We start from the raw sequence: 144,179 nt of genomic DNA, 5'->3' as shown, positions 1-144,179 counted from the left end.
GTCATGCGGAATTGATTATAGCATGATGGTAAGGAGCGCAAAATTATATCTATTGCAAGCTCCTCAGGGAAGTTCACATTAAGCTTCAGCAATCGATCCACATACCTTTGCATTTTCTGCATGTGGCTCGTGACGGAATCCCCGTCCTTCATCATGGTTGTTATCATGGAGCAGATGATTTCGTACCTCTCTTGTCGTGCACTTTGATGGTATCTTTCCATCAAGTCTTGGTGCATTTCATAAGGGTAGAAATCCTCATAGGACTTTTGGAGTTCTGCTGTCATTGTGGCCATCATGATGCATGCTACTTTCGTAGCATCCCTTTCATGTGCCTGAAAGTTAGCGATCTCCTGAGGAGTTGCAGTGGTCTCATCAATCTCCTTAAGCTTCTTGTCGAGGACATATTCTTTGTCCTCGTAGCGTGTAATCATCCTGATGTTTATGATCCACTCATTGAAGTTGGATCCATCAAAAGTGACTTTCCCACACAAGCTCATAAGAGTAAAGGAGCCATTAGGATTCGAGCCAGAAGCAGCATTGTTTGAAGACATCTGAAGGAAGAGGACAAGATTATTTTAGATATTAAGAGAGTCCTTAATAAAACACCCAAATGTAATATTAAGGCTAGGATCCAATCACAATATATTATAACTTAGAAGAGGTATACCGTAATCCAAGCTATAACATATTTGAAAGGTACGTGAATGACGATTCACCAATTTCCACCACGAAAACCGAAATATTAGATATTAGGTTTTATGATTGCTTCTTAGAAATTCCTAGATTCTTTGAGATTCAATGAACTTTTCAAAGGCATGTTTCAATCTCGAGTGTGCCCTCCAAGTTTTGTGACTGGGATACCGAGGATCACAAAACGAGGTGTGAAGTAACCATGCAAATCACTTGGTACCCTTAAAGTTTATCACTCAATCGATGTGCCGGTAAACCACACACGCTCCACCGATACTAGAATAAACCTTAAGTCACCCTTTACCTACGTTGTTAAGTCCAAATTAGTGTGCCGGTTAACCACACACGCTCCACCAACGACTTACACAAAGTGTAAAGTGTAATTTCATGGATTAGCACCTTATTCACATTTTCCTAAAGTAACTAAGATTGCGAATTTAGTAAAACATTTAGTTACTTTATAATATTCATCATACTTTGAATGAGAATTTATAAGTCCTTGTCTTACCCATTCGGCTAACGACCCTCCACCAGTCAAGCAAGCGGTGAGTGAGATTAGACACCCATTAAGTCACCATTTTATAGGCAACAACCTTATACCCACCTTATAGACCGGCTTCGTCAATGAGGCATACTAGCGGTAAGACGACTTTGTTCTTATACACACACACACACACATATATATATATATATATATATATATATATACTTATTAAATCATCATAATATAAGTATAAGGGTTGAATTTTAACTTTTAAAATTCTAAGGGTTGGAACTAAAGTTTTAACTTAACTTTACTTGTTCCAAAACTTGAGGTCAAGTTTTGTAACTTTCAAAACTTTTCATTTCTTGTAACTCATGAGTTTAATAGAGTGATAAAATGAAGACTCTTCATTTTTCTAACTCTTGTGTTCTTTTTAATGGTTTTAATTCAAGTGTGACTGTTGGTTTTCAATAATTTGAGGACAAGTTATGGACTCCATTAAAACACATTATGATCAAGAATTAATCTACCACACAGGTTACAAATAATTCCTATGATCATCTAAAACATCAAAAGAACAAGAACATGAATATGAACACATTCATAAATCAAAATTACACTTAAAACTTTGTAATTTTGATAACTAGTTGTTGTAAATGAATTAGAAAGAACATTACACCATCAAAACAAGTTTTCAAGTACCAAAACAGTTTAGGGTAATGATTCTAGTCCATTTCCAGCAACTAAAGTCGAAATTCTGCAATCTGTCGACCCTACTCGCCGAGTGCATGAACTTACTCGCCAAGTAGGTTGAAGATACACGTGAACTCGACGAGTCCCCCCCATGGACTCGACGAGTCCATTCGTAGACAGCAAAATTTTCGACCTTTTTCAACTTTTAAGCACAAATAAAAAGCAAACAAGCCTAGGCTCTGATACCACTGATGGGTTTTGAGCATTCTAACACTTCGTAAGTGTACATGCAACCCTAATAACCTTGGATCTATGTTTGTCTAATTATCATGCAAAGTTGAATTCCAAGGCTATATTCCTATCTAGCATACATGGGGAACAATTTTAACTTGAATGATAGATAGAATAACTTACCTTGTAGTTGCTTGTGTTCCTTGAAACCTTATGAGCCTAGCACCCCAAGTGTGATGCCTCAAATGCTTCACACAACACCAAATGCTCTTGGAAAGACTTTTGAGAGAATGCACACTTCTTGAAATCGGCCAAGCCCTCTTGTTTCCTTAGTGTAGCCAATTTTGGTGGAGAATATGATTCTTATATAGTGTTGACACATCTAGGGTTACACCATGTAAACCCTAATGTGTCATGACTCTTCATTTCCATGACCCATGGGTTTGTAACTCCCATGGAGCGTCCATGGAGCATCCTATGGGTGGAACCCAAATTGATAGTCCATGGAGCCTCTTAGCCCACTATACAAGATATGGATGATTTACATAATCAACCCATATATTTAATTAGTTATCTATTGATCACTTAATTAATTCTAAATTAATTCTTGATAAAACTAATCAAATAATATTATTAATATATTAGAACTTATAATATATTAATAATCTCCAAGTGTTATTTCTCTCATTTAGTCTATCCAATTGCATGGTGCCATGCAACCCAAATGGACCATGCCGGGTCGGGTCAAGTACATACCAGAAATAGTTATGGACTTAGACACCTTATCCAACAATATGGACATAAAAGCTATCTCTCTCTCTCTCTCTCTCTCTCTCTCTCTCTCAGTCGATTGATCGCCTTGAGTAGTACATGCATGCTTCTATTATTCATGTTTCTAGAACCCTTGTAACTATTATAGGAATAGTTAGGAGTATCTATCTCTATCTCTATCTCTATCTCTATCTCTATCTCTACCTCTTTCTCTATCTCCATCTCTATCTCTATCTCTATCTATATCTCTTTCTCTATCTCTATCTCTATCTCTATATCTATCTCTATCTATATCTCTATCTCTATCTCTATCTCTATCTCTATCTCCATCTCTATCCCTACCTCTCTATCTATATATATCTCTTTCTTTAGAATGTGACACACTATTTCCTCTACAATGCTTTATTACGTCAATGCCGTGTAACCAGAGTCTCCGGGAACGAGAGCGAGCATCATGTGTATAGATCTATACGGGACTGACACTCCCACACCCAGACTACTAGCTATAGTCCGTGCCGATAAGGCCCATAGGTGACATAATGCCTCTACCTCTAATGCCACCACCTCTACACGTGACCTGGAGGGTCATCCGATACTCTATCGTCGATCAGCATGGTTACATTTGACTTCACATTCACTTTTTTGCTTTAGATTTTGCAAGCAGTATCGTTCCCTCGATACTGTCTGGATTTTTGTGCTTCCTTTTATTAGACTGAGCCAGGCGTATCAGTTATTTGATACTCTCTTGGAGTCTATGTTTTCAATTGCTTTTAGTCAGCAGTATTACTGCTGAAGTATATGTTATTTTCCCGTAGTATTTTTACTTGTGTTTTACTTAGTTTTCCTTTAAAGTCAATACTGTATTTTGGTAAGAATAGTGTTTTGGGTAAAATATCACTTAAAACATAAACTCGGCAGGTCTTGGTAGAAGGCTTCTTTTAATTAGAAAATATAGGATTTTCTGTAAGGGACACTAATACACCGTAAATTCTAAACTACTATCTTTCATAAAGTTATTTTAAATAAAAATGTGTATTTATGAAAATGACGCTAAATACTTATGAACTCACCAGCATTATAAAAATGCTGATACTCACTTAACTTATATTCTCAGGTCATCGATAGACTGGTACATCCCGGGAGCAATTGTGGAAACAACCTAGTACCGAGCTGCATCTATATTATTTCTTGTATTACTTTGATGTTGCTATAAAATGTAAACTATGTAAAACTATTACTATTAATGCAATGGTTGTTGTACTTTGAATACTATACTACATATGTTGTGATACTTGACATGACGTCATCCACCCCAGAACATTTCCGTCGTTCCTATTTTGGGGTGTGATAAATTGGTATCAGAGCATTATTTATAGTGAACTCAGTATATCAATTCATAAAAGATATACAGCCTATAAATACGTTGGGATAAAACACTCTGACTAAAAATTATACTTTAAAATATAACATTATTTTACCAAAGTATAAGAACTTCCAGAATCTAAACACTCGAATAAACGTATCACAAGAAGAACAAAATAAAAGTCTTTGAATGTTGACCATTACCGACAAACCTAGGCAGTTATGTAATCGTAAGCTGGAATAAATGTAACCTGATCAACTACATTTATTCGAGATGCGATGAACGTGTGCTTGGGAGTGATGGTAGTGCTGCAACAGGTTAGAAACTTACCAACTAGAAATGCTAGAGCAAAACATAAAGTTTAAAAATACTATGGGAGTATTTTGGAATACTAAAAGACTCACATTAATCCCATAATCATATTTAGAAGTTAAGAACCAAACAAGGAATTAAAATACCATAGGGGTATTTTAGGATCCTGTAACACCGGAAATTTCAAAGCAAACTTTTCGTTTAAAATGATCATTTTAATATTAAAACACTTGTTTAAAATCTTATTCATATTTGAATTACAACACATAGTTCCATTTTCACTGGAATAGAAAACCAGGATCCTCCAAAATACAACTCTTTCTTTGGTGTGTACAATCGAGCCGGTGCCATCCCGCGTGACTGAAAGAACCTGAAACAACATAACATAAAACACCGTAAGCACGAAGCTTAGTGAGTTCCCCAATATACACCTTACGCACATACACCTTTCCAGGCCCTGACCTTCCGGTCCACTGCACAATGCCTTCTAGCCCATGAGATAATCGCCTTCCGGCCCGTAACATATTTTCCTTCCGGCCCGTAACATATTTGCCTTCCGGCCCGTAACATATTTGCCTTCCGGCCCGTAACATATTGCCTTCCGGCCCATAAACATACACAACACATAATACATTTATCCTAACACATATAGCACATATATTATATATCATATCCGACCTTTCGGTCACATAACATACTGCCTTCCGGCCCACATAACATACATAGCACGCATAGCAATTACCTTTCCATTTATAGCACTTATAACACATATCATATCCGACCTTCCGGTCACACAGTCAAACCCTTCCGGGTACAGTATAGTGAGAAGACTCACCTCGTGGATACTGGAAATTAGCAACTCCTGAAATCACTTGCACTTGATCTGCCGAGCTTCAAACTCCCTGGATAATGTATTCTCTTATTAATGCTTTTATCTTTCAAGACAACTGACCCTAAGAAATCACACATAGGTCAACTCTGGTCAACAGTCCACGGTCAACTCGACCGGACTCGGCGAGTACTCAGGCGACTCGGCGAGTCTAGTCGTCCTCCAATCCTCTAAGTTTTCCCTTCTACTCGTCGAGTATCCTCCTTGACCCGATGAGTTACTCCTGGAAGGATCGCGGGGCCACCCCAACTCCACTCGCCGAGTCTGATGAACAACTCGACGAGTCCCAGTTATTCTTCAAGCTACTCGCCGAGTCTGCTCATCTGAATCGGCGAGTCCATGCCATGCAGTCGCGCAAACTGCTTCCTAAGGTCATAACTGCTCCGACCATTCATAGGTCTGGCCTTCCTCGACTGGTCCATTACATAAGGTCTTCATTTAGGTGCTCATGCTACACCCCAAAACTTATACTTTACATGTTGACCTAAGGCATAAGGATTTCAATCCAAAACCTTCACCAATTTCCGAAATGCACAGACATGGGATATTCTGGACCTCCAAGGGTCCTAATACAGGGTTACAATTGTTTGGGGAACAAGGGTAACATTCAATCTATCCATAAAAGGGTTCCATAAACCCTAATTCTCTAAATACATCACCATAGCAGAGTATACACGAATCCTTACCTGGATAATGTACTCTCTGTGTCTCAAATCCTCAGAATGTGATTCCCTTGCTGTTCGTTTAGTCAAACTCTTCTCTTTCTTGCACAATAACTTCTTCAAGATCACCAATGGCCTTCAATCCTTGCTCCAGACGCACACAACCAATTAGGGTTCTTCTCAGTATGCTAAAGACGGACAATAACGGCCTATAAGTCCCCTTTATACGTCCCAAACCTAAACGACTAGGGTTTTCGCTAAACAACGCAGACTCGCCGAGTCCCTAACTGACTCGTCGAGTCCAGTCGCGAACCCGCGACCAGGTCTGCAATCCTACTCGGCGAGTCTGGCTCCAACTCACCGAGTCCCCCCTTTAAAACACCCCAAAATATAATTTTAACAATACTTGAGATTTCGGGCTGTTATAATTCTCCCCCACTAGAATCAGACTTCGCCCTCGAAGTCTCACTCTGAAAATAGTCCCGGATGCTGCTCCCGCATCTCACGTTCCGGCTCCCCAGTCACTTCCGATCCCTTCCGAGGTTGCCACTGAACCAATACCAGAGGTACCTCCTGTTGGATAAGGTGTCTAAGTCCATAACTATTTCTGGTATGTACTTGACCCGACCCGACATGGTCCATTTGGGTTGCATGGCACCATGCAATTGGATAGACTAAATGAGAGAAATAACACTTGGAGATTATTAATATATTATAAGTTCTAATATATTAATTATATTATTTGATTAGTTTGATCAAGAATTAATTTAGAATTAATTATGTGATCAAAAGATAACTAATTAAATATATGGGTTGATTATGTAAATCATCCATATCTTGTATAGTGGGCTAAAAGGTTCCATGGACTATCAAGTTGGGTTCCACCCATAGGATGCTCCATGGATGCTCCATGGGAGTTACAAACCCATAGGTCATGGAAATGAAGAGTCACGACACATTAGGGTTTAACCCTAGATGTGTCAACACTATATAAGTAATATGATCTCCTCCCAAATCGGTTACACTAAGTAATAGAGGGCTTGGCCGATTTTTGAAGAGTGTGTATTCTCTCATATGTTTTTCCAAGAGCATTAGGTGTTGTGTGAAGCATTTGAGGCATCACACTTGGGGTGCTAGGCTCACAAGGTTTCAAGGAACACAAGCAACAACAAGGTAAGTTATTCTATCTATACTTTATGTTAAAATGTTCCCCATGTATGCTAGATAGGAATATAACCTTGGAAATCAACTTTGCATGACAAATTAGACAAACATAGATCCAAGGTTATTAGGGTTGCATGTACACTTAGGAAGTGTTAGAATGCTCGAAAACCCATCAGTGGTATCAGAGCCAGGTTTGTTTGTTCTTATTTGTGCTTAAAAGTTGAAAACAGAATCGAAAAATTTGCTGTCTGCGAATGGACTCGTCGAGTCTATTGGGGGGACTCGTCGAGTCCATGTGTATCTTCAACCAACTCGGCGAGTCATGTTCATGCACTCGGCGAGTAGGGTCGAATGAGTGCAGAATTTCGATTCAGTTGCTGGAAAATGAATTAGAAACATTACCCTAAACTGTTTTAGTAAATGTAAACTTGTTTTTGGTGGTGTAATGTCTTGCTAATTCATTTACAACAACTAGTTATCAAAAATTACAAAGTTTTATGTAATTTTTTATTGTGTTCATATTCATGTTCTTGTTCTTATGATGTTTTAGATGATCATAGGAATTATTTGTAACCTATTTGGTAGTTTAATTCTTGATCATAATGTGTTTTAATGGAGTTCATAACTTATCCTTAAGTTATGGAAAACCAAGAGTCACACTTGAGTTAAAACCATTAAGAAAAACACAAGAGTTATAAAAAAATGAAGAGTCTTCATTTTATGACTCTATTAAACTCATAAGTTACAAGAAATGAAAAGTTTTGAAAGTTACAAAACTTGCCCTCAAGTTTTGGAACAAGTAAAGTTAAGTTAAAACTTTAGTTCCAACCCCTAGAATTTTAAAAGTTAAAATTCAACCCTTATACTTATATTATGATGATTTAATAATTATATATATATATATATATATATATGTATAAGAACAAGTCGTCTTACCGCTAGTACGCCTCATTCACGAAGCCGGTCTATAAGGTGGGTATAAGGTTGTTGCCTATAAAATGGTGAGTTAATGGGTGTATATTCTCACCCACCGCTTGCTTGACTGGTGGAGGGTCGTTAGCCGAACGGGTAAGACAAGGACTTATAAATTCTCATTCAAACTATGATGAATATAATAAAGTAACTAAATGTTTATTAAATTCCCAATCTTAGTTACTTTAGGAAAATGTGAATAAGGTGCTAATCCATGAAATTACACTTTACACTTTGTCTAAGTCGTTGGTGGAGCGTGTGTGGTTAACCGGCACACTAACTTGGACTTAACAAGGTAGGTAAAGGGTGAGTTAAGGTTTATTATAGTATCGGTGGAGCGTGTGTGGTTTACCGGCACATCGATTGAGTGATAAACTTTAAGGGTACCAAGTGATTTGCATGGTTACTTCACACCTCGTTTTGTGATCCTCGGCATCCCAGTCACAAAACATGGAGAGCACTCTCGAGATTGAAACATGCCTTTGAAAAGTTCATTGGATCTCAAAGAATCTAGGAATTTCTAAAACCAATAAAAACTAAATATCTAATATTTCGGTTTTCGTGGTGGAAATTGGTGAATCGTCATTCACCTACCTTTCAAATATGGTATAGCTTAGATTACGGCATACCTCTTCTAAGTTATATTATATTGTGATTGGATCCTAGCCTTAATATTACATTTGGGTGTTTTATTAAGGACTCTCTTAAATCTAAACTAAACTTGTTCTTCTCTTTCAGATGTCTTCAAATAATGCTTCTGGCTCGAATCCTAATGGCTCCTTTACTCTTATGAGTTTGTGTGGGAAAGTCACCTTTGATGGATCCAACTTCAATAAATGGATCAGAAACATCAGGATGATTACCCGCTACGAGGACAAAGAATATGTCCTTGACAAGGAGCTTAAGGAAATTGATGAGTCCACTACAACTCCCCAGGAGATCGCTGACTTTCATACTCATGAAAGAGATGCAACCAAGGTGGCTTGCATCATGTTAGCCACCATGACAGCTGAACTCCAAAAGTCTTATGAAGACTTCTACCCTTATGAAATGCACCAAGATTTGATGGAAAGATACCATCAAAGTGCACGACAAGAGAGGTACGAAGTCATCTGCTCCATGATAACGACCATGATGAAGGACGGAGAGTCCGTCACGAGCCACATGCAGAAAATGCAAAGGTATGTGGATCAGTTGCTGAAGCTCAATGTGAACTTCCCTGAGGAGCTTGCAATAGATATCATTTTGCACTCCTTACCATCGTGCTATGATCAATTCCGCATGACATATCACATGAACAAGGAAGAGGTCACCCTCAGCAAACTTCAGGGACTTCTCAAGACCGCAGAAACAGGTCTTAAAGGGAAGTCGGTTGCTATCACTCCTACTCCAGACTCAACTCCGGTCTTGGCAATCGGGCAAAGTCGAGGGAGGAAGAGAAAGAGATCTTCAAAGGGTACCAAGGCTCGGACCCTTGATGGCTCTTCTTCAAGTGGAACCAAGAAAGGTTTCATTACTCCTTCTTCTGACCCAAAAGAGGCTGAATGCTTCTATTGCCACGAAAAAAGCTCATTGGAAGCGGAACTGCCCAAAGTACCAGCAAGATGTGAAGGATGGGAAAGTCAAACCCAACCATGCAGGTATTTACACTATCATTTCTAATAACTCACCCCATTCGAAATCTTGGGTCCTTGATACAGGTTGCGGTATTCATATTTGTTGTGACTTGCAGGGACTAGGAAGAAGTGAGAATGTGGAGCAAGGAAGAATAAACTTAATCATGGGGAATAGGAAAGTTACACCTATCACCAAGATTGGAGTTTATACTTTATCGCTAAGTAGTGGGTTAAATTTAGATTTGAATAAATGTTGTTATTCGCCAGAAATGGCAAGAAATATTATTTCCTTTCATGCATTGTACAAACAAGGTTTCACCTTTTCGTTTGATAATGAAGTTGGTTCGATTAATGCTTTCTTTAATAATGTACTTTATTTTAAAGCATTACCTTGTGATGGTGTGTATGAAGCTGTATCTATTGTAGATAACTTAGGAAATAATGTTTTGTGTATTGATTCTACTAATAATAATAACTTGGATAAAGCATCATTATGGCATTGTCGTCTTGGACATATAAGCAAGAAACGCATAGGACAATTCCAAAAGGATGGAGTCTTGGAGTCGTTTGACCTAAAGTCAAATGATAGTTGCGAATCATGCTTACTTGGAAAAATGACAAAGTCACCCTTCACAGGCTCATGTGAAAGGGGTGAAGGTTTGTTGGACCTTATACACACGGATGTGTGTGGACCATTCAAACATGCCACAAGGGATGCTAATCGTTATTATTTGACTTTTACCGATGATTACAGTAGATATGGATATGTCTACCTAATCAAGCATAAGTCAGAGACTTTCGAGAAGTTTAAGGAATTTAAACAGGAAGTCGAGAATCAATTGGGCAAGAACATTAAGATGCTTCGATCCGATCGAGGTGGTGAGTATCTTAGTTCAGAGTTCCTCGACTATCTAAAGGAATGTGGGATTGTCTCACAATTGACACCTCCCAGGACACCGCAGTTGAATGGTGTGGCTGAGAGGCGTAATCGAACCTTGTTGGACATGGTTCGTTCCATGATGAGTCGAGCTTCGCTACCAATCTCATTCTGGGGGTATGCCTTAGAGACTGCCGCCCATATCCTTAATCTAGTCCCTACAAAGAAAGTTGCCAAAACTCCTCACGAGATGTGGACTGGTAAAGTACCTAAACTAGACCACATCAAGATTTGGGGATGCGAGGCTTTCGTGAGACGCGAGACTCATGATAAGCTCGAACCCCAAAGAGAGAGGTGTATTTTCATCGGCTACCCACAGCAATCCTTTGGTTACCTCTTCTACAGACCTAGTGACAATGTGGTCTTTGTAGCAAGAAGAGGAGTCTTTCGAGAAAGAGAGTTTATAAGCCAAGGAGACAGTGGGAGGCAAGTTGATCTTGAAGAAATTCAAGAATCAAGTGGTGAAGGAACTTCAAACTCTAGCCCTCAACTTGAGGAGGAAACTCCTGTTGAGCCAATTGACGAATCTGTACCTCTGAGGCGTTCCACGAGAGTTAGGAGTGCACCTGAGCATTACTATGGATTCCATATTACTGCAGAAGGTGAGACACTTATTAGTGATGAGACACTAGTAAGTCAAGATGACCCTAACAGCTACGAGGAAGCCGTGGCGGGCCTCGAGTCTGCCAAATGGAAAGAGGCTATGGATAGCGAGATACAATCCATGTATGACAATCAAGTTTGGAACTTGGTTGAGAATGTACCAGGTCGAAAGACTGTAGGGTGCAAATGGGTCTTCAAGAAGAAGACCGACATGGATGGTAAAGTACACACTTATAAGGCTAGACTGGTTGCAAAGGGTTTCTCTCAAATTCCTGGAGTGGACTATGATGAGACCTTTTCTCCGGTAGCCAAGATTAAGTCTATTCGGGTTCTGTTAGCCATAGCCGCATTTCATGACTATGAAATTTGGCAAATGGATGTCAAAACCGCTTTCCTTAATGGAAAGTTGGCTGAAGATGTTTACATGAGTCAGCCAGAGGGTTTTGTCAGTAACGAGTACCCTAATAGAGTGTGTAAGCTTGAGAAATCCATTTATGGAATCTTTGCTTTGATGAAAAGGTCAAGGAATTTGGCTTTTCTAGGAGTGAAGATGAATCTTGTGTATATGTCAAGGATAGTGGGAGTATAGTTAGCTTTTTGGTATTGTATGTGGATGACATACTACTCATAGGAAACGACATTCCAACTTTGCAGGAAGTAAAGTCCTGGCTTGGAAAGTGTTTCGCTATGAAGGACCTTGGTGAAGCTGCCTATATTTTGGGGATAAGGATTTTGAGAGATCGGAGTAAAAGACTAATTGGACTTAGTCAAAGTACCTACTTGGAGAAGATTCTGAAGAGATTCAGAATGCAAGACTCCAAGAAAGGAGAGTTGCCCATCCAGAGTAGCGCCAAGTTGAGTAAGACACAAAGCCCTAGCACTGAGGCTGAGATAGCAGAAATGAGTCGAATACCTTATGCTTCGGCTGTAGGTTCGATCATGTACGCTATGACGTGTACTCGACCTGATATAGCCTTTGCCTTGAGCATGGTTAGCAGGTTTCAGGGGAACCCTGGCAAGGCACACTGGATTGCGGTAAAGAATATTCTCAAGTACCTACGAAGGACTAAGGACTGGGTCCTTACCCTCGGTGGGAGTGATGACTTGAGAGTTGTAGGGTATAGTGATGCTAGCTTCCAGACTGATATGGATAACTTCCGCTCTCAGTCGGGCTGGGTCTTTACCCTAAATGGAGGAGCAATTTCTTGGAAGAGTTCTAAGCAAGAGACAGTGGCAGATTCTACTTGTGAATCAGAGTATATTGCAGCTAGCGAAGCGGCAAAGGAGGCGTTATGGCTGAGGAACTTCATTGGAGATCTTGGAGTTGTACCAGCTATTAAAGAGCCGATGGAAATTTTCTGTGATAGTGAAAGTGCTGTTGCCTTAGCCAAGGAACCAAGGGATCACGGGAGATCCAGACACATCGACAGAAAATACCATTTCATCAGACATCGGATCGAAGAAGGAATCCTCGTGGCAAAGAGGGTATCATCGGATGAGAACCCAGCAGATCCCCTCACGAAGGGACTGACTCGGGTTAAGCATCTCCAGCATGCTCGGAGCATAGGGCTGAAGGATGATATTAGATTTAGTAGTTAGATAATCTCGAAATTTGTAAAGTGTAATTGACATTTGATGATGAATAAAAGTGTTTTATTTATGAGTAAAGTGTTGCTATCTCTTGTCAATCGTTTACTATATTTCTTTTGCATGTTTTGACTTCCAGAATAATTTTGTTTGGTATAACATATTATTCAAACCTCCACAGTCGGTCATATGTCGGAAGTAGGTATGAATCAAGACTGTCATGATTGGTTGTAGAGGTATGGGACAAGGCTACAACAATCATGAGTGCTGATAAGTTCTGAGCATTGGACTCAACCCACGCTCACTGGAATCACTTCATGGAATTCTATCTCGAGTGATCGTGAGACGGTAATATCATATAAGTCTTTAAACCTAGAGATATGATTTGTTACTTACGAGTTGGTTATGCATTGATTGTACGAAAAACGCATTGGTAACTCGATGTTATAAAATTGTACTCTTATGTGTAATTCAATGAGTAGTAGAACAAACATATGAGTCGAAGTTTATCTGTTCCTTCTTGGATTAGAAGCTGATATCTGGGCCCCTCGATGATTTTGTTTTGACCTATGTACCGGGCCCGGTCAGAACTAAATTGATGTGTTCAATAAAGTTATTTGTCAAACAAATCGGAAATCGGGAAACAAATGTTGGACAATAAGTAAGACATTGTTCCATGTATTTGTCCGACTGATATCTAGAACAGAGGATTATATGATCACTTATCTTAAATGGCGTACCATCATCTTCTCAGTTTCGAGAAACCTTGAAAAGAGCTACGATTGCCGATCGGTTCCTGAATTCATATTTGCAGTAATAGTTATTAGAATTATCCAAGTGGGAGACTGTTGGATAAGGTGTCTAAGTCCATAACTATTTCTGGTATGTACTTGACCCGACCCGGCATGGTCCATTTGGGTTTCATGGCACCATGCAATTGGATAGACTAAATGAGAGAAATAACACTTGGAGATTATTAATATATTATAAGTTCTAATATATTAATTATATTATTTGATTAGTTTGATCAAGAATTAATTTAGAATTAATTATGTGATCAAAAGATAACTAATTAAATATATGGGTTGATTATGTAAATCATCCATATCTTGTATAGTGGGCTAAAAGGCTCCATGGACTATCAAGTTGGGTTCCACCCATAGGATGCTCCATGGATGCTCCATGGGAGTTACAAACCCATGGGTCATGGAAATGAAGAGTCATGACACATTAGGGTTTAACCCTAGATGTGTCAACACTATATAAGTAATATGATCTCCTCCCAAATCGGTTACACTAAGTAATAGAGGGCTTGGCCGATTTTTGAAGAGTGTGTATTCTCTCATAAGTTTTTCCAAGAGCATTAGGTGTTGTGTGAAGCATTTGAGGCATCACACTTGGGGTGCTAGGCTCACAAGGTTTCAAGGAACACAAGCAACAACAAGGTAAGTTATTCTATCTATACTTTATGTTAAAATGTTCCCCATGTATGCTAGATAGGAATATAACCTTGGAAATCAACTTTGCATGACAAATTAGACAAACATAGATCCAAGGTTATTAGGGTTGCATGTACACTTAGGAAGTGTTAGAATGCTCAAAAACCCATCACCTCCTTGTTCCTCAGGACCTTGATCTTCCGATCCCTGATGGCCACTGGTCTCTCAGCATAACTCAGGCTTGCATCCACCTAAATGTTCTCTAGTGGAACCACTGCTGACTCATCAACTATACACTTCTTCAACTGCGACACATGAAAAGTGTCATGGATCCATCCCAATTCCGTTGGCAGCTCCAAACGGTAGGCCACCCGTCCTACCCTCGCATTTTCACGAAAAGACCCAACATACCGGGGCCCCAACTTGCCCGTCTTCCTGAATCGAATCACCCCTTTCCAAGGAGAGACCGTCAGAAGTACGAAGTCGCCGACCTGAAATACATGCTCGTAATGGCGTCTGTCTGCATAACTTTTCCTGTTAACTCTAAGCGATCAATAACCTCTGTTTAACCCGCTGAATCTGCTCTGTCGACTAAAGCACGATCTCAGTACTGGCCACCACTCCCTGTAACCGAGAATTACCCACAATGCAACTCTGCTCCAAATCTCCACGATCACTCGACTCATAAGGGTTAGGAAACCATGAATCACCGGATCCCCGATCCAAAGCACACTTTATCCATTTCGGAACGACTGCGAGATCCATTCTCACTCTCAGAGCAACTCTCATGAGTTCTCCTCTTGCAAACACATACACATGCTGCACTAGCCCCAACATACCTTTCTCTTCCCTTACCTAGGGAAATCCGCTTGACAACCTTGCCACTACTCCATGTATTACACACGCTCTGGATCTGCTCGCAAGGACTCTCGGGTCCATGCATTACCTTTCCTCAGCGAATGAGGGTCCGACATCACCTTCCATGCAACAGCTCAAAGGGCGGCATACCAATGCACTAATGATGGCTGTTGATATGGGACAACTCAACCAAGGATAAATATGTACCGCGGCTTCCTCCAAAATCTAATACACATGCCCGAAGCATGTCTTCGAGCGTCTGAATCGTTCACTCTCTCTAAAGTGTCCTTAGATGTCATCAAGATAATCTCCTTTCTCATATTCCTCTTCAAGACTGAGTACCAGATCAGCTTTTGGCTCCACAGCTGAGCCCCCAACGTCACCCGTATCATGATCCAAGCGTCCCACTAACTTCCTCCCCGTGACCACTATCCCAGCCCAGTGACACGCAAGTCACGAAATCCTCTTTTCCTCATGTGAGAAAAATACAATCCAACCGAGGATCGTCTCAACTCAAATCTATGGTTTCTGCTCCGCGTATTCCCTGCGTATCCCCCGCATCTCCTGACAGAGACGGAGACCCCCACCTCGCCCCCGACTCAACATACAAGCTCCAAGGACTCAATACCAGGGCTACTCAAACCCAACTCTTCCGCATCATGCACTGCTCGAAAACATTCCAACATCGAAATTATCTTGCCATCTAGTGAGTACTGCAACTCCACGCAGCATCACAACACCCTCTGAGTAGGGAGTACTACGGCTCGAATATCCATCACAGACTCTGGAGGCAATCAACATAACAAATGCCCATCTTTGCGAAAATCCACTCTCTCAAATAATCTCCCTGGATGCCCATACTCGAAGGGCTCCCACTAGATTCACAGATACTTGATACGCCACACGTCGATTCAATTCAAGATTCACGAGTAACTCCGAAATAAAGATATCATACCCGGATATTCCAGAATACTGCCACAACCACTGGTCTCTTGCCCCAAACATCATGTAAACACAAAATACATTCCTTCTGAACCCATAATTAAATCTATATTTTTCCCACCTTACAACTTCGGTGCATCTAATTTCTCGATTGGAATACGAGATAACGCCGACGTTACGAAATATGTTGATAATCCTCCGAATCCCTTTTTCCCCGACACTTAAAATCCAAACAAGGATGTGATGGGTTTTGAGCATTCTAACACTTCCTAAGTGTACATGCAACCCTAATAACCTTGGATCTATGTTTGTCTAATTGTCATGCAAAGTTGAATTCCAAGGTTATATTCCTATCTAGCATACATGGGGAACAATTTTAACATAAAGTATAGATAGAATAACTTACCTTGTTGTTGTTTGTGTTCCTTGAAACCTTGTGAGCCTAGCACCCCAAGTGTGATGCCTCAAATGCTTCACACAACACCAAATGCTCTTGGAAGAACTTATGAGAGAATACTCACTTCTCAAAATCGGCCAAGCCCTCTTGTTTCTTAGTGTAGCCGATTTTGGGTGGAGAACATGTTACTTATATAGTGTTGACACATCTAGGGTTAAACCCTAATGTGTCATGACTCTTCATTTCCATGACCCATGGGTTTGTAACTCCCATGGAGCATCCATGGAGCATCCTATGGGTGGAACCCAACTTGATAGTCCATGGAGCCTTTTAGCCCACTATACAAGATATGGATGATTTACATAATCAATCCATATATTTAATTAGTTATCTTTTGATCACTTAATTAATTCTAAATTAATTCTTGATCAAACTAATCAAATAATATTATTAATATATTAGAACTTATAATATATTAATAATTTCCAAGTGTTATTTCTCTCATTTAGTCTATCCAATTGCATGGTGCCATGCAACCCAAATGGACCATGCCGGGTCGGGTCAAGTACATACCAGAAATAGTTATGGACTTAGACACCTTATCCAACAGTCTCCCACTTGGATAAGTCTAATAACTAGTACTGCAAGTGTGACTTCAGGAACCGATCGGCAATCGTAGCTCTTTTCAAGGTTTCTCGAAACTGAGAAAATGATGGTACGCCATTTAAGATAAGTGATCATATAATCCTCTGTTCTAGATATCAGTCGGACAAATACATGGAACAATGTCTTACTTATTGTCCAACAGTTTGTTTCCCGATTTCCGATTTGTTTGACAAAGAACTTCATTGAACACATCAATTTAGTTCTGACCGGGCCCGGTACATAGGTCAAAACAAAATCATCGAGGGGCCCAGATATCATCTTCTAATCCAAGAAGGAACAGATAAACTTCGACTCATATGTTTGTTCTACTACTCATTGAATTACACATAAGAGCGCGATTTTATAACATCGAGTTACCAATGCGTTTTTTGTACAATCAATGCATAACCAACTTGTAAGTAACAAATCATATCTCTAGGTTTAAAGACTTATATGATATTACCGTCTCACGATCACTCGAGATAGAATTCCATGAAGTGATTCCAGTGAGCGTGGGTTGAGTCCAATGCTCAGAACTTATGAGCACTCATGATTGTTGTAGCCTTGTCCCAGACCTCTACAACCAAACATGACAGTCTTGATTCATACCTACTTCCGACATATGACCGATTGTGGAGGTTTGAATAATATGTTATACCAAACAAATTATTCTGGAAGTCAAAACATGCAAAAGAAATATAGTAAACGATCGACAAGAGATAGTAACACTTTACTCATAAGTAAAACACTTTTATTCATCATCAAATGTCAATTACACTTTACAAATTTCGAGGTTATCTAACTACTAAATCTAATATCATCCTTCAGCCCTATGCTCCGAGCATGCTGGAGATGCTTAACCCGAGTCAGTCCCTTCGTGAGAGGATCTGTCGGATTCTCATATGATGATACCCTCTTTGCCACGAGGAGTCCTTCTTCGATCCGATGTCTGATGAAATGGTATTTTCTGTCGATGTGTCTGGATCTCCCGTGATCCCTTGGTTCCTTGGCTAAGGCAACAACACTTTCACTATCACAGAAAATTTCCATTGGCTCTTTAATAGCTGGTACAACTCCAAGGTCTCCAATGAAGTTCCTCAGCCATAACGCCTCCTTTGCCGCTTCGCTAGCTGCAATATACTCTGATTCACAAGTAGAATCTGCCACTGTCTCTTGCTTGGAACTCTTCCAAGAAATTGCTCCTCCATTTAGGGTAAAGACCCAGCCCGACTGAGAGCGGAAGTTATCCCTATCAGTCTGGAAGCTAGCATCACTATACCCTACAACTCTCAAGTCATCACTCCCACCGAGGGTAAGGACCCAGTCCTTAGTCCTTCGTAGGTACTTGAGAATATTCTTTACCGCAGTCCAGTGTGCCTTGCCAGGGTTCCCCTGAAACCTACTAACCATGCTCAAGGCAAAGGCTACATCAGGTCGAGTACACGTCATAGCATACATGATCGAACCTACAGCCGAAGCATAAGGTACTCGACTCATTTCTGCTATCTCAGCCTCAGTGCTAGGGCTTTGTGTCTTACTCAATTTGGCATTACTCTGGATGGGTAACTCTCCTTTCTTGGAGTCTTGCATTCTGAATCTCTTCAGAACCTTCTCTAAGTAGGTACTTTGACTAAGTCCAATTAGTCTTTTACTCCGATCTCTCAAGATCCTTATCCCCAAAATATAGGCAGCTTCACCAAGGTCCTTCATAGCGAAACACTTTCCAAGCCAGGACTTTACTTCCTGCAGGGTTGGAATGTTGTTTCCTATGAGTAGTATGTCATCCATATATAATACCAAAAAGCTAACTATACTCCCACTAGCCTTGACATATACACAAGATTCATCTTCACTCCTAGAAAAGCCAAATTCCTTGACCTTTTCATCAAAGCAAAGATTCCATCTGCGAGGTGCTTGCTTTAATCCATAAATGGATTTCTCAAGCTTACACACTCTATTAGGGTACTTGTTGCTGACAAAACCCTCTGGCTGACTCATGTAAACATCTTCAGCCAACTTCCCATTAAGGAAAACGGTTTTGACATCCATTTGCCAAATTTCATAGTCATGAAATGCGGCTATGGCTAACAGAACCCGAATAGACTTAATCTTGGCTACCGGAGAAAAGGTCTCATCATAATCCACTCCAGGAATTTGAGAGAAGCCCTTTGCAACCAGTCTAGCCTTATAAGTGTGTACTTTACCATCCATGTCGGTCTTCTTCTTGAAAACCCATTTGCACCCTACAGTCTTTCGACCTGGTACATTCTCAACCAAGTTCCAAACTTGATTGTCATACATGGATTGTATCTCGCTATCCATAGCCTCTTTCCATTTAGCAAACTTAGGGCCTGCCATGGCTTCCTCGTAGCTGTTAGGGTAATCTTGACTTACTAGTGTCTCATCACTAATAAGTGTCTCACCTTCTGCAGTAATATGGAATCCATAGTAATGCTCAGGTGCACTCCTAACTCTCGTGGAACGCCTCAGAGGTACAGATACGTCAATTGGCTCAACAGGAGTTTCCTCCTCAAGTTGAGGGCTAGAGTTTGAAGTTCCTTCACCACTTGACTCTTGAATTTCTTCAAGATCAACTTGCCTCCCACTGTCTCCTTGGCTTATAAACTCTCTTTCTCGAAAGACTCCTCTTCTTGCTACAAAGACCACATTGTCACTAGGTCCGTAGAAGAGGTAACCAAAGGATTGCTATGGGTAGCCGATGAAAATACACCTCTCGCTTCGGGGTTCGAGCTTATCATGAGTCTCGCGTCTCACGAAAGCCTCGCAACCCCAAATCTTGATGTGGTCTAGTTTAGGTACTTTACCAGTCCACATATCGTGAGGAGTTTTGGCAACTTTCTTTGTAGGGACTAGATTAAGGATATGAGCATCAGTCTCTAAGGCATACCCCCAGAATGAGATTGGTAGCGAAGCTCGACTCATCATGGAACGAACCATGTCCAACAAGGTTCGATTACGCCTCTCAGCCACACCATTCTACTGCGGTGTCCTGGGAGGTGTCAATTGTGAGACAATCCCACATTCCTTTAGATAGTCGAGGAACTCTGAACTAAGATACTCACCACCTCGATCGGATCGAAGCATCTTAATGTTCCTGCCCAATTGATTATCGACTTCCTGTTTAAATTCCTTAAACTTCTCGAAAGTCTCTGACTTATGCTTGATTAAGTAGACATATCCATATCTACTGTAATCATCAGTAAAAGTCAAATAATAACGATTAGCATCTCTTGTGGCATGTTTGAATGGTCCACACACATCCGTGTGTATAAGGTCCAACAAACCTTCACCCCTTTCACACGAGCCTGTGAAGGGTGACTTTGTCATTTTTCCAAGTAAGCATGATTCGCAACTATCATTTGACTTTAGGTCAAACGACTCCAAGACTCCATCTTTTTGGAGTTGGCCTATGCGTTTCTTGCTTATATGTCCAAGACGACAATGCCATAATGATGCTTTATCCAAGTTATTAGTAGAATCAATACACAAACCATTATTTCCTAAGTTATCTACAATAGATACAGCTTCATACACACCATCACAAGGTAATGCTTTAAAATAAAGTACATTATTAAAGAAAGCATTAATCGAACCAACTTCATTATCAAACGAAAAGGTGAAACCTTGTTTGTACAATGCATGAAAGGAAATAATATTTCTTGCCATTTCTGGAGAATAACAACATTTATTCAAATCTAAATTTAACCCACTACTTAGCGATAGAGTATAAACTCCAATCTTGGTGACAGGTGTAACTTTCCTATTCCCCATGATTAAGTTTATTCTTCCTTGCTCCACATTCTCACTTCTTCCTAGTCCTTGCAAGTCACAACAAATATGAATACCGCAACCGGTATCAAGGACCCAAGATTTCGAATGGGGTGAGTTATTTGAAATGATAGTGTAAATACCTGCATGGTTGGGTTTGACTTTCCCATCCTTCACATCCTGCTGGTACTTTGGGCAGTTCCGCTTCCAATGAGCTTTTTCATGGCAATAGAAGCATTCAGCCTCTTTTGGGTCAGAAGAAGGAGTAATGAAACCTTTCTTGGTTCCACTTGAAGAAGAGCCATCAAGGGTCCGAGCCTTGGTACCCTTCGATGATCTCTTTCTCTTCCTCCCTCGACTTTGCCCAATTTCCAAAACCGGAGTTGAGTCTGGAGTAGGAGTGATAGCAACCGACTTCCCCTTAAGACCTGTTTCTGCGGTCTTGAGAAGTCCCTGAAGTTTGCTGAGGGTGACCTCTTCCTTGTTCATGTGATATGTCATGCGGAATTGATCATAGCACGATGGTAAGGAGTGCAAAATGATATCTATTGCAAGCTCCTCAGGGAAGTTCACATTGAGCTTCAGCAAACGATCCACATACCTTTGCATTTTCTGCATGTGGCTCGTGACGGACTCTCCGTCCTTCATCATGGTTGTTATCATGGAGCAGATGACTTCGTACCTCTCTTGTCGTGCACTTTGATGGTATCTTTCCATCAAATCTTGGTGCATTTCATAAGGGTAGAAATCTTCATAAGACTTTTGGAGTTCAGCTGTCATGGTGGCCAACATGATGCAAGCCACCTTGGTTGCATCTCTTTCATGAGTATGAAAGTCAGCGATCTCCTGTGGAGTTGCAGTGGACTCATCAATTTCCTTAAGCTCCTTGTCAAGGACATATTCTTTGTCCTCGTAGCGAGTAATCATCCTGATGTTTCTGATCCATTTATTGAAGTTGGATCCATCAAAGGTGACTTTCCCACACAAACTCATAAGAGTAAAGGAGCCATTAGGATTCGAGCCAGAAGCATTATTTGAAGACATCTGAAAGAGAAGAACAAGTTTAGTTTAGATTTAAGAGAGTCCTTAATAAAACACCCAAATGTAATATTAAGGCTAGGATCCAATCACAATATGATATAACTTAGAAGAGGTATGCCGTAATCTAAGCTATACCATATTTGAAAGGTAGGTGAATGACGATTCACCAATTTCCACCACGAAAACCGAAATATTAGATATTTAGTTTTTATTGGTTTTAGAAATTCCTAGATTCTTTGAGATCCAATGAACTTTTCAAAGACATGTTTCAATCTCGGGAGTGCCCTCCAGGTTTTGTGACTGGGATGCCGAGGATCACAAAACGAGGTGTGAAGTAACCATGCAAATCACTTGGTACCCTTAAAGTTTATCACTCAATCGATGTGCCGGTAAACCACACACGCTCCACCGATACTATAATAAACCTTAAGTCACCCTTTACCTACCTTGTTAAGTCCAAGTTAGTGTGTCGGTTAACCACGCACGCTCCACCAACGACTTAGACAAAGTGTAAAGTGTAATTTCATGGATTAGCACCTTATTCACATTTTTCCTAAAGTAACTAAGATTGGGAATTTAATAAACATTTAGTTACTTTATTATATTCATCATACTTTGAATGAGAATTTATAAGTCCTTGTCTTACCCGTTCGGCTAACGACCCTCCACCAGTCAAGCAAGCGGTGGGTGAGAATATTCACCCATTAAGTCACCATTTTATAGGCAACAACCTTATACCCACCTTATAGACCGGCTTCGTGAATGAGGCGTACTAGCGGTAAGACGACTTTATTCTTATACATATATATATATATATATATATATATATATATATATATATATATATATATATATATATATATATATATATATATAATTATTAAATCATCATAATATAAGTATAAGGGTTGAATTTTAACTTTTAAAATTCTAGGGGTTGGAACTTAAAGTTTTAACTTAACTTTACTTGTTCCAAAACTTGAGGGAAAGTTTTGTAACTTTCAAAACTTTTCATTTCTTGTAACTTATGAGTTTAATAGAGTAATAAAATGAAGACTCTTCATTTTTCTAACTCTTGTGTTTTCTTAATGGTTTTAACTCAAGTGTGACTCTTGGTTTTCCATAACTTAAGGATAAGTTATGGACTCCATTAAAACACATTATGATCAAGAATTAATCTACCACATAGGTTACAAATAATTCATATGATCATCTAAAACATCATAAGAACAAGAACATGAATATGAACACAATCAAAAAATTACATTTAAAACTTTGTAATTTTGATAACTAGTTGTTGTAAATGAATTAGCAAAGACATTACACCACCAAAAAACAAGTTTTTAATTACCAAAACAGTTTAGGGTAATGTTTCTAGTTCATTTCCAGCAACTGAATCGAAATTCTGCACTCAGTCGACCCTACTCGCCGAGTGCATGAACTGACTCGCCGAGTTGGTTGAAGATACTCATGGACTCGACGAGTTCCCCCTATAGACTCGACGAGTCCATTCACAGATAGCAAGATTTCCGATTCTGTTTTCAACTTTTAAGCACAAATAAGAACAAACAAGCCTAGGCTCTGATACCACTGATGGGTTTTGAGCATTCTAACACTTCCTAAGTGTACATGCAACCCTAATAACCTTGGATCTATGTTTGTCTAATTGTCATGCAAAGTTGAATTCCAAGGTTATATTCGTATCTAGCATACATGGGGAACAATTTTAACATAAAGTATAGATAGAATAACTTACCTTGTTGTTGTTTGTGTTCCTTGAAACCTTGTGAGCCTAGCACCCCAAGTGTGATGCCTCAAATGCTTCACACAACACCAAATGCTCTTGGAAGAACTTATGAGAGAATACTCACTTCTCAAAATCGGCCAAGCCCTCTTGTTTCTTAGTGTAGCCGATTTTGGGTGGAGAACATGTTACTTATATAGTGTTGACACATCTAGGGTTAAACCCTAATGTGTCATGACTCTTTATTTCCATGACCCATGGGTTTGTAACTCCCATGGAGCATCCTATGGGTGGAACCCAACTTGATAGTCCATGGAGCCTTTTAGCCCACTATACAAGATATGGATGATTTACATAATCAATCCATATATTTAATTAGTTATCTTTTGATCACTTAATTAATTCTAAATTAATTCTTGATCAAACTAATCAAATAATATAATTAATATATTAGAACTTATAATATATTAATATTCTCCAAGTGTTATTTCTCTAATTTAGTCTATCCAATTGCATGGTGCCATGCAACCCAAATGGACCATGCCGGGTCGGGTCAAGTACATACCAGAAATAGTTATGGACTTAGACACCTTATCCAACAGGATGCGCATACCGACCCAATCATTCTCTATCTACTTGCAACGACACCAAACACCTATCATGGATACATTAGTTCTCCTCCTCGAGTACTTCCCGCATTAACTCACTCTGACCCTTTTTCTCGATCACCGACACCTCTGGTCTCATGATTTCTTACAGCATATCTCTATACTTCACTTATAACCTCTCTTGACAAATCCTTACTTTCTTACATACTGCACCCGGTTCTCCCCCACTTAGAGTTCGAACCATCACCAATTAGCACTCAACCAACCCACGACTATTTTTCACCAGCGAAATCGCACCTGCTCCGAGGAAGTGCTATGCAACGCCCGATAATTCCCCCCTTAAGGAAGTCAATCAACCCTCTATACCCTGAACCTCTGATTAACTCTCCAAGAACTTCTCATCACGACTGCCTCTAATCGTTCCAAATCCCATACCAATCTAACACTAAGGATCTGAACTGCTCGATAACATCTCTGGCTCATAGATTGCACCGCAAAATCATCGTTCCTCTCACCTCAACTCATCAACCAATGTTCCAACCCGGAATTGTCCCAAGGACAGGGACCCACTCCCAACATAGACGAAAACTCTCTGCACTACAAAACTCGACTGAACTCCCCACTGCTACCACTATAACACAACCTACTATTCCCAATTAGGTGTGGTGAGGTCCTCGACTACCTCAGTCCCAACTGACTGTCTGCTCACGATAAGTCACTGCCTCACGGCACACCTGCTACCTGATACTCTGAGGGAAATCATTATCGATAACAACCTGCAGGGTGTATTCCCAATCCAAAACTGAAACATCAGGCCTCTCGTGTCTTGCACACGAACATAATGGCACCACCCACCTAGAAGGTGACCTCTCCTCTATCGACTGATTGCTCGACTCAATCGAAATTTTCCTCTGTCTTTAACTCCTTACCAAAATAATCTGATAGGCACTCGCCTTTCCCCTCGAGGAACACCTCTCCATACTCAATCATGGTCTGCAGACCTAAAACCCATAGCGTCCGATCTCTACCTCATCGATCATGACCGGATAATAAAATAATCACCAGCATCATTCACTACGAACCATGGTACTCATCCCATGACATCCCTTCTTAATCTGCTCCGGTGTATGGTACCCGATCCATAGCATCACTCCTCAATCTACTCCGATGTATGGTACTCGAACCACAACATCTATCCTCAATCTGTTCTGATGTATGGTACCCGGACCATAACATCACTCCGCAATCCGCTCCGATGTATGGTACTCGAACCACAGCATCTATCCTCAATATGTTCCGATGTATGGTACCCGAACCATAACATCACTCCTCATCCTGTTCCTTAGGACCTTCAGAATGCTCCCTGTATCAAGTATGGGTCCTCTGCTTTCAGTAGTACGGGCCCATACTACTTGCCACATCTACCCATACTTTCCACACGGACCATCCCAGAGTTCCTAAGTAGCTGATCGACCTGCTCTTTCACCAATCCCATCGCGCGTGCTCGCTCCCCAGCGAAATCCTCTACTCTACTAGCGCACTCATCTAGCTAGGTTTACTCCCTAGTCCCTTCCGCCGTCCTCCCACTTCTTTGCTATCAGCTGCTGAAGAGCTCCTAATGATGCCAGCCATCTACCTCCTGAATATCATCATACTCACTTAGTAGCTGACTCCCATCATCGAGAATTCCACAAAGCACAAAGCAAGCAGCATTCGAGCATCGAAGAATACATAGGACTCCCTATCCGTGATAGCTCCACCTTCTCGGCTCATCCTCGGAAGTACCACTGAACTTTGTAGCTCTACCCCTCGTGCGTTCTAACTAGATACCCTCACTCATCACATACACACAAAATCATAACGCACATATAACAACAAACCCTAGGCTAAGGCATCACAAATCAGGCCACTCTAGTCCTCAGATATGAAATACCTAGCCTGTCTCTAGCATGCAATAATATCTCATAAAGTGCATCATAGATATTTCATAACACAAAAGTAAGGGTATTTTGGGAAATCACCGTTTGGCTCTGGTTGATTGTACACACTGCTCTTTCTTGCTTTCTCTTTGAACTCTTATTCACTTTTAGAAAACTATTTATTTGAAAACTTTTTCTTACTTCCTCAGTTTGAGTCCAGATTTACCCGAAGGCGTATCCGAATCCCTCAAACCAAGGCTCTGATACCAATTTGTAACACCGTAAATTTCAAAGCAAAATTTTCGTTTAAAATGATCATTTTAATATTAAAACACTTGTTTAAAATCTTATTCATATTTGAATTACAACACATAGTTCCATTTTCACTGGAATAGAAAACCAGGATCCTCCAAAATACAACTCTTTCTTTGGTGTGTACAATCGAGCCGGTGCCATCCCGCATGACTGAAAGAACCTGAAACAACATAACATAAAACACCGTAAGCACAAAGCTTAGTGAGTTCCCCAATATACACCTTACGCACATACGCCTTTCCAGGCCCTGACCTTCCGGTCCACTGCACAATGCCTTCCGGCCCATGAGATAATCGCCTTCCAGCCCGTAAATACGTTGGGATAAAACACTCTGACTAAAAATTATACTTTAAAATATAACATTATTTTACCAAAGTATAAGAACTTCCAGAATCTAAACACTCGAATAAACGTATCACAAGAAGAACAAAATAAAAGTCTTTGAATGTTGACCATTACCGACAAACCTGGGCAGTTATGTAATCGTAAGCTGGAATAAATGTAACCTGATCAACTACATTTATTCGAGATGCGATGAACGTGTGCTTCGGAGTGATGGTAGTGCTGCAACAGGTTAGAAACTTACCAACTAGAAATGCTAGAGCAAAACATAAAGTTTAAAAATACTATGGGAGTATTTTGGAATACTAAAAGACTCACATTAATCCCATAATCATATTTAGAAGTTAAGAACCAAACAAGGAATTAAAATACCATAGGGGTATTTTAGGATCCTGTAACACCGGAAATTTCAAAGCAAACTTTTCGTTTAAAATGATCATTTTAATATTAAAACACTTGTTTAAAATCTTATTCATATTTGAATTACAACACATAGTTCCATTTTCACTGGAATAGAAAACCAAGATCCTCCAAAATACAACTCTTTCTTTGGTGTGTACAATCGAGCCGGTGCCATCCCGCGTGACTGAAAGAACCTGAAACAACATAACATAAAACACCGTAAGCACGAAGCTTAGTGAGTTCCCCAATATACACCTTACGCACATACGCCTTTCCAGGCCCTGACCTTCCGGTCCACTGCACAATGCCTTCTAGCCCATGAGATAATCGCCTTTCGGCTCGTAACATATTTGCCTTCCGGCCCGTAACATATTTGCCTTCCGGCCCGTAACCTATTTGCCTTCCGGCCCGTAACATATTTGCCTTCCGGCCCGTAACATATTGCCTTCCGGCCCATAAACATACACAGCACATAATACATTTATCCTAACACATATAGCACATATATTATATATCATATCCGACCTTTCGGTCACATAACATACTGCCTTCCGGCCCACATAACATACATAGCACGCATAGCAATTACCTTTCCATTTATAGCACTTATAACACATATCATATCCGACCTTCCGGTCACACAGTCAAACCCTTCCGGGTACAGTATAGTGAGAAGACTCACCTCGTGGATACTGGAAATTAGCAACTCCTGAAATCACTTGCACTTGATCCGCCGAGCTTCAAACTCCCTGGATAATGTATTCTCTTATTAATGCTTTTATCTTTCAAGACAACTGACCCTAAGAAATCACACATAGGTCAACTCTGGTCAACAGTCCACGGTCAACTCGACCGGACTCGGCGAGTACTCAGGCGACTCGGCGAGTCTAGTCGTCCTCCAATCCTCTAAGTTTTCCCTTCTACTCGTCGAGTATCCTCCTTGACCCGACGAGTTACTCCTGGAAGGATCGCGGGGCCACCCCGACTCCACTCGCCGAGTCTGATGAACAACTCGACGAGTCCCAGTTATTCTTCAAGCTACTCGTCGAGTCTGCTCATCTGACTCGGCGAGTCCATGCCATGCAGTCGCACAAACTGCTTCCTAAGGTCATAACTGCTCCGACCATTCATAGGTCTGGCCTTCCTCGACTGGTCCACTACATAAGGTCTTCATTTAGGTGCTCATGCTACACCCCAAAACTTATACTTTACATGTTGACCTAAGGCATAAGGATTTCAATCCAAAACCTTCACCAATTTCCGAAATGCACAGACATGGGATATTCTGGACCTCCAAGGGTCCTAATACAGGGTTACAATCGTTTGGGGAACAAGGGTAACATTCAATCTATCCATAAAAGGGTTCCATTAACCCTAATTCTCTAAATACATCACCATAGCAGAGTACACACGAATCCTTACCTGGATAATGTGCTCTCTGTGTCTCAAATCCTTAGAATGTAATTCCCTTGCTGTTCCTTTAGTCAAACTCTTCTCTTCCTTGCACAATAACTTCTTCAAGATCACCAATGGCCTTCAATCCTTGCTCCATATGCACACAACCGATTAGGGTTCTTCTCAGTAGGCTAAAGACGGACAATGACGGCCTATAAGTCCCCTTTATACGTCCCAAACCTAAACGGCTAGGGTTTTCGCTAAACAGCGCAGACTCGCCGAGTCCCTAACTGACTCGTCGAGTCCAGTCGCGAACCCACGACCAGCTCTGCAATCCTACTCGGCGAGTCTGGCTCCAACTCGCCGAGTCCCCCCTTTAAAACACCCCAAAATGTAATTTTAACAATACTTGAGATTTCGGGCTGTTACAGATCCATAGCTAACTTTGTGTGAAAAACTAAAAAGATCCTTATTGATATACCTACGCTTACAGAGGGTATACTCCAAAGGTTATATATAATAAGGAACCCATAGACTATGAATGTGTGGTTTTGCTCTACTTGCTTTTCCTCGTTGGGATGTGGATATAGAGTAGTATCCTATAGACTAAGAATGTGTACCCTATGTAATTGTAGCAGGACTCGATATGGATCACCCAGTGAAATGTTTTAACAATCTCTTAGGATTCTTTAGACATTTCCATTCTCTCACGAACCCTGTAGAAAACCTTATCCGCTTTAGTGGTTGACAGAAGAGTTGATTCGAACCCAGAAGAAGTTCATTGAGAATATTTCCAGTTCGGAAATAAATGAACTGGGGTGAGACTATTGAAACCACCAAGTGCCTATACCTTTTAGGGACATCGGTGGGAAATTTGCCTAAACTTTCGAGATTTCCAGTCATCCATCATGAAGTGGTGATATTCAGAGTCATAATCGGAAGTAAGACGGAGTAGAAATTCAATATGTCTACATGAGAAGAGAACCCTTGGTATCTATCCGAAGAAAACCAATGCTGGTCCCAGTCTAGGATAAGAGGTAGACAGAGGGAGCCAATACATGAATCCCGAAAAGTGTCTTTTCCTCATTATTGTCGCGCTAATACACACATAAAATAATACCCTTGAGCGAGTTAGTGATGGCACTACTCGCGCTATGTGTTAGGTAATTCGCCTTTTTCCATTGCAAGTAATACGATTAGAGTGGATCCCAACACCTCGATTGAGATTGTTTAGCCATAAGTCTTCATGAGCCTTTCTTCCCGTGGTCTTCATTCTGAACTATTCTCAGATCTTTCCAGAGCTGGAGAGTGAATCTCTCCAGTATAGGATAACTTAGTAGGAACGACCCCTATCTTATGGCTTTCCGATACTCATACCCCTACCTTCATATCAAGACTGCATCATAGGGATGTAGGTCAAACCTTCGAGAACATACTCCTACTCCATTGGTAAATGATTGAAATACATCTAGGTCCAAAGATAACCCTTACTAGGAATTCTAGTTCAACTATGAAGGGTTAGTAAAAAGTTTATTAGTATTATTTCCTCACTCATACATTCCCAAGTTATATATATCAAAGACCTAGTAGATAGTAAAATGTGAGGTTGCTGACTTAGTCTCTTTTCCTCCTCGGGATGTGAAACTAAAAAAGAATCGCACATTTTATTATCCACCCAGTGTTGATTATATCATAACGTGTATAAGCTGAGTTCTCATGTATAATAACTCATCTCTTAGCCAGAATCAAATAATCTAGAGCCAACCTTGGTCAATCACGAACCCCTTGTCTTTCGTGTTACAGAATCGTGTCGTCATCCGGAGATAGCCAGCCGAACAACGAAGCCCCTATCCTTTATATCGACATTGCCACTCCCCAAACTGCAGTAATAGTTTCCGTGCCAGCTATCCTTGCAAACCTCAACGCCAGTAATGCAATCACTGACAAAGGAATGGTAAATTTTGATCGTCGTACTGATCCAAGAAGCCAACAAATGGATACAGTCACGGACATGCAAAGTTGTAAATCCAAGAGGAGGAAACGAAAACACCAAGCTCGAAAGGAACGCCAACGACTCCAAGGACTTGCCATGCAATAGCAGCAAGTGGCAACCCCCGACCCTTCAGCACCAGCATGACCCATTTCACGAGTCCCTGGAAACGAGACTAGCCCAACACACAAAAGTGGGGTTAAAGCCGGACTCTTTAAAGAGAAATTTTCAAAGTGGAGGAACGAGGAGGGCACCCGTGTCCACGTAACTCTGACTATGCACCTCACCCCCACCACCAATACTAGTGCGAACCAGACATATCACCAGTGCGGCGAGATGGGACACCTCAAAAAGGACTTTCCAATAATAAGGAACTCCGGTGCAGACGGCAAGATACTAAGGATGACTACTGTAGGAGAAACTACTCCAGACCCTCGTTAAAGTATTCTAAGAGCTCTTTGTATCAGGCTCGTAAATTGTTTAGAACTAGTGCGACCAAAACCTTATCTTTTGCGACGCCCCATTAGTATAGGGACCCTCGTACTACGTGTACTTGCTTTTGTAATACACCTAGTTCACAACACTAATCTTGTAGTAAATCTAATACTGTAACTCTATTAACAGTCGCAACACTGTTATAAAACTAAAAATTAGTATATACGATAATGCCATGTATAATTAAGATGGATAGACCTCGAGTGAGTGATGCCGCCTCATTTCCTGTTCCTCGTTTGGTTGTTGATTTAGGGTGGAGTCGCTCAGTCACCAATCCTCCCCACCCTAATTATACATGACTAGTGTATGCTAGGCGATTATAGAAATGCCTCGTAAGAATCCGTTCATGAAAGGTACACTATTCCGAAACACTTAGGACCCTCTATAATTCCACGTCGACTCCATCGGTCCAAGTATCCACGACAGTGATACGGGACGAAACCCGAGATGCCAAGAACTTGTGTGCCCGTTCAGCACATGGCCCTACAGACCCTCATTCTATGTCATGTTAATGTATGCCAACTTCAACACCCCTATCGATCATGGTTTGACTTAGTACAACCATGTGTAAATTCCTAAGTGTTATGTAAAAAGAACTATCACCGTATCCATTTCGGCGAATAAAGGTTCTTCCGAACCTAATAATAAAACCTAATGTGATCCTTCAGTCATCTCTCTTATCTAAAACCACCCGATATACCCCTAAGTAGGGTACCGCGCACTATTAACCAACCCCTCCTTAAAAAGATAGAACCCAAAGTGAAAGACACTACAGGCATTCCAGAAGATGATAACCACCCGAAACCTACTCCGTAGATCCCCTAGACAGACCCTTAGCACCTCACAATCAGGTTTGTTAATCAAGAGGAAAGAACTCATCTGATTGACTACTATTAACTGGGTATGTGCATAAGAGTGATATATAATTTAGATCAAAAAGATTTAAGATGTGTTCTTCCTCCTTACTACCTGTTCCTCATTTGGTTGTGGGTCTGGGGTGGAGTCGCACAACTGAACATCCTGCTTACCTCAATTATATACAACTTTCATACACCAAGTATTAGTGATTAAGCCAAGTATGAGCTCTACCATGAACCTCATACTAACACCCTTCATCCTATTCCATAGAACGGGAACTAGAGTCAAGTCAACCATTGCTGGTTGAACTACCAAAATGACCACAAATCCGAAATTTGTTGTCCTCCCGGTTAGGCCAATATAGTAGTTAACACCCTCAATTGATAAAGAAGTCTGAGTACTAAGAGTCAAAGACATTGACTACGACCATCCATTCACACTTAACCCCATGAATTAAGCATCTCAGCAAATATCCCGGGAACATGGAAGTTGCGATAAGCAAAATGCTGAGAAGAGTGAATGAAGATATTAGAAGTTCCGAGTGACGGAACCCTATACTCTCTAGACTTGACCTAGATCGAGAAAACACAGAACCCTCGAAAGAGTAGTTGCAAAGGATGCTCGCACTACTCAGACACTTCGTCCACCTTGTTATTGACGAGTAGTGCCTACGACACTCCGCCTCCCCACGTGGAAGAAGTCATCATCGACCTGTAGACGATAGACTGTATACTCCAAAGTGAATACTAGAATGTGTAACAACTCAAATTTTCAAATAAATTTTTCATTTAAAATAAAACATCATTATTCGACAAAAGAGTTTATTCCAAGTTTATTGCAAACGTATAAGTAATAAATCCTCAAGATCTTCATCGATGGCAGTGTGTACGTGTCACGCCGGCGCCTTCCCACGGTCATCGCTAGTACCTGAAAAAAAACATAAACACAACTAGTAAGCATAAATGCTTAGTGAGTTCCCCAGTATACGACTTACCCACATACGCCTTCCGGCCCGGACCTTTCGGTCCACATAACATTGCCTTCCGGCCCGTAACATAATCGCCTTCCGGCCCATAACATATCGCCTTCCGGCCCGTATTACATTGCCTTCCGGCCCATAGTGTTTTGCCTTCCGGCCCATAACAGTATAAACATAGCACATATAGCATATCACACATAACACATAAGTCATACATCATACCATTCTTTCTATCACATAAGTCACGCCTTCCGGCCCGTATAAGCATACATCACATATAAGCATACATCACATACCAAGCATCTACCTCCCTATTCATAGCATAAATATAACACATACAACCTTCCGGGCACACCGTCAAACCCTTACGGGTGAAGTATAGTGAGAAGACTCACCTCGTAGTATGCAAGCTATAAACCCTTCGAGCTACTCGCACTCGATCCGCTAATCTGCAGGTTCCCTATAATACCACATACCTTTATTAATGATCTTATCAAACAAGACAACTGACCCTACTAAGTTACATACAGGTCAACGGTCAACTTGACCGGACTCGTCGAGTGCAAAGGGCAACTCGGCGAGTCTAGACACCCCGAATCCACTCGCCGAGTCTAAAGAACAACTCGACGAGTTCCAGTAGATCTTCAAGCTACTCGCCGAGTCTGAAGAACAACTCGGCGAGTCCTAGTGAATCTTCAAGCTACTTGCCGAGTCTGATCATTAGACTCGGCGAGTCCTCGCCATGCAGTCAATTCGCTGCTTCCTGTATCTTGCATGATTCCGTAGTATATAGATATGGGGCTTCCTGGACTTTCACATATACTATTACAGGGGTTTAAACACTTGTAACAACACTATAATCTATCAATTCCTTAAATGGGTTTCCTAAACCCTAAATTCGCATACAACGTAAAAGCTACAAATATGATCCGAATATTACCTGGAAACGTGTTCCCTGTGTCCCCAACCTTCAGAACTCGACCCCTTGAACCTCCTTTGATTACCACCTTGCCTCTCCTTGTCTACAACCTCTTCAAGCTTCCACTAGCCCTCACCCTTTGCTCCTGATGCCCACAGACTCCTAAGGTATCTTCAATCGGCCAAAAGACGCGACATGACGGCCCTAAAGGCATTATATACGATTCAGAATCAAAACGGCTAGGGTTTCAGCTGAACAGCGTCGACTCGCCGAGTCCCTATTGGACTCGTCGAGTCCAGTCGCGCATCTGCGACCAAGACCATGGTCCTACTCGGCGAGTCATGCACCAACTCGCTGAGTCCCCTCCTAAATGTGCCCCAAAAATAATTTAAAGAAATACCTGAAATTCCGGGCTGTTACAACTCTCCCCCACTAGAACCAGACTTCGCCCTCGAAGTCTCATTCTGCGAATAACTCCGGATGTTGCTCCCGCATTTCTCTTTCCGGCTCCCAAGTCATCTTCGATCCCTTCCGATGTTGCCACTGAACCAACACCAGAGGTATCTCCTTGTTCCGTAGAACCTTGATCTTCCGATCCCTGATAGCTACTGGTCTCTCGGCGTAATTCAGGCTCGCATCCACCTGAATATCTTCTAACGGAACCACTGCCGCTTCATCGGCTATACACTTCCTCAACTGTGATACGTGAAAGGTATTGTGAATCTGACTCAGCTCCGCTGGCAACTCCAACCGATAAGCTACCCGACCTACCCTTGCAATTACCCGGAATGGGCCTATGAACCGGGGCCCCAATTTGCCCCTCTTCCTGAACCGAATCACCCCTTTCCAAGGAGAAACCTTTAGGAGAACGAAGTCTCCGACATGGAATTCGAGCTCGGACCGCGTCTGTCCGCATAACTCTTCTGTCGGCTCTGGGCGGTCAATAACCTCTGCCTCACTCGTTGAATCTGTTCGGTCGTCTGAAGTACGATCTCTGTACTGCCCATCACTCTCTGTCCCACTTCTCCCCAGCAAATGGGAGTCCGACACCTCCTACCATACAACAACTCAAAAGGTGGCATACCAATGCTCGAATGATGGCTGTTGTTGTAGGAAAACTCAGCCAACGGCAGATGCGCATCCCAGCTACCCCCGAAGTCTAACACACACGCTCTAAGCATGTCTTCCAATGTCTGAATCGTCCGCTCGCTCTGACCGTCGGTCTGGGGATGGTATGCGGTACTAAAATGCAGTTTAGTACCCAACTCCTCATGGAATTTCTTCCAGAACCTGGAAGTGAAACGTACATCGCGGTCCGAAACAATCGAGGTCGGCACTCCATGCCGAGATACTATCTCTCTCACGTATAACTCTGCCAACTTCTCTGCTGATGAACTTTCGCTAATGGCAAGGAAGTGTGCACTCTTTGTTAGCCTATCCACTATCACCCAAATCGCATCGACTCCCCTGGCAGTTTTCGGCAATTTAGTGATGAAATCTATCGTGATCTGTTCCCACTTCCACTCAGGAATCTCCAAGGGTTGCAACTTACCGTGCGGTCTCTGATGCTCGGCCTTAACCCTACGGCAGGTCAAACACCTCTCAACGAACCAGGCAACGTCTCTCTTCATGCAAGGCCACCAGTACTCCTTTCTCAAATCCAAATACATTTTCGTAGCACCGGGATGGATCGAGAATTTCGATCTGTGTGCCTCCTCCATCAAAGTAACACGCGTACCGCCCACGCATGGTACCCAGATCCGACCCTGAAATGTCAGAAGTCTCCGTCCATCCATAACGAACTCTGAAATCAATCCGACGACCCGCTCCTGTTTCTGCATCCCAGACTTCACAACCTCGGCCTGTGCCCCACGAATTGCATCTAATACCGGAGTCATCACCGTCAATCTCAAACATACATCCCGCAATGGAGTGCTCTCCGCCCTACGACTCAATGCATCGGCTACTACATTAGCCTTGCCTGGGTGGTATAGGATCTCACAATCATAATCCTTAACCACGTCTAACCATCTCCTCTGACACATGTTTAGGTTGGGTTGATCCATCAAATACTTCAAACTCTTATGGTCCGTGTATATGGTACAACGAACCCCGTACAGGTAGTGACGCCAAATTTTGAGGGCGAACACTACTGCCCCCAACTCTAAGTCATGCGTGGAATATCTCGCTTCGTGAGGCTTCAGCTGCCTCGATGCATAGGCTATCACATGGCCCCTCTGCATCAACACTGCACCCAGTCCTGAAATCGATGCGTCGCAATATACGACAAAGTCCTCCATCCCCTCCGGGAGAGCTAATACTGGTGCTTCGCACAGTCTCTGACGAAGTGTCTCGAAGGAAGTCTGCTGCTCGGGTCCCCATGAAAATGTAACACCCTTTCGGGTCAATTTAGTAAGCGGCACCGCGATCTTGGAGAAGTCCCTAATGAACCTTCGATAGTACCCCGCCAACCCAAGGAAACTCCTGATGTCCGAAGGTGACTTCGGTGCCTCCCAACTCATCACCGCTTCCACCTTGGCCGGATCGACCAATATCCCTGCCTGATTTACAACGTGCCCCAGAAATTGAACCTCCCGTAACCAGAAGTCACATTTGGAGAATTTTGCATATAGCTTCTCCGACCTCAGTACCTCAAGGACCTCCCTCAAATGTCCCTCATGCTGCTCCCTAGACCGCGAATACACCAGAATGTCATCGATGAATACAATCACAGACCGATCCAGCATCGGCCTGCATACCCTGTTCATGAGATCCATGAACACTGCTGGGGCATTGGTGAGCCCAAAAGGCATCACCACGAACTCGTAATGCCCATACCGCGTCCTAAAGGCTGTCTTCTGGACGTCCTCATCCCGCACTCTTACCTGATGGTACCCTGATCTAAAATCAATCTTGGAAAACCAAGATGCCCCTTGCAACTGATCGAATAGATCATCGATCCTCGGTAACGGATAGCGGTTCTTAACTGTCACCTTGTTCAGCTCCCGGTAATCGATACACATCCGGTGTGAACCATCCTTCTTCTTGACGAACAGAATCGGTGCTCCCCACGGCGAGCTACTCGGCCGAATAAATCCCTTCCCCAACAACTCTTGAAGTTGCGAGGACAATTCTTGCATCTCTGGAGGTGCAAGACGATAAGGCACCTTCGCAATAGGCGCAGCCCCTGGAACTAGATCGATACCAAACTCTACTTGCCTCGCAGGAGGTACTCCCGGCAAATCCTCGGGAAAAACATCTGGGAACTCGCGCACCACTGGAACCTCCTTCAATGTCTTCGGTCTCTCGAAACTCTCCCGCGTATCCATCACATACGCCACAAAACCGTTACATCCCCGCCGTAGGCATTGCCTCGCCCTAGCGGCCGAACAAAAAGCTGATCCCGAACGGGTACCCTCACCGTATACCGTAAGAACTCCCCCACTAGGGTCTCGTATAGTCACCAGCTGACGCTCGCAGTCGATAACAGCGCTGAATCGGCTCAACCAGTCCATGCCTACAATGACACAGACACCCCCCATCGCAATAGGAATGAGGTCAATCGGAAACGCGACCCCGAAGATCTCTAGCACACATCCCCGAAGAACCTCCGTAGCACAAATCACCCTCTCAGCCGCAATAGAAACGCTCAAAGGCCGACTTAACGGCTCACGACTAATGCCGATGTGCTGACTAAAAGCTAACGATACAAACGATCTACTCGCACCCGAATCAAATAACACTAGAGCAGGCATAGAGTTCACAAGGAAAGTACCTACACATACATTAACATAAGCATAGCATTTCGACCTTTAAGTAAATACGTGAATGATAACATACCTGCCACAACATCGGGCGCAGCGCGGACCTCCTCCGTAGTCAGCTGAAAGGCTCTGCCGCGAGCCCTCGGGGCCTCGACCTTCGCCGGTCGGGTCTCAGTAGTCCGGGTAGTAGGTGTAGCTCCCTGACGAAGTTGCGGACACTCGGCCTTCCGATGGCCTGTCTGGTTGCAGTGAAAGCAAACCATAAACCCCTTAGGGCAATCCCTGGCAATATGTCCCTCCTTGCCACACTTGTAGCAACCACCAGCTCGACACACCCCCTCGTGACTCTTGCCGCACTTCGCGCAAGTGCGACCCTTCGGGCCTCCCATCCTCGAATCAGCGAACTTAGTCCGCTTGGCTGCCGGCTGAGACTGAGCCGGCCGTCGATCCACCTGCCGAGACTCAGCCTCCTCCCTCGCTTGAGTCTCCAACTCGATCTCGCGCTTCCTGGCGTTCGCCTGAAGCTCAGTGAAAGTACGATAGGTGGAGTTTGACACAAACTCCCGGATCTCCCTCTTCAAAACACCCAAATAGCGGCTCATCCGCGACTGCTCCGTAGATACCAGCTCGGGGCAGAACATTGCCCTCTCATGAAACTTCCGTGTGATCACTGCCACGGAATCAGTACCCTGCTTAAGGGTCAAGAACTCCTGAATCAATCGCTCCCTCTCTACCGGGGGAACGTACTCATCCCTGAACATCTCCATAAACCTCTCCCATGTCACCGCCGAAATCTCTGCCTGAGTGAAGTTCATCGTCACGAACTTCCACCAATCCTTCGCTCCCAGACGGAGCTGGTTCAAGGCGAACCGTACCCTCAAGTGCTCCGGGCATGAGCAAGTATAGAAGCACCCCTCGATGTCGGCGATCCACCTCATAGCTGCAATCGGATCCTGCGTCCCATCAAATTCAGGGGGTTTCGTGTTGCTAAATTCCCTGAATAGTAATGAATCACCCCCTTGCGGCCTAGCAGCAGCCACAGCTGCGGTAGCGGCAGCAACTGCAGCTTCAGTAAGTGCGGCGTACCGCTCCTCAAACTCCTCCATCAGCGTGGTCTTAATACACCCAAACATCTCCGAGATCTCAGCCTGGACCGCCGCAGCTACCTCTTCCTGAATAATCTGACGAATCTCCTCATCACTCGCACCACTCGAACTCGCCCCATTGCGTGTGATGACCATGATGTCTCTGAAATACAACATAAAATCATCAGAGACTCCACCAAGTACAATGGTACTCGATACGTGCCCTACTCAGTCTCCGATTTCCAGGGATTCTTACTTGGGTCTTCTACTGATCCGGTGTCTTCGGTAGTACGGGCCCAATACTACCGACCACACCGTATCAGTATTCGTCCCAAGTCTTCCTCCCCAAATCCCGAATAATGAGTACTCTACCTCTAGTATGCACTATCTACTTGTATGCTGCCAAACATCCCATATAAGCAATCTCCCTAGACAAGGCATCACAAAACAGGCCATTCTAGTCCTATCATGTATACCTAGTCTTCTAGCATGCATAACAATTCATAATTCAGTGCATAATATAACATTGTAAGGTATTCTGGGGATCTTTACCGTTCGGGCGCTGGCTGCTCGTACACACTGCTCCATCCTTGTTTTACCGCATTACCATTTATAAAATGTTGTGTCCTTATTATTTAAAAAGGTTTTTCCTCAAATCCCCGGTCTGAGTTCAGTTGCACCCAAAAGTACACCCGAATCCCTCAAACCAAGGCTCTGATACCAATTGTAACAACTCAAATTTTCAAATAAATTTTTCATTTAAAATAAAACATCATTATTCGACAAAAGAGTTTATTCCAAGTTTATTGCAAACGTATAAGTAATAAATCCTCAAGATCTTCATCGATGGCAGTGTGTACGTGTCACGCCGGCGCCTTCCCACGGTCATCGCTAGTACCTGAAAAAAAACATAAACACAACTAGTAAGCATAAATGCTTAGTGAGTTCCCCAGTATACGACTTACCCACATACGCCTTCCGGCCCGGACCTTTCGGTCCACATAACATTGCCTTCCGGCCCGTAACATAATCGCCTTCCGGCCCATAACATATCGCCTTCCGGCCCGTATTACATTGCCTTCCGGCCCATAGTGTTTTGCCTTCCGGCCCATAACAGTATAAACATAGCACATATAGCATATCACACATAACACATAAGTCATACATCATACCATTCTTTCTATCACATAAGTCACGCCTTCCGGCCCGTATAAGCATACATCACATATAAGCATACATCACATACCAAGCATCTACCTCCCTATTCATAGCATAAATATAACACATACAACCTTCCGGGCACACCGTCAAACCCTTACGGGTGAAGTATAGTGAGAAGACTCACCTCGTAGTATGCAAGCTATAAACCCTTCGAGCTACTCGCACTCGATCCGCTAATCTGCAGGTTCCCTATAATACCACATACCTTTATTAATGATCTTATCAAACAAGACAACTGACCCTACTAAGTTACATACAGGTCAACGGTCAACTTGACCGGACTCGTCGAGTGCAAAGGGCAACTCGGCGAGTCTAGACACCCCGACTCCACTCGCCGAGTCTAAAGAACAACTCGACGAGTTCCAGTAGATCTTCAAGCTACTCGCCGAGTCTGAAGAACAACTCGGCGAGTCCTAGTGAATCTTCAAGCTACTCGCCAAGTCTGATCATTAGACTCGGCGAGTCCTCGCCATGCAGTCAATTCGCTGCTTCCTGTATCTTGCATGATTCCGTAGTATATAGATATGGGGCTTCCTGGACTTTCACATATACTATTACAGGGGTTTAAACACTTGTAACAACACTATAATCTATCAATTCCTTAAATGGGTTTCCTAAACCCTAAATTCGCATACAACGTAAAAGCTACAAATATGATCCGAATATTACCTGGAAACGTGTTCCCTGTGTCCCCAACCTTCAGAACTCGACCCCTTGAACCTCCTTTGATTACCACCTTGCCTCTCCTTGTCTACAACCTCTTCAAGCTTCCACTAGCCCTCACCCTTTGCTCCTGATGCCCACAGACTCCTAAGGTATCTTCAATCGGCCAAAAGACGCGACATGACGGCCCTAAAGGCATTATATACGATTCAGAATCAAAACGGCTAGGGTTTCAGCTGAACAGCGTCGACTCGCTGAGTCCCTATTGGACTCGTCGAGTCCAGTCTCGCATCTGCGACCAAGACCATGGTCCTACTCGGCGAGTCATGCACCAACTCGCCAAGTCCCCTCCTAAATGTGCCCCAAAAATAATTTAAAGAAATACCTGAAATTTCGGGCAGTTACAGAATGTCAAGAACCATAGGATAACCTCCTCATCCAAGAATACTATCTTACACAGAAATACTAAAACCACCTCCCGAGATAGCCCAACACTTTAGAAAATCTCTAAGGATTGAGTTAGCCCAGAGAAAAGATTCCTATTCATGAAACAACAAAGCAAGTAAGATCATGATTCTTTCCTATTAGGAATCATTTTGTGAGAGCGTCAAACTAGACGATGATGTAAAATTTAGAAACTTTCTAAACATCCGTCTAGTAAAACCCTATCTCCCCAACCCTGATAGTTCTATTAGGAACATCTCAAGAACCCGAAGTGCATGATCATTTTGCACTAGGTTGAGATAGACGCCCTACAGCAGACAGATACCCGTAGACATCCAATTCATCTGATGATCCAGAAATCCTCTGAAAGCCAATCAACAGGAAACATGAATCCAAGGATAACCCAAGCTTTCTAAGAACCAACCTGAAGGACTACACTCCCAGTATGAGAGAACGTTTGAAACTTCAGAATGACGATCGCGCCATTGATGATCTTGCAATAGAATTACACTATGTTGTAAGTATTTAAAAGCTCTACCTTTCCGAGAGCTTAGGACCATCCGAGATTCTTTACAAAAATTGATCCAACCCTCGTCAGACCATGACTACTTTCGGAAATTCCATAAGTCTCACCCCAAGTCAATCCACACCTTAGACTTGAAAAGTGTTTGCCCGACGTCACTCTCGGTGTCCCCCACTCATCTTGATAGAAACCATTGGGAACCCTAACTTCGTAGACACACCTAAAGGAATCGCTAACTGAACGAAACAGAATCCACATCCCGTAAGTGAAGGTTTGTTAGAACGCCAAGCAAAGGCCAGAGTTCACTGGGGAGTGCGAGGACCAACCAAATAGGAAGTACCCTCATACCTCTACCTGATTTTTCATGCCTACTTGTTTGCCTAAACCCTAATTTTGGGACGAAATTCCCTTTAAAGGGGGGATGATGTGACAACTTGAAATTTATCCCATCATTATTTAACCTGATCATCCGTTAATAAAACCCGCTTTATTAATCGTCCATTAACCTTTTTGGAATAGGTTAATTAAATAGGTACTTTATTATGACTTCGTAAGTGTTGGAACAAATTAGAAACACCCTCAGTATTCCCTTGAAAAATTTTAGTTTCAACCAAGTCAAATTACGACCATTTAATCGGTGCGACCAATAGCCCCATTTAACGTCAGTATCGGGTAGATTTCCACCGAGCCACAAACTCAAACCGCTATGTAAGGGTGAGTTAACCTCATTTACACCCTTTTCACTCTATCTCTCTACTCTCTCTCTCTCTCTCTCTCTCTCTCTCTCTCTCTCTTTCTACAAGTTGCTTTCGGTCCAAAAACGCCCATTTCGAGCTCTAAAATCGTAGGTAATGTATCGTAACTTGTTGTGTAGCTTATTTAACATGAAAATTCGTGTTTAAGACATCCAATAGGGTCCAAATCATGTGTTTATGGCCCAAGAACACTCTTGGATAGTAAACACCCATAAGTGGGGTTTTGAAGCTCCAAAACCCTTCTAAGTCACTCCTAGGGCTTAGATATGGCTTGTGGACTTACACATACGAGCTTAGAACACCATAACCTTGCATTTTGAGGAGTAAAAATGAGTTTACAGCCCAAGAACACTCTTGGACCGTAAACCCCTCTTCATGTGCCGTGAACACCTTTTAAGGTGTTAAACTTGCCCTTAAACACCTCCTATGGCTTGGTAAAATGTCTAGAATCAACCACAAATGAAGTAGGGGCTTTAAATGCTAAAGAAACTAAGGACCTAGGAGTTTACGACCATAACCCCCCCCCCCCCCCCCCCAAAGGATTGGTCCATGGGCCGTAAACTCCCAAAATGAGGCCAAATGATGCCCTAACTTCCCCATTTGACTTGGAAAAATGCATAGAACTTTATACTCTATCATTTAAGACCTTAACTAATGAAGGAAATGACCAATAGATAGTTTACAGCTATAAACTCTAGGTTTATGGCCGTGAACCCCCTTAAGTGGTCCTTTTGGAGCCTTAACCCTTTCCTCTTCCCTAGATTTGAAGCTATCCTAATTCTACAAGTGATATAAGACCTTTTAACATCCAAAAATACACCACCCATGAGTTTACGGCCGTAAACTTATGGCGACATGGTCTTATGGCCGAAAACTCCATAAATAGTTTACTCTTGAAGAGTAAACTCCCTAACTAGAGCATACACACACTTATTTCAACCCTATAGGCTCCTAGTACTTGACCAACGTTTTTTCCACTCATTAGGATGCTTATACGTGTTTAAATAGTATTATAATCACTAATTGTATGTAAACATATGTCATCATATGTTACTAGGTCATTAAGTGTGTTCAGGTCTTCACTTGACACTGAGCACTCGACCGACACTTCCATCGGATCCACTAGCCAAAGGTGAGTTCATACCCCTGAATTAACATTTTAAATGATTTTAACTGCTTTTATAGGGGGAGGATACAATTTGAACTATACAGGTATTAGATAAATTGCATGTGATTAATAACTGTATAGCAAACTAGACTTTTGCATGTTAACTATTTTAATCAAATTAAGATTTTCAAATCATGTTTTCAAATCCTGTTAAAGTGGGAACATTTCTTTTTAGATCATTAAAGGTTATCCAAAGTTTTCCAAAGTATGTTGCTAAAGAGACATCCAGTGTAATGACTATTTAAAGGTGTTCTTCACTAAAAAAAATTATAAAAACCGTTTTCAAAGCTTGTTTTACAAAATGACATCAATTCGTATATTTCTTAAGTATTATGCTTTACCAAAGTTTTCTTCTATGCTTTTATTTCTTAAATGCATGCCTATATTTTTATAGTTATATAAATAATTTTTAAAGGACTTAGGAAGGCTAGTTCACCCTATTTCCTCTACCTCATTAGGATGTGGTCTGGTGGGTATCAGATATCCATCCGAAGGTCATTTAAACATTAATTATATATCATGTATACATATATGGTCATAAAAGCTCTCTCTCTCTCTCTCAGTCGATTCATCTCCTTTAGTAGTATAGGCATGCTTCCATTATTCATGTTTCTAGAACCCTATTAACTATTATAGGAATAGTTAGGAGTCTCTATCTCTATCTGTATTTGTATCTCTATCTCTATCTCTATCTCTATCTCTATCTCTATCTCTATCTCTGTCTCTATCTCTATCCCTACCTCTCTATCTATATCTATCTCTTTTTTTAGAATGTGACACACTATTCCCTCTATGATGCTTTATTACGTCAACACCGTGTAACCAAAGTCTCGGGGAAGGAGAGCGAACATCATGTGTATAGATCTATACACGACTGACACTCCCACACCCAGACTACTAGCTACAGTCCACGCTGGTAAGGCCCATGGGTGATATAATGCCACTACATCTAATTCCACTACCTCTGCGCGTCACCTGGAGTGTCATCAGATACTCTATCATCGATCAGCATGGTTACATTTGAGTTCACATTCACCCTTTTGTTTTAGATTTTGCAAGCGGTATCGTTCCCTCGATATTCTCTGGATTTTTGTGCTTCCTTTTATTAGACTGAGCCAAGCGTATTAGTTATTCAATAATCTCCTGGAGTCTATGTTTTCAATTGCTTTTAGTCAGCAGTATTACTAATGAAGTTAATGTTATTTTCCCATATTATTTTTACTGGTCTTATACTTATTTTTCCTTTAAAGTCAATACTGTATTTTGGTAAGAATAGTGTTTTGGGGAAAATTTCACTTAAAACATAAACTCGTCAGGTCTTGGTAGAAGACTTCTTTTAATTAGAAAATATAGGATTTTCTGGAAGGGACACTAATACACCGTAAATTCTAAACTACTATCTTTCATAGAGTTATTTTAAATAAAAATGTGTATTTATGCAAATGACACTAAATACTTATGAACCCACCAGCATTATAAAAATGTTGATACTCGCTTTCAAAATAACTTGTATTCTCAGGCCATCGATAGACAGGTACATCCCGGGAGCAACTGCGGAGACATCCTAGTACTGAGCTGCATCTATATTATTCCTTGTATTACATTGATGTTACTATCAAATGTGAACTATGTAAAACTATTACTATTAATACAATGGTTGTTGTACTTTGATTACTATACTGCATATGTTGTGATACTTGACATGACGTCATCCACCCCAGAACGTTTCCGTCGTTCTGGTTTTGGGGTGTGACATCTTGAGTTTTGTAAGTCCCCAAACTGCTTGTGTATCAATCAGATCTGTTTAATGGTGCGGAATCCCAATCAAACGGATGATGCCACATCAACTTAGAAGAGAAGGAGAAGAAGAATAATATGAATCTTGTTTGAATTGATTAGAATGAAGTTCCTTTACACATGATTAATAGACTTACACACATATGCTCTTTTCTCTCTCTCTTGGCCGTACACTCCTAAAATATTCATCAATCCCTCTTCACCCACCTAACATCTCTCTCTCTCTCTCTCTCTCTATATATATATATATATATATATATATATATATATATATATATATATATGGGTTTACAGTCGTAAATACCCATTGGGCCGTAAACACTTTTCAGTCCTAGACATAAAATTACAATTGACTAGAAAAGCAAAGTATAAACAATAATTTTAGACCCAACATGTTTTGTCCCTAAATCTTCATGACCTTGATTATTGAGTAGTGAGATTTCATAAAGTTTTCAACTTTATGAATATCTAGGCCATCTAGGGCCTATGATACCTTAGATCTGGATTTATATTGAATTTTAGTATCTTTCATGGATTTTTTTTAGCAAAAACTTTCTATTTGACCTAGTAAGAGTCTAGGACATGCATTGGACATGCATGTCTGGAATGTGGGGGTTTTTATGCTGTTATTTGATGTTGGAAACGTTTCTACAAATAAGGATCTTGGAGTCTACAAGAGAAATTAGTTAACGGGTTAAGCAAACTTATGTTTTTTCACTATTTAAACCTAGAAGTGAGATCTCAATCTATTGGAGGGTCTAAAGTAATAAAGTTTGAAACTTTATACACTTGGACCTTAAAAAGGACTAGATCTGAGCTTTGGATCCTTAAGATCAAAGAAGAATGACTTAATTTATTAATTTGTTGGGAGCCTAGTGCCCACTTGTGGCCTAGGCTACCTTGGCGTGGTGACTGAGGTAAGTCTTGTCTACCTTGTCATTTAGTATCCATGGTGTAGCCAAGGACGTCCATGGCATGACAACCAACTAAAGTTGTCTTTCACGTTGACCGTTGACCGGTTGACTTTGACCACATTTTACTTTACATCTCTGTTGGGTATTTTGAGTAGTAGATTGAAGGTTGAATCCCTATTATTGTATAGTTGATGAGTAAATGTATTATTCTGAGTAGTGATTGTACTCAACTATTATTTCAGACTGTGAGATGAGTTTCTTCACTATACTTGCAGGTCAAAGGCACCAATGCCAACCCAATAAATTATGTATCCTGGTTTAGGATGATATTATGTTGTAGTGATATGTTAGGATCTGTATGTTTATCTATTTGTTGTTATATGTTTGATTCTTGCATATGTCGACATAGTGAGGTTGGGTTGAGGCAATACTACTATGTGCAGAAGCTAACAAACCCAAGAGCAAGCCATGCATAAGTTGTGGGCCAGAAAGAGCAAGCCAGACTTATGCAATGGGACAGGGAGGAATCCAAACTTGTGTTGTGGGCCTGAAATTGTAGCCAGACTCATGATGTGAGCGACTGGATAATCCAGTTCGATGACTCTGGACCTAGTATACATGCTGTTATATTTTGTGTAGTGGTAACTTAGGGAACTCAGTAAGCTTTGACTTACAATTTATGTGTTATGTTTCAGGTACTTTTGATAACCGGGGCTTAGCAAAGGCATGAGGATACACATCCTTCGGTGATACACTTTGGAGCTTTTATGATACCCTGGTTTAGGGATATTTGTATCTAATACTTGGTTTCTTATGACTCGGGTGTTGATTGAAACAACGATTTTACTTAAATTGAAAAATGAACAATTTTGTCGTGAATTTTGGGATGTTACAAGTTGGCATTAAAGCCATGGTTGGAGAGAATTGGATGAGCAATTATGGGAATCTAGACTTGTAACATCCCATTTTAACAACCAAAACTTTTCATTTTATTGAAGTAAATCTTCCTATTATAAATATGTTATGGAGAAAACCGTTTATCCCAAATACATTTATAAAAGTCAGAGTAATATTAAAGTGCAAAATCTTCATTATCCTTGATGGATGGGTATAACCACACCTTCTCCTTCCCTTGATGACACATGATACATGAAACAATAAACAATAGGGTAAGCACAAAGCTTAGTGAGTTTCCCCTAAAATACCCCATACGATAAACACACATGTATGCATGACGGACGCCCTTTGGGCCTTCAGCATGACTGGACCGCCATGCTGTCCTTTAGTCTATACGAACTTAAATACTAGGGTTTGTTGACCTACCGCCTCAACACAACCGCTCATCCCGAGCCTCCATACATTTGGTTTATAGCCAGCCTGCATCGGGTAACTTGGCCTACAGTATAAAGCAATGTCGCCTAAACTAACCACTACCACATATGCACATATAAACAATCAAGGATTAAGTAGGAACATAATACATGCAAAAATCAATCATACAACACATTACCGCTTACTAGTCCTCTAACAACATACAGTCTCACTACCCTCTAACCTCCATGAAATGCATAACCATAAGTAACTAGAGGTGAGATAGACACCCGTACATATGATACGGCTCTAGAGCCACAACCATACAAGGACCACTCAAGAAATCCTAGATCAAGTGTTCTCATGCTATCCAACATGACCACATACTGTACTTAGGGCACTCCACTAGATGATAACCAGTAAGTACATATACTATACAATTCTATGGATCACCACAACAAAGAAACATACCCATTACTAGGATACAGATCTAACGGATCACCACAACATAACAACACACTCAATAACAAGATAAAGATCTAACTATCACTATAGTATAGCAACATACTCGATACAGGATACAAATCTAACAAATCATTACAACATAGTAGCGTACTAAATATCAATAATCCAACGAACGCATGACTGTATATAGTCAGAGGTAAGATAGATACCTATACAGGTGATCCTACTCAAGAACCACAACCAACAAGGAACATGTAAAAGAGCCTAGATCAAGACTACACAGTCTATCCTACATGACTATATACAGTACCTAAGGCATCCCTTTACTAATATATAACCAAAACTAGTTGGCCGACATTGGTACCTTCGACCCACAGGTACAGTGAGGCGAAATTCATCTGAAATGAATAAGAAACCTGAGAACACTATGATACGCTCCCCGCTATACTACTTGCTCCTACGGATCCACTAACATCATAAATGTATAAAATCTTAATAACCAATCAAATCCTCAGTTTGATCTAAAGTCAAACTTGGTAAAAAAACTCAATGGTCAACGGAGTCAACCAAATTCAAAGTCCAAGGCTAGTTGAGTACGCCTTGCGTACTCAACTTATCCCCCGGGTACATGGGATGGCTTAATATGACCAACGCATGAAAATTGCACCCAACGTACCCGAGTTGGTTTCATCGTTTCCATTAAGCACTTAATTCCCTAATAACTTTCACCCAACCTCATATCTTGCCTCAAAAAATTGTCTTAAGTCATAGATTTTCCACCTTTCTCACTTTCCAAGGCTACGGTAGGTCAAAAAGCTAAAACCCTAACTTATTAATCCATTAAGACAACACAACTTTTGCATGGAAGGGATAGAAGGACCAAGATCCCATTTTTATGGTTCCTAATAGATCTATAATGGATAAAGTTTCAAAAATTATCCATTATAATGGCCCCAACACAGAAGATCTATTCTTTAAGTCTTAATGAGACCAAAAGTGCATCTTTTTCAACTTAATGCATTAAGTCCAGCTCTCCAACATTTAGATCTGAATCAATATCATTTTTAGATGGATAGAGATTCCAACTTAATCCATAAGAAGGTCACAAACTTTGAAGATCAAGAATTTATGCACTTAAAGTGACGAAAATCTCATAAAACCCATAACAAGCTAGATCTAACAATTTCATCATCAAGATCAAACTTTATACCTGAAGAAGAAAGATCAAGGTGAACAATGCAACCAATACTTCTTCAAAGAGTTCCTTCTTCTCTAAGGTGCACCAAGAACACTCCAAAGCACTTAAAAACACCTTATTTGTTTTATCATAAGTCTTAAACTAGGGTTAGGGTTTCAAGAGACGGTGTTGGAGAGTGTAAGGCTGAGAATGGAGTGGGTTTGGGGAAGTTAAAGACCTTAAATAGGGCTCAAAGCAAAAAAAATCGGGTTTGGGAACTGATCGTGTACACTCAGTGTACTCTTGGTATGCCCAACATACTAGGGATGCCTTAGTATGCCCAACGTGCTCCACGTACACCTAGCATACGCGGCTAACCCAAAAATTATCATAACTTCAAACGGTCGTAACTTCTTTGTTCCAACTCCATTTTCAACGCTCTTTATATCCACAGAAAGGTGTTGAAGATCTCTAAAATATTATCTAAATATGTTGTATTAAAAAAATTCTTGAGCAAAAATATATATTTCATGCAAGAACCCGACCTATAACTTTTCTAGTTTTACCCTTCAGCCCAAAACATAATTCAAGGGTTGGATTTCTCAACCATAATTACCTCCTTCCACAACATCTAATATTTACCACCTTTATGCCCAAAGGTTTTACACAATAGACTTCCAGCCTACGACCCTGAATAAGAAATGACAGGAAAAAGGAGTTTACAATTCTCCCACACTTGAATAGATTTCATCCTTGAAATCAGCTCTTGCTTCCACTTCATGATGCAACCCCTCCCATCAACCAAACTAACTGAAAACCTACGTAGTTGATTGGATGGAAACTTCCTCAGCCAAACGTCGTCATGCTAATCCTGAGTATAAGTGCACCATAGTGAACCAGCTGGTCACTTAATAAACTAGGCCATATTCCTACTTGGCTCCGACAAACCTGCTTAGCTATCTACTAACAACACTCAGGCTTAACCTTGATCCACTAACCGACAACGAAACTTGGGCCTATCCCCGATACACTGACCAACAACAAGACTTACGCCTACCCTAATCCACTAACTAACAACAACACTCGAACCAAAAAAATTAAGTAATCCTACTAGGTCTTCAGGCTATGACTTACACCTCCAAGCCCTAATTAAACAAGAACAGATTAGGGAGCCATAATCACATCCCTCTAACTAGTATTCTAACACCCTAGAGTCTAAAGCACAAGCATACCCCACATATGACGCCACAACTAAAACTAATAGGACATGAAGGGAAATTCAATAGCTAATGATGATCTTGATGCGAAACCGAAAGATTATGCAGTTGGGCATAAGTCTTGAACTTGGAGAAATCTGAATGAGAACCAAAACTTGGCACAAGGTCTTCCTAGTATGTAGTTCCACTCTCCCCCAATTGAAATATACTAGAATTTGACAACTTCACAGTCCTTTGGTTGCCTACCACTTAATTCCAACCATAGATATTCAAATCCACAAGAGAATCTGAACCCCTGCAACATTCACAAATTTAAACACACATACAATCAAGGACAAGATAATTAATACATTCATAATAATAATTAAACTAAAACAGAAAGAACAAGGAAATTTCATTCAATTGATCATCCAAGGTTACAACAAAATTTCCAAACATAAACAGGAATTATAGATTAATACCCATACCACAACAATTACTAAATGGAAGAACTTCTAAGTTAAATCTCGGTCTCTAGGACTATGACCTCCTCATGAAAATCATCAGGTAATTGCCAAGAAAGGGGTAAGGGATCCAACATATCACCGAATATAAGATAACGACAACGAGCTCTGATGTTGCCTTCCTGGCAGCAATGGAAACAAAATCACACACCTCGCCTGTGATCTCTACCAAAATGGCCCTCCTTGACACACTTGTGACATACAAAGATCTACACCTTCCTTCCGCTGATCCCGAGCGGACTTGAACTGCTTTGTTGCAGGCTGGGACTAAACTGGAGCCTGACAATACTCCTTTTCCTCAGTCTCTATCTCAATCTCTCTCATCCTCGTGGCATCCTGAAGCTCAGAAATGGTATTGTATCACTGGGTAGACACAAATTTCCGAATATATGTCTTGAGCATACTTAAGTACTGAGTCAACAGAGCCTGGTCAGAGGCAACAAACTCAGGGTAGAAAAGAGCCCTGTCTCTAAACATCTTGGTAATATTAGTCACTGTCAAAGCAGTCTACCTCAAATACAAATACTCCTGAGCCAACCTCTCCCTCTCTACCAAGGGAACATACCTTGCACAAAACATCTTCAAGAACTGCTCCCTGGTAACAACAACTCCCTACTAAGAAGTGTAAGCACTAGTCACCAATATCTACCAATCCTTCGCCCCCAACCTAAGAAGGTTCACGGTGTACTTAACCTTCTATTCATCAGGGCAAAAGCATGTGAAAAAACATCCCTCTACATCAAAAAATCATCTCATCACTACAATTGGGTCCCTAACCCCATCAAACTCTAGGGGCATCATATTATCAAAGTTTCGATACTGGAAACATCACTCCCCTATAATTCATTCTGTAGAAATTGACGTAGTGGCTACAACAACAACATCATCCGAAAGAGTAGCATACCGATCATTAAAAAGCTCAATCATGGTGGTCTTAATAGAACCAAACATCTCCAAAAAAATACCTCCAAACAGCAGCAACCACCTCACAATGGTCTCCTGAATTTAATCATTAGTGAACCCTAGTCTATCCTGGTCACTCGCTCTAAACCCATAACCAGATCCTCTCAAAAACACCATACTGAAAATAAACTAAAATATATTAGAATGCCATGTTACACATTGCTACAATCATGAGACTACACTCGATTCCTTGGGGTTTGTGAATTCCTTGCTATGTGTAAAGGTCATGTGCTTTCAATAGTACGGGCCCATACTACCTTCCACACCTACCCGTATTTGTCTTAAGGATCATCAAAACTTCCCAAAAAAATACCACAACTAGAATGCACATGCATCATATCCTCACTCTCTCGTGAGTGGCTAAACACTCCACATCATGCTGGCTACTCACACATGTACTCACCCATGGAATTTCTATTGGATTAGCGTCTAAGTCGATAACTTTAATTGGTATATACTTGACCCAACCCGTCATTGTCCATTTGAGTTGCATGGCATCATACATTTGGGTAGACCTTTTAATGAGAAGAAGATATTTGTGACATATTAATATATTATAGGTTCTAATATATTAATATGAAATCCTATTATTTAATTAGTATTGATCAAGAATTAATTTGGAATTAATTTAGTGATCAAAAGGAGACTAATTGAATATATGGGGATTGATTGTGTAAATCATTCATTCTTATGTATTTGGGCTTATGATCCATGATTCCTTATAGTGTGTTTAACCCATGTGGTGGCCCATGGATACTCCATGGAGGTTAAAACCCATGGAGCATAAGGAATGTGTAAAGTCATGGGGTACATGGTGTAACCCTAATGTGCACACTAAATAAAGACCGTATTGGTTGGTGAAATGGGCACTAGTGTATAATATAGATGGCAAGCCAATTTCTATGAACTCATATCTTCTCTCATGGTTCTTTCAAATGTTCATGGTGTTGTGTGAACCATTTGAGGTGTCACATTTAGGGCACTAGGCTCTTGAGCTCCATGGAATCAAGCACCAACAAAGAGGTATGTAACTCTACTAGTTTTATATTACTTGTACTTCATAATATGCTAGTTAAGATAATAGGTTAGAAAATTGATATTTTCATGTATAATAGAGAAAACGTAGATCCAAGGTATTTAGGATTGCATGTACACCATACGAGTGTTAGAATGATCAAAACCAACTGTGGTATCAGAGCCTACACTTGTTTTCACTTATACTTGATGTAAACAACTTAAAATCGAAGTTTTTTTTGTTGCTAGGATAGTTGACTCGCTGAGTTCGCTGATGGACTCGACGAGTCCAAAGCAAAATTCAACCAACTTGACGAGTTGGTTCATGAACTCGACGAGTTGGACCCCCTGACAACATATCTTCGAGTTTTGGTGCTGGAATTGGTCTAAAATCATTACCTTTGACTGTTTAGGACTTATAAAACTTATTTTTAATATGGTAATGATTATGTTAAACCAATTTCAATTCTATAATCAAAGTTTCAAGTTTATATATGTTTATGTAGTTCTTGAAAATTGTTGGTTATGAATATTCATGCTTGTGAGTTTTTTTTAGATCATAGGAATTATGTGGAAATTATTTTGTTAGTGTAATTCTTGATCCTAATGAAATTGTATCGACGCCATAAATTGTCCTCAAGTTATGGATTGCTAAAAGTTTTGTGTTACCTTGTTTATGAGTTGATTTAGATTAATAAAAAATGATGTGTTAATTGTTTTCAGTCCCTATTGATCTAAAAGAAGTTCATAAAATGTGTTTTTTTAACTTGTCATCAAATTATATGAAAAGTCATATTTCTGAATCTTAAAACTCATAAATGTGTCATAGGTTACACAAAAATGAAGAGTCTTTTTCATTAAATTGTTTTATGACTCCATAAATTGTCCTCAAGTTATGGATCTTTAAGAGTCACTTCTTTAAAAGTGTTATTAAAGAATAAAGAGTTACATAAAATGAAGAGTCTTCATTTTAATGCACATTAAACTCATAAGTTATGAATATGAAAGGTTTTGAATATTTTCAAAACTTGCCCTCAGGTTTTGGAATTTGTAAGGTAGTACACTCTAATACTTTAATTCCAAATTAAAACCTTAGATTTTTAAGAGTTTAAAATTCAAACCTTATACTTCTATAATATTAAGAGTTTAATTATTGTATATATGTATAAGAATAAGTTAGTCTTACCATTACTAGGCCTCATTCATGAAATCGGTCTATAAGGGGGTGGGGGGGTATAAGGTTACTGCCTATAGAATGGCGGTTTAATGGGTGTCCACCATCACCTACTGCTTCTTTGACTGGTGGAGGGTCGTTAGCCGGATGGGTAGGATAGGACTATAATTCTCCCTTCATTAAAAGTATAATGATAAATACTAAGTAACTAAACACTTATAAATTTCCAATCTTAGTTACTTAGGAAAATGTGAAAAGGTGCTTAGCCATGAAATTACACATTGTACCTTACCAAGTCGTTAGTGGAGCGTGTGTGGTTTACCGACACACTAATAAGGACTAGTAAGAGTGGAAAAGGGTAACTTGACTTTATTATATATCGGTGGAGTGTGTGTGGTTAACCGACACATCGATTAGGTAATATAGTTAAGGGTACCAAGTCAATTTACATGGTTATTCACACCTTGATTGTGATCTTCGGCATCCCAGTCACAAACTTGAGAGGGCATATTCAAGATTCAAACATGCCATTGAAAGTTTAATGTATCTCAAAAGATCTAGGAGTTTCAAATACAATTAAAACTTAATTATATTTCGTTTTTCATGGTGGAAATTTGTAAATCATCATTTACCTACCTTCAACTATTTTATAACTCTGATTACGGCATCCTTCTTCCAGTTATAAGTAGGTTGTTGGGTCCTAGCCTTAATCTTTTATATTAGGTGTTATATTAAGGACTTTAAATCAACTAAACTTGAATTTCTATCATTATAGATGTTTGGTTTAGACAACTATAATTTTCCCAAATCTTTAGGAACAAAATTCCTAATGAAGATGATATCCCAAATGGCAATCAAGGTGAAAGATCAATCCTTTTGTTGTGCATTGGTGGGACTGGAAATCATTCTTCACTTCTTCCTCCTTTTCCTCCAATAAATCTCCCTATCCCACAAGTTTCAAGACTTAATAAGTACTAAGTCACTTAATCCCTATTGGCAAGCAAATTCTATATGTGCATATTGTTGGATTAGTGTCTAAGTCCATAACTATTTTGGTATGTACTTGACCCGATGGTGCATGGTCCTTTTGGGTTGCCTTCACCAAAGCAACTTGATAGGATGAATTATGGAGAGAAAGGATTAAATATGATTTATTAATGTATTATGAGAATAATATATTAAAGGAGAAATCATGTTGTTTAATTAATATTAGTCAATAATTAATTGGTAATTAGTTTTGTGACTAAAAGAGATTAATTAAACTTAAGGGACTTGAATTGTAATTATAAGATAATTGCAATTTGGGCCATGGATTGCGTTGAATCAAGGAGTGGATGAATTCTATGGGGAAGCCCATAATGAAATCATCCAAGGGCTTGATTAAAAGGAGTCTATGGGTTGCTTAGGGCTTAAGCATCCAAATTAGGGTTTCCTTGTTAGATAACCCTAATAGCCCAACTATATAAAGCCCCTTAAGGCTCAAAAATGTGGCTAAGCTTATGGTGTTTGTGAACCATTAGAGGAGTGACACTTGTGACTCTAAGCCTTACAAAGTCAATTCAAGGAGGAATTGGGATTGTTATTGCTACATAACAATCAAGGTATGATAGTAAACCTAATTACATATTAATATGATTACTTGAATGCTAGAATTAGGGTTTATAGTCTTGGATAACTTACATGTAGAATAGAGAAACCTAGATCCAAGCTTTAGGGTTTGTATGAGCACATAGGATGTCTTATGACCAAAACCCATCACATACATCTTAAAGGTTAAGTCACATATTGATAAGCTGGGAGAGTTGGGTGTCGAAGTCTCGAGGTATCTAGCTGTTGACTTTCTTCTTTAGTCACTCCCTGATGATAGATCACGACATGACCCTTAATGATCTTACCTATTTGCTTGATACTGCAAAATCAGCAATGATTTGGAGCACTGGAAAAGAAAATTAGAATTGGAAGATCTACCTCCCAAACTTCCATGGACATTGACAATGGTAACCTTAGCAGTCAAGAAAAGCTTTCTCTTCCCAATGGAATGGGATCGACCATGGTCAAGTTGTTTGAATCAATGGTAAAGAGAAAGGCTAAATCTGAGACAATCAAGTGTACCATTTCCAAAAGGTCCATATTCATCTTTTGACAAAAGAAGGGGCATTGGTTGCAAAGCTGCCCAATTTACCTAAAAGTTCATAAGGAAGGTAAAGTCAAAAAGTTTGACTTTGCTTCGGGTAAACTCCATTATCTAACTCTATTTAAGTCTCTTTTTGAGATTCTTAATACATGATGTAATGTAATTACATTTTGATGTTTTGGAAGAATCAAAGGAAGCTTAAAGTATGATTATGCTGATTCTGATTGTGAAGATGGATTTCGATCGCATGGTCTGATGATTAGAATTTTGAGCTACTGCATAAGATTTATGATATATATTGCTTAGGAATAGACAACAAATTGTTTTTCATATGTATTTTCATTATAATGATATGTTTTTCCTTAAGTTTTAAAATAAAAGAAAAAAATTTGTTTTATTTATTTTAAGTATCCTTACAATGGCATTTGTGAAAAAAATGTTGTTTATATGTTTCCATTGATAAGAAATATTGGTAAATGGATTTGATTCTCTCATTTGTGGTAGTATCATAATTTACCAAATAAGGAAAAATATCATCACCCAAGGTTCAGTTGTATAGAAACTTGGAATCATGCAACTTGTATTGTAAGATGAATGAGTATTTTTCATCTTCGGGAAATTAAGACTAATTCCTTGTTCACATGTACATGTGAGTCAAGTAAAGAACAAAGGGATCGGGTACACTTAGGTATGCGATGATCAGGTCCACCACAAAGACTATTCATCATGATTTACTAAACTTTAGTAAATATGATTATGCTTACAAGTCTAAGAGTAATTCTGAAACAATGGAAAGGTTTCAATGTATTATAGAACGGATAAGAAGAATCAAATAAGGCAGAAAAATAAAAGTTTCTCCAATCTAAAAAGATGGGAGAGTACTTGAGTATCTTGTTTTATGGTTATCTTAGTGATTATGAAACCATATCACAATTGATCCTCTAAGGACACCTTAGTTCATTTGTTTGGCTAAGGAGAGGAATCATGAATTGTTGAAATGGTTAAATCAAAAGATAAATCATACTCCGTTCAAAAATCAAATCTTAGAGTCAGACTCCAAGATTGAGCCTTGAGTGACATAATCTTAAGAAAGGTTTAAAACACTTGTCAAATGTAGAGTAAAATGTTTTCTTACACTTGTACATTTGAAATTAGTAAGTTGTGATATTTTGGATAAAATAATGACCAACTAAGGCCAATTTTGTGAAGTGTTTATCTTGATAAGAATTCACACTAACTCTTGAATATTTGTTTTGTCCAGGAATGGTTCTTGACAAGAGAGTCTTATATGTCAAGAGGATAGTGGGAGTCTAAAATGTCCTGAAATAATTTCAAAGAACTAATCAGGAGCATTATTAATCACTAGCCCACAACCTTCAGTCCGTATGTGTTTGGATTTGCCACTGACCTTGTCTTGTGATTATGGTTACGAAAAATTCACATGGATAGGAAGACTTACACCACATAAAATCTAAGTGTCATAAGGTTTCTCTCCAATTCATGAAAATGATGGTAAGGAAACGCTTTTACTAAGTAGATTTAAGTTGATAGCAATTGTGATGTTTGTATTCTCATGTCGTTAGTGGAGCGTGTGTGGTTAACCAGCACACTAACTAGTGAGAATGGTAAAAGATTTAGATACACATGTATTCTATCAAAGGAAAGGTGTATGATTTTGATAAAGTTTTATCAAAGCATGTCGTATCAGAAATCTGAACTTTGGTAAGAAAGTCAATAAAGTATTGTTTTTTTTCTAGAATTCCAACTGATTTTTGAGTACATGTCAAAGATAGTGGGAGCATAAGTGTTATGCTAGTAATATGATAATCATTACACTAGTGGGAGCATGATGATTATGTTGCAAGTTAGCAATGTTAATTAAAAAACAGAAGTTTCAATTCACTTTGAAAAGTTGTTTTCCTATAATTAAGGAAGAGGATTTTATACTTCATTCCAAATCTAGAAGCTTAGATTGAGATTTTAATCAACTTTAGTCAAGGATATATATATATATATATATATATATATATATATATATGAATGTTATGTTGGAATGGTTCAACATAAGGAAATTCTATATATGTTGCGTTCTCAAAATTTGACTATGATTACAACACACCTCTTTATAGTTCGAATTGTAAGAACATGGCAAATAAAATTTTTTATAGCATGAATCATGTTCCATATGCTTTGGGTATAGGTTTGATTACATGTGCTATAATATTCATCCATTCTAAATTTTCCAAAATTCCTAGGACATTAGGAGGGAAAAAGGAATAGAACTGGGTATGGCTAAAATGATTAAGCAATTGTAGAGGAACATATGAGGTTTACCAAAGATTGGTTGCTCATGAACAATTGGAAGTATATAGTTAGGACCATATTGACATGTTTTGAAAAGAGGCAACTCTTGTTCAGAAGTGACAGTCAAAATGGTAATGTGGAATTGTTTCCATAGGTGGAAGTTATTCTTTGAATCTGTGTAAGATTAGAAAACTTAATTCGAAGAAGGATGTTCAAAGGAATGTACTTTGAATTTGAGATTTCATTTCCATGGGATTATTTTCCATTGGAATACTCTATAATATCCGTTTCCAAGTCTTTGTGACTTTGTGCATAGTCATTACAAGGGGATGATTGCATATAACTTTAGAATCTGACAAATTATAGTAAATGGCAAGAGTTTGGCATTCTTACATTTACAATAAGGATTGGAATTGCGAAATAAGCATCATTGAAGTGATTTCAATCGATCTGTTTCACAAAGAGAGGACCATATGTAAACATATTGTGCATACTTGGAGTATGGCATAACTATTGTTTAGAAAAACATAGTGTGCATGCTTGTAGCATGGCATCACTATTGTTTTAATTCAAGTATTAAGTTGATTAATCGAAACATGAATAATGAGTAATCCATATGGTGCTTAGATAGAAGATGTTTTATTTACACTCAAAGTGTTGAGGCCATACATGATTAGTATTATTTTTGTGTTTCACTTTGCACGTTTCGACTTCAAGAATAAGTAGGTCATTCTTCCCGAATGACTAAGTTATTCAAACCATCCACAGTCGGTCATATGTTGGAAGTAGATATGAATCAAGACTATCATGAATCTGGCTTGTAAGATTTGTCTAATGTGCATTAGACATAAAAATGGTTGCTACAACATTCATGAGTGCTCATAAGTTCTGAGTATTGGATTAAACCCATGGTCATTTGAATCACTTCATGGATTTTATCACTAGTGAATCATTAGACGATAATATCTTATATTCTTCAAACCTAGAATTATGAGTTATTGAATATGAGTTGGTTATGCATTGATTGCACGAAAATGCATTGGTAAATCGATGTTATAAAACATGCCTTTGTATATAATTCAACAAGTAGTTAGTACAAGCATATGAGTCGAAGTTTATCCATTCCTTTTACCATTAATGGGATAAAAGTGATATTTATGGGCCCCTTGATCATTTAGTGATGACACCCGTAAGTGCTTGGCCAAGCCTGGACTGATTTGATTTGTTCAATTAGTTGGTCATCATAAATTAGAAATCGGGAAACAACCAATGGACAGAGAGAATGATTATAATCCATGTGTCAGTCCATATAATATCTAGAATGGAGGAATTTATGGTCACTTATCTAACGGACGTGTCATGGATTTGTTCAGAGTTCGGAAACATCTTTTAAGAGCTACGATTGCTGGTCAGGTTGTGAAGTTATACTTGCAATAGTAGTTATTAGAATTATCCAAGTGGGAAACTATTGGATTAGTGTCTAAGTCCATAAGTATAATTGGTATATACTTAACCCGACCCGGCATGGTCGAGTTACGTTACATGGCATCATACATTTGGGTAGACCTTTTAATGAGAAAAAGATATTTGTGACATATTAATATATTATAAGTTTGAATATATTAATATGAAATCATATTATTTAATTAGTATCAATCAAGAATTAATTTTGAATTAATTTAGTGATCGAAAAGAGACTAATTAAATATATCGGGATTGATTGTGTAAATCATTGATTCTTATATATGTGGGCTTGTGATCCATGATTCCTTATGTTGGGTTTAACCCATGTGGTGGCCCATGGATACTCCATGGAGGTTAAAACCCATGGAGCATAAGGAATGGGTAAAGTCATGGGTTACATGGTGTAACCCTAATGTGCACACTATATAAAGAACCCATTGGTTGGTGAAATGGGCACTCGTGTATAATATAGAGGGCAAGCCAATTTCTATGAACTCATATCTTCTCTCATGGTTTTTCCAAATGTTCATGGTATTGTGTGAATCGTTTGAGGTGTCACATTTGGGGCACTAGGCTCTTGAGCTCCATGGAATCAAGAACCAACAAAGAGTTATGCAATTCTACTAGTTTTATGTTACTTGTACTTCATAATATGCTAGTTAGGATAATACCTTGGAAAATTGATATATGCATGTATAATAGAGAAAACATAGATCCAAGGTATTTATGGTTGCATGTACACCATTGGAGTGTTAGAATGCTGAAAACCCAACAACTTCCATCAACCCTGTAACACTCGTGGATGCTAACCATACATAACACTAGATCCAATAGACAAGTGAATACTTGATTCTACCTTAAGCCCACAACCAAACAAGGAATAGGAAATACGACAAAACCAAACATTCTTAGGCTATAAAACCTTAGTTACGTATTACTGTGATTCATAGACTAAGCAACTACAATAATGATGTCAATTTCGTACAAGAAGTTCTCATAGGCTATTAGGCATTATACATCAGACAATTCTATCATGGAATTCCTGAATATCCCAAACATATCTCTAGCACGTTTTTTTTATCATAAACACCATATCAACAAAATCAAGAACTCAAGACATATAACAAGTACGACTATTTTGGGAACCATTCTGCTGTTTAGGCTCTGGCTAAGTGTACATATTGCATCTTCCTTTAAAACCAAAGTTAGATCAAGGTCCACTTTCCTGAATCCAAGCCTGTCTATCAAACAAGAACATGACAAGAGACTAAACCCATGTTCTTAATCCATCCCTTTTATTATAATTTACTTATCAAAAACCTTTTGGAAAAACTCTCGGATCTTGGTTTGAGACTGGATTCACACAAATGTTCTTCTAATTCACATAAACTAGGGCTATGATACCATCTTGTAATGTCCCATTTTCACAACTAAGGATTTTCATTTTATTTGAGTAAATATTACCAATTATAAACCCTTTTGGAGAAAATCGTTTATTATAGATACATTTTTAAAAAACAGAGTAATACTAAAGCACAAAATCTTCAATGTTGTTAATGAATGCGTACATTCATGCCTTTGCGTTGCCATGATGACCGATGATACCTGGAATAATAAACGACATGGTAAGCACAAAGCTTAGTGATTTTCCCCCAAAATAACCCATACGATAAATATACAAGCATGCACAATGGTCATTCTGTGGACCTTCGTCCTGACTGGACCGCCTTGCAGGACTTTATTCTATCCAAGTTGGAATACTGAGTTTGTTGGCCTACCGCCTCAACCCAACCGCTCCTCCCAAGACTTCGTGCCTTCGGCATACAGCCGGTCCACACCGGGTATCTTATCCTACACCACCAACAAGCACTACCTCAACCCACCACTACCTTATGTCAACATATAAACAATCAAGGATCAAGTAGGCATATAATACATGCTAACATCAATCATAGATCTCACTACCACCTATTAGTCCTCTCATAACATATAGTCATGCTACCAGCTAACCTCCATGAAATGCATAACCATAAGTAATCAAAGGTGAGATAGTCACCCGAACAAATGATCCTATGCTAGAGTCAGAAACAAACAAGGACCAGGTAATAAATCCTAGGTTAAGAGTTCTCAGACTATCCTACATGAACACAGACAATCCCTAGGGAACTCCACTAGATAATAACCAGCAAGTACTATTAACATACAGTTCTACAAATTACTACAACAAAGCAACATACTCGATACCAGGATATGGATCTAACAGATCACTACAACATAGAAGACTACTAAATATCAACAATCCATGGAATGCATGACCATATATACTGAGTGGTGTGATAGACATCTGGACATATGATCCTACTCTAGAACCACAACCAAATAAGGAATAGGTAAAAGAGCCTAGATCAAGATTCCTCAGTCTATCCTGCATGACCATATAAAGTACATACAACATCCCACTACTAACATATAACCAAAAATAGTAGGCCAACCTTGGTGCCTTCGACCCACGAGTAAAGTGAGGTGAAACTCACCTGAAATGAAGAAACCTGAGAACATTGTGATATGCTCCCTTCTACATCGCTTCCTCACGTAGATCCAACAATATCAGAACCATTTAAAATCCTAATGACCAATCCAAAAGTTCAAGTTTGACCTAAAGTCAAACTTTGTCAAAAAGCTAACGGTCAACGGAGTCAACAAAAGTCAAAGTCCAAGGTTGGTTGTGGACTTGCTGCGTACTCAAATTACACCCCATACACATGGGATGGCTTTGTACACCCAACGTATGAAATTTATGCCCAACGTACTCGAGCTGGTGCGATCCTTTCCGTTAATCACTTATCCACCCAAACTCATATCTAGCCTCAAATATTGTCTTAAGTCATAAAGTTTCCACCTTTATGATTTTCCATAGCTAGGTAAGGTTTAAAAGCTAAAACCATACATATTAATCCATTAAGACATTACAACTCTTGCATGGAATGGATATTAGGACCAAGATCACATTTTTATGGTTCCTAATAGCTCCATAATAGATAAAGTTTCCAACTTTATCCATTAGAATGGTCCCAACAAACAAGAACTAGGTTTTAAGTCTCAAAGGACCAAATGTACATCTTTTTCAACTTAATCCATTAAGTCTAAGTCTCCAACCTTCAGATCTGAATCAATATGATTTTAAGAAGGATAAAGTTTCCAACTTTATCCATAAAAAGGTCACAAACTTTCAAGATCTAAAATTTATGCACTAACAGTACCCAAATGCACATAACAACCAAAACTGGCTAGTCCTAACAATTTCATCATCAAGATTTAAACTTTATATCTCCATAAGAAAGATTAAGGTAAAAAAGATTTGTATCTACAATCTCTGTTGCAACCAACGCTTCTTCAAAGAGTTCCTTCTACTCCAAGGAGCACCAAGAACACTCCAAATCACTTAAAAACACCTTCTAATTGCTCACAAGGCACATACTAGGGTTAGGGTTTCAAGAGAGGGTGTTGGAGAGGTGGAGGCTGATAATGGAGTGGGTTTGGTGAAGTTAAAGAGCTTAAATAGGGCTCAAACAATGAAAATAGGGTTTAGGCACTGATCGTGTACAACCAATGTACTCATGATACACCTAACATACTAGGGATTCCCTGGTACACCCAAAGTACTCGCCATATGCCTAACATAGGTGACTAACCCAAAATATGCCACAACTTCAAATGGTCGTAGCTTCTTCATTCCAACTCTGTTTTCAATGTTATTTATATCCACGGAAAAGCTGTTGAAGAGATCTACAACATTATCTATATATCTTGGGCTAAAAATTTCTCGAACAAAAATTCATATTTCATGTAAGAACCTGCCCTATGACTTTTCCCTTTTTACCCTAGGCCCAAAAAACAATTTAATGGTTAGGTCTCTCAACCAACATTACCTCATTTCACAAGGTCTAATATTTACATGCTTTAGGCCCAAAGATTTTAGAAAATCGACTTCTAGCCCAAGTCCCTAAATAATAAATGACGAGAAACAGGACGTTAAACACTTACACTAAGGATCTGTGAAAGTTTTCAAAAATTGATTTCAAAATGTTTTCGACATTATTTTCCATAAATTGTTTTCAAAAGTAACAAAGGAAGGATGGGATATGTTGATGGGTTTTGGTCATAAGAACATCCTATGTGCTCATACAAACCCTAATGCTTGGATCTAGGTTTCTCTATTGTAGATGCAAGTTATCCAAGACTATAAACCCTAATTCCAACATATGGAAATCGATATTAACATATAATTAGGTTTAAGATATTACCTTGATTGTTATGTAACAATAACAATCTCAATTCCTCCTTGTATTGACTTTAGAAAGCTTATAGTCACAAATGTCACTCCTCTAATGGTTCATAAACACCAAGAGCAAGAGGATGAAGAGGAGAGAGGATGGAGGCTGCCCAAAAAACGTGTGAAACCCTAGAAGAATGCTTAGCCACGTTTTTAGGTCATAAGGGATGTATATATAGTTATGCTATTAGGGTTGTCTAACAAGGAAACCCTAATTTGGATGCTTAAGCCCTAAGCAACCCATGGACCCCCTTTCCTTAAGGCCTTGGACAATTTATCATGGGTTTCCCCTTAGAATTCGTCCACCCCTTAATATAAGGCAATCCATAGCCCAAATTGCAATTATCTTATAATTACAATTCCAGTCCCTTAAGTTTAATTAATCTCTTTTAGTCACAAAACTAATTACCAATTAATTATTGACTAATATTCATTAAACAATATGATTTCTCCTTTAATATATTATTCTCATAATATATTAATAAATCATATTTAATCGTTTCTCTCCATAATTCATCCTATCAAGTTGCTTTGATGAAGGCAACCCAAAAGGACCATTCACCATCGTGTCAAGTACATACCAAAAATAGTTATGGACTTAGACACTAATCCAACAGTCTCCCACTTGGATAAGTCTAATAACTATTCTGAGTATGACTTCAGATCCTGATCTGCAGTCATAGCTTTCCAAAGCCGCTGTCAACTCTGATCCTATCAGATACGCGTGTCCTTTATATAAGGGATCATATATTCCTCCATTCTAGATATCGTATGAGACATGATTTCAAATCATTATCTTTATACTATTTCTCGATTCCTGATTTATGACGACTGACTAATTGAACATATCAAATTAGCCCTAGCCCGGCCGAGCATTTACGTTTGTCATCACTAAATCATCTAGGAGCCCAAAGATATCGCTTTATCCTACTTTGGATAAAAGGAACGGATAAACTTTGACTCAATGCTCGCTTGCACTCACTCACCGAATCAAACACAACAATATGTTTTATAACACCAAGTTACTAGTGCGTTTACATATTATCAATGGGAAACCGACTCGCAAGATACAACTCACACATCTTGGTTTCAAGAATATAAGATGTTATCGTCTCACCAATCACTCGTGATACAATTCATGGAGTGATCCAAGTGAGCGTGGGTTAAATCCAATGCTCAAATCTTATTCATAAGCACTCATGAACGTTGCAGCAAACATTTACTTATGTCTAATACACTTTTAGACAATCCACACACCAATTCAAGACAGTCTTTATTCATACCTACTTCCAACATATGAAAGACTGTGGCCCATTTGAATAATTTGACTGTTCTAACCAATTAAATTATTTAGGAAGTCAAAACATGCAAAGTGAAACATAGGAATAATACTAATCCCATATGGCCCCAAACCTTTGAGTATAAATGAAACACCTTTTATTTATCACCATATCGATTACTCATTATTTGTCGTTTCAGGTAATCAACTTCTTACTTGAATTATTACACTTGTCCCATGCTCCTAGCATGCACACAATGTTTACCTATGGTTCTTTCTTTGTGAAATAGATCAAATTGAACACATTTCCAATCATTCTCATTTCACAACTCCAAATCCTTTTCCATAAGTGAAAGAATATCAAATTCTTGCTACTTATAGAATATGCTAGATTCTAACATTTTATGCAATGATCCTTTCGTAATGTCACTACACCAAAGTCACAAAGACTATTGCCAATGAAATTACAAAGTCTTTTTATTGGAGATTGTTACAAGCCAACTCCTTAGATATGATGTCTCTCATTCAAAGTACATTCCTTTGAACATCCTTTTGCATAAAAGTTTCTAATCTAGACATAGATTTTCAATATTCAATTCCCAATATGGACACGCTTCCATATTTTCCATATGACAACTCATTCTTAATAGAATCTTATCTATTCGTAATAATGTCGATATAGTCCATCCAATATGTAAACATTTCCATATTTTCCATATGACAACTCATTCTTAAAAGAATCTTTTCTATTCATAATAATGTCGATATGGTCCATCCAATACCATGCTTCCAACTACTCACAAGCAACCAATCCTCGTCGAACTTTAGATTGTCCTTTGATAGTTGTTTAATTATTTTAGTCAAAACCGATTCTAGTCCTTTTTCCATCTAAATGCGCTAGACATTTGGAAAACTTTAAAATGGTCAAATATTAAAGCATTTGCAATCGATCCTATACCCTAAGCGTATGGGACACGATGCATAATGTTTTATTTGCTATGTTCTCAAAATTCGAATTGTGAAGAGGAATGCCGTAATCATAATCGAAATTTTAAGAACACACTAAGTAACTTTGACCAAATTTATTAACATTTCTCAACCTAAGCCTTTAGATTTGAAATGAAGCATAATATTCTCTCCCTTAATTATAGCAAAAACAACTTTACAACCCGTACGACTTTGCAAGGTATAACTCTTGTTTTCTATAATTAATATTACCAACTTGCAATATGTGCCTTAATAATCATACAATCATAACATTTATGCTCCCACTATCATGATGATTATTATAAAACATAACACCTATGCTCCCACTAGCTTTGACATGTATTCGGAGACAGCTTAACTTTCAGAAAAACAATACTTATTGAATTTCTTAAGTTCATGTTTCTAATACTTAGTGCTTTGATAATGTTTTATCAATGCTTCTTGAACTTATACACCTTTGCCTTAGATAGTTCATATGTGTGTCTAAACAATTAAGACTAATTGCCAAACCTCAAAATTCAAATTATGGAAAGGGATACCGTAACCATAATCGAATTCGAGAATGCAATTTTACAATCACTATCTTCTTAAAATCTTTCTTAGTGAAAGTATTTTCTCACAATCATTTTCATGAAGGAGGAAATCTTATGACACTTAGATATAAACGGTGTATGTGTTCCTATCCATGTAAATTTGTTAAAACCAAGGTTTACGACAAATTCAAACTCATATGGACCGAACTTTCTTAATCTTAATTTCTTGCCTTATGGTAGCAGAGATGCCCACCATGTCTTCCAAGTAGTTAAGCAACTCACCATTTCCTATCAATGTACCTTTCATTGATTAAGGTGCCTTGCCTTTTATGCGTTCAAAATGAGAACTCATAGAACTCACATGCATAATTAACTCAATTGGAACAGCACAGAAACAAAATAATGTCAACACGATAGGTTGTAAACCTCAACTCGTGTGCTAGTGATGATCGATAAGGTTTATTTTGATTTGTTCTTGAAACCTTTCAAGACCATTAAGACTCCCACTAACTCCTTGACATATAAGATTCTCTTTTCAATAAACATTTCTTGACAAACAAATATTCAAGAGTTAGTGTAGCTTTTATCAAAACTGTAACAACCCGAAATTCCGTACCACTTCTTGTAACTCTTTCGTAGTTCAATTCAAGCAACCAATCGTCGGTTCCAAATTCGATTCCGATTTTCTTGTTTAATTAAGTCATTAACTTGTACTTATCTAAAATGACTTAATGGGTGTCCTAATACATTTATAAATCATTTTAACACCCCATATTAGTGATCGGAATATTTCTAGAATTTACCATATCGGGTTACAACAACCTAATCGGGTACGACCAAAAGCCTCGCCTAACGCTGGTATCGGGTAGAATTGCACCGTGTCCAAAACTTAGACACTATATAATGTGTTCTAAGCCTTCATTTGAAGCTTTTGGCTTCATCTCGCTACTCTCTCTCTAACCTCTCTCCTCATCCAAATCCAAGGTCCAAAAACAAAGATTTAAGGCTCCAAATCAAAGAGGTAACAAACCTAACTTGTTATATAACCTCATTAGCCTTCAAATTGATGTTTAATTAGGATTTAGGACCTGGAACATGTGTTTACGGCCAAGGATGAAGCTTGGGCCGTAAACACACAATAATGGGGTTTTTGAGCCATTTAACCCTTCCAAATCATAGTTGGGACTTAGATAAGACCTTGAGGCTTACAAACCTGGACATGGAACACCCTAAACTTGCATTTTGAGGGACAAAAGAGAGTTTACGGCCAAGACATGTGCTTGGGCCGTAAACTCCTCAAAAATGGGGATTTAACACCTTAAAACATGTCAAAATGCCTTTTAACATAACTAATAGCCTTGTGGTAAATCCTAGATCCATCTAAAAATAGTTTGAGGGTTTGTAACATATCAAAATGACACATATAAGAGTTTACGGCCTACGCACATATCCTTTGGCCGTAAACTCATAAAAACATGCCAAATGATGCCCCTAATTCACCCCAAAGGCTTGGAAAAATTTCTAGAATCACATGTCATTGTTTTAAGTGCCATAAATTAATTATTCAAGAACATATGAGAGTTTATGGGCAGAGTGTATACATTCGGGCTGTAAACTCCTAAATTGATGTTATATGGTGCCCAAAATTGATACCAAGCCTTAATAAATTAATTTGAATCACATATGATTGCTCTTTGTGGCTCAAATCAATTTTTCTTGACCCTAGGAGAGTTTAGGGCCGTAAACTCCAAGTTTACAGTTGTGAACTCCCTTTTAAATGGTATTATTTCATTCAAACTATTCCAAGGCATTTTAGTAAGTCATTCCAACAATCCCCAAGTCCAAATAAGCCATTAAACCCTCAAAACCACACCCACATGAGTTCACGGCCGTGAACTCATGTAAGTATGTGATATGTGGTTGTAAACTCACATAAATGTTTACTCTTGGGGAGTAAACTCAAGTCCCAAGTCCCTAGTACCAATACACGTCCGTAGATGTCACCCGGGTCACTCCAAACGCTCATTTTGAGGTGTTTAAACTCGTTGGAGTGTAATGTTCAATATAATCAGTGATTGTAAATCTAATTAGGTATATATGGACATTATTACATTTTACATAGGGACTTCACAAGTAATCATGCCCCGAACCCACATCTAGTGTCAGAAACCGTTGCAATTCCGAGTCTGGTGAGTTCACACCCCTACCCTTTTTCACTGTTTTCACTGTTTTCTAGGGCGGAACACAAGCAAAGTACAAGGGATTACTTGTACTAAAAACATGTTTTCAAATGTGTGTTTCACATTTTATATGCTTTTAACACTGATTCGTACAACTGATAACCGTTTGAACATGCAGATCCCGTAAACATATATTTGTGAAATGGATTTTAAACTGTATTGTTTTACATATATTTCACAAATGGTTTTCCACATTTTATCAATTAAAAGCATGACATTAGAACATTTGAACATAATACATGTACACTATTTTGTCCTCGGCAACACTCCACATAAATACGCAAGTGAAGGACTATCATATTATTACTAGAAAATTTGTTAATCCTCTATGATTGGAGATACGTCCTCGGCGAACACTCCACAGAGATACGCGAGTGGAGGACTACACCCGTAACTAGAATCTCTGGGATTTAGAGAGCGTGACTTGAGTGTATAGATCTACATGGGGCTGACTACCCCATACCTGGCTGCTGGCCACAGCGGAACCAAAATGGTTCAAGGGTGACGAAAGTCATAAGTATGTGGACTACTTATTGCCACAGGTTTAGTCCATCGTATGGTTATGGAACTCGTAATTAGGATAACAGAGATTTACTTATGGTAATAATGAACAACTTTATACAATTCACAATATAACCATGTCTAACATGAATACATCTTTTACATAAGGTAACCAACATTCAGGAAAGTATGGGACTTTCCTGTGGAAACATTAAACATAACCAACATTCAGGAAAGTATGGGACTTTCGTGGGGAAACATTGAACATAACCAACTTTCAGGAAAGTACGGGACTTTCCTGGGGAAAACATTTACATAACCAGAAAGGGTAACAAATCAGATAACCTTACTTTACATCTTTTACAATTGGTAAAACAATCAGGAAAGTATGGGACTTTCCTGGGAATACATTGGTACATAACCAGAATAGTACGTCAATCCTTATAACCTAACTATACATCTTTGCAAGACAAAACATGTTTTTCAGTGTACAACTTTACTTTACATGTTGACAAACAATAACCAACCTTTTTAAGGAAATATGGGATTTTCTTGGTGTGCGTAACATTTCAGAAACAGAAAGGAAACTTGAACAATTTCACAAACAAAAACCGCTTACGAACTCACCAGCGTTATGCTGATTTTCAAACCGCTTGTGTTCTCAGGTCAGTGTTAGAACAGGTGTCCGAAGATCCTTTTTGTCAGAAGACGGAGTACTCAGAAGACCCGTTTCATTTTGTTCATATATATATGCTATGTAACACAATTGTACAAAATTTACTTTTGAAACAACTGTAAAGCTTATCTTATGTAATGTAATGGTTGTTTTACTTTACATACTATCTGCATTGGATTTGATACTCAACGTGGAGTCAACCCCGGAAATGTTTCCGCCTTCGGTTTTTGGGGTGTGACAGATTGGTATCAGAGCCCTTGTTTATAGTGAATGAAGTATACCACACCTTACATGGTATAAAAATATAAACACTAAAGGGCCTATGTGCTCTGAATTAAAAGTATCTTCAAACTACAAGTATTTTCAAAAGTATACAAGTGTACCGAATCGTTGCGATCCGTAACCACAAGTACAACAGAACTTAAGTAATTGGGTGTTGTGTACTACGGTTAAACCTGGGCAGTTATGTAGTCGTGTCTATGGTCAATATAGCCTGGCCAACTATATTCATTCGAGACACGGCCAACATATGCTTGGGAGTGACTGTGGTGTGCGGCATGCCTAAAACTTACCTTAATACCACAAACATCGAACCATTGTCGTAAGCAAATCATGAAATACTATGGGAGTATTTCTCGATCCAATCCTCTGTGAAAATCCTTATTCGAGTGGCGTTATGTGATCATTCTTAGCGATAAATAATCTCTTTTGATAACTCTTTAATGCTTTATCACTTATTCGGAACATATAACTGCCATATCTATCGATTCAATGTAGAGGACTTACCATCCTCTCTCTTTCTTGATCTTATTAGATCAAGATGCCTCCCAGAAAGAGACCCAGCTCAAAGAACAACAATCCTTCTTCGCCACCACCTCCTCCTCAATTTGACCTTGCATCGCTCCAGATAGTCCTGACTGATGGAATGGTGGCAGCCATGTCACAAATGAACGCTGGTGGTTCAGGAGGTGGTCCCCAATCCCAGAACCAAGAAAGATAGCCAGGGACACTAAAAAGGGGATTCCTATAAGGATTTTATGACCGCGAAACCAACATCCTTCAATGGCGCTGGAGGTGTCATTTCCTTGTCCCGATGGTTTGAGAAAATCGAATCCATCTTTGAAATTTGTGCCTGTGCGGATTCCGATAAAGTCAAATTCGCAGCCTGTACTTTCGTCGATAAAGCCTTGACTTGGTGGAATGTGACCCTACTCGTAGCCAATGCCATGGGCTGGGAAGCCATGAAGGAACTCCTCATAGCCGAGTACAGTCCCCGTGGTGAAATGCAGAAACTAGAGCACGAGCTCTGGAACCTAAAGATGAAAGGTTCCGACATTGCTGCGTACACTTCCCGATTCGATGATCTCGCACTTCTCTGTCCGGGATTATTCACTCCTGAATGCAAAAAGATCGAAAGGTTCATTTGGGGATTATCCCAACCCACAAAGAGTCATGTCTTGGCTGCTTGTCCGGATACCTATGATAGCACCAAGACTTTAGCCGAAACCCTGATTGATCACAACGATGATGTTAAGGAAATCACTACCACTTCTGAGCCGACTCAAAGGAGTGGTGAAAAGAGAAAATTCTGGAAGAAGAAGAATGGTCAATCTTCTCAAGGATCTTCCAAGAAACAGCAGACTGTAGCAGTCCATGCTGCTACTACCCCCGTTGCTGCTGCTTCTGTTGTGGGATCCACAGCTCCAACTCCTACCAGTACATATGCTGGTAATCTTCCTTTGTGTGACAAGTGCAAATACCATCACAATCCTGGCCCCTGCCGAGAACTATCTTGTACCAACTATTGTAAGAAAGGGCACACAGTTCGATTCTGCAAAACTCCGACCCAATCGGCCAACCAATCATCTGGAGCAGGCGTTAGTCAAGCTTGCTACAACTGTGGAGAGGTTGGGCACTTTAAAAGGAACTATCCCAAGAAGTCAACTTCTGATAACACTGGAAGGGTACGTGTAATGTCTGAAAAATACAACCAATTTAAATTTTTCAAAACAACCTGATTTTCACTAAATTGTTTACAAAAATGTTTTCAATACAAATCATTTAGTGTATTCCCAGAATCACTTTGCTACAAAATCATGAGGAGCGGTACGATCGCGCCTTCGCCTTGCCACGGTCTCCTGAAGAACCTAAAAAACATTAAACCACAACTGTAAGCCCGAAAGCTTAGTGAGATACCCCCAAAATACCAACCATGTATACGCCCTTCCAGGCTACGACCTTCCGGTCCAAAGCATATAAAACATACATAACATAACAGAACATAGAACAGCCATGCATATCGGGTCTACTGTGTGAGTGGTCCGCCGTATCGGGCCTTCAGTCCACCGGATCCATCTTCCAGGTCTAGTCATGTCCTTCGAGTCTACAGTGGGGTTGGTCCGCCCACATCGGGCCTTCAACCCACCTGGTCCACTCTCTGAGTCTACAGTGTGACTGGTCCGCCCGCATCGGGCCTTCAGTCGGCCTGGCCCACTCTCCGAGCCTCGGCACGTCTGGTCCGCCCTCGTGGGGCCTACAGCCTATCCGGACCACTTGCTGGGCCTTCGGAATAACCGGTCCACCCTGGGTATCTTGGCCTACAGTACAAAGCAGGACCCGCCTCAACCCATCTCTAGTCCAAACAACCATGTGCACAAAACATACAATCATATAACAGTCATAGCCAACAAACCGAACAAACAGATCACATAGCATATCATTACCCTACCCAGGTTACCGACCTAACCGGTCACTAGCATAGCATCACATATATATATCGGGAAACTGACCTTAACAAGGTCCCCTAGCATGTACCATCCTAGCTACCAGGATGCAGACACATCAACAATAACATAATAACCATATCCGAATCTCAATCCAATAAGGGGCCGGCCTTGGTGCCTTAGACCCTGATGATATAGTGAGGATAACTCACCTCGAAACTGCCGATTGAAAGGATAAGATCCCGCTGCTCCGAACTCTAACACAAACTCCTCCACTGAACATCAAAACATAAAAGTCAATAAATACCCTTTATTACCAAAATAACCCTGGAAGACAACTGTTCAACCTTGGACAAGTCAAAGTCAACCCCTGACTGACCCTACTCGCCGAGTCAACCCGATGACTCGCCGAGTCCGTATGCTCAGAACTTCCCTCAATTAGCGACCCAACTCGCCGAGTCACCCCAAGACTCGCCGATTCATCGACTCAACCAGAAATATTGGGACTTCCTCGACAAGACTCGCCGAGTCCAAATGGACTCGTTGAGTCCAAGGCTATCTTCAACCTACTCGTCGAGTTGTTCTTCCAACTCGTCGAGTTCCAGGGCATCTTCAAGCAACTCGTCGAGTCCACCCATGTGACTCGTCGAGTACCACCGGTCTGAATCCATACAGAAGCATCTCAAGCCATGCAATTGATCCAAAACAAAGATCCAACCTCCTACAATCCATCCATCACGTAAAGTGGCAAACTTTACGTGAATCTAAAGAGATCTAGGCCTTATTCACCTTAGAACCAAGCTTTGGGACATGATATCTCCATTAACAACACAAGAACAGGGGCTTTAATGCTCTTAAGATCTTCTCCACTCCAGATCTGAGGTAGCAACCTCAGATCCATACCCCAAACATCAAGATGCCACACAACTAAGCACCCCACACAACCCCAAAATGAGAAACTAGGAAAGAACAGCCCAAGAACGAAAGTATTACCTCCAAAAGATGCCTCAATAGCAACCAAACTTGAATCCAAGAAAATCCCTTTGACCCAAGCCACTTCTCCTTCAAGATTTCTTCAACCAACACCTCTCCAAGCTCTAATTTGCTCCACAAATGGACTCTCCACGAATTTAAGGTTTCTAGAACTCAAGGGGGGAATAAGGGAGGCTGTGGATGGGCATAACTCAAGGGGGGAATACAGCACATACTCGCCGAGTCCATCTTTGGACTCGCCGAGTAGGCCACTTGATACGCGACCATAGTCGCGACCTTACTCGCCGAGTCTATCCATGGACTCGCCGAGTCACCCTCTGAAACTTACACTTTTAACCCTTCAACTCTACTCTTGCGATTTCGGGATGTTACAATTCTCCCCCACTTAAATTAGGCTTCGTCCTCGAAGCCTACGGCATCTCATCTTCAAATTACATCCCCCGACGCGCCACCTGACCTTGACCGAACCAAGTCCCTCAAGGTACAACAAAAGAAACCAGAAGCTCACTTCCTCCTTCCATACGGTGTCCCCACCGCCTACTCAAACCGGGCACCAGCTGTACCCTCTGTTAACCAAAATCAACAACCAAGGATTATCCATCATGCCTTACTGCTCCAATTCTCATCTTTCACTTGACTCATATAGCTATAAAGCCACGAACCATCGGATCCCCGATCCGAATTCCACTTTATCCATCCCATCACGACCGAAAGACCCATTCTTCCATTCCGGAGCACCTCCCCCGAGTTCTCCTCTCGCAATCACACACACATGCTGATCTAGCTCCAGCACCCTCAGGTTTGGAAAACCTGATACACTGATGATATCCTCAAACATCCTTCCAGGATGAACCGCTAATACATACCCAAAACCCTGATCAGAATCTCACTGAGAGTCCAAGACTCTTTCTCTGTATCCCTTTCGAACCCCTCTCCCTGGCTCTATGCCGCGGTATTCCCTCCGCGCCCTGAGCAACATATCAAGTCGAATGAGCTTTTATTCTACCGCCCCAACACACTACTCAAATACCATCGACGGACCACTCCAATCATAACTCTACACTGCCGCTTTCACTTCCGTGAATTCACACTCCCTTTTCGGAATTTCATTCCTCCCTCTTTCCTTACCAAGGAAACAACTCGTCCGCCCAGTCACCATGATAGGCACTATGGTGCTCATCCCACGCTACATTACCTCTTTAAAGCGTACCCGACATCCATGCATCACCACTACTCTGACTCTCATCACAGGGACTCTCAAGCCCATACACTACCTTCACTGCTCAAGATCGCTACCCGGGGCCAGACCTCCCAATGTAATCACACTGCAACATACGCAACCCATGACCTCGAACCGATCCAACAATACTCGTAGAGTCTTCAGCATGACTGGACCGCCTCCCTAGGCCTTCAGCCAATCTGGTCCACTCTCAGAACCTTCAGCCAATCTGACTAGACCGTCCTCTGAGCCTTCGGTCTGACTGGTACGCCTACCGACCTTCAGTCTATCCGGACCACTCAACTAGCATTCATCATTCCGAACTATCCCTTCGGGAAATCCTCCCGTGCATACCGTTCTAGCCCTCTAGGGGTTCCGAACTCTATCTCCATCATACCTACTCGATCCCGGCCTGATCCCATGCCTTCCACAATCAATTGTTCTAGGTCTGTATTCTGCCCCGCACGCCTGATGCCCACCCATACGAGCCTGCTCTCGGCTGAAAGAAATACCGCTGAATTCCCCAAGCAGCTAAACAACCACTCAGGCCCAACGATCATCCGGAGAATTTCCAATTCTCCCCCACTTAAGACACTGACAAATAATCACCGATCGCCATCACCGATCTCCCAAAGCAACCTTGCAGAAAATCAACACTTACACGCAAAATGTTTCTCACCAGCGCCAACAACTTTCATAAAAATCATGTTTCCACGCTGCACAACCCAATCTTCAACTATCCATTCCTCAGACTGCAAAATCTACCCGGCCTTAAAACCAATGCCGCATCCATTCTGCTCAAAAGGAACCCAATCTTCAACTATCCATTCCTTAGACTGCAGAATCTACCCGGCCTTTAAACCAACACCGCATCCGCCACCAATCCTCACAAAGATAATCAACGATAGCTCGATGTACTAATCCATAACCATATCGATCCTTCAGGGAACAAAGGATACCAAAACGAAATCTCGATCGCAACTCGCCAAACCCTCAGGGAACAACGGATACCACACGAATACCCGAAACGCAATTCCATAACCAACCAACGAAACCAACAGATAACAATACTCCACAACAATCATAAATAATCAGAAACAGCAGAAAGACCATACCTGCAACAGCAAGCTGAAAACACGACCCTAAGCCCTTGGGGGCTCCGCTCCACCCTGACCTCCACCTGTGATCCTCAACATAGCCGGTGCTGGAGCCTGCACCGGTCCTGCAACAAGCCTTGGACATTTGACCTTCAAATGTCCAACCTGATGACAATGATAGCATATCCTCAAATCCCGAACCGGCACTAACTGCCGACAATCCCTTGCATAGTGTCCCTCCTTTCAGCACTTGCGGCATGCTCCACCGCACCGACAAACCCCGGCGTGACCCCTTCCACACTTTCCACAGACGTGGCTACCCTGATCTCCCATCCTAGAATCAACGGTCTTAGACCGTTTCGTCGCCGGCTGCGACTGAACCAGAGCTTGCCTTAGCTCACAATCTGCAACTCAATCTCTAACTCACGCCGCCTGGCGGCCTCCTGCAACTCCAGCAAACTCTCGCACCTCTGCGCAGACACAAACTGTCTGATGTCTCTCTTTAGCATACTCAGATATCGGGACATCTGAGCCTGCTCCGAAGTGAACTTAGGACAAAACATCACCCTCTCAGTAAAAATCCTGGTGATTTCCATCACCAATTCCGAATCATGTTTCAGCTCCAAGAACTCCTGAGCCAACCTCTCCCTCTCGACCTGCGGAACATAACGAGTGCTGAACATCTCTCTAAACCGATCCCATGAACTCGCACCTCTCTGCGCATCCGAGTACGACCCCATGGTCAATCTCCACCAATCCTTTGCCTCGAGCCTTAATAGGTTCAGAGCACACCTCACCCTCTGATCAGCAGGGCATGAACACGTGAAGAAACATCCCTCCACATCTGATAACCATCTCATAGCAACGATCGGATCCTAAACTCCATCAAAAGTGGGAGGCTTCGTATTATCGAAGTCCCGATACTGAAAACCCCTACTAGCTCCTCCCCCTGCCGCTGCTATCGCTGCTGTAGCCGCCGCGGCAGCCGTCTCCGTGAGAGCCGCATAGGGCTCATCAAAATACTCCACCATGGCGGTCTTGATCGACCCAAACAACTCTGGCAGCTCAGCCCGAAACAATGCAGCAACCTCATCATGCAGGATCTCACGAATCCACGCATCCAACTCGTGCGTACTCATCTGACTGACAACCTCGGGTTGTACAGACCCACCCGGAACTCCCTCTCCTGCTCCTGATCCTGACCCGGATCCACTCCCAGTGTGCCCTGAAATCTCCATACTAAAAATAAAACACCAAATTCTCAGACATATTCCACTATCCCAGGAACCAGCTCTCATCCCAACCCTAGAGGTCATGGTTTTCCCGATACGCGTATGGGTCCGTGCTTTTAGTAGTACGGGCCCATACTACCTTCCACACCTACCCATATTTGTATAAAGTACTTCCACAACACTCTAGAGACATACATAAAAACGCTCTATCCTCACAACTAGAGGAACGCTAGAAATTTCTCACAAGGAACCCTACGCTAGCAGGCATCATAAATCAGGCAACTCATCAAGAAATCCTGAAGATCCCTAGCCTAACTCTAGCATGCTGTTCTATCAAAGCTCAATAAGACAATTGTCATGTATGGTATTTTCGGGTTACTTACTGGCTCCGACTGATCGTACCTCCGCGTCCTTCTTTACTTATTTTGAAAACCATTTTAAATTCTCTTTTGAAAACCCTCCTCGATTTGAGACTGGAGTCACACAAGTGTTCCTCCAATTCACTCAAACCAAGGCTTTGATACCAACTTGTAACGTCCGAAAAATACAACCAATTTAAAATTTTCAAAACAACCTGATTTTCACTAAATTGTTTACAAAAGGGTTTTCAATACAAATCATTTAGAGTATCCCCAGAATCACATTGCTACAAAATCATGAGGAGCGGTACGATCGCGCCTTCGCCTTGCCACAGTCTCCTAAAGAACCTGAAAACCGTTAAACCACAACTGTAAGCCCGAAAGCTTAGTGAGATACCCCCAAAATACCAACCACGTATACGCCCTTCCAGGCTACGACCTTCCGATCCAAAGCATATAAGACATACATAACATAACAGAACATAGAACATCCATGCATATCGGGTCTACTGTGTGACTGGTCCGCCGTATCGGGCCTTCAGTCCACCGGATCCATCCTCCAGGTCTAGTCATGTCCTTCGAGTCTACAGTGGGGTTGGTCCGCCCGCATCGAGCCTTCAACCCACCTGGTCCACTATCTGAGTCTACAGTGTGACTGGTCCGCCCGCATCGGGCCTTCAGTCAGCCTGGTCCACTCTCTGAGCCTCGGCACATCTGGTCCGCCCTCGTGGGGCCTACATCCTATCCGGACCGCTCGCTGGGCCTTCGGAATAACCCGTCTGCCCTGGGTATCTTGGCCTACAACACAAAGTGGGACCCAACTCAACCCATCTCTAGTCCAAACAACCATGTGCACAAAAGATACAATCATATAACAGTCATAGCCAACAAACCGAACAAACAGATCACATAGCATATCATTACCCTACCCAGGTTACCGACCTAACCGGTCACTAGCATAGCATCACTTATATATATCAGGAAACTGACCTTAAAAAGGACCCCTAGCATGTACCATCCTAGCTACCAGGATGCAAACACATCAACAATAACATAATAACCATATCCGAATCTCAATCCAATAAAGGGCCGGCCTTGGTGCCTTAGACCCTGTTGATATAGTGAGGATAACTCACCTCGAAACTGCCGGCTGAAAGGATAAGATCCCGCTGCTCCGAACTTTGACACGAACTCCTCCACTGAACATCAAAACATACAACTCAATAAATACCCTTAATTACCAAAACACCTCTGGAAGACAACTAGTCAACCTTGGACAAGTCAAAGTCAACCCCTGACTGACCCTACTCACCGAGTCAACCCGATGACTCGCCGAGTCCCTATGCTCAGAACTTCCCTCAGTTAGCGACCCAACTCGCCGAGTCACCCGAAGACTCGCCGATTCATCGACTCAACCAGAAATATTGGGACTTCCTCGACAAGACTCACCGAGTCCAAATGGAATCGTCGAGTCCAAGGCTATCTTCAACCTACTCGCCGAGTTGTTCTTCCAACTCGTCGAGTTCGAGGCCATCTTCAAGCAACTCGTCGAGTCCACCCATGTGACTCGTCGAGTACCACCGGTCTGAATCCATACAGAAGCATCTCAGGCCATGCAATTGATCCAAAACATAGATCCGACCTCCTACAATCCATCCATCACGTAAAGTGGCAAACTTTAAGTGAATCTAAAGAGATCTAGGCCTTATTCACCTTAGAACCAAGGTTTGGGACATGATAGCTCCATTAACAACACAAGAACAGGGGCTTTAATGCTCTTAAGATCTTCTCCACTCCATATCTGAGGTAGCAACCTCAGATTCATACCCCAAACATCAAGATGCCACACAACTAAGCACCCCACACAACCCCAAAATGAGAAACTAGGAAAGCACAGCCCAAGAACGAAAGTATTACCTCCAAAAGATGCCTCAATAGCAACCAAACTCGAATCCAAGCAAAGCCCTTTGATCCAAGCCACTTCTCCTTCAAGATTTCTTCAACCAACACCTCTCCAAGCTCTAATTTGCTCCACAAATGGACTCTCCACGAATTTAGGGTTTCTGGAACTCAAGGGGGGAATAAGGGAGGCTGTGGAGGGGCATAATGCTCTTTATATAGGGATCAACCCCAAAAATTAGGGTTTTCTCCATACAGCACCTACTCGCCGAGTCCATCTTTGGACTCGCCGAGTAGGCCACTTGATACGCGACCATAGTCGCGACCTGACTCGTCGAGTCTATCCATGGACTAACCGAGTCACCCTCTAAAACTTACACTTTTAGCCCTTTAGCTCTACTCTTGCGATTTCGGGATGTTACAATTCTCCCCCACTTAAATTTGGCTTCGTCCTCGAAGCCTACCACATCTCATCTTCAAATTACAACCCCCAACGTGCCACCTGACCTTGACCGAACCAAGTCCCTCAAGGTACAACCATAGAAACCAGAAGCTCACTTCCTCCTTCCATACAGTCTTCCCACCGCCTACTCAAACCGGGCACCAGCTGTACCCTCCGATAACCACACTCAACAGCCGAGGATTATCCATGCTGCCTTACTGCTCCAATTCTCATCTTTCACTTGACTCATATAGCTATAAAGCCACGAACCATCGGATCCCCGATCCGAATTCCACTTTATCCATCCCATGACGACCGAAAGACCCATTCTTCCATTCTGGAGCAACTCCCCCGAGTTCTCCTCTCGCAATCACACACACATGCTGATCTAGCTCTAGCACCCTCAGGTTTGGAAAACCTGATACAATGATGATATCCTCAAACATCCTTCCAGGATGAACCGCTAATACATACCCAAAACCCTGATCAGAATCTCACTGAGAGTCCAAGACTCTATCCCTGTATCCTTCCGAACCCCTCTCCCTAGCTCTACGCCGCGGTATTCCCTCCGCGCCCTGAGCAACATATCAAGTCGAATGAGATTTTATTCTACCGCCGCAACACACTACTCAAAGACCATCGACGGACCACTCCAATCATAACTCTACACTGCCGCTTTCACTTCCGTGAATTCGCACTCCCTTTTCGGAATTCCATTCCTCCTTCTTTCCATACCAAGGAAACCACTCGTCCGCCCAGTCACCATGACAGGCACTATGGTGCACATCCCACACTACATTACCTCTTTAAAGCGTACCCGACATCCATGCATCACCACTACTCTGACTCTCATCACAGGGACTCTCAAGCCCATGCACTACCTTCACTGCTCAAGATCGCTACCCGGGGCCAGACCTCCCAATGTAATCACACTGCAACATACGCAACCCATGACCTCGAACCGATCCAACAATACTCGTAGAGTCTTCAGCATGACTGGACCGCCTCCCCAGGCCTTCAGCCAATCTGGACCACTCTCAGAACCTTCAGCCAATCTGATTGGACCGTCCTCCGAGCCTTCGGTCTGACTGCTACGCCTACCGACCTTCAGTCTATCCGGACCGCTCAAGTAGCATTCATTATTCCGAACTATCCCTTCGGGAAATCCTCCCGTGCATACCGTTCTAGCCCTCTAGGGGTTCCGAACTTTATCTCCATCATACCTACTCGATCCCGGCCTGATCCTATGCCCTCCACAATCAATTGTTCTACGTCTGTACTCCGCCCCGCACGCCTGATGCCCACCCATACGAGCCTGCTCTCGGCTGAAAGAAATACCGCTAAATTCCCCAAGCAGCTAAACAACCACTCAGGCCCAACGATCATCCGGAGAATTTCTAATTCTCCCCCACTTAAGACACTGACAAATAATCACCGGTCTCCATCATCGATCTCCCAAAGCAACCTTGCAGAAAATCAACACTTACACGCAAAATGTTTCTCACCAGCGCCAACAACTTTCATAAAAATCATGTTTCCACGCTGTACAACCTGCTCGAAAGGAACCCAATCTTCAACTATCCATTCCTCAGACAGTAGAATCTACCCGACCTTCAAACCAACGCTGCATCCGCCACCAATCCTCACAAAGATAATCAACGGTAGCTCGACGTACTAATCCATTACCATATCGATCCTCACAGGGAACAAAGGATACCAAAACGAAATCTCGATCGCAACTCGGCAAACCCTCAGGGAACAACGGATACCACACGAAAACCCGAAACGCAATTCCAAAACCAACCAATGAAACCAACAGATAACAATACTCCACAACAATCATAAATAATCAGAAACAACAGAAAGACCATACCCGCAGCAACAAGCTGAAAACACGACCCTAAGCCCTTGGGGGCTCTGCTCCACCTCGACCTCCACCTGTGATCCTCAACGTAGCCGGTGCTAGTGCCTGCACCAGTCCTGCAGCAAGCCGTGGACAGTTGACCTTCAAATGTCCAACCTGATGACAATGATAGCATATCCACAAATCCCGAATCGGCACTGACTGTCGATAATCCCTCGCATAGGGTCCCTCCTTTCCGCACTTGCGGCATGCTCCACCGGACCGAAAAACCCCGGCGTGACCCTTTCCACACTTTCCACAGACGTGGCTACCCTGATCTCCCATCCTAGAATCAACGGCCTTAGATCATTTTGTCGCCGGCTGCGACTGAACCGGAGCTTGCCTCAGCTCACGCATTTGCAACTCAATCTCTAACTCACGCCGCCTGTGGCCTCCTGCAACTCCAGCAAACTCTCGCACCTCTACGCAGACACAAACTGTCTGATGTCTCTCTTTAGCATACTCAGATATCGGGACATCTGAGCCTGCTCCGAAGCGAACTCAAGGCAAAACATCGCCCTCTCAGTAAACATCCTGGTGATTTCCGTCACCGATTCCAAATCCTGTTTCAGCTACAAGAACTCCTAAGCCAACCTCTCCTTCTCGACCTGCCAAACATAACAAGTGCTGAACATCTCTCTGAACCGATCCCATGAAATTGCAGCTCTCTGCGCATCCGAGTACGACCCTGTGGTTAATCTCCACCAATCCTTTGCCCCGAGCCTTAACAGGTTCAGAGCACACCTCACCCTCTGATCAGCAGGGCATGAACACGTGAAGAAACATCCCTCCACATCTGATAACCATCTCATAGCAACGATCGGATCCTGAACTCCATCAAAAGTGGGAGGCTTCGTATTATCGAAGTCCCGATACTGAAAACCCCTACTAGCTCCTCCCCCTGCCGCTGCTATCGCTGCTGTAGCCTTCGCGGCAGCCGTCTCCGTGAGAGCCGCATAGCGCTCATCAAAATACTCCACCATGGTGGTCTTTATCGACCCAAACAACTCCGGCAGCTCAGCCCGAAACAATGCAGCAACCTCATCATGCAGGATCTCACGAATCCACGCATCCAACTCGTGCGTACTCATCTGACTGACAACCTCGGGTTGTACAGACCCACCCGGAACTCCCTCTCCTGCTCCTGATCCTGACCCGGATCCACTCCCAGCGTGCCCTAAAATCTCCATACTAAAAATAAAACACCAAATTCTCAGACATATTCCACTATCCCGAGAACCAGCTCTCATCCCAACCCTAGAGGTCATGGTTTCCCCGATACGCGTATGGGTCCGTGCTTTTAGTAGTACGGGCCCATACTACCTTCCACACCTACCCATATTTGTATGAAGTACTTCCACAACACTCTAGCGACATACATTACAACGCTCTATCCTCACTACTAGAGGAACGCTAGAAATTTCTCACAAGGAACCCTAGGCTAGCAGGCATCATAAATAAGGAAACTCATCAAGAAATCCTGAAGATCCCTAGCCTAACTCTAGCATGCTGTTCTATCAAAGCTCAATAAGACAATTGTCATGTATGGTATTTTCGGGTTACTTACTGGCTCCGGCTGATCGTACCTCCGCGTCCTCCTTTACTTATTTTGAAAACCATTTTAAATTCTCTTTTGAAAACCCTCCTCGATTTGAGATTGGAGTCACACAAGTGTTCCTCCAATTCACTCAAACCAAGGCATTGATACCAACTTGTAACGTCCGAAAAATACAACCAATTTAAAATTTTCAAAACAACCTGATTTTCACTAAATTGTTTACAAAAAGGTTTTCAATACAAATCATTTAGAGTATTCCCATAATCACATTGCTACAAAATCATGAGGAGCGGTACGATCGCACCTTCGCCTTGCCACGGTCTCCTGAAGAACTTGAAAAACATTAAACCACAACTGTAAGCCCGAAAGCTTAGTGAGATACCCCCAAAATACCAACCACGTATACGCCCTTCCAGGCTACGACCTTCCGGTCCAAAGCATATTAAACATACATAACATAACAGAACATAGAACAACCATGCATATTGGGTTTACTGTGTGACTGGTCCGCTGTATCGGGCCTTCAGTCCACCGGATCCATCCTCCAGGTCTAGTCATGTCCTTCGAGTCTACAGTGGGGTTGGTCCGCCCGCATCGGCCTTCAACCCACCTAGTCCACTCTCTGAGTCTACAGTGTGACTTGTCCACCCGCATCGGGCCTTCAGTCGGCCTGGTCCACTCTCCGAGCCTCGGTACGTCTGGTCCGCCCTCGTGGGGCCTACAGCCTATCCGGACCGCTCGCTGGGCCTTCGGAATAACCAGTCCGCCCTGGGTATCTTGGCCTACAGCACAAAGCAGGACCCGCCTCAACCCATCTCTAGTCCAAACAACCATGTGCACAAAACATACAATCATATAACAGTCATAGCCAACAAACCGAACAAACAGATCACATAGCATATCATTACCCTACCCAGGTTACCGACCTAATCGGTCACTAGCATAGCATCAGTTATATATATCGGGAAACTGACCTTAACAAGGTCCCCTTGCATGTACCATCCTAGCTACCAGGATGCAGACACATCAACAATAACCTAATAACCATATCCGAATCTCAATCCAATAAAGGGCCGACCTTGGTGCCTTAGACCTTATTGATATAGTGATGATAACTCACCTCGAAACTGCCAGCTGAAAGGATAAGATCCCGCTTCTCCGAACTCTGACACGAACTCCTCCACTGAACATCAAAACATACAACTCAATAAATACCCTTAATTACCAAAATACCCCTGGAAGACAACTGGTCAACCTTGGACAAGTCAAAGTCAACCCCTGACTGACCCTACTCGCCGAGTCAACCCGATGACTCGCCGAGTCCTTATGCTCAGAACATCCCTCAATTAGCGACCCAACTCGCCGAGTCACCCCAAGACTCGCCGATTCATTGACTCAACCAGAAATATTGGGACTTCCTCAACAAGACTCGCCGAGTCCAAATGGACTCGTCGAGTCTAAGGCTATCTTCAACCTACTCGCCGAATTGTTCTTCCAACTTGTCGAGTTCCAGGCCATCATCAAGCAACTCGTCGAGTCCACCCATGTGACTCGTCGAGTACCACCGGTCTGAATCCATACAGAAGCATCTCAGGCCATGCAATTGATCCAAAACATAGATCCAACCTCCTAGAATCCATCCATCACCTAAAGTGGCAAACTTTACGTGAATCTAAAGAGATCTAGGATTTATTCACCTTAGAACCAAGGTTTGGGACATGATAGCTCCATTAACAACACAAGAACAGGTGGTTTAATGCTCTTAAGATCTTCTCCACTCCAGATCTGAGGTAGCAACCTCAGATCCATACCCCAAACATCAAGATGCCACACAACTAAGCAACCCACACAACCCCAAAATGAGAAACTAGGAAAGCACATCCCAAGAACGAAAGTATTACCTCCAAGAGATGCCTCAATAGCAACCAAACTCGAATCCAAGCAAAGCCCTTTGATCCAAGCCACTTATCCTTCAAGATTTCTTAAACCAACTCCTCTCCAAGCTCTAATTTGCTCCACAAATGGACTCTCCATGAATTTAGGGTTTCTGGAACTCAAGGGGGGAATAAGGGAGGCTGTGGAGGGGCATAATGCTCTTTATATAGGGCTCAACCCCGAAAATTAGGGTTTTCTCCATACAGCACCTACTCGCCGAGTCCATCTTTGGACTCGCCGAGTAGGCCACTTGATACGCGACCATAGTCACGACCTGACTCGCCGAGTCTATCCATGGACTCGCCGAGTCACCCTCTGAAACTTACACTCTTAGCCCATCAACTCTACTCTTGCGATTTCAGGATGTTACAGTTCTAACCATGGGATAGGAGGAAGCAGTCGCCGATCCCACTGTTGTTTCGGGTACGTTCCTTCTCGACAACTCATATGCTAGTATTATTTTCGATTCGGGTGCTGAAAGGAGTTTTGTTAGTCATGCATTCAAACGTAATCTAAAACATAATCCCCAACCACTAACTGAAACATTTACCGTCGAGATGGCTAACGGTGATAAAGAAAGCGCTAACGATGTATTCATAGGTTGTACGCTTACCCTAAGTGACCACTCATTTCCTATAGATCTCATGCCAGTTTCCATTAAGAGCTTTAATGTTATCATTGGCATGGATTGGTTGAGTCCCAATCATGCTGATATCCTTTGTTACGAAAAAGCCATCCGTCTCAACCTTCCCTCGGATCAAACTCTTGTAATCTATGGCGATAAACCCAGTTCCAATCTTCGTATCATTTCTTGCATCCAAGCTCGAAAGCTCCTACGAAAGGAGTGCATTGCATTCTTAGCCCATGTGATCAACGAGAAACAAGAAGTTAAAGACCTCACAAGCATCCCCGAAGTCTGTAACTTTCCTGATGTGTTTCCCGAAGAACTTCCAGGAATTCCTTCCGAGCGTCAGGTCGAATTCCGTATTGACCTAATTCCTGGAGCTACTCCCATAGCGAAGTCTCCGTATCGCTTAGCTCCAGCAGAAATGCAGGAGTTATCCAGTCAACTCAACGAGTTGCTCTGTAAAGGATCCATTAGACTGAGTTCCTCACCTTGGGGAGCTCCGATATTGTTTGTTAAGAAGAAAGATGGATCCTTTCGAATGTGTATCGACTACCATGAGCTGAACAAGTTGACTGTTAAGAACTGATATCCTCTTCCGCGAATAGATGACCTATTCGATCAACTTCAGGAAGCCAGCTACTTCTCAAAGACAGACCTTCGGTCAGGGTACCATCAGTTACGAGTTCAGGAGAATGATGTTTCCAAAACAGCTTTTAGGACTCGGTATGGACACTACGAATTCGTAGTAATGCCCTTCGGTCTAACCAATGCACCGGCTGTGTTCATGGATCTGATGAACCAGGTGTGCCGTCCCTTCCTAGACAAGTTCGTTATCGTGCTCATTGACGACATCCTCGTCTACTCCAAGAGTGAAGAAGATCACAAGCAACACTTGAAGTTAGTATTAGAGACCCTTAGATCCAAGAAGCTATACGCGAAATTCTCCAAGTGTGAATTTTGGATACGGAAGGTAACTTTCCTCGGTCACGTGGTAAGTGAGGAGGGTATTCACATGGATCCTTCCAAGATTAAAGCGATAGATAATTGGTCGGCACCAAAGACATCCACAGAAATCCATCAATTCTTGGATCTCGCCGGCTATTATTGGAGATTCATCCAGAATTTTTCCAAAATCGCCAAACCCTTAACCACTCTAACACAGAAAGGTCTACCCTTTTGTTGGAGTGATAAACAAGAAACTGCATTCCAAATGTTGAAGAGAGCCTTATGCAGCGCGCCTGTTCTGTCTCTACCCGAAGGGACAGAGGACTTTGTTGTCTACTGAGATGCGTCTAATCAAGGTTTAGGTTGTGTGCTTATGCAAAGAGGAAAGGTGATTGCTTATGCCTCAAGATAGCCGAAAGCACACAAGGTCAACTATACCACACATGACTTGGAACTAGGAGCCGTAGTCTTTGCATTGAAGATTTGGAGACATTATCTCTACGGAACCAAGTGCACGATCTTCACCGATCACAAGAGCCTGCAACACATCTTTCATCAGAAAGACTTGAACATGAGGAAACGATGATGGGTAGAACTACTCAGTGATTATGAGTGTGAAATCCGTTACCATCCCGGCAAGGCCAATGTGGTAGCAGATGCCCTTAGCCGAAAGGAAAGTGTAGGCCACAAAGTGAAGAACCAGACGATGACTATCCATTCCAACTTACCCATGCAAATCCGAGAAGCCCAGTTAGAAGAACTCAAACCTGAGAATGTGTTGATCGAAACCTTGAGAGAAATGGAAAAGAAACTTGAGATCAGAAGTGACGGAGTCTATTATTTCATGGATCGAATCTGGATTCAAAAGTTCGGAGGATTCAAGGAAATTATCATGGAGGAGGCACACAAAACCAAATACTCTATTCACCCAGGTTCTGACAAGATGTACCTGGATCTCAAGAAACAATATTGGTGGCCAAACATGAAAGCTGAGATAGCTACATCCGATGAAACCCTAACGATTCCCATAGACGAGATCGAGATCAATGAAAACCTCAACTTTGTGGTGGAACCGAACGAAATCATGGATCCAAAAGTCAAACGTACAAAGCAAAGTCGCATCCCGTTAGTGAAGGTTCGCTGGAATGCCAAGCGGGGACCGGAATTCACTTGGAAGCGGGAAGACTCAATGAAAAAGAAGTATCCACAACTCTTTCCAAATCCATGATTTGTATCTTGTCTCGTGTTTTAACTTTGAATTTCGGGACGAAATTCCCTCTAACGGGGGATAATGTAACAACCCGAAATTCCATACCACTTCTTGTAAGTCTTTCGTAGTTCAGTTCAAGCAACCAATCGTCGTTTCCAAATTCGATTCCGATTTTCTTGTTTAATTAAGTCATTAACTTCTACGTATCTAAAATGACTTAATGGGTGTCCTAATACATTTAGAAATCATTTTAACACCCCATATTAGTGATCGGAATATTTCTAGAATTTACCATATCGGGTTACGGCAACCTAATCGGGTATGACCAAAAGCCTCGCCTAACGCCGGTATCGGGTAGAATTCCACCGTGTCCAAAACTTAGATACTATATAATGTGTTCTATGCCTTCATTTGAAGCTTTTGGCTTCATCTCACTACTCTTTCTCTCTAACCTCTCTCCTCATCCAAATCAAAGGTCCAAAAACAAAGATTTAAGGCTCCAAATCAAAGAGGTAACATCCCTAACTTGTTATCTAACCTCTTTAGCCTTCAAATTGATTTTTAAATTAGGATTTAAGACATGGAACATGTTTTTACGGCCAAGGATGAAGCATGGGCCGTAAACACACAATAATGGGTTTTTTGAGCCATTTAACCCTTCCAAATCATAGTTGGGACTTAGATACGACCTTGAGGCTTACAAACCTGCACTTGGAACACCCTAAACTTGCACTTTGAGGGAAAAAAGATATTTTATGGCCAAGACGTGTGCTTGGGCCGTAAACTCCTCAAAAATGGGGATTTAACACCTTAAAACATGCAAAATGCCTTGTAACTTAACCAATAGCCTTGTGGTAAATCCTCGATCCATCTAAAAATAGTTTGGGGGTTTGTAACATATAAAAATGACATATATAAGAGTTTACGGCCTAGGCACATATCCTTTGGCCGTAAACTCATAAAAACATTCCAAATGATGCCCCTAATTCACCCCAAAGGCTTGGAAAAATTTCTAGAATCACATGTCATTGCTCTTTGTGCCTCAAATCAATTTTTCTTGACCCTAGGAGAGTTTACGGCCGTAAACTCCAAGTTTACATTCGTGAACTCCCTTTTAAATGGTATTATTTCATTCAAACTATTCCAATGCATTTTAGTAAGTCATTCCAACAATCCCCAAGTCCAAATAAGCCATTAAACCCTCAAAACCACACCCACATGAGTTCACGAATGTGAACTCATGTATGTATGTGATATGTGGTTGTAAAGTCACTTAAATGTTTACTCTTGCGGAGTAAACTCAATTCCCAAGTCCCTAGTACCAACACACGTCCGTAGATGTCACCCGGGTCACTCCAAACGCTCGTTTTGAGGTGTTTAACCTCGTTGGAGTGTAATGTTCCATATAATTAGTGATTGTAAATCTAATTAGATATATATGGACATTATTACATTTTACATAGGGACATCACGAGTAATCAAGCCCCGAACCCACATCTAGTGTCAGAAACCGTTGCAATTCCGAGTCTAGTGAGTTCATACCCCTACCATTTTTCACTGTTTTCACTGTTTTTAGAGGCGGGGGCGGGGGGGGGGGGGGGGGAACACAAGCAAAGTACAGGGGATTACTTGTACTCAAAACATGTTTTCAAATGTGTGTTTTACATTTTATATGCTTTTAACACTGATTGGTACAACTGATAACCGTTTGAACATGCAGATCCCGTAAACATATGTTTGTGAAATGGATTTTAAACTGTATTGTTTTACATATATTTCACAAATAGTTTTCCACATTTTATCAGTTAAAAGCATGACATTAGAACATTTGAACATAATACATGTACACTATTTTGTCCTCGACAACACTCCACATAAATACGCGAGTGGAGGACTATCATATTATTACTAGTAAATTTGTTAATCCTATATGATTGGAGACACGTCCTCGGAGAACACTTCACAGAGATACGCGAGTGGAGGACTACACCCGTAACTAGAATCTCTGGGATTTAGAGAGCGTGACTTGAGTGTATAGATCTACATGGGGTTGACTACCCCACACCTGGCTGCTGGCCACAGCCGAACCAAAATGGTTCAAGGGTGACGAAAGTCATAAGTATGTGGACTACTTATTGCCACAGGTTTAGTCCATCGTATGGTTATGGAACTCGTAATTAGGATAACAGAGATTTACTTATGGTAATAATGAACAACTTTATACAATTCACAATATAACCATGTCTAACATGAATACATCTTTTACATAAGGTAACCAACATTCAGGAAAGTATGGGACTTTCCTGTGGAAACATTAAACATAACCAACATTCAGGAAAGTATGGGACTTTCGTGGGGAAACATTGAACATAACCAACTTTCAGGAAAGTATGGGACTTTCCTGGGGAAAACATTTACATAACCAGAAAGGGTAACAAATCAGATAACCATACTTTACATCATTTACAATTGGTAAAACAATCAGGAAAGTATGGGACTTTCCTGGAAATACATTGGTACATAACCAGAACAGTACGTCAATCCAGATAACCTAACTATACATCTTTGCAAGAGAAATCATGTTTTTCAGTGTACAACTTTACTTTACATGTTGAAAAATGATAACCAACCTTTTTAAGAAAATATGGGATTTTGTTGGTGTGCGTAACATTTCGAAAACAGAAAGGAAACTTGAACAATTTCACAAACAAAAACCGCTTATGAACTCACCAGCGTTATGCTGATTTTCAAACTGCTTGTGTTCTTAGGTCAGCACTAGAACAGGTGTCCAAAGATCCTTTTTGTCAGAAGACGGGGTACTCAGAAGACCCATTTCGTTTTGTTCATATATATATGCTATGTAACACAACTGTACAAACTTTACTTTTAAAACAACTGTAAAGCTTTTCTTATGTAATGTAATGGTTTTTTTACATTACTTACTATGTACATTGGATTTGATACTCAACATGGAGTCAACCCCGGAAATGTTTCCGCCTTCGGTTTTCTGGGTGTGACAAAAACACTTGATGAATGTTTTAAACATTCTTAATACTTATCACTCAATGTCACAATCTTAACTCTAAGACTTGTTTTGGAACGAAGTATGATTGACTTTTTGATTTAACCATTTCTTCAATTCTTGATTCCTCTACGTAGACATACAATTGTACTAAGACTCACTTAGAGGATCAACTAAGATATGGTTCTTAATCATAAAGACCTATCATAAAGCATAAATGGTACTCTCCCTTCTTCTTAGAATGGACAAACTTTTATCTTTCTGCCTACTTGATTCTTCTTATTCGTTTTGCTATTGATTTAAACATTTTTAATCAATTTCGAATTACGCTTAATCTTATAAGTATAATTATATTTACTAAACCTTTAGTAAATCACAACGAATATCTTTGTTACTCTTATGGTGGACTTGATCAACACGCAACTTTGTGTACTCGATCTCCTAGTCCTTCACTTGACACTTTGTCAATGAATTTGTCTAATTTCCAAATATGTAATTTCTCATTCATAATGCAACCAAGTTGCGTGATTCCAAATTTCTGTCCAATTGAAATTTGGGCGATATGAAACTCTCCCTATTTGGTAAATTCTCGACTTTTCCATAAACACCATAAAAAAGAATCATATCCATTTGTTATAGAAATATGCAAACACCAATTTTCATAACGATTTCATTGCAAGGAAATAAACAAATAAATAAATAAGTCAAATGAAAATTTATTTTATTTATAAAAGCAGCAGAAAACAATTGTCCTTACAATGCAAAATCCATTGAAAACTATGTAGTCGAATATTCCTAACAATTCTATCATAAATATATAAGCTCAAAATCTAATCTTCAAGTCCATGCGATCGAGATCCATTTCTTTGTGACTAGACTCATCTTGCTCTTTCATCAAGCTTCCTTTCTTTTCACCGATTCTCAAAACATTCAAATGCAATCTTATTACATCATGTATTAAGAATCAACGAATAGGAACTTAATGGAGTTAGATACTGGATTTTTACCTGAAGCACAACCATACTCTTTGACACTCCCATCATTGGAGTCTTCAGGCTCTTCGGGCAAACTTCTATCCAACGCCCTTTCTCTTGGCAGCAAACGCAGATCGCTTCTCTTAGAACGCCCTGAGAAGCATGGTCGGTTGACTTTCCCAACAAATATGCTCCATTGCTTCGCCAAATCATTTATGATTCAACATCAATGAGCATTTAAGTTAGGTCAATGAGGTTATCGTCACGATCCATCATATGATACTTTCTTTTGAACTCATTATTTGATTCAGGGAGTGACTGCAGAACCCAATTCACAGCCAACTCATCGGGAAATGACACACCAAACATAATCAACCTATCGATGTGTGATTTCACTCCTAGAATGTGGGCACACACAGATCTACCATCTTCATGTTTCATTTCCAATAGGGCCTTAGTGATATTGAACCTTTCAATTCTCCGATCTTGTGGGTTAGGGAGAACAATTGGAGGAGGTGGAGGAAGTGAAGCATGATTTCTTGTTCCTCGATCGAATCGTGGAATACCATCTTCATGTGGAATGCTTGTTCCAGGGGATTTGGGAAGACCATAATTCTCGAACTTTGACATCTACAAAACGGGAGTGGGCGAATTCAAGTTAGTTGATTGACTGAGTCCTTAGTAAATCACCCAAATGAGATACTAAGGTTAGGACCCAACACAATATTCTACAACTCGGGAGAGGGATGTCGTAACCCAAATTGCAGAACTTTTGAAGGTAAGTGAATGATGATTCACTAATTTCCACCCTGAAAAAATGAAAAAGAAATTTAAGTTTTAAATCTATGAAAACTCCTAGATCCTTTGAGATTCATTGAACTTTTCAATGGCATGTTTAAATCTCAATATGCCCCTCTTGTTTGTGACTGGGATGCCGAGGATCACAAAGCGGGTGTGAATAACCATACAAATTTACATGGTGCCCTCACATGTTACACTCACCTATTAGATGTGCCGGTAAACCACACACGCTCCATCGAACTATGAAAAACATTGAGTCACCCTTTGCTACCTTTGCTTAGAACCATTTAGTGTGCCGGTAAACCACACACGCTCCACTAACGTCTTCGCAAGGGCACAAAGTGTAATTTTATGGAATTGCATCAATTCACTTTGCTTAACTAACTAAGATTGGGAATTTGAAAAACATTTATTTGCTTTTGTACTTCATCATACTTATAATGGAAGGTTTCGTCCTATCCTACCCGTTCGGCTAACGACCCTCCACTAGTCAAGAGTGCGGTGGGTAAGAGTGGATACCCATTCAATCGCCATATTATAGGCAATTTCCTTAAACATCCCTTATAGACCAGCTTCGTAAATGAGGCCTACTAACGGTAAGACTAACTTTTACTCATACATATATATATATATATATATATATATATATATATATATATAATGTTAGACTTTTAATGTTATATATAGTATAGGATGTATTTTACACTTTTAAAATACTAGGTGGTAAAATTTAACAGTTATACTTTTAATTCAATTAAATTGTAAACCTAAACTTTTATGGATTTATTAAACCTCTTTTAATTATACACCTTAATTAATTAATAAAACCACAAGGGTGTGATTTGAACTTTTCAAAACATTACTAGGGTTTTAGAATTTAACATTCCTAATTAAACCTTTTAATCAACTTTTAAATTCCAAAACTTGAGGGTAAGTTTTGAAACATTTCAAAACATTAGGGTTAGAATTTAAATATACATCAAAATTAAACTTTTAATCAAAATTTAAATTCCAAAACTTAAGGGCAAGTTTTGAAACATTTTTCAAAACATTAGGGTTTCATCTATTTAAATTTCAAAACAACAAAACTTTTGGGTTCAAATTTAAACTATAAAACCTAAAGGGGAAAATATGAAACTTTTCATAACAACAAGGATCAAATAACAAATAATCTTAATTAACATTTAATCACATAATTATCCATATTTGATTTATTTAATGATTTCTTGCAAAACAATTTACCAATTTAATCAAAATAATTAATCAATTATCACATAAGGAAACAAATATTTTATTAATTGATAAATATCTTTAATTAGATCAAGAATATAGTCAAATATATCATAAAATCGAATTTATATTGATCTAATATGATAAGGCAACTATCATTAAGCAAAAACAGCAAGAAATCCCGGATTTCCCTCCATCTGACCAGCCGACTCGCCGAGTTAGGTATGGACTCGTCGAGTTAGCATGAACTCGGCGAGTTCATCTATGGACTCGGCAAGTCCAGCCCCCTAGAAACACAAAAATCAAAATTTTCAATCATACAAAGCATCAATACAATAGAAACCAATCTAGGCTCTGCTACCACTAATGGGTTTTGGTCATAAGAACATCCTATGTGCTCATAGAAACCCTAATGCTTGGATCTAGGTTTCTTTATTGTACATGCAAGTTATCCAAGACTATAAACCCTAATTATAACATATGGTAATCGATATTAACATATAATTAGGTTTAAGATATTACCTTGATTGTTATGTAGCAATAACAATCTCAATTCCTCCTTGTATTGACTTTAGAAAGCTTAGAGTCACAAATGTCACTCCTCTAATGGTTCACAAACACCAAGAGCAAGAGGATGAAGAGGAGAGAGGATGGAGGCTACCCAAAAAATGTGTGAAACCCGTGAAGAATGCTTAGCCACGTTTCTGGGTCATAAGGGATGTATATATAGTTAGGCTATTAGGGTTGTCTAACAAGGAAACCCTAATTTGGATGCTTAAGCCCTAAGCAACCCATGGACCCCCTTTCCTTAAGGCCTTGGACGATTTCTCATGGGTTTACCCACAGAATTCGTCCACCCCTTAATATAAGGCAATCCATAGCCCAAATTGCAATTATCTTATAATTACAATTCCAGTCCCTTAAGTTTAATTAATCTCTTTTAGTCACAAAAGTAATTACCAATTAATTATTGACTAATATTAATTAAAAAATATGATTTCTCCTTTAATATATTATTCTCATAATATATTAATAAATCATATTTAATCCTTTCTCTCCATAATTTATCCTATCAAGTTGCTTTGATGAAGGCAACCCAAAAGGACCATGCACCATCGGGTCAAGTACATACCAAAAATAGTTATGGACTTAGACACTAATCCAACATATGTATGATCAGCCACAATAGGAAAGGATAGCCCAAGATACACACACTATTATTTGATTATGATAATTATGATAAAGTGTATTCTAGTTGTAGGCTAGGAATCCTCAGGAATTGCATGATAGAATATCCTGATGTGTGATCATGGTAGACCAGGGGAACCTCTTTTATGATGGATACAATTGACATCATTATTATAGTTGCTTGGTGTATGCACCATAGTTATCTGACATCCCCATTTTCACAACCAGAAAACACCAATTTTGTTTATGCTTTATCAAAAATGTAGTACCTCTTTTAATAAAAATGTTGTGGAATTTGTTCCTAGAAAAACATGATATATATGTTATCAAAGCTATTCATTTTAAAACATTTGGGATGTCATCGTCAATACAAAAACATAAGGGTAAACATAACTTACCTTCATTACCACTAGTGATTTATATCTCCTTAATCTCTCAGTGTAATGTGACTTCATATCAACACATGTGATATAAATAAACTTATTGGATCAGGTTGGGAAACCTGGTGAGTAAATAGGGTTTTCAACCCACAATAATATAATTATTATGTTTAATCATCAAACAGTTAACCCAATTAAGTATCCCATTATCTTCTTTACTCTTAATGATTTACCCTAAGAATTAGCTATTCCTCATTCATTCTTTCCTAAGGATTATCCTGAGGAATAGGCACGAAATCCATCATTCCTCATAAGTAACCCGACAACTTTGGATTTAACAGTAAGAGGAGATTATACTATTAAATATTCACGTAAAATTTATAACTTCTACATACGGACTCTGTTTTCGTCTGTATTTTTATCGTTTAGTTCCTATCAATGATATCTTCAACTCTCATTTAGGTCGTGTAGGCCAAAAACCGCTCGAACTAAAATTTGAGTATCGGGTCGTGCACTACAATGTCAAATCTTAGAAAAATCATAACTTCCTCATATGAAGTCAGATTTGGGAGTATAGTGACTCCGTACGTTATCTCTTCATCCTAGTTAATAATCTTAGCTTCTATTTTTCTTCGAATGTGTATCTAACTCCTGGTCTTCTTGACTGCAAGCGATGCTTGATCTTGCACCCGTTCTCTATATCTTGTTACGCTTGTAATCATGACATTCATGTCACAAACTTGATCTTTATCAGAGACTTCTTCTTCTTCTGAACAAACTTAAGATAAGTTTATTTTATTTCCACGATAGACCGATGGGTTACATTCTAATAAACTGTCATCGGATGTTGTAACGCTCAGACGCATGTCTCTTAAAGTCAAATTCCGGAATGGAATATGCTTTCCTTCATGTTCTAATGTGATATAATCACATTTTAACATGTAGCATTTCTAGCTACCAACTTCTATAACTAGTGCAATAATTCTATTGACCACTTCGATTATCTTTCACTTCATTCTTCTGGCTTAAGTTAGATGCTACATCAGACTTGGATCCTTGAACCCCGTAACTTACTCATCTTAGTCAGACTCAATTTGATATGACCACTAGCGTCGAAACAACAATCATCTTCTTAATCATTACCGAAACAATGGTAACGAAATACTTGAATAAAAAAAATCAATTACTAGCTTCTTGGTAACCTTGCGACTTTCCCTGATCCAAGTGTGAGTCCTGTGCTTCTGGTAGTATAGGCCTCTACTACCTATCACACCTACTTATACTCGTCCCAAGTATTGTCTCGCATTTTTCCAAGTCATCATACATGGTAGTATATGGATCATTGCTTGTACCCTAACCATTGTGATTGGCTCGGGTGCGCCTGCTACATATGGCGCATGCTCAATCACTTACGGCTCAAGCTGCAGATTACCGCTTCCTAATCGGCTTCGAGTTCTCACCAAGTCAATCTATACACCGATTCAAACGTTCAGTGTATATTGACGAGAATTTAGATAGGAAATATTTTATTTACGATCGACGTGTAAATCTCCCTATTACTCTGAAAAGTTACATCCCAGTTCTAATACCACAATTAAACGTTTAGAAATCTAAGCACATAAAGTTTCTAGATCTAGTCGGCAATAGACCATAGATCCTGTAAAGCTTCATAAATCATTTAGCACATAAAAGCATGTTAGTCATTTTCCATAAATAAGCTAGTGCTTGTGTCCATTCAGGTGTATTACCTAATACACACTCATCACAATCATTGCTTAGCATTCTAAATTTATGTCTAGAAATAAATCTATATTCCTATTTCGCTTAAACTAATGCTCAGATACCAACCGTGACATCCCCATTTTCACAGCCAGAAAAGAACGATTTTGCTTATGCTTTATAAAAAACAGAGTACATCTTTTAATAAAAATGTTGCGGAATTTGGTCCCAGAAAAACATGATAAATATGTTAGCAAAGATATTCATTTTAAAACATATGGGATGTCATTGTCAATACAGAAACATAAGCATAAAAAGAACTTACATTCATTATTACTAGTGATTTATATATCCTTAATCTCTCAGTGTAATGTGACTTCATATCAATACCTGTGATATAAATAAACTGAGTGGGTCAGGTTGGGAAACCTGGTGGAAACACTTCAATTCATGTGTTAGGATTGATCCGGGTACCATCTAACGGTGTGTAGGGCCTAAATATGGAGTTTACTCTTCAAGAGTAAACTCCTTAAGGAGTTTACAGCCCATTGACCATATCCCCATGAGTTTACGGCTGTAAACTCATGGGTGGTGGGTTCTTGGATGCAAGATGGTCATATAATGCACACGAGAAGGTTCTAAGGTCGATTCCATGGCTTAGGAAGTGATCGGGACTTGAAATGGCCTTGGAAATGAGTTTAAGGTCCAAGGAGATGTTCTTGGGGAGTTTACTACCTTAAACTCATGAGTTTACAACCGTAAAGTCATGTTTGTCCATGAATTAAGGGTTTTGATGGTTGTAATTCAATCACATGTGATTCTAGGTCCAAAACCAAGCTATTCAAGGGGGTTAAAGGCACCTTAACACCCTTTGTTGGATTTTTACGGTCTAAGGAGTGGGTTTACAGTCCAAGAATGTTCTTGGGCCGTAAACTCAAGTTCGATGCATTTGAGGATGTTTTGGTGCATCACATGAAGGTTTATGAGGTTCTACACTCCCATGGAAGCATTTGAAGGTGTTTAAGGGCATTTTGACTCATTAACATGAGTTTATGGTCCATGAAAGAGGGTTTATGGTCCAAGCATGTTCTTGGGCCGTAAACTCATGTTTGTTCCCTTCTTGTATGGTTTGGTGCTTCAAATGATGAAGTGGAAGGTCCTAGACACGTTTGGAAGCTTGTGGTGGTGTTTAAGGGCATCCTTAACACCTTAAGAGGTGTTTACGATGCTTGCATGGGGTTTACGGTCCAAGAGGGTTCTTGGGCCATAAACTCATGTTCATACACCAAATGACATGATTTTGGGGTTCTTAGTCCATGCATGCAAGTTTTTAAGTCAAATCTAAGCCCTAGAAGTGTTTTGGAGGGGTTTTGAGGCTTCAAAACCCTCAAATGAGGTGTTCACGGTTTTGGTAGGGTCCCCAAACCGTAAGCACATGTTCATATGTGTTTTGGGTGATTCAAACAAGGATTTGCATGTTATTCAAGCTAAACAACAAGTTTAGGATGGATTGCTAACCAAAAGAGTGTGTAGAGAGAGAAAGAGTGTTTTTAGAGTGTGTAGAGAAAGAAAGAGTGTTTCTAGAAAGAGTGTGTAGAGAGAGAAAGTTTTTAGAGAGAGAGAGTAAAAGCTGCAAAATGATGTCACTCAATCCCTTATATAGGGGTTGAGTTGGAGGCCCAGTGGAATTCTACCCGATACTGCCGTTAGACGGTGCTTTTGGTCGCACCCGATAAAGTTGTCGTAATTACGACTTAAATAAAACTAAATATTTTCTAAATGAAATAGAAAATATTTTAATGTTTATAAAATGTATTCTAACATTATTAAAACATTAATAGAAGTTGCATTTAATTAAAACAATGTTAACAGCAAATTTTGGAACTTAATGGCTATGTTAATGAAAACGGGTTCCAAATAATGGAACGAACTTCGGGTTGTCACATTATCCCCCCGTTAGAGGGTATTTCATCCTGAAATTCAGAATTAAGATACCAATCAAGGATCAGGAAAGAGGTGTGGATACTTCTGTTGCATTGAGTCTTCAAGCTCCCAAGTGAACTCCGGTCCCCGCTTGGCATTCTACCGAACCTTCACTATCGGGATGAGACTTTGTTTTGTGCGTTTAACCTCTCGATCCATGATTTCGATTGGTTCCTCCACGAGGTTCAAGCTTTCGTTGATCTCGATCTCATCTACAGGAATCACTAGGGTTTCGTCGGATAGGTACTTCTTGAGATTTGAGACATGGAAGAGGGGATGGATCTTGCTAAGCTTGCAAGGTAACCGAAGTTTATAGGCTACCGGACCGATCCTGGCGAGGATTTCGAAGGGTCCAATGTACCTCGGATTAAGTTTCCCATGCTGTCCAAAGCTTACCATGCCTTTCCAAGGCGAGACCTTCAACAGGACATGGTCTCCAACCTGGAACTCCAGAGGTTTTCGTCGGTTATCAGCATAACTCTTTTGGCGATCTCGTGAAGCTTTCAATCGTTCTCGAATTTGGATAATCTTTTCGATGGTTTCACGGAGGATTTTAGGACCAGTGAGAGCATTATTGGGGAATCGACTCTTAGCTAGCTGTGTGTCCCCTACCTCGGCCCATCACAGATTGGATCTGCACTTGCGACCATAGAGGGCTTCAAACGGAGCAGCCTTGATGCTGGTGTGGTAAATGTTGTTGTACGAGAACTCGATCAAAGGAAAATGCGTGTCCCACGATTTGCCGAAATCGATGACACATGCCCTAAGCATGTCTTCCAAGGTTTGGATAGTTCTCTCACTCTGTCCGTCGGTCTGAGGATGATAAGCCGTGCTCATGTCTAGTTTAGTTCCAAGAGACTTCTGAAGAGACTGCCAAAAATTCTGAGGTAAACCTGCTATCTCGGTCAGAGATAATGGATGCAGGTGCACCGTGCAGTCGAACTACCTCTTGGATGTAAATTCGCATGAGTCTTTCCATCTTGTATAATTCTATGATCGGAATGAAGTGAGCGGATTTGGTCAAACAATCGACAATTACCCAAATGGTAGCGTACCAACTTGGTGATGAAATCCATAGTAATCATCTCCCATTTCCACTCGGGTAATTTAGGTTGCTGGAGCAGACCCGAAGGATTCTGGTACTCGACTTTCACTTTGGCGCAAGTCAGACACTTGCCCACAAACATAGCTATCTCGGATTTCATGTTTGGCCACCAGTACTGTTTCTTGAGATCTAGATACATCTTGTCCGAACCTGGGTGAATGGAGTATTTGGTCTTGTGTGCTTCTTCCATGACAATCTCCCTGAACCCTCCGGACTTTGGAATCCAGATTCGGTCAATGAAACAGTAGACTCCGTCACCTCTGATCTCGATTTTCTTATCCATTCCCCTTAGAGCTTCACTTGATTTGTTCTAGGGTTTAAGGGCTTCTATCTGGGCATCTCGGACATCCATGGATAAATGGGAATGGATAGTCATCGTCAGGGTCTTCACTTTTTGGCTTGAACTTTCCTTTCGGCTAAGGGCATCTGCTACCACATTGGCCTTGTCGGGATGGTAGCGGATTTGACACTCATAATCGTTGAGTGATTCTACCCCGTTGCCTCATGTTTAGGTCTTTCTGATTAAGGATGTGCTGCAGGCTTTTATGGTCAGTGAAGATCGTAGACTTGGTTCCGTAGAGATAATGTCTCCAAATCTTCAATGCTTGTGGTCTTCTTCACTTCTGGAGTAGACAAGGATGTCATCTATAAAAACGATGATGAATTTTTCTAAGAAAGGACAACACACCCGGTTCATCAGTTCCATGAACACTACTGGCGCATTGGTTAGACCGAAGGGCATCACTACGAAGTCATAGTGTCCATACCGAGTCCTGAAAGCTGTTTTGGAAACATCACTCTCAAGAACTCGTAGCTGATGGTACCCTGACCGAAGGTCTATCTTTGAGAAGTAACTGGCTCCCTGGAGTTGATCAAAGAGATCATCTATTCGCGGAAGGAGATATCGGTTGTTGATGGTCAACTTGTTCAACTCACGATAGTCGATACACATCTGGAAGGATCCATCTTTCTTCTTCACAAACAATACCGGGGATCCCCAGGGTGAGGAACTCGGTCTAATGAATCCCTTACTTAGCAACTCATTAAGTTGGCTGGATAACTCCTGCATTTCTACCGGAGCTAAGCGATATGGAGACTTGGCTGCGGGGGTAGCTCCTAGAATTAGGTCAATACGAAATTCGACCTAACGTTCGGGAGGAATTCATGGAAGCTCTTCTGGAAAGACATCAGGAAAGTTACAGACTTCGTGGATGCTCACGAGGTCTTTAATTTCCTTTTTTTGTTGATTACATGGGCTAGGAATGCTTGGCACTCCTTTCGGAAGAGCTTCTGAGCTTTGATGCAGGAAATGATACGAAGGTTGGAGCTGAGTTTATCGCCATAGATTATGAGAGTTTGACCCGAAGGAAGGTTGAGATGGATGGACTTTTTGTAACAAAGGATATCGGCATGATTGGGACTCAACCAATCCATTCCCATGATAACATCAAACCTCTTAATGGAAACTGGTATATGATCTATAGGAAATGAATGGTCATTCAGGGTAAGGGTACATCCTACAAACACCTCGCTGGCGCTTTCTTTCTCACTATTAGCCATCTCGATGGTAAATGTTTCAGTTAGTGGTTGGGGATTATGTTTTAGATTATGTTTGAACGAATGACTAATAAAACTTCTTTCCGCACCCCAATCGAAAAGAATACTAGCATAAGAGTTGTCGAGAAGGAACGTACCCGAAACAACAGTAGGATCGGCGACTGCTTCTTTCCGTCCCATGGCTAGGACTCTTCCAGTATTATCAGTTGTAGTCTTTTTGGGGCAGGTCCTTTTAAAGTGCCCAACCTCTCAACAGTTATAGCAGGCTTGAGCAACGCCTGCTCCAGATGATTGATTCGCCGATTGGGTCGGAGCTCTGCAGAATTGGACCGTGTTCCCTTTCTTACCACAATTGGTACAAGATAGTTCTCGGCAGGGGCCGGGGTTGTGGTGATATTTTCACATGTCACACAATGGAAGATTTCCAGCATACCTGCTGGTAGGAGTTGGAGTTGTGGATCCCACAACAGAAGCAGCAGCAACGGGGGTAGTAGCAGCATGGAGTGCTACAGTCTCCTTCCAGAACTTTCTCTTCTGACCACTCCTTTGAGTCGGCTCATGAGTGGTAGTGGTTTCCTCAGCATCATCGCTATGATCAATCAAGGTCTGGGCTCAACTCTTGGCACTGTCATAGGTTTCCGGACGTGCAGCTAAAACATCTCCCTTTGTTGGCTCGGTCAGCCCCCAGATGAACATTTCTATCTTTTTACTTTCAGGAGTGACCAATCCCGGGCAGAGAAGTGCGAGGTCATCGAATTGAGAAGTGTATGCAGCAATATCGGAACCCTTCATCTTCAGGTTCAAGAGCTCGTGCTTTAGTTTCTGCATTTCACCACGGGGTCAGTATTAAGCTATCAAGAGTTCTTTCATGGCTTCCCAGCCCATGGCATTGGCTACGGGTAGGGTCAGAGATTTGACTCGGCCATTCCACCAAGTCAAGGCTTTATCAATGAAGGTACAGGCTGTGAACTTGACCTTATTAGATTCCGCACAGGCATCGATTTCAAAGATGGATTCGATTTTCTCGAACCATCGGGATAAGGAAATGACACCTCCAATGCCATCGAAGGATGTTGGTTTCGAATTCATGAAGTCCTTATAGGAACCCTCCTTTCGGTGTCCCTGATTATTTTCTTGGTTTTGGGGCTGGGGACGACCTCCTCAGTTACCAGGGTTCATTTGCGACATGGCTGCTACCATTGCGGCAGTCAGAACTGTCTGAAGCGATGCAAGATCAAATTGAGGAGAAGGTGGTGGCGGAGGAGGATTGTTGTTGTTCTTTGAGTTGGGTCTCTTTCTGGGAGGCATCTTAATCTAATAAGATCAAGAAAGAAAGAGCATGGTAAGTCCTCCACATTGAATCAAGAGATATAACAGACATATATTCCAAATAAGCGATAAAACAGGAAAGAGTTATCAAAGCAAGTAAATTATCGCTAAGGGAATGATCAAGGAATAACGTTCGAATGAGGTTTTCTACAAAGGATTCTCCGAGAAATGCTCCCATAGTATTTCATGATTTTCTACGACCATGGTTTGATGTTTGGGATATTAGGGTAAGTTTTAGGCATGCCGCACACCACAATCACTCCCAAGCACATGTTGGTCGTGTCTCAAATGAATATAGTTGGCCAGGCTAGATTGATCCTACACACAACTAAATAACTCCCCAGGTTTAACCGCAGCATACAACACCCATTTACTTATGTTTTGTTCTACTTGTAGTTACGAAACTCGACGGTTAGGTATACTTATATACTTTTGAAAATACATATACTTTGAAGTATACTTTTAGTTCAGAGCACTTAGGCCCCTTAGTGTTTAGAGTTTTATACCATGTAAGGTTTGGTATACTTCATTCACTATAAACAAGGGCTCTAATAACAATCTATCACACCCCGAAAACCAAAGGCAGAAACATTTCCGAGGCGGACTCCATGTTGTGTATCAAATCCAATGCACATAGTAAGTAAAGTTAAACAACCATTACATTACATATAGAAAGAGTTTACATTTGTTTCAAAAGTAAAGTTATACAAGTGATACGTAGTACATATGAACAAAATGAAACGGGTCTTCTGAGCACTCCGTCTTCAAACAAAAGGATCTTCGGGTACCTGTCTAACATGGACCTGAGAATACAAGCAGTTTGAAAATCAGCATAAAGCTGGTGAGTTCATAAGAGGTTTTGTTTTGTTAAAATGTACGAGTTTCCTTTCTGATTTCTGAAAATGTTACGACCCAAGAAAATCCCATATTTTCTTAAAAGTAATGTTAGGTTAACTGTTAGGTTACACTGTTCTGGTTATGTTCAACTGTGATTCCAGGAAAATCCCATATTTTCCTAATGTGAAAGATGTATACTGAAAACCTGGTTATCCTTGTAATGTGTATGTTAGTCCACTAACCCAAAATGTAATGTAAAAGATGTACTCTCAAAATGTATTAGTTTTAACACGTTTATAAAACTAACGTATACCAAGTAAACTAGTTACTTAATCAATTATTACTATTATGTAAATCTATGTTATCCAAATTGCGAGTTAGATAACCATACTAAAGACTAATTATGGTAATAAGTAGTCCATAACACTCTATGAATTTTGTCACCCTTGAACCTTTCGGTTCGGCTGTAGCTAGCAGCCAGGTGCGGGGTAGTCAACCCTGTATAGATCTATACACTCAAGTCGTGCTCCCTATATAATAGATTCTGGTTACGGGGGCGGTTCTCCACTCGCGTATTTCTGTGGAGTGTTCACCGAGGACGTGTCTCCAATTATAGGATTAACCAATTTACTAGTAATAATACTGAAAGATAAAATGACCATCCTCCAATTGCATATCTCTGTGAAGTGTTACCGAGGACAAAACCATGTTCAAATGTTTAAGTACTATGCTTTTAACTAATCTAATGTAGGAAAACAGTTGTGAAAATATAAATCCAACAATTTATAAGGTATTTCACAAATAACATGATACTGTGTTCCTGTAGGTTCAAACGGTTGTTTGTTACGAGTGTTAGTGTTAAAAGCATATATAGTACGAAATACAATGTATATAAAACAAGTTTTGAGTACAAGTATCACTTGTACATTGCTTGTATTCCCCCCCTGAAAACAGTGAAAACATTGAAAATGGGTAGGGGTATGAACTCACCAGACGAGAAAACGCGACGGTTTGGATGCTATGTGACGGTTCGGGGTTTGATTACGTGCGAGGTTCCTACGTAATATGAAATAATATACAATTGTATGTAATTAGACTTTGAACCACTAATTAGACATGAATATGCACTCCAAGACGTGAAAACACTTTAATTCAAGTGTTAGGAGTGATCTGGGTAGCATCTAAGGGTGTGTAGGGCCTAAATATGGAGTTTACTCTTCAAGAGTAAACTCCTTAAGGAGTTTACAGCCCATTAACCATATCCCCATGAGTTTACAGCCGTAAACTCATGGGTGATGGGTTCTTGGATGCAAGATGGTTATATAATACACACGAGAAGGTTCTAAGGTCGATTCCATGGCTTAGGAAGTGATCGGGAATTGAAATGGCCTTGGAAATGAGTTTAAGGTCCAAGGAGATGTTCTTGGGGAGTTTAATACCTTAAACTCATGAGTTTACAACCATAAAGTCATGTTTGTCCATGAATTAAGGGTTTTGATGGTTGTAATTCAATCACATGTGATTCTAGGTCTAAAACCAAGCTATTCAAGGGGGTTAAAGGCACCTTAACACCCTTTGTTGGGTTTTTACGGTCTAAGGAGTGGGTTTACGGTCCAAGAATGTTCTTGGGCCGTAAACTCAAGTTCGATGCATTTGAGGATGTTTTGGTGCATCACATGAAGGTTTATGAGGTTCTACACTCCCATGGAAGCATTTGAAGGTGTTTAAGGGCATTTTGACTCATTAACATGAGTTTATGGTCCATGAAAGAGGGTTTATGGTCCAAGCATGTTCTTGGGCCGTAAACTCATGTTTGTTCCCTTCTTGTATGGTTTGGTGCTTCAAATGATGAAGTGGAAGGTCCTAGACACGTTTGGAAGCTTGTGGTGGTGTTTAAGGGCATCCTTAACACCTTAAGAGGTGTTTACGATGCTTGCATGGGGTTTACGGTCCAAGAGGGTTCTTAGGCCATAAACTCATGCTCATACACCAAATGACATGATTTTGGGGTTCTTAGTCCATGCATGCAAGTTTTTAAGTCGAATCTAAGCCCTAGAAGTGTTTTGGAGGGGTTTTGAGGCTTCAAAACCCTCAAATGAGGTGTTCACGGTTTTGGTAGGGTCCCCAAACCGTAAGCACATGTTCATATGTGTTTTGGGTGATTCAAACAAGGATTTTCATGTTATTCAAGCTAAACAACAAGTTTAGGATGGATTGCTAACCAAAAGAGTGTGTAGAGAGAGAAAGAGTGTTTTTAGAGTGTGTAGAGAAAGAAAGAGTGTTTCTAGAAAGAGTGTGTAGAGAGAGAAAGTTTTTAGAGAGAGAGAGTAAAAGCTGCAAAATGATGTCACTCAATCCCTTATATAGGGGTTGAGTTGGAGGCCCAGTGGAATTCTACCCGATACTGCCGTTAGACGGTGCTTTTGGTCGCACCCGATAAAGTTGTCGTAATTACGACTTAAATAAAACTAAATATTTTCTAAATGAAATAGAAAATATTTTAATGTTTATAAAATGTATTCTAACATTATTAAAACATTAATAGAAGTTGCATTTAATTAAAACAATGTTAACGGCAAATTTTGGAACTTAATGGCTTTGTTAATGAAAACGGGTTCCAAATAATGGAACGAACTTCGGGTTGTCACATTATCCCCCCGTTAGAGGGTATTTCATCCTGAAATTCAGAATTAAGATACCAATCAAGGATCAGGAAAGAGGTGCGGATACTTCTGTTGCATTGAGTCTTCAAGCTCCCAAGTGAACTCCGGTCCCCGCTTGGCATTCTACCGAACCTTCACTATCGGGATGAGACTTTGTTTTGTGCGTTTAACCTCTCGATCCATGATTTCGATTGGTTCCTCCACGAGGTTCAAGCTTTCGTTGATCTCGATCTCATCTACAGGAATCACTAGGGTTTCGTCGGATAGGTACTTCTTGAGATTTGAGACATGGAAGAGGGGATGGATCTTGCTAAGCTCGCAAGGTAACCGAAGTTTATAGGCTACCGGACCGATCCTGGCGAGGATTTCGAAGGGTCCAATGTACCTCGGATTAAGTTTCCCATGCTGTCCAAAGCTTACCATGCCTTTCCAAGGCGAGACCTTCAACAGGACATGGTCTCCAACCTGGAACTCCAGAGGTTTTCGTCGGTTATCAGCATAACTCTTTTGGCGATCTCGTGAAGCTTTCAATCGTTCTCGAATTTGGATAATCTTTTCGATGGTTTCACGGAGGATTTTAGGACCAGTGAGAGCATTATTGGGGAATCGACTCTTAGCTAGCTGTGTGTCCCCTACCTCGGCCCATCACAGATTGGATCTGCACTTGCGACCATAGAGGGCTTCAAACGGAGCAGCCTTGATGCTGGTGTGGTAAATGTTGTTGTACGAGAACTCGATCAAAGGCAAATGCGTGTCCCACGATTTGCCGAAATCGATGACACATGCCCTAAGCATGTCTTCCAAGGTTTGGATAGTTCTCTCACTCTGTCCGTCGGTCTGAGGATGATAAGCCGTGCTCATGTCTAGTTTAGTTCCAAGAAACTTCTGAAGAGACTGCCAAAAATTCTGAGGTAAACCTGCTATCTCGGTCAGAGATAATGGATGCAGGTGCACCGTGCAGTCGAACTACCTCTTGGATTTAAATTCGCATGAGTCTTTCCATCTTGTATAATTCTATGATCGGAATGAAGTGAGCGGATTTGGTCAAACAATCGACAATTACCCAAATGGTAGCGTACCAACTTGGTGATGAAATCCATAGTAATCATCTCCCATTTCCACTCGGGTAATTTAGGTTGCTGGAGCAGACCCGAAGGATTCTGGTACTCGACTTTCACTTTGGCGCAAGTCAGACACTTGCCCACAAACATAGCTATCTCGGATTTCATGTTTGGCCACCAGTACTGTTTCTTGAGATCTAGATACATCTTGTCCGAACCTGGGTGAATGGAGTATTTGGTCTTGTGTGCTTCTTCCATGACAATCTCCCTGAACCCTCCGGACTTTGGAATCCAGATTCGGTCAATGAAACAGTAGACTCCGTCACCTCTGATCTCGATTTTCTTATCCATTCCCCTTAGAGCTTCACTTGATTTGTTCTAGGGTTTAAGGGCTTCTATCTGGGCATCTCGGACATCCATGGATAAATGGGAATGGATAGTCATCGTCAGGGTCTTCACTTTTTGGCTTGAACTTTCCTTTCGGCTAAGGGCATCTGCTACCACATTGGCCTTGTCGGGATGGTAGCGGATTTGACACTCATAATCGTTGAGTGATTCTACCCATCTTCGTTGCCTCATGTTTAGGTCTTTCTGATTAAGGATGTGCTGCAGGCTTTTATGGTCAGTGAAGATCGTAGACTTGGTTCCGTAGAGATAATGTCTCCAAATCTTCAATGCTTGTGGTCTTCTTCACTTCTGGAGTAGACAAGGATGTCATCTATAAAAACGATGATGAATTTTTCTAAGAAAGGACAACACACCCGGTTCATCAGTTCCATGAACACTACTGGCGCATTGGTTAGACCGAAGGGCATCACTACGAAGTCATAGTGTCCATACCGAGTCCTGAAAGCTGTTTTGGAAACATCACTCTCAAGAACTCGTAGCTGATGGTACCCTGACCGAAGGTCTATCTTTGAGAAGTAACTGGCTCCCTGGAGTTGATCAAAGAGATCATCTATTCGCGGAAGGAGATATCGGTTGTTGATGGTCAACTTGTTCAACTCACGATAGTCGATACACATCTGGAAGGATCCATCTTTCTTCTTCACAAACAATACCGGGGATCCCCAGGGTGAGGAACTCGGTCTAATGAATCCCTTACTTAGCAACTCATTAAGTTGGCTGGATAACTCCTGCATTTCTACCGGAGCTAAGCGATATGGAGACTTGGCTGCGGGGGTAGCTCCTAGAATTAGGTCAATACGAAATTCGACCTAACGTTCGGGAGGAATTCATGGAAGCTCTTCTGGAAAGACATCAGGAAAGTTACAGACTTCGTGGATGCTCACGAGGTCTTTAATTTCCTTTTTCTTGTTGATTACATGGGCTAGGAATGCTTGGCACTCCTTTCGGAAGAGCTTCTGAGCTTTGATGCAGGAAATGATACGAAGGTTGGAGCTGAGTTTATCGCCATAGATTATGAGAGTTTGACCCGAAGGAAGGTTGAGATGGATGGACTTTTTGTAACAAAGGATATCGGCATGATTGGGACTCAACCAATCCATTCCCATGATAACATCAAACCTCTTAATGGAAACTGGTATATGATCTATAGGAAATGAATGGTCATTCAGGGTAAGGGTACATCCTACAAACACCTCGCTGGCGCTTTCTTTCTCACTATTAGCCATCTCGATGGTAAATGTTTCAGTTAGTGGTTGGGGATTATGTTTTAGATTATGTTTGAACGAATGACTAATAAAACTTCTTTCCGCACCCCAATCGAAAAGAATACTAGCATAAGAGTTGTCGAGAAGGAACGTACCCGAAACAACAGTAGGATCGGCGACTGCTTCTTCCCGTCCCATGGCTAGGACTCTTCCAGTATTATCAGTTGTAGTCTTTTTGGGGCAGGTCCTTTTAAAGTGCCCAACCTCTCAACAGTTATAGCAGGCTTGAGCAACGCCTGCTCCAGATGATTGATTCGCCGATTGGGTCGGAGCTCTGCAGAATTGGACCGTGTTCCCTTTCTTACCACAATTGGTACAAGATAGTTCTCGGCAGGGGCCGGGGTTGTGGTGATATTTTCACATGTCACACAATGGAAGATTTCCAGCATACCTGCTGGTAGGAGTTGGAGTTGTGGATCCCACAACAGAAGCAGCAGCAACGGGGGTAGTAGCAGCATGGAGTGCTACAGTCTCCTTCCAGAACTTTCTCTTCTGACCACTCCTTTGAGTCGGCTCATGAGTGGTAGTGGTTTCCTCAGCATCATCGCTATGATCAATCAAGGTCTGGGCTCAACTCTTGGCACTGTCATAGGTTTCCGGACGTGCAGCTAAAACATCTCCCTTTGTTGGCTCGGTCAGCCCCCAGATGAACATTTCTATCTTTTTACTTTCAGGAGTGACCAATCCCGGGCAGAGAAGTGCGAGGTCATCGAATTGAGAAGTGTATGCAGCAATATCGGAACCCTTCATCTTCAGGTTCAAGAGCTCGTGCTTTAGTTTCTGCATTTCACCACGGGGTCAGTATTAAGCTATCAAGAGTTCTTTCATGGCTTCCCAGCCCATGGCATTGGCTACGGGTAGGGTCAGAGATTTGACTCGGCCATTCCACCAAGTCAAGGCTTTATCAATGAAGGTACAGGCTGCGAACTTGACCTTATTAGATTCCGCACAGGCATGGATTTCAAAGATGGATTCGATTTTCTCGAACCATCGGGATAAGGAAATGACACCTCCAATGCCATCGAAGGATGTTGGTTTCGAATTCATGAAGTCCTTATAGGAACCCTCCTTTCGGTGTCCCTGATTATTTTCTTGGTTTTGGGGCTGGGGACGACCTCCTCAGTTACCAGGGTTCATTTGCGACATGGCTGCTACCATTGCGGCAGTCAGAACTGTCTGAAGCGATGCAAGATCAAATTGAGGAGAAGGTGGTGGCGGAGGAGGATTGTTGTTGTTCTTTGAGTTGGGTCTCTTTCTGGGAGGCATCTTAATCTAATAAGATCAAGAAAGAAAGAGCATGGTAAGTCCTCCACATTGAATCAAGAGATATAACAGACATATATTCCAAATAAGCGATAAAACAGGAAAGAGTTATCAAAGCAAGTAAATTATCGCTAAGGGAATGATCAAGGAATAACGTTCGAATGAGGTTTTCTACAAAGGATTCTCCGAGAAATGCTCCCATAGTATTTCATGATTTTCTACGACCATGGTTTGATGTTTGGGATATTAGGGTAAGTTTTAGGCATGCCGCACACCACAATCACTCCCAAGCACATGTTGGTCGTGTCTCAAATGAATATAGTTGGCCAGGCTAGATTGATCCTACACACAACTAAATAACTCCCCAGGTTTAACCGCAGCATACAACACCCATTTACTTATGTTTTGTTCTACTTGTAGTTACGGAACTCGACGGTTAGGTATACTTATATACTTTTGAAAATACATATACTTTGAAGTATACTTTTAGTTCAGAGCACTTAGGCCCCTTAGTGTTTAGAGTTTTATACCATGTAAGGTTTGGTATACTTCATTCACTATAAACAAGGGCTCTAATAACAATCTATCACACCCCGAAAACCAAAGGCAGAAACATTTCCGAGGCGGACTCCATGTTGTGTATCAAATCCAATGCACATAGTAAGTAAAGTTAAACAACCATTACATTACATATAGAAAGAGTTTACATTTGTTTCAAAAGTAAAGTTATACAAGTGATACGTAGTACATATGAACAAAATGAAACGGGTCTTCTGAGCACTCCGTCTTCAAACAAAAGGATCTTCGGGTACCTGTCTAACATGGACCTGAGAATACAAGCAGTTTGAAAATCAGCATAAAGCTGGTGAGTTCATAAGAGGTTTTGTTTTGTTAAAATGTACGAGTTTCCTTTCTGATTTCTGAAAATGTTACGACCCAAGAAAATCCCATATTTTCTTAAAAGTAATGTTAGGTTAACTGTTAGGTTACACTGTTCTAGTTATGTTCAACTGTGATTCCAGGAAAATCCCATATTTTCCTAATGTGAAAGATGTATACTGAAAACCTGGTTATCCTTGTAATGTGTATGTTAGTCCACTAACCCAAAATGTAATGTAAAAGATGTACTCTCAAAATGTATTAGTTTTAACACGTTTATAAAACTAACGTATACCAAGTAAACTAGTTACTTAATCAATTATTACTATTATGTAAATCTATGTTATCCAAATTGCGAGTTAGATAACCATACTAAAGACTAATTATGGTAATAAGTAGTCCATAACACTCTATGAATTTTGTCACCCTTGAACCTTTCGGTTCGGCTGTAGCTAGCAGCCAGGTGCGGGGTAGTCAACCCTGTATAGATCTATACACTCAAGTCGTGCTCCCTATATAATAGATTCTGGTTACGGGGGCGGTCCTCCACTCGCGTATTTCTGTGGAGTGTTCACCGAGGACGTGTCTCCAATTATAGGATTAACCAATTTACTAGTAATAATACTGAAAGATAAAATGACCATCCTCCACTTGCATATCTCTGTGAAGTGTTACCGAGGACAAAACCATGTTCAAATGTTTAAGTACTATGCTTTTAACTAATCTAATGTAGGAAAACAGTTGTGAAAATATAAATCCAACAATTTATAAGGTATTTCACAAATAACATGATACTGTGTTCCTATAGGTTCAAACGGTTGTTTGTTACGAGTGTTAGTGTTAAAAGCATATATAGTACGAAATACAATGTATATAAAACAAGTTTTGAGTACAAGTATCACTTGTACATTGCTTGTATTCCCCCCCTGAAAACAGTGAAAACATTGAAAATGGGTAGGGGTATGAACTCACCAGACGAGAAAACGCGACGGTTTGGATGCTATGTGACGGTTCGGGGTTTGATTACGTGCGAGGTTCCTACGTAATATGAAATAATATACAATTGTATGTAATTAGACTTTGAACCACTAATTAGACATGAATATGCACTCCAAGACGTGAAAACACTTTAATTCAAGTGTTAGGAGTGATCTGGGTAGCATCTAAGGGTGTGTAGGGCCTAAATATGGAGTTTACTCTTCAAGAGTAAACTCCTTAAGGAGTTTACAGCCCATTAACCATATCCCCATGAGTTTACAGCCGTAAACTCATGGGTGATGGGTTCTTGGATGCAAGATGGTTATATAATACACACGAGAAGGTTCTAAGGTCGATTCCATGGCTTAGGAAGTGATCGGGAATTGAAATGGCCTTGGAAATGAGTTTAAGGTCCAAGGAGATGTTCTTGGGGAGTTTAATACCTTAAACTCATGAGTTTACAACCATAAAGTCATGTTTGTCCATGAATTAAGGGTTTTGATGGTTGTAATTCAATCACATGTGATTCTAGGTCTAAAACCAAGCTATTCAAGGGGGTTAAAGGCACCTTAACACCCTTTGTTGGGTTTTTACGGTCTAAGGAGTGGGTTTACGGTCCAAGAATGTTCTTGGGCCGTAAACTCAAGTTCGATGCATTTGAGGATGTTTTGGTGCATCACATGAAGGTTTATGAGGTTCTACACTCCCATGGAAGCATTTGAAGGTGTTTAAGGGCATTTTGACTCATTAACATGAGTTTATGGTCCATGAAAGAGGGTTTATGGTCCAAGCATGTTCTTGGGCCGTAAACTCATGTTTTTTCCCTTCTTGTATGGTTTGGTGCTTCAAATGATGAAGTGGAAGGTCCTAGACACGTTTGGAAGCTTGTGGTGGTGTTTAAGGGCATCCTTAACACCTTAAGAGGTGTTTACGATTCTTGCATGGGGTTTACGGTCCAAGAGGGTTCTTGGGCCATAAACTCATGCTCATACACCAAATGACATGATTTTGGGGTTCTTAGTCCATGCATGCAAGTTTTTAAGTCGAATCTAAGCCCTAGAAGTGTTTTGGAGGGGTTTTGAGGCTTCAAAACCCTCAAATGAGGTGTTCACGGTTTTGGTAGGGTCCCCAAACCTTAAGCACATGTTCATATGTGTTTTGGGTGATTCAAACAAGGATTTGCATGTTATTCAAGCTAAACAACAAGTTTAGGATGGATTGCTAACCAAAAGGTGCTTGAAATGAGGATTTTGGACCACTTTCGCGTTCTAGAGAGATAGTGTAGAGATAGAAAGTTTTTAGAGAGACAGAGTAAAAGCTGCAAAATGATGTCACTCAATCCCTTATATAGGGGTTGAGTTGGAGGCCCGGTGGAATTCTACCTGATACTGCCGTTAGACGGTGCTTTTGGTCGCACCCAATAAAGTTGTCGTAATTACGACTTAAATAAAACTAAATATTTTCTAAATGAAATAGAAAATATTTTAATGTTTTTAAAATGTATTCTAACATTATTAAAACATTAATAGAAGTCGCAATAACTTAATTAAAACAAAGTTAACAGCAAATTTTGGAACTTAACGGCTTTGTTAATGAAAACGGGTTACAAATAATTGAACGAACTTCGGGTTGTCACAGTAAAAGGCTTCTCTCATGGTTCACCTCCCACCCTTATCTCATGCTCTATATCACCTCTCATCATTTTGTTTTTTGTCACACAACAACTATTTCATCTTTCCATGTTTTACCCAAGACATTTTGTAGATATAAAATACGTATACAGTTTAAATCATTTAAAACATGTATAAAAATCTTTCACCTAGCATAGACAGCAAGTATACAGGCAATATGCACACATAGCATGTAATTTATATTAAATACTTCATATCTATGTGTAATATTAAAGTGACCATGTACTCACTTGAAAAGGTGGTGATTCCGCAGTCGGACGACACTTTGTTTACTTTAAACAACTCCTTTGACAGAACCTAGTATCATTACCACTAAAGTTTACTCCAATGCTCGATGAGAGTAATTAATAGTCTAACTATTATTACTATTATATAAGCGTTAACACAATATTTTTCACCCACTATGTATAGACAGTGGTCAAACATAGAACACCGAGGGCAGGATCATTTTGACATATAGCACATCTGAAATCCAGCATCCCAAGCAGCCCTCCAAACCAGATTTCCCGTACTGCGAGTGGTTAAAAAAATATTATAACGAAACTAATATAACTCATAAAAATAGCCTAAATATTTATTATAAGGTCTTAATAACATTATGTGACAACCCGAAATTTCTGTCCTGTACGATTGGTCAATTATATCAATATTAAACTCGATTCCACCACCTTTTAACGCTGTTTAAGGGTTCATTTAAGCATCCTAAGCTTCAATACGACTGTCATTGAGATTAGGAATGCGTAAAAAGTCATATTTGGACAAAATTCGACCATACACCCCTTTTGGAGGAGTGTGCGGCCACACATATGGGTGTATGACCATACACACCCCTGATGGCCACACACCCATCCCTATATAAAGGGTAGACCCCTTTCCTTTCATTCCTTTAACATCCTGGCAGCACACAACACCATTTCTCTCAAGCTTCTTCAACCACAAACCCTCCCAAAGCTTCAAAAACGTGAGTAATCCATCCATTAGCTTGTTGTACTTAAAGAACCACTTAATCTAAGCCTAGAATCATTGAATTTCCGTCATGTTCTTCATCTTTTTGAAGGAGTGCGGCAATTAACTTGTGAATCATATCGTAAAATGTGTTATTTTTATATAGGATTCATGCAACCCATAAAAAGGAGTTTTAGAATTGTTACTTGTATATTTGTTAGTCTAAAGTTGGATACACGTCCTTGGTAACACCCCCTCAGAATCAGGGTGTAGGATTAGCACTTGTAACCATAATCTATTGTACGGAGAGCGTGATTATTGTATATATATCTATACGGGACCGATTATCCTGCACCTTACTGCTAGGTATAGTTGGAACGATAAGGCTAGGGGTAACAAAGTCATAAAAATATATTGGCCCCGTTTCTTGTCGTATCAAGTCTAAGTACGGTTATGACACTCACAACCTAGATGTCACACCCCAAAACCAAGAATGGCGGAAACGTTCTGGGGCGGAGGACGTCATGTAAAGTATCACAACACAGTACTGTAAATAAGCAAACAACATCATCAATTGCATTAAATATAAAATTTTAATACAAGCGTGTTCTGTACAGTTTTAGACACCAAAAATATAATGTAAATCAAAATAATATGATGAGTCTTGAATGCGCTCCATCTTCTCAAAAGCTAGGATTGGTACCTGTCTACTGATGACCTGAGAATACAAGTTATTTTGAAAGAGTTTATCAGCTTTGTTATCAAAACGTTTGAGCCTATCGGAAGTATGAGTAGTAAATGTATGTAAGTGTTTGTAAACGTTTGAATCTCTAACAAAAACCTATATTTTCTGTTAAAGTAGCCCTCTACCAAGGCTTAACTGTTTTGTATGCTCGTTTGATGTAAAAGTGTGTAATTTCCCAAGTGTAACTATCATTTAACAAAATATAGTTTGTACATTAAAGTTTAAGTGAGGTTATCACCAAAATGTAATGGGTAAATTATTGTAGTACTGTAGTTTTGTTTTATAGGAACTACTGCTGTACTAACTACCTTAAACCGGGTTTATATTAAGGTATCATGTGAGAAATTGCACCATACTATCGACTGGTAACAACGACAACGTATAGTCGAAAAATAAGGTATGACGTTTTGCACCCGCAGACCTGTCGGTCCCACTGTAGCTAGCAGCGAGGTGTAGGATAGTCAATCCAGTATAGATCTATACGCAAACTCACGCTCTCCCTCCAAGAGACTCTGGCTGCAACTCGGGTCATGACAATTAAGACATGCTCCCATACAGTGGATCACAATTGTTAACGTATTCGTGTATATGTAATATAATGTTACTTGTTCTAGTATCGTTGTATATGTTCTCTTAGTAATAAGTATTGACTCCTGAACGAACTGACTCGTTGATCTAGAAATTGTAGTAGTATGATCCTGTGTTACCCCGATGGTAACTTACTAATGTTGTGCTGATAAGTATGAATATGGAAGTACTTTTATGTCTATACATGTATATATGATATATAACAAATATTGTAATGACCCTCGGATGGTCACCCGAAATCCCACCAGACCACATCTCAGTGCGCGAAAAGGAAATAAGGCGGATGGCCTTCCTAAGCCCTTTAAACATTACTTATATATCTATACATATATGGGCATGCAATTTATAAGTAGTAAAACAAAGTTTAAATAAAAGCATTTGATAAGTAAAAGAGTTTGTGAAACATTTTGAAGTAAAACAGTTTGAACATTGATAAAATCATTGGTTTCCTAGTTATTAATCACATGTGATTAATGCAATCACATGTGATAAAAGCAATAACTATTAGTGTTTAACTTGTATCCCCCCCCCCCCATAAAGTATTTAAAACATTTAAAAGCATTTCAAAGGTTGAATAAAGGGGTATGAACTCACTTGGAAGCTTGAAGATAGCGAGATCGAAAACCGGGCAGAGTTTCGTCTCGGGAAACGGATTTTTCTTGGGATTCTCGGGAATCTCGGGAGTAAAATCGACTCTCGGGACTTGAGCAAAAAGACCAGAGCTTTGGGTTTGAACGGGCACGGAAATCAAGGCAAGATCGTGAGAGAAAGAGAGAAAATGAACAAATTTTTCGGAAAGGCTCGCATCCCTTTTATAGGGGGCTGAACTTCCTCCGTACGTGGGGCATACTGGCGTACGCAGCGCGTACGTGATGTCATCGCTTACGTATTTTGGATGGGGCGGGTCGGATGGGACGGCGGGTCGGGTAGCTTCGCATAGGGCGACGTGGATGATCCGAGGCCGTGGCCTCGAGTACGCGGGGCGTACGAGGGTATGCGGCGCGTACCTCGGCCCTAGGCTGACTCCTCTTCGGATAATACTGAATTTTTAATAAAAATTATATACAAATTATTTATCAAACTTCAAAAATTCATATCTCCTTCATACGAACTCCGTTTTCGACGTTCTTTATATCCCCGGGAAGGTGAGTCTACGATCTACAACTTTTGTTTAGATTTCGTTGGCAAATTCCGAAATTATTTTTATTATTTATTTATTAAAATGATGTGATTAAGGAATTTCTTTAAAAATTCATAACTTCTTTATCTGACGTCGGTTTTTTCCAGACTTTTTACCGTTGAAATACCATTGTTCAGACCTTCGATTCTCGTTTAGGTCATTCCGGCCAAATGTCGCTCGATCTCCGATTTGAGTTTTTAGTTGTCTGTTGCTAAGCTGAACTTGGAAAAATCATAACTTCAATATATAAAGTCGGATTTGGGCGTTCTTTTTACGTACGACCATGGTTTAATGATATTTAAACATAGAAGAATTTAAATAGAAACTTTTTGGACATTTTATTATCAAAGTTAATTTTATTAACTCAAAAATGTTTACAATACTTGACCTATTAGGCCATTACAAAGACTTGAAATATCGGGTTGTCACATCATCGCCCCGTTAGAGGGAATTTCATCCCGAAATTCAAAGTAAGAAAACACTCGTGGATTAGGGAAACAGATGTGGGTACTTGCGTTGCATCTGATCTTCGTGTTCCCAGGTGAATTCAGGTCCTCGCTTTGCATTCCAGCGGACCTTCACGATGGGTATGCGACTTTGTTTTGTTTGTTTGACCTCTCGGTCCATGATTTCTACTGGTTCTTCCATGAAATTGAGGCTCTCGTTGATCTCGATCTCGTCGAGTGGGATTACGAGAGTCTCATCGGATAGACACTTTTTCAAGTTAGATACATGGAATGTAGAATGTACGTTACGAAGTGCACCTGGTAGATCGATTTTGTAAGCTACGGGGCCGACTCTTGCGAGAATCTCGAAAGGCCCTATGAACCTAGGATTAAGCTTCCCACACTTACCGAAGCGTATGAAGCCCTTCCAGGGTGAGACTTTGAGAAGGACTCGGTCTCCCACCTGAAATTCCAAAGGTTTTCTTTGTTTATCAGCGTAGCTCTTCTGTCGGTCTCTTGAGGCTTTCAATCGTTCACAGATCTGAATGATTTCTCTGTTGTTTCCCGAATGATCTCCGGACTGGTGAGAGTACTATCGGAAGCTTGCCCCCTGGCTAATTGGGTATCACCCACCTCAGCCCAGCACAAAGGGGATCTGCACTTTCGGCCGTAGAGAGCTTCAAATGGAGCAGCCTTGATGCTCGTATGATAACTGTTATTATAGGAAAACTCAACAAGGGGTAAATGAGTATCCCATGCTTTCCCGAAATCAATCACACAGGCTCGCAACATATCTTCCAGAGTTTGGATGGTCCTCTCACTCTGTCCGTCGGTTTGTGGATGGTAGGCTGTGCTCATGTCCAGCCTTGTTCCTAGGGAATGTTGCAATGATTGCCAGAATCTTGAGGTGAACCTACTATCACTATCGGAGATAATGGACATAGGTACACCATGTAGCCGTACAATTTCTCTAATGTATGTTCTCGTAAGTTTCTCCATCTTGTCAGTTTCTTTGATAGCCAGGAAGTGTGCAGACTTGGTCAATCTATCAACGATGACCCATATGGTATCAAGTCCACCCGCTGTCTTGGGCAACTTGGTTATGAAATCCATAGTGATCCGCTCCCACTTCCATTCCGGGATCTCTGGTTGTTGCAATAAACCAAAGGGCTACTGGTACTTGACCTTAACCTTTGCGCAAGTAAGGCATTTACTCACGACGGTAGCAATCTCTGCTTTCATATTAGGCCACCAGTATAGCTTTTTAAGATCCAGATACATCTTCTCTAAACCTGGGTGGACGGAATACCGAGTGTTGTGCGCCTCGGTCATGACCAAGTCTCGGAAACCACCGTGTTTTGGTGTCCAGATCCGATCCATGAAATATAAGGCTCCGTCACCCTTGCCTTCTAAATTCTTGTCCATTCCTCTCAGGGATTCACTCGTCACATTTTCAGGTTTCATGGCTTTAAGTTGGGCCGCCTGAATTTGATTTGACAAGTGTGAATGGATGGTTATTGACAATGACTTGACTTTGCGACCAGAATGTTCCTTCCGACTTAGGGCGTCTGCTACTACGTTGGCTTTACCCGGATGATAACGAATATCGCATTCGTAATCACTGAGTAGCGCGACCCACCGTCGTTGTCTCATGTTGAGCTCCTTTTGATCGAGTATGCGTTGTAAACTCTTGTGGTCGGTAAAGATAGTGCTCTTCGTTCCATACAAGTAATGTCTCCAGATCTTCAGAGCAAACACCACTGCTCCTAGTTCAAGATCGTGGGTCGTGTAGTTAACCTCGTGTGTCTTCAACTGTCTCGAGGCGTAGGCGATGTCCTTACCTCGCTGCATCAGGACACATCCGAGGCCTTGATTCGATGCATCGCAATAGACTACGAAGTCTTCTATTCCTTCGGGAAGGGATAGTATTGGTGCGGTGCACAAGGCTCGTTTGAGTGTTTGGAACGCTCTTTCTTGTTTCTCTTCCCAGTCAAAGGCCACGCCTTTCTGGGTTAGAGTTGTAAGAGGTTTCGCTATTCGGGAGAAGTTCTGGATGAATTTGCGGTAGTAGCCAGCGAGACCTAGAAATTGACGAATTTTTGTAGGCATCTTAGGTGCTGACCAGTTCTCAATGGCTTTAATTTTGGATGGGTCCACGTGGTTTCCCTCTTCGCTTACCACGTGTCCTAAGAATTTGACTCTCCGGATCCAAAATTCACATTTCGAGAACTTCGCATAAAGCTTCTCTTTTCGTAATGTCTCTAGAACTTGTCGCAGGTGATCGCCATGCTCTTTCTTACTTTGGGAGTAGATCAGGATGTCGTCAATGAAAACGATGCCGAACTGATCCAAATAAGGTCGGCATACTCTATTCATCAGATCCATGAAGACTACGGGCGCATTGGTCAATCTGAATGGTATCACCACAAACTTGTAATGTCCGTAACGAGTTCGGAAGGCTGTCTTCGGCACATCCTCCTCTAGCACTCGTAACTGGTGATATCCGGATCTCAGATCTATTTTAGAAAAATAGTTCGCCCCTTGCAGTTGGTCAAATAGATCGTCTATGCGAGGCAGAGGGTAATGATTCTTGACCATCAGTTTGTTGAGTTCTCTGTAGTCAATACACATACGGAATGATCCGTCTTTCTTCTTAACAAACAAGACCGGTGCTCCCCAAGGTGAGAAACTCGGTCTTATAAAGCCCTTGCTGAGCAGTTCGTTAAGTTGACCAGAGAGTTCCTACATCTCATCTTGTGCTAAACGGTAGGGCGACTTGGCTACTGGGGTAGCTCCTGGGACTAAGTCGATTCTGAACTTGACCTGTCGTTGCGGAGGTAACCCGGGTAGTTCTTCTGGAAAAATGTCGGGGAAGTCGCTCACTACAGGGATGTTCTTTAGTTCTTTTGTTTCGAGGCTCGTGTCAACGACGTGAGCAAGGAATGCATGGTATTCCTTACGCAGATACTTCTATGCTTGAATACTTGATATGATGCGAAGACTTGCACCGGGTTTGTCGCCGTAGACTATAAGAGTTTCGTTAGACGGAAGGTTTAGACGGACTGCTTTCTCGTAGCACATGATGTCGGCGCGATGAAGGCTTAACCAATCCATGCCAATGATAACGTCGAAACTTTTTATTGAGACTGGCATGAGATCGATTGGGAATGAATGGTTACCTAGAGTTAGGGTACAACCTAAGTATATGCTACTGGTACTTTCAGTTTTTCCATTAGCCATTTCTACTGTGAATAGTTCTTTGAGTGCGTGCGGTGGTTGATTAAGCATGCGAGCAAATTTATGGTTTACGAAGCTTCGCTCCGCTCCACTATCGAATAGAATGCATGCATAGGAGTGATCGAGGAGGAACGTACCAGTCACCACTGTCGAGTCAGCAACTGCTTCCCCGTGGCCTATCGCTAGTACCCTCCCTGCTCCGCCAGCATTTTTCGCCTTGGGGCAGTCCCTCTTATAGTGGCCTGCTTCGCTACATCCATAGCAGGTCGGGCTCGCGCCAGAGCCGGGGACTTGGTTGATAGGTCGTGCCGAGGACTTACAGAAACGGACGGTGTGTCCTTTCCTGTCGCAGTTAGAGCACTGCATTTCACGGCAGGGGCCGTTGTGGTGGTAGTTGCATTTGTTGCACTTGGGCGAACTTCCAGCATACCCACCCACCGGAGTAGTAGTAGCAGCAGGGGTTATTGCGGCATGTATTGCCACAATTTGCTGCTTTTTGGCAGCCTGTTTCTTCTTCTTTTCATCCCAGAATTTCCGCTTAGTATCAGCGGGTTTGGAGGGTTCCGGGATGGCTAGGGTGGTTGTGGTTGCAGGGGTTTTGACTCCATGGTCAATGAGTCATTGTGCCAATCGTTTGGCACTGTCGAAGGTAGCGGGGTTTGATGCTAGAACATTCCCCTGATACGGAGGCACTAACCCCCATATGTACCTTTCGATCTTTTTCCCTTCAGTGGGAACCATAATAGGGCAGAGGCCCACCAGTTCGCTGAATCTGGCGGTATAAGCAACAATATTGGTGCCCTTCATGGTCAGGCTCCAAAGCTCCTGCTCTAGTTTCTGGATCTCGCCCCTCGGGCAGTATTCCTCAATCATGAGGTCTTTCATCGTTTCCCAGCCTATGTCGTTGGCTACGACGAGAGTTAGAGATTTAACGTGGCCGTTCCACCACGTCAGGGCCTTTCCTTCAAAGGTGCATGCGGCATATTTCACTTTGCTCGCAGCAGGGCATGAACAAATTTCGAAGACCGCTTCAGTCTTCTCGAACCATTACGAGAGGGCAATGACTCCGCCGGTCCCATGAAAGGACTTTGGCTTGCAGTTGGTGAAATCCTTGTAAGAGCACTCTCTCGAGCGCACAGGGGTTCAACTGGGATTGATTCTACAGGGGTTCCACCTCTGCTGGCATCAGAAGAGTGATACTGTGCCATGGCAGTTGCCACTGCTGCAACTAGGGCAGCATTCAGTGCTACAGTATCGAGGACCGGAGGTGGACGAGGTGGTGGTGCAGGATTATTCCTGGGAGATTTGCGAGGAGGCATCTTTCAACTATAAGTTTATAAAGGTAAGAAAAATGGTAAGAATCAATTTGTAAGCAACGTGAGAGTGACACATGGACTAACTAACTATAGCCCAACAGTTGAATGAGTGTTTGAAATCACAACAAGAAATATTAGTAGGAAAACACAAGTGTATAGATTTTTTCCCACAGTTAGATAGATTTCAATAATACTGGTATTACTGATGTAATAAGTTCAAGGAAAATCGACCTAACAGTAGGTCTTTCATCATACCATATGGAAAAGTTTGGCAGTTCTTAGATTCCTAATTAGAGTACTGAAAGTTAGGAATATTTTACAGACAAGTGCTACTTAGAGCACAGATGTTAAAGGCTAATCCTTATCCCAAAAGATAATGATGTACTAGACATCATCTAATGGCGATGAGTATTCCTCGGGAGAACCCTGAGGTCTCTCATTTGACGGACCACCTCTTGAAGGTGTTGCTCATGAGTACTTTGACGAGCTCGGAGTTCCATGACTTCAGCTTGAGAGGCAACCAGATGTTGTTGGAGGGTTTCATTGGTTCTCCGGGTCCGTTCCATGTCTTCTTCAAGACGGCGAATACAGACTGTGTTGACACCAGATTTGGCATCAATCTCTACGATCCGGTTGATGGCTGCTCGACCTTGCTCGACATTACGAGCTATTCTGCGGATAATGACAGGCAGAGCTCAATCAGCAGAGCCACCATCGCAGACATTGAAAAAGCTTCGGTCCCCAAAGTATGGTAAGGGTTGGCCCTGTTCATCACTCCAACGATTCAAGTTGTTTGCCCACAAGGGAGTAGGACCTGGAAAAGCTGGTCAAGGGTTTTTGTTCGGGGGTTGACCTACTGGAGGTAGGTTGTTGACTTCGAGCACAAAGTCCGATCCATCCGTGAAGCCTTCAGCTTGATGATCATCTAACGGAATTTGGTGTTCATCGTCAGACTCTGCTTCGAGCCTTCCTATGTTGCCTTCATTTGGAAAGTACGGGTCATCGTGATGGAATCCAGCCATTTAAATCTACGCGAGAAGAGAGGTATAAAGATATAGTATGTATGTAGTTAATAGCAAAAAATATACCTATAGTATTTTAAGTTTAAGTTCCACTGATCTTTTTGTGGCATTGTTGGTAAGTTTTCAGACTTGTTAACACATCACAACTATTCTAGGGCATATGCTAATCACTCCTCGGACCAGCATAGTTGATCAGGCTATGCCATTCCCAGGACTGACCATACATCCCCTAGCTTACATGTGATATTTAACAATCGTAATACTCTTGTTCTTGTCATTGTGACACTGGTTTTAGTATGAATGCAGACTAGTATACTTAATTAACTATTTTAGTATTTAAAGTATAGACTCTTGGTCAGAGTGTTTAATCTCAAATGGGTTTATAGTTTAGTATGTCTTTTATGGGTTGATATACTTGCTTCACAATAGACAATGCTCTGATACCAATCTGTCACACCCCAAAACCAAGAATGGCGGAAACATTCTGGGGCGGAGGACGTCATGTAAAATATCACAACACAGTAAATGTAAATAAGCAAACAACTGATGGGTTTTGAGCATTCTAACACTTCCTAAGTGTACATGCAACCCTAATAACCTTGGATCTATGTTTGTCTAATTTGTCATGCAAAGTTGAATTCCAAGGTTATATCCTATCTAGCATACATGGGGAACAATTTTAACATAAAGTATAGATAGAATAACTTACCTTGTTGTTGCTTGTGTTCCTTGAAACCTTATGAGCCTAGCACCTCAAGTGGTGATGCCTCAAATGCTTCACACAACACCAAATGCTCTTGGAAGAACTTATGAGAGTATACTCACTTCTTCAAATCGGCTAAGCCCTCTATTTCTTTGTTGCAACCGATTTTGGTGGAGATTATGCTTCTTATATAGTGTTGACACATCTAGGGTTAAACCCTAATGTATCATGACTCTTCATTTCCATGACCCATGGGTTTGTAACTCCCATGGAGCATCCATGGAGCATCCTATGGGTGGAACCCAACTTGATGATCCATGGAGCCTTTTAGCCCACTATACAAGATATGGATGATTTACTTAATCAACCCATATATTTAATTAGTTATCTTTTGATCACTTAATTAATTCCAAATTAATTCTTGATCAAACTAATCAAATAATATTATTAATATATTAGAACTTGTAATATATTAATAATCTCCAAGCGTTATTTCTCTCATTTAGTTTATCCAATTGCATGGTGCCATGCAACCCAAATGGACCATGCCGGGTCGGGTCAAGTACATACCAGAAATAGTTATGGACTTAGACACCTTATCCAACAGTCTCCCACTTGGATAAGTCTAGTAACTATTACTGCAAGTATGACTTTAGGGACCGATCGGCAATCGTAGCTCTTTACAAGGTTTCTCGAAACTTGAGAAGATGATGGTACGCCATTTAAGATAAGTGATCATATAATCCTCTGTTCTAGATATCAGTCGGGCAAATACATGGAACAATGTCTTACTTATTGTCCAACATTTGTTTCCCGATTTCCGATTTGTTTGACAAAGAACTTTATTGAACACATCAATCTAGTTCTGACCGGGCCCGGTACATAGGTCAAAACAAAATCATCGAGGGGCCCAGATATCAGCTTCTAATCCAAGAAGGAACAGATAAACTTCGACTCATATGTTTGTTCTACTACTTATTGAATTACACATAAGAGCACGATTTTATAACATCGAGTTACCAATGCGTTTTTCGTACAATCAATGCATAACCAACTCGTAAGTAACAAATCATATCTCTAGGTTTAAAGATTTATATGATATTACCGTCTCACGATCACTCGAGATAGAATTCCATGAAGTGATTCCAGTGAGCGTGGGTTGAGTCCAATGCTCAGAACTTATGAGCACTCATGATTGTTGTAGCCTTGTCCCAGACCTCTACAATCAAACATGACAGTCTTGATTCATACCTACTTCCGACATATGACCGACTGTGGAGGTTTAAATAATATGTTATACCAAACAAAATTATTCTGGAAGTCAAAACATGCAAAAGAAATATAGTAAACGATCGACAAGAGATAGCAACACTTTACTCATAAATAAACACTTTTATTCATCATCAAATGTCAATTACACTTTACAAATTTCAAGATTATCTAACTACTAAATCTAATATCATCCTTCAGCCCTATGCTCCGAGCATGCTGGAGATGCTTAACCCGAGTCAGTCCCTTCGTAAGGGGATCTGCCGGATTCTCATCTGATGATACCCTCTTTGCCACGAGGAGTCCTTCTTCGATCCGATGTCTGATGAAATGATATTTTCTGTCAATGTGTCTGGATCTCCCGTGATCCCTTGGTTCCTTGGCTAAGGCAACAGCACTTTCACTGTCACAGAAAATTTCCATCGGCTCTTTAATAGCTGGTACAACTCCAAGGTCTCCAATGAAGTTCCTCAGCCATAACGCCTCCTTTGCTGCTTCGCTAGCTGCAATATACTCTGATTCACAAGTAGAATCAGCCACTGTCTCTTGCTTGGAACTCTTCCAAGAAATTGCTCCTCCATTTAGGGTAAAGACCCAGCCCGACTGAGAGCGGAAGTTATCCCTATCAGTCTGGAAGCTAGCATCACTATACCCTACAACTCTCAAGTCATCACTTCCACCGAGGGTAAGGACCCAGTCCTTAGTCCTTCGTAGGTACTTGAGAATATTCTTTACCGCAATCCAGTGTGCCTTGCCAGGGTTCCCCTGAAACCTGCTAACCATGCTCAAGGCAAAGGCTACATCAGGTCGAGTACACGTCATAGCATACATGATCGAACCTACAGCCGAAGCATAAGGTAATCGACTCATTTCTGCTATCTCAGCCTCAGTGCTAGGGCTTTGTGTCTTACTCAGCTTGGCGCTGCTCTGGATGGGCACCTCTCCTTTCTTGGAGTCTTGCATTCTGAATCTCTTCAGAATCTTCTCCAAGTAGGTACTTTGACTAAGTCCAATTAGTCTTTTACTCCGATCTCTCAAGATTCTTATCCCCAAAATATAGGCAGCTTCACCAAGGTCCTTCATAGCGAAACACTTTCCAAGCCAGGGCTTTACTTCCTGCAAGGTTGGAATGTCGTTTCCTATGAGTAGTATGTCATCCACATACAATACCAAAAAGCTAACTATACTCCCACTAGCCTTGACATATACACAAGATTCATCTTCACTCCTAGAAAAGCCAAATTCCTTGACCTTTTCATCAAAGCAAAGATTCCATCTGCGAGGTGCTTGCTTTAATCCATAAATGGATTTCTCAAGCTTACACACTCTATTAGGGTACTCGTTACTGACAAAACCCTCTGGCTGACTCATGTAAACATCTTCAGCCAACTTCCCATTAAGGAAAGCGGTTTTGACATCCATTTGCCAAATTTCATAGTCATGAAATGCGGCTATGGCTAACAGAACCCGAATAGACTTAATCTTGGCTACCAGAGAAAAGGTCTCATCATAGTCCACTCCAGGAATTTGAGAGAAGCCCTTTGCAACCAGCCTAGCCTTATAAGTGTGTACTTTACCATCCATGTTGGTCTTCTTTTTGAAGACCCATTTGCACCCTACAGTCTTTCGACCTGGTACATTCTCAACCAAGTTCCAAACTTGATTGTCATACATGGATTGTATCTCGCTATCCATAGCCTCTTTCCATTTAGCAGACTCGGGGCCCGCCATGGCTTCCTCGTAGCTGTTAGGGTCATCATGACTTACTAGTGTCTCATCACTAATAAGTGTCTCACCTTCTGCAGTAATATGGAATCCATAGTAATGCTCAGGTGCACTCCTAACTCTCGTGGAACGTCTCAGAGGTACAGATTCGTCAATTGGCTCAACAGGAGTTACCTCCTCAAGTTGAGGGCTAGAGTTTGAAGTTCCTTCACCACTTGACTCTTGAATTTCTTCAAGATCAACTTGCCTCCCACTGTCTCCTTGGCTTGTAAACTCTCTCTCTCGAAAGACTCCTCTTCTTGCTACAAAGACCACGTTGTCACTAGGTCTGTAGAAGAGGTAACCAAAGGAATGCTGTGGGTAGCCGATGAAAATACACCTCTCGCTTCGGGGTTCGAGCTTATCATGAGTCTCGCGTCTCACGAAAGCCTCGCAGCCCCAAATCTTGATGTGGTCTAGTTTAGGTACTTTACCAGTCCACATCTCGTGAGGAGTTTTGGCAACTTTCTTTGTAGGGACTAGATTGAGGATATGGGCGGCAGTCTCTAAGGCATACCCCCAGAATGAGATTGGTAGTGAAGCTCGACTCATCATGGAATGAACCATGTCCAACAAGGTTCGATTACGCCTCTCAGCCACACCATTCAACTGCGGTGTCCTGGGAGGTGTCAATTGTGAGACAATCCCACATTCCTTTAGATAGTCGAGGAACTCTGAACTAAGATACTCACCACCTCGATCGGATCGAAGCATCTTAATGTTCCTGCCCAATTGATTCTCGACTTCCTGTTTAAATTCCTTAAACTTCTCGAAAGTCTCTGACTTATGCTTGATTAAGTAGACATATCCATATCTACTGTAATCATCGGTAAAAGTCAAATAATAACGATTAGCATCTCTTGTGGCATGTTTGAATGGTCCACACACATCCGTGTGTATAAGGTCCAACAAACCTTCACCCCTTTCACATGAGCCTGTGAAGGGTGACTTTGTCATTTTTCCAAGTAAGCATGATTCGCAACTATCATTTGACTTTAGGTCAAACGACTCCAAGATTCCATCCTTTTGGAGTTGGCCTATGCGTTTCTTGCTTATATGTCCAAGACGACAATGCCATAACGATGCTTTATCCAAGTTATTATTATTAGTAGAATCAATACACAAGACATTATTTCCTAAGTTATCTACAATAGATACAGCTTCATACACACCATCACAAGGTAATGCTTTAAAATAAAGTACATTATTAAAGAAAGCATTAATCGAACCAACTTCATTATCAAACGAAAAGGTGAAACCTTGTTTGTACAATGCATGAAAGGAAATAATATTTCTTGCCATTTCTGGCGAATAACAACATTTATTCAAATCTAAATTTAACCCACTACTTAGCGATAAAGTATAAACTCCAATCTTGGTGATAGGTGTAACTTTCCTATTCCCCATGATTAAGTTTATTCTTCCTTGCTCCACATTCTCACTTCTTCCTAGTCCCTGCAAGTCACAACAAATATGAATACCGCAACCTGTATCAAGGACCCAAGATTTCGAATGGGGTGAGTTATTAGAAATGATAGTGTAAATACCTGCATGGTTGGGTTTGACTTTCCCATCCTTCACATCTTGCTGGTACTTTGGGCAGTTTCGCTTCCAATGAGCTTTTTCATGGCAATAGAAGCATTCAGCCTCTTTTGGGTCAGAAGAAGGAGTAATGAAACCTTTCTTGGTTCCACTTGAAGAAGAGCCATCAAGGGTCCGAGCCTTGGTACCCTTTGAAGATTTCTTTCTCTTCCTCCCTCGACTCTGCCCGATTGCCAAGACCGGAGTTGTTTCTGGAGTAGGAGTGATAGCAACCGACTTGCCCTTAAGACCTGTTTCTGCGGTCTTGAGAAGTCCCTGAAGTTTGCTGAGGGTGACCTCTTCCTTGTTCATGTGATATGTCATGCGGAATTGATCATAGCACGATGGTAAGGAGTGCAAAATGATATCTATTGCAAGCTCCTCAGGGAAGTTCACATTGAGCTTCAGCAACCGATCCACATACCTTTGCATTTTCTGCATGTGGCTCGTGACGGACTCTCCGTCCTTCATCATGGTTGTTATCATGGAGCAGATGACTTCGTACCTCTCTTGTCGTGCACTTTGATGGTATCTTTCCATCAAATCTTGGTGCATTTCATAAGGGTAGAAGTCTTCATAAGACTTTTGGAGTTCAGCTGTCATGGTGGCTAACATGATGCAAGCCACCTTGGTTGCATCTCTTTCATGAGTATGAAAGTCAGCGATCTCCTGGGGAGTTGCAGTGGACTCGTCAATTTCCTTAAGCTCCTTGTCAAGGACATATTCTTTGTCCTCGTAGCGGGTAATCATCCTGATGTTTCTGATCCACTTATTGAAGTTGGATCCATCAAAGGTGACTTTCCCACATAGACTCATAAGAGTAAAGGAGCCATTAGGATTCGAGCCAGAAGCATTAGTTGAAGACATCTGAAAAAGAAGAACAAGTTTAGTTTAGATTTAAGAGAGTCCTTAATAAAACACCCAAATGTAATATTAAGGCTAGGATCCAATCACAATATAATATAACTTAGAAGAGGTATGCCGTAATCTAAGCTATACCATATTTGAAAGGTAGGTGAATGACGATTCACCAATTTCCACCACGAAAACCGAAATATTAAATATTTAGTTTTTATTGGTTTTAGAAATTCCTAGATTCTTTGAGATCCAATGAACTTTTCAAAGGCATGTTTCGATCTCGGGAGTGCCCTCCAGGTTTTGTGACTGGGATGCCGAGGATCACAAAACGAGGTGTGAAGTAACCATGCAAATCACTTGGTACCTTTAAAGTTTATCACTCAATCGATGTGCCGGTAAACCACACACGCTCCACCGATACTATAATAAACCTTAAGTCACCCTTTACCTACCTTGTTAAGTCCAAGTTAGTGTGCCGGTTAACCACACACGCTCCACCAACGACTTTGACAAAGTGTAAAGTGTAATTTCATGGATTAGCACCTTATTCACATTTTTCCTAAAGTAACTAAGATTGGGAATTTAATAAACATTTAGTTACTTTATTATATTCATCATACTTTGAATGAGAATTTATAAGTCCTTGTCTTACCCGTTCGGCTAACGACCCTCCACCAGTCAAGCAAGCGGTGGGTGAGAATATACACCCACTAAGTCACCATTTTATAGGCAACAACCTTATACCCACCTTATAGACCGGCTTCGTGAATGAGGCGTACTAGCGGTAAGACGACTTGTTCTTATACATATATATATATAATTATTAAATTATCATAATATAAGTATAAGGGTTGAATTTTAACTTTTAAAATTCTAGGGGTTGGAACTAAAGTTTTAACATAACTTTACTTGTTCCAAAACTTGAGGGCAAGTTTTGTAACTTTCAAAACTTTTCATTTCTTGTAACTTATGAGTTTAATAGAGTCATAAAAAGAAGACTCTTCATTTTTTATAACTCTTGTGTTTTCTTAATGGTTTTAACTCAAGTGTGACTCTTGGTTTTCCATAACTTAAGGATAAGTTATGGACTCCATTAAAACACATTATGATCAAGAATTAAACTATCAAATAGGTTACAAATAATTCCTATGATCATCTAAAACATCATAAGAACAAGAACATGAATATGAACATAGTCAAAAATTACATAAAACTTTGTAATTTTGATAACTAGTTGTTGTAAATGAATTAGCAAAACATTACACCACCAAAAACAAGTTTATATTTACTAAAACAGTTTAGGGTAATGTTTCTAATTCATTTTCCAGCAACTGAATCGAAATTCTGCACTCATTCGACCCTACTCGCCGAGTGCATGAACATGACTCGCCGAGTTGGTTGAAGATACACATGGACTCGACGAGTCCCCCCTATAGACTCGACGAGTCCGATCGCAGACAGCAAATTTCCGATTCTGTTTTCAACTTTTAAGCACAAATAAGAACAAACAAGCCTAGGCTCTGATACCACTGATGGGTTTTGAGCATTCTAACACTTCCTAAGTGTACATGCAACCCTAATAACCTTGGATCTATGTTTGTCTAATTTGTCATGCAAAGTTGAATTCCAAGGTTATATCCTATCTAGCATACATGGGGAACAATTTTAACATAAAGTATAGATAGAATAACTTACCTTGTTGTTGCTTGTGTTCCTTGAAACCTTGTGAGCCTAGCACCTCAAGTGGTGATGCCTCAAATGCTTCACACAACACCAAATGCTCTTGGAAGAACTTATGAGAGTATACTCACTTCTTCAAATCGGCTAAGCCCTCTATTTCTTTGTTGCAACCGATTTTGGTGGAGATTATGCTTCTTATATAGTGTTGACACATCTAGGGTTAAACCCTAATGTATCATGACTCTTCATTTCCATGACCCATGGGTTTGTAACTCCCATGGAGCATCCATGGAGCATCCTATGGGTGGAACCCAACTTGATGATCCATGGAGCCTTTTAGCCCACTATACAAGATATGGATGATTTACTTAATCAACCCATATATTTAATTAGTTATCTTTTGATCACTTAATTAATTCCAAATTAATTCTTGATCAAACTAATCAAATAATATTATTAATATATTAGAACTTATAATATATTATTAATCTCCAAGCGTTATTTCTCTCATTTAGTTTATCCAATTGCATGGTGCCATGCAACCCAAATGGACCATGCCGGGTGGGTCAAGTACATACCAGAAATAGTTATGGACTTAGACACCTTATCCAACAACAACATCATCCATTGCGTTAAATATAAAATTTTAATACAAGCGTGTTCTGTACAGTTTTAGACACCAAAAATATAATGTAAATCAAAATAATATGATGAGTCTTGAATGCGCTCCACTTTCTCAAAAGCTAGCATCGGTACCTGTCTACTGATGACCTGAGAATACAAGTTATTTTTAAAAGAGTTTATCAACATTAAGCTGGTGAATTCATAAGTATTTTAGTGTCGATGTTTGTTATCAAAACGTTTGAGCTTGTCGCAAGTATGAGTTGTAAATGTATGTAAGTGTTTGTAAACGTTTGAATCTCTCAGAAAAACCTATATAGTTTGTACATTAAAGTTTAAGTGAGGTTATCACCAAAATATAATGGGTAAATTATTGTAGTACTATAGTTTTGTTTTATAGGAACTACTGCTGTACTAACTACCTTAAACCGAGTTTATATTAAGGTATCATGTGATAAATTCCACCATACTATCGACTGGTAACAACGACAACGTATAGTCGACAAATAAGGTATGACGTTTGGCACCCGCAGACCTGTCGGTCCCACAGTAGCTAGCAGCGAGGTGTAGGATAGTCAATCCAGTATAGATCTATACGCAAACTCACGCTCTCCCTCCAAGAGACTCTGGCTACAACTCGGGTCATGACAATTAAGACATGCTCCCATACAGTGGATCACAATTGTTAACGTATTCGTGTATATGTAATATAATGTTACTTGTTCTAGTATCGTTGTATATGTTCTCTTAGTAATAAGTATTGACTCTTGAATGAATTGACTCGTTGATCTAGAAATTGTAGTAGTATGATCCTGTGTTACCCCGATGGTAACTTACTAATGATGTGCTGATAAGTATGAATATGGAAGTACTTTTATGTCTATACATGTATATATGATATATAACTAATATTGTAACGACCCTCGGATGGTCAGCCGAAATCCCACCAGACCACATCTCAATGCGCAAAAAGGAAATAGGGCGGATGGCCTTCCTAAGCCCTTTAAACATTACTTATATATCTATACATATATGGGCATGCAATTTATAAGTAGTAAAACAAAGTTTAAATAAAATCATTTGATAAGTAAAAGAGTTTGTGAAACATTTGGAAGTAAAACAGTTTGAACAGTGATAAAAATAATTGGTTTCCTAGTTATTAATCACATGTGATTAATGCAATCACATGTGATCGAAGCAATAACTATAAGTGTTTAACTTGTATCCCCCCCCATAAAGTATTTAAAACATTTAAAAGAATTTCAAAGGTTGAATAAAGGGGTATGAACTCACTTGGAAGCTTGAAGATAGCGAGATCGAAAACCGGGCAGAGTTTCGTCTTGGGAAAAGGATTTTTCTCGGGATTCTCGGGAATCTCGGTAGTAAAATCGACTCTTTGGACTTGAGCAAAAAGACCAGAGCTTCGGGTTTGAACGGGCATGGAAATCGAGGCAAGATCATGAGAGAAAGAGAGAAAATGAACAAATTTTTCGGAAAGGCTCGCATCCCTTTTATAGGGGGCTGAACTTCCTCCGTACGCGGGGCGTACTTGCGTACGCAGCGCGTACACGACGTTATCGCTTACGTATTTCGGATGGGGCGGGTCGGGTAGCTTCGCATAGGATGACGTGGACGATCCGAGGCCGTGGCCTCGAGTATGCGGGGCGTCCGAGGGTACGCGGCGCGTACCTCGGCCCTAGGCTGACTCCTCTTCGGATAATATCGAATTTTTAATAAAAATTATATATAAATTATTTATCAAACTTCAAAAATTCATATCTCCTTCATACGAACTCCGTTTTGGACGTTCTTTATATCCCCGCGAAGGTGAGACTACGATCTACAACTTTTGTTTAGATTCCGTTGGCAAATTCCGAAATTGTTTTTATTATTTATTTATTAAAATGATGTGATTAAGGAATTTCTTTAAAAATTCATAACTTCTTTATCTGACGTCGGTTTTTGCCAGACTTTTTACCGTTGAAATACCATTGTTGAGACCTTCGTTTCTCGTTTAGGTCATTCCGGCCAAATGTCGCTCGATTTCCGATTCGAGTTTTTATCTGTCTATTGCTAAGCTGAACTTGGAAAAATCATAACTTCAATATATGAAGTTGGATTTGGGCGTTCTTTTTACGTACGATCATGGTTTCATGATATTTAAACATAGAAGAATTTAAATAGAAACTTTTTGGACATTTTATTATCAAAGTTAATTTTATTAACTCAAAAATGTTTACAATACTTGACCTATTAGGCCATTACAAAGAGTTGACATATCGGGTTGTCACACTAGATAACAGTAATTTACTTTTGTAATAATGAAACAAGTGAACTAAACTCAAAGAAATAACAAATTTGAATACTAGTAGGTATTAATAATACCCTTAGGATTTAGTTCACCTCATATTTGTAAGTTTTATTTATGTAATAAGGCTAGCACACCTCATATGGAGCAAACAGGGTTTTTCAAGAAAACTAAGTCTAACGATATAAGTATGGTAGATACTTGTACACCTCAGACTAGAACAAATAACCAACAATCAACTTTTAGGGAAAATATAGGATTGTACTGGGATAACTTAACCTTTCATAAACAGACTGTTTAACAAATATCTAACGAATATTCCAACATCTTTCATAAGAAAATATAGGATTTTTCTTGAGAAATAGATTCAAATGGATCAAAGAAAACATTTTTCACCAAACAAAATGCTTATGAACTCACCAGCTTTATGCTGATACTCTTTCAAACAGCTTGTATTCTCAGGGTATTGTAGACAAGTACTTCCAAGATTTTGGAGAAGTCTGTACGATAGAATCTCATCATTTCATGTTACTCTGATATGTATAAAACTATGTACTAAGACAATGTAAAACCTTTTTCATGTAGGTATTCAATGTTTGGTTATGTTGACTATGCTTACTATGATACTATTGTTGTGATACTACGCATGACGTCACCCGCCCCAAGACGTTTCCGCCGTTATTCCTGATGGTTCGAGGGTGTGAAACATTACTATATTTAAATAACTATATTTAAAATAACGCAGACATAACTTACCTACGAGGGGGTTTGGCTAGAATTCGGGATCTGTAGGGGCAGAACTTCTGAGCCGAAAGCTCTTCTTCTTGGAGCCGTCGAGCGCTCCGAGGCTTTCTTCTAGCGCTATGCAAGTTTTGGGAGGTTTAGAGAGAGTGTAGAGAGAAGAAAGAATTGGAAAGGTGTGAAGACAATGAGGTGGTAGAGGTTCTATTTATAGGGTGAAATATGGCTGAACTTGGATCCACATGTCACCATCTGGTGGCAAGACTTGGGGAGAATGCAATGCCCAAGATTGTGCCATGTCACCCATTTTCGCACAACACACTTCCGACTTCTAAAATCAATAAATTTTGCATAAGAGCTCTGTCTTTGATGTTATTTATATCCGTAATAGGTAAAAATAAGACCTACGACTTTCATTTTGACTCTGTCAGCTAATTCTCGACCGATCTTAAATTTAGTAGTAGGAGGAGATTATATTGTTAAATGTCCATGTAAAATTCATAACTTCTACATACAGACTTTGTTTTTATCTGTATTTTTATTGTTGAGTTCCTATTTATGATATCTTCAACTCTCATTTAGGTCTTGTAGGCCAAAACCTGCTAGAACTAAAATTCGAGTTTCGAGTCATGCACTGCTATGCCAAATCTTAGAAAATTCATAACTTCATCATATGAAGTCAGATTTGGGCGTTCTTTTTTTGTATGTTCTCGGTTTAATGTATACTACAACTTTTTTTAGATCACTTAGGCTAAAAACTCCTCTATCGTAAATTCACTATTTACATCTCCTGGTGTCGTGCTGGTTTTTCCGTAAAACTTCGATGTGCCATAACTTTTTCGTTATAGCTCGGATTTTGGCGTTCTTTATATGTATGGAACCCTTGTAACTTATACTACAAGTTGATTCAGATTAATCCTTCTAAATAATCTTCCATTAAAAACTCATTTTCGATGCTCATTGTCTCTAAATTAACTAGCTCGGATCTGCGGGTGTTACATGTTATGTATCCTTATGTATAGGATGTTACTATGCTATAATTGTTTGTTAGATTAGTAAATATATATGATTACTAGTACTTCTTGGTCCTTTATTTCATGTTGCGTATATCGAAAAGGTGTGACTAGTTAACGAGATACGACTTTGTGCTAAAGGCCAACAAACCCAAGGCAATTCATCAGGAGACTGTCGACGTGTGTAATCCAATTGGGAGATTATAGGCCATGAGAAATCCAATCGATAGACTGTGGGCCATGGACAATCTAGTTGGGAGACTGTGGGCCCACTTCACATGTATTGTTTATGTATTGTTGTGTGGGGTATTTTGGGGAACTCACTAAGCTTTCCCTTACAATTGTGGATTCAAATTTTTTTCAAGTACTTATTGGATTACAAAGATGGGACTGTACACATGCACATCAACGATTTTAAGATTCTATATTTTGTATGGTTTTCCATATAACTTTGAATTTAAAATATAGTTTAAGAACAAGTCGTTTGAATTTAATGTAACATGATAAAAGTGGGTTTGTATTGAATTTTATAAATGAAAAACTTTATTATGGTATTTAGGACGTTACAAGCTAGTATCTTAGCTTTAGGTTGAGGGATTTGGATCAGCACACATGTAAATGCAAACTCAGACTATGATCCGAGAATTTTCACAATTTTTTTGAAAAAGGATTGAAGAAAATAGATTGGTTATATACATGAACTCGATTCTTAGTCATGTTCTTGTCTAGTTGTTGGCCTGGTATCAGGAACATAGATCTCTAGCTCGACTCTACTTTTAACATAGAAGACACTGTGTGTAGAGTCAGTCGGAGCTAAAAAAAGTACAGTGGTTAACAAAATATACATGTTTATTTTATATATTTGTACATATGAGATTTTTTTGAAATGCATGCTAGTTGTAGGCAAGGGATCTTCAGCAATTGTTTGATACAATTGCCTAATTTATGATGCCTGATAGCCTAGGGGATTTCATGTTATGTTATGTGAAGCTGACACTATTACTATAGTTGTTAGTGTATGCGTCATGGTGTAACACCAGTCAAAATAGGTCAACAACAATCACATGTGATTATGTCAAACAAATAGTGTAATAAACTTACTTTGTAGTTCATGGAATATTTTAATACAAATATGAACTTTCATACCAACTTATAGTGTAAATCAAAGTACATGTTGATACGATTCCAAAAATATATATAGAACGCCTAACTCTGACTTCGCATGAAGAAGTTAGGTAAACTCTAACACAATAAATCTCTACAATAAGAAGAAATTAAAATATATTGACAATTGACTTTTCGAATCTAAAAGATAGTTTTCGTACTTAGAAATACCTATACATGGATATAAAGAACATCAAAATATGGAGTTTGTATGCAGAAGTTCTCGGCTTCCGAAGATGTAGCACTCTAAGAGCATGACACGTGGGAGAAACCCTAATCAGCCATGCTCCATGACGTGAACATTAAGTTCATGACACGGATGTGATCTAGGACACTACGGGAGTGAGGTGTTAAGACTTCATGATGTAAACATGAGATTCACAACGTGAAATCAGTATCTAGACACCTTCCGAAGCTAAGACCTAAATGGCAAGTCAACGAGGTGATGAAGTTATGCTTCACGACATGGACATATAAGTCCACAATGTGGACTTATCTTGGTCAACCTATAAATAGCAAGTTTGACCCTAACTATTCTTACACCTAAATCTCTTCTCTCTCTTTTCTCTCTCTCTCTCTATCTCTCTCTTTCTCTATCCCACTCTCTCTCTCTCTCTCTCTCTTGTTTGCTGAAAGCATTCTGCTTCCCAAGACCAATGATCACGAACCCCTGATTGTTACTACTTAGATTCAATAAAATCACGCTACTATGGTGAGTTTCACGACATTACATTTTAAATTTTCAGGGGAAAATGCATGCTAAATATTATATAAAAGCTAATATTATGTTTAGATGATAGTATGTTCATATCAACATAGATAGTTATATTAACCAGGATATATTTGTTTTGTATGATATATACCTAGAATATACTGATATATATTGAAGTCATACGACTATCTTAAAACTTGTTAGCATGTTATTATTATAGATTTTACTAATATAGACCCGAAGTTATATTCAGGAGTTATATATATATATATATATATATATATATATATATATATATATATATATATATATATATATATATATATATATTATGTGCGATATAGTTCCGAAGTTATACTCTAAAGTTCTATATACTAATTGTTAAGTATGTTGTTATTACTGGATTTGTGTTAAGATAAAACCTAGTATGCTATTAATATAGTCCTAAAGTTATTTTTAGGTGTTCTATATGTACTTGTTAAGTATCTTGTTATTATTGGTTTTATGTTAAGATAAAACTTCGTTTTACATTAAGTTATAGTTGTTGTACTACCTAAGCATTATGAAATTAGGAGTAATGTTTAAAAGCATAGTATACTAACTTAGGGATTTATATAGACACGAAAGTGCTTTTGCTGTTATGACTATAGGAAGTCGACAAAGTCTACATGAGCTATTGTATTCATCAACTAAGATTTAGGATCATAGGGGAAATCCTCTGACCTGTAACTGTTAATCCCATGTGAGTGAGGAAGTATTGTATGAAACTATAAGGGTTGACAACCCCATTCGTGGTTGTTAGCTACAACCTAACTCTAGGTGAGTGATGAACTCTCCTTTTATTTATTTATTGATCCGGCATTGATGAAGCATACAATGTTTTTTTTATATGGGTGGTATCCTTCCCGGTAGCCTATTATATGTATGGTATCCTTTGACGTTGCTCAGTTTTATGACATCAATGGTGGAAAACCTTCATGGAACAATTGGTCGGATTTTTGTCAGAGGTCTCGTATGTCATAGCACTGGTTAGAGACTCATGGTAGCAAATTGTTAGAAACATTATACTTTGTTGTTATAGAAATATTAAATTTAAGTATAAGTTTCCGCAATAATTATACTCTAGGTACAAGGAATTTTTAGGTATATTACTTATTTATTAAGTAAACTATTATACCTAGGATATCTACTAAATGTTGCAGAAAAGTATGAGTCAGGATGCCACTTTCAAACTATATTTTATACTTTTGATCTTAGAAAAAGTACTATTTTACTTTCTGGTATCCGGATTCCCAGGTACATTATTCTAATATTTTATTTTTGGAATTTGTGAAGGAACTCGATGAGTTGATGCTTACACTCGCCGAGTAGGGTCACGGATTATCATTTGGGTTCACGTCTGGACTCGGCGAGTCCATTAGTGGACTCGGCAATTTCATGATGTTTAATATAACCCTAATCCCCCAGGGTTGGAGCCTATTTAAGGGCACTCATAGCCTCCCATTGCGGCTACCACTCCCTTGAGATAACCCTAAATGAGCTAAATCGTTTGGGTGGAAGGAGAAGCCATATTTGATCTTTCTATGTTTGGTTTAGCAAGAAGAAGGTGATCAAGAGCAAGAGGAGACTGAAGGAGGTGTGATTCTAGTGGTTTCAGAGTCTACAGACATCAACTTGAGGTATTTATCCGGACCTTCTTCAATTTTGGTATTGATTCTTAGAGTTAGGGTTTTCTAACCTCTTTTGAGGATGAGTATGTGGAGCAATTGGTTCCTTCTCGAGTTTATGCTTTGGATCTGGACTCAAAGAGGTCCAGAGACCTTAACCCTTGGAGCTTTATGAATTATCTTGGGAGTCATGAGCTTAGAATGTCACTTTTGGTGCTAAATCACCAAATGAAACCATCTAGATGATATATGAGTGTCAAGGTCTGGACTTTACGTGATTATTATGCTTGGGAAGCCCAGATCTATGGATTAAAGGAACAGATCTGGCCTCAGGAGGTCGATGGAGTTTGTGCATGGCATGTACTCGTCGAGTTGTTCTTGAGACTCGGTGAGTTGAGTCGGGGTGGCCCCGCGATTCTTACCTGGGGACTCGTCGAGTAAAGGGAGGGACTCAACGTTTTAAATATGACTAAAGAGTTAGTAGACATATGTGCACTCGCCGAGTAGCCCAAGTGCACTCGACGAGTCGAGTCAAAGTTTGACCGTTGACTTTAGTTGACTTTTAGGGGTTGGTCAACAATGAGGGCCTTTGAGCCAAAGGAGGGGTAAAAGGGTCTTTTACCCTTCTGAGGGTGCCTAGATAGGGTTGAGTCTAGTTCTAAGAGTTATATTTATAAGAGTATCACTTTATGTGTTTAGGCGGAGGCTAGATCGTATTTCTACCGAGTCAGTGATTTACTGGGACATCTAAGGTGAGTCTTCTCACTATACTTTACCTTGAGTGGTTATTAGAGTTATGTGACAGAGTTATCGTATGTTATTATGTGATGTGTTGTACTGCATTGTTTCTATGTGGTTATATCGTATGTATATCAGAGTATATCAGAGTTAGAATCGAAAGGTTCACAGAGTTAGGACCACAGGGTCCACAGAGTTAGGGCCCACGAGCCCTTAGAGTTATAGCCTCGAGTGTCTAGTATGTGTTATGTATGGTACTTTGGGGAACTCACTAAGCTTTATGATTACAGTGTTATGTGTTATGTGTTTCAAGTACCAGTGATGATCATGGGAAGGCGCCGGCATGATTCGTACACACGCATGGATTTTTATGTATTTTAATCTTGGGAAATATTTTGTGAAACAATGTTAGGATACAATGGGATTTTGTTGATAAATGTGTTTGTAAAAGTGTGCTTAAAAATGTCAAAATTTGTTTTAAATTTTACGTTGTTACAAATTGGTATCAGAGCCTTGGTTTGAGGGATTCGGATGCATCTTCGGGTGTATCTGAACTCAAACTGAGGATTTGAGGAAAAAATTGATAATAAAGTAAACTTTAAAAAAAAAGTAAAAAGTGTTTTGAAACAAACAGAGCAGAGACGTGTGTACAATCAGCCGGCGCCCGAATGGTGATTTCCTAAAATACCCTTACAATAAGTTGTAAAAGAAATGTTATGCTATGTTATATGAATTATATTATACATGCTAGAGTAAGACTAGGTATTCTTATTAGGACTAGAGTGGCGTGATATATCATGCCTTAGTCTAGGGATTTTGCTATTAGGAATGTTTGAGAGTGTTAAGATAGCATCGAGGAGCTTATGAGAGATTTGCTAGCGAGTAGCACATGATTTAAGAGAATATCGTACTTGGGATTTGGGGCTCTGGGAGGAGGACTTGGTGTGAATGCTGAGTCAGTGTGGTCAGTAGTATTGGGCCCATATTATTGAAGGCACCGGGTCAGTGCGCAACCCAAGTAAGAATCCTTAGGGAAACAGAGATCAAGTAGGGTTGGGATATCGAGTGTGTGTACGTCTGAGAAAATTACTGATATCTTATGTTGTATTTCAGAGAGGCATCATGGTAGGGACACGTCACAGACTAGGGACCAGTGGAGGGGGTGTGAGCGCAGAGGAGCTCTGCCAGATGATTCATGATGAGGTGGCTGCTTCCATTCGCGATGAGATTCCAGAGATGTTCGAGTCTATTAAGACCACCATGATAGAGACATTCGATGAGAGATACGTTGCTCTTTCTAAGGCTGTTGTTGCTACGGCCACTGTAACTGTAGTTGCGGCTAGACCGCAAGGTGGTGACGCGTTGCTGTTCCGGGAGTTCAGCAACAAAAAACCACCAGAGTTTGATGGGATCCAGGACCCGATTGCAGTGATGAGGTGGATATCAGAAATAGAGGGATGTTTCTTTACTTGCTCGTCTCCTGAGCATTTGAGGGTCCGGTTCGCGCTGAACTAGCTTCGCTTGGGAGCGAAGGATTGGTGGAAGTTTGTGACGGTGCATTATTCGCCTGCTGAGCTTGTTGCCGTGACTTGGGAGAGGTTTACTGCTATGTTCCGAGATGAGTACATTCCCCAGGTGGAAAGGGAGCATTTGGCCCATGAGTTTTTGACCCTCAAGCATGATATTGATTCTGTTACGGTGATTACGAGAAAGTTCCATGAGCGGGCGATGTTTTGACCAGATCACGTGTCCTCCAAGTAGGCACGTACGAGCCGCTACCTGAGCATTTTGAGGAAGGATATACGGGAGTTTGTGGCGAACTCGACGTATCAGACATTTTCTTAGCTTCATGAAAATGACCGGAAGAGGGAGATAGAGCTGGAGACCCAGGCTAGGGAGGAGGTTGAGTCTCAGGCGAGGGATCGGTGACCGACACAGTCTCAGCTGGTAGCCAAGCAGGCCAATCCCGCTGATTCACGATCTGGGAGTTAGAAGGGCCACACTTATGGAAAGTGCGGCAAGAGCCACGAGGGGGTGTGCAGAGCGGGGTCTTACTACAAATGTAGCAAGGAGGGGCATATGGCCAGGGGTTGCCCCAAGGGGTTTGCAGTATGCTTTCACTACAACCAGAGCGGACACCACAAGGCAGAGTGTCCAAAGTTACAAGGGACTACCCAGGGAGCACCTCAGGGATCTTCCCCTGCTGCTATTAGAGCTACTGAGAGCCGGCCAGTGAAGGCTGAGGTACTGAAGGCGCGAGGGACAGCCTTCCAGTTGACTGCGGAGGAGGTTTGCGCAGCGCCCGATGTCGTGGCTGGTATGTATTCTATCATATATTTAGTTTTATGTTGAGATATTATGCTTATATTATGATATGCGTAAGTGCTTTTCTTGTGAATTTTGTACCTGCCTTGGTGTTATTTGACGCGGGTGTGAGTCGGTCTTTTGAATCTTTGGCTTTTAGTCAGCACATCCGTATTAGTCGAGAGGTGATGAGTCGACCTCTGAGAGTTTGCATAGCTGATGATAGAGCGGTTTATGCCACCGAGGTAATCCAAGGATGTGTACTCAAGACTTTCGGCATCGAGTTTCCAATTGATCTAGTTCCTATTGCGATGGGAGATGTCTATGTCATCGTGGGCATGGACTGGTTGAGCAAGTTTGGAGCGGTTGTCGACTGCGAAAGACAGCTGGTGACCATACAAGACCCTAGTGGGGGAGCTCTTACCGTGTACGGCAAGGGTA

Source organism: Lactuca saligna, chromosome 4 (assembly GCF_052625555.1).
Source record: "Lactuca saligna cultivar CGN05327 chromosome 4, ASM5262555v1, whole genome shotgun sequence".
Lineage (NCBI taxonomy): Eukaryota > Viridiplantae > Streptophyta > Magnoliopsida > Asterales > Asteraceae > Lactuca > Lactuca saligna.
The sequence above is the reverse complement of the archived record's forward strand: the minus strand, read 5'-3'. Positions refer to the sequence as shown.